Source organism: Hippopotamus amphibius, chromosome 2 (assembly GCF_030028045.1).
Source record: "Hippopotamus amphibius kiboko isolate mHipAmp2 chromosome 2, mHipAmp2.hap2, whole genome shotgun sequence".
NCBI classification, from domain to species: domain Eukaryota; kingdom Metazoa; phylum Chordata; class Mammalia; order Artiodactyla; family Hippopotamidae; genus Hippopotamus; species Hippopotamus amphibius.
The window spans coordinates 9,149,913-9,291,876 of record NC_080187.1 but is presented as its reverse complement, the minus strand read 5'-3'; the positions used below and the strand labels follow the sequence as shown (position 1 = coordinate 9,291,876).

Here is a 141,964-nt window from a genome sequence, read left to right as displayed (position 1 = left end):
ATCATTAAAATAATGTGTAGTTGATATTTACCTGATTACAAAATAAATTCAGGATAAACATGTGTAAAATAAGAATATAAAAGAAAACTAAAATCGCCTATAATCCAATACTGTTATTTATTTGGGATTATTTCTTTCTGTCATTTTCCTGTTTGCTCATTCACTCATTAAGTGTTTAGTGAGCTCTTACTCTGTGCCAAACCTTGTGCATGGTGCTGGGGAAATGGCCCAACCTGTCCCTGCCTTTGGTGAGCTCAGCATAATGGGAGGAGAGTGATATTAAACAGGCAAGCATGTCTACGATATTGAACCTTGGGTGCAAAATGTGTTGCACCACATATTTGGTGGGTTATACTCCATGACCCAGTCGGATTTACTCCTAGAATGCAAGGATAGTTCAACATAAGAAAATTGATTAATGTAATATACCACATTAACAGAAAGAAGGGAAAAAAAACCCACAAGATCAAAAAAAGACCATGATCATCTCAATTGATACAGAAAAGACATTTGACAAAAATCAATACTCTTTTATGATTAAAAAAGACACTCAAAAAAATAGGAATAGAAGGTAACTATCTCAACATAATAAAAGCCATATATGAAAAACCCACAGCAAACATCATACTCAATGGCGAAAAATTGAAAGTTTTTCCTCTAAGATCAGGAACAAGGCAAGGAAGCTTGCTTTCGCCACTTCTGTTCAACATAATACTGAAAGTCCTAACCAGAGCAATTAGGGAAGAAAATATATAGAGAGAGAAGGCATCCCACTGAAAATAAAGAAGAAAAATTGTATCTGCTCACAGATACAGAAAACCCTAAATTTTCACAAAATCAAGGGTAGAACTAATAAATAAATTCAGCAAAGTAGCAGGATACAAAGTAAACACACAAAAATCAGTTGCATTTCTGTACACTAACAATGAACAATCTGAAAAGAAAATTAAGAAAACAATTCCATGTACAACAACATCAAAAAGAATAAAACACTGGGAATTCCCTGGCAGTCCATTGGTTAGGACTCAGTGCTTTCACTACAGTAATCCAGATTCAATCCCTGGTTGGGGAACTAGGATCCCTCCCAAAAGCTGCGTGGCACAGCCAAAAAAAAAAAAAAAAAAAAAAAAAAAAAAAAAGAATAAAATACTTAGGAATTAACTTAACCAAGGAGGTGAAAGACTTGCACAATAAAAACTGCAAAGCATACACTCTAAGTATATGCAATTTATTCTATGTCAATTATATCTCAATAAAAGTCCTTAAAAAATGCATAGCATTTCTGAAAAGAAATTAAAGAAGAAAAATAAATGGAAAGACATCCCATGGTCATGGATTGGAAGAATTGATATTTCTAAGATATGAATACTACCCAAGACAATCTATATACTAAATGCAATCCCTACCAAAATCTCAATGATTTTTTTACAAAAGTTAAAAAAAAACTCATCCTAAAGTTCACATGGTACCTTAGGGGATCCCAAATAGCCAAAACAATTCTGACAAAGAACAAAGTTCAACTCACACTTCCTGATTTTAAAACTTACTACAGGGCCTCCCTGGTGGTGCAGTGGTTAAGAATCTGCCTGCCAATTCAGGGGATATGGGTTCAATCCCTGGGCCAGGAAGATCCCACATGCTGTGGAGCAACAAAGCGCATGCACCACAACTACTGGGCCTGTGCTCTAGAGCCTGGGAGCCACAACTACTGAGCCCACGTGCCACAACTACTGAAGCCCACGCACCCAGAGCCCATGCTCTGCAACAAGAGAAGCCACCGCAATGAGAAGCCCACACACCACAACCAAGATTAGCCCCCACTCTTTGCAACTAGAGAAAGCCCATGCACAGCAACGAAGACCCAACACAGCCAATAAATAAATAAATAAAATTTATAAAATAAAAAAAACAAATAAAGCTTACTACAAAGTTACATGCATAAAAACAGTGTGGTACTGGCATAAATACAGACAAGTTCAATAGAATATATCATCCAGAAATAAACCCTCACATGTGTGGTCAAATGATTTTTGACAAGAATGTTGAGACTTAGTCAATGGAGAGGAGACAGTCTTTTCAACAAATGGTTCTGGAAAAATTAGATACCCACACGCAAAAGAATGAAGTTGGACCCTTACCTAACACCATATATAAAAATTAACCCAAAATAGATCCATGACCTAAACATAAAACCCCAAACTATAAAACTCTTAGAAGAAAACATAGGATAAAAACTTCACAACACTGGATTTGGCAATGATTTCTTGGCTATATCAAAGGCACAGACAATAAAAGAAAAAAATAAGACAAACTGGACTCCATCAAAATTAAATTTTTTTGTTCATCAAAAGACCATCAAGAGAGTAAAAGGGCAACACACAGAATGAGAGGATATATTTGTAAATCACATAGCTGATAAAGGATTAATATCCAGAATATATAGAGAACTCCTAAAAGTCAACAACAACCACCAAAAAACAAGCCAATTCAAAAATGGGCAAAAGACCTAAATAGAAATTTCTCCAAAGAAGATATACAGGTGGCCGATAACCACATGAAAAGCTGCTCATCATTGATCATTAGGAAAATGCAAATCAAAACTATAATGAGATACCACTTCATACAATTAGAAGGCCATTATGAAAATAAATAAATAAGAAGTGTTGGCAAGGATGTGGAGAAATCAGGACCTTTATGCACTGTTGGTGGGAATGTAAAATGGAACAGCCCCTGCGGAAAACAGTGTGGCAGTTCCTCAAAAAAAATAAAAATAGAATTGCCGTATGATCCAGTAATTCCACTTCTGGGTAAACACTCAAAAGAATTGAAAGCGGCGGGGTGGGGGTTAGGGGGTGGGGGAGGTATGGACAACAGGGAGAGGGGATGGAGGCATAATCCTCAAAGTTATGCTATACAACTTTTAAATTTTGTTCCACATACCTTTTCTAACTGATTCTTTTTAAAAAAAACAGATAACATTCAAGAAACAAATAATACGCTTTTCAAATATTACGTTTTTTAAATTTCTCTTTGGGGTAGAGCTTTGTTATCTATTTACCTGGGTTCAAATCCTAACCCCATCACTTCCTGGCTGTGTGACCTTAGCAAGTGGCCTCAGCTCTTGGAGCCTCGGGTTCCTCATCCACATTATTTGGGGGGAGCAACCTCGCGAGACATGAGAACAAGTATTAAGTGCCCAGCGCATAGTGGATGCTCAGCTCTTCCCACCCGAGCTTGACCTGGGCCCTCACACTCAGCTCAGTCTGGGCTCCCTTACTCCCTGCCCCACCAGGACCATCTTCAGCCGTGGCTTCAGCCAGGGTCTTCTCTTCCCCTGGGAGCAGCCCTGACCAGCTCTGGCCCCAGACTTGGCCAGGAAGTCCCCTCCCTGTGGGAAAGGGGCCTGGAAATGGTGGCCTCCAAGGGAAGGGGTTTCCCTCTGGGCTCGAGTCCTGCAGCCCCCATCCATCTCCTGCCAGCCGGCCGGCGCATCTGAGACCCATGTGTGTGCTCTCCCGGCCAGAGGTTTGGGTTCCTTGTTTTATGGCTTCCTAATCCGCACTTGGCAGAGAGGAAGTAGTGGGTCCACCCAGCCTCACAAAGAGTGACCGGGGGATCCACACAGGAAAGATTCATGGACCATCTAATGGGACTTGTGCCTCCAAGGCCGCCCCAGCCCTTCACATGGAGATAAATCACAGCCAGAGAAGGAAGATAAAAGGTGCAGGGATGCAGGGTCCCACCTTATGAGAAGAAATATGCTGAGGGGGCTTTTCCCTGGACTCCTGCAGAGCGGGGCTGATGACATCCCAGGGGATCCTGGCATACGTCCCTCAAAGGCCTTCCCCAGACCCAAAGAGTCTGGCTCCCCTGGCACGCAACTTGTGCACAGAATCTCATACTTAGAAGGGCCGCATACTTGGCTTGATGCTCTGCTCTCTCTATCCTGAAATTCTTAATTTTTGAGCAAAGGGCTCTACATTTTCATTTTGCACCAGGCCCTGAAAATTATATAGCCGGTCCTGCCTGGCCAGGAGTGGCTTTGGGCATCTGGTGCCCCACCCTCTCTCTGGTGGGTGTTTATCCAGCACAACTTGCAAACCTCCAGCGATGGGGAACCCACTTCCTCCTGGTGGGATGGCCCACTGAGTCTGCTGAGGGTGGTTAAGGAAAGGATCCTGGTCTCCTGGTCCTGGATCCCCCTGGCTGTGACCTGGGTCATGTTATTGTGCCTCAGTTTCTTTTTCTGAGAATGAGGTTAATAATAGGGCCATAGTGAGAATTCAATGAGATCTTGCATAGGTGGCACGTGGCACGAACTGCTTTTGTAGTTCATCAGTGATAGCTGTTATATAGGAAAAGGCTTCCTTCTGTCCAGTTGGGATCTGCAGGCCTGAACTGTTGTTAGGGGGAGGAGGTAGAAGACAGCACATACCCAGCCCTCCCCCCCCCCCCCCCACACACACACAGAGGCATGCAGCACGCACGCACGCACAGACGCAGGCGAGTCAAAGGCTCCCCTCTAAGGTCAAACCTGTGCCAGTCACCTGGGCTCCACCCATCAGGTACCTTGTTCTCTGCTGCCATCTACTGGCTTGAATAAGGCACTGCATCACAGGTGGCGCTGCTGGACTCCAAGCTTCATTTGTTTTCTAATAATGAGAAGATAATCGAATCATTCCACAGCTGTTTACCGAAGGCCTGCTTTGTGCCAGGCACTGCCGATTTTGCAGTGAACATAAAAGACAAAGACCCTGCCCTCTTGGAACTGACATTCTTGTGGGAGAAATGGATAACAAGCAAGAAAAACAATAATTTGACTTCCACTAGTGAGAAGTACAACAAAAACGGGAAAAAAAAATAATGCAGAAGGCAAGGGATGGAGCTGGTGGGCTCCTGAGGAGCCAGAAGAACAAAATCCATTTGGGGGACTTCCCTGGTGGCTCAGTGGTTAAGAATCCGCCTGCCAACTCAGAGGACACAGGTTCAATCCCTGGTCTGGGAGGATCCCACATGCCGTGGAGCAACTAAGCCTGTGCGCCATAACTACTGAGGCTGTGCTCTAGAGCCCGTGAGCCACAACTATTGAGCCCGTGTGCTGCAGCTACTGAAGCCCATGTGCCTAGAGCCTGTGCTCCACAACAAGAGAAGCCATGGCAATGAGGAGCCTGTGCACCACAACAAAGAGTAGCCCCCCACTCGCCGCAACTAGAGAAAGCCCGTGTGCAGCAATGAAGACCCAATAAATTAATTAATTAATTTTTTTTAAAAAGTCCATTTGGAGGCAGGGTCAGGAGGGCCACAGGCTGAAAAGCTATCAGGCATGGGGACCAGGTGGACTCGCTGCTTACCTGGTCCCATTAGCCTGGCTTCCCAGCCCCGCCCCCCCAATTCCTGTGTAGCTTGGGCAACTTCCGTCCCTGACCCAGGCCTCAGCTTCCCCATCTGGAAAATGGGGAGGGTCACAGCCACTTCTCAAAACTGTGCTGTTGTGAGGACTCAGTGGGATTCTGAAGGGGAAAACATTTTGCGAATTATATTTATGATTATAATCTTACTGTTGGCTAACGTTTGCTGGGCACTTTCCAGAACCCTTTTATAAATCACCTCATTGAATCCTTAGAAAAACCCTGCTCGGCAGATACTGTGATTACTCCCCATGTACAGATGAGGAAATCGAGGCTCAGGAGATAAAGTGGCTTGCCCAAAGACACAGAGTACGGTGGCAGCAGAAGGGCTTGGATGAGTGAGAGTCTGGGGGCCAGCACCTGTGAGCAGGAGGGCTGTGTGTCTTGCTCTTTTCCAGAATCAAAGCTCCTTCCCTCCGAGTCACCTCTATCCATCCTTCCAATCCTCACCTCCCTGAGAAGAGGTTCTAAGAGTGAGGGAAGAGCTTCCCTCGTGGCCACGGCCGTGGACAGCAGACTCTGGGATCCCCTCTCCACTGCCCAGGAAAACATTATCTCTTGAACATGATTCTCCCAAGCCATGCAGCCCTCCAGGTCGGGGAGGGGGCGGGTATTACTCCATCCATGGAACTTAGTCATTCACCCTAAGCAGGCCCTGTCTCCACCCCGTCTGACCCCAGCTATGCTGCCTGTTCCCTCCAGCCTCAGTTTTCTCACCTTCAAAGTCAGGAGAATAAGCAGGGTCATTGGGAGGCTTGTGAAATAACAGCGTGAAAGAGTTGTGTAAACTGTGAAGTGCAGTGCACGCAGGGCCCGGGCCATTGCTGCTTTCCTCCAAGCACCACGCTTAGCAATTTTCACACGCTTTGCCTTCTCATCCTCATAACAATTCTGTAAGTGACCAACCTGTCCTGGTTTGCTTGGAACTTTCCAGGCTGGAGCACTGAAAGTCCTGCATCCTAGGAAATCACTCAGGGCAAACCTGTAAGACAGAGAACATTTTCTCTGTTTTCCAGGGGAGGAAACTGAGGCTCAGACTAGCTATGCAGTAGCCCTGGGTCCTACAACCAGGAAGTGGCCTGGGTCTGTGGGCTCTAGAGCTGCCCTCTGGCTGAGGCACCTGGCTGATCCCTGCGGACAGTGGGAGCCATGGAAGGTTCAGGGCAGTGGCAGGCTCATGCCGGGGACTCAGAGCCCACCCAGACAGGCCTGAGCCATGCAGCCACTGAGATGTCAGCCAGCGATATACTTCAGAGGAGGACAATCTGAACGAACAGCAGCGGGTGTTACCCTCCCTTCCATGTTTAGGTTTCAACTTTGAAGACACAAATGCCCCCAAATAAGTTCAACATAGACTCCAGGCCCTAGAGACTCGGGCCCCAATTGCTTCCAAATGGGACTGTAGACGCAGCTCCCAGAACCTGTGGTCGAGCACACATGGTTTCAGATGCCTGGGGGTCCCTGGCAGAGCAGGAAGGGGCTGCGTGCGTTCCTGGAAGGCCAGGCCTTGGAGTAGGAAGCCTCAGGCTCAGGGTCGACAGGCTTGGGGCAAACCCCAGGTCTGAGTTCTATGTCAGACGCCATTCACTAAGTGATCACTGAGTAAGCCCATAGAAGTCACTGAATTCTTGCTGTGTTATTGTCCCCATTTTACAGATGGACAAGCAAAGGCTGAGAGGGAGCATGCCTTGCCCCAGGTCACCCAGTGGCGGAGCCAGGATCTAACAGCCTGCATTTCCCACCTCCTGCATACTCGGGGGTGACCTGGGGGTCTCTGCCCTCTGTGTCCTGGTTGGCTCATCTGGAAGCTGGGAGGAAGAGTCCACACCTCCAAATGTGTTGAGAGGACCTGGAGAGATTTGGTTTGCAGAGCACTCGGGGAGGACCAGGACCATGACAACGAAATGATTGATAACCGTGGTTATCATTGATCGGCAGGAAGGGGCTCTTCATGTTCAAGTACACGATTTGCTCCTGTGTTTTTGCTGCCACTATGCCCATGACACCTGCAAGAGGGGCTAATCCTTACGTCCAACAATCCTGAGACGGGCACCTCCTCCTCCTCCTGGGCAGCTTACAGATGCAGAAACGCAGATCAGAGCAAAGGAACTTCAGCTGCTACGGGGTGGGGCTGGGATTTGAATCAGGTGGGCTGGGTCAACACTCTGAGTTTGATTCCATAGGATGGAGGCTCCCAGAGGTAGCTGGGACCCCTGGGACAGGGACAGAGCCAGGGCTGCCTGGCTTTGGTTGAGAGCAGGAAGCTGGCGGCCTCTGTCGGGGCCCCTTGAGCACTGTGGGCACCCAGATTGGCCCACTGTTAGGTGCCCTCGGTTCCCATCTGTTTCCTCTGTAAAGTAGAAGGCAAAGCCCCAAAGGAAATGAAATTAGGATGCAGGGATGGAGGATGCATGGGCGGAGCTGGGGGAGGGATCCACATTAGATCGAGTTGTCAGGGCAACCTCGCTGAAGAGGTGACACTTGTGCTGTGTCCTGAAGGGAGAAACAGAGCTAGACGCGTGAAGGCTCGGAGACAGCACATCTACTCACCAAGCCTCAGTTTACCCATCTGTAAAGGATGCAGGGTGGAGTTGTCCATACCCTTGAGGAGGTCACAGACGGAAGTGAAGCAGACATCCAGGCAGCTCTGACCCATGGGATCCAGGCGAAGCTCAGAAGAGCACGGGGTCCCAGGAGCTGGAGGGGTTGACCTGGGAGCCTGAGGGGCCCGAGGGCTTGATCATGGCCGGCCTGGGGCCTGTAGCTCACCCTCAGGGGGAGGAAGGATGACCGTGGAATGGGCTCGGGGTCTGGAGCTCAGGGCACGCAGGAGCCATCGGGCATGGTCCTAACCCACAGCGCTGAAATCTCCCCCTGGAGGGGCAGGGATGGGCTGACAGGACAGGACAGGACAAGACAGGACGGCGGCCGAGGCCGGGGGGCTGGGGGGGGGGGGCCACAGATGGGAAGCAGGTGGGGGGTGGGTGGGAGGCAGGAGACAGATGAGGCCTGGACAGGGAGGAAACGGAGAACACGATGAGAGATAAGATTTCAAAGGCGCGGCAGACAGTGGCAGAGGCAGAATACGAGGAGCAGCGCCTGGACCCGGGAGGGCAGGGTCGGGCAGGGAGGGGGGAGGGGCCTGAGGGGGAGAGGGGAGGGGAGGACCAGGGACAGCTCTGGGCCAGGCTCTCCCAGAGCCCTGTCCACGCCCCTGTGTCTCCAAGGACTGTCCCACTGCGTCCCTGACTCTGTGTCGGTGAGACTCACGCCCACCCTTCAGGGGTGAGGCTGGTACCGACTGTTGCCCGCATCCCCGGCCACTGCGCGGTCCCCACCTGTTCCTATCTGTGTCCCTGCAGCTCTGGTCACGCCCTTGCCTGGGGACAGCACCCACGCTCCGAGGGGTCAGTGTCCCTATGTGGTGAGAGGGGAAATCCAGGCCCCAAACTCACAGGGCTGTCCACAGCGTGGGGGGTCCCCCTAGCTCCTGCAGCCCCCATTTCAGAAGCAGATGGAACCCGAAAGGAGGGTCTGGAAGGGCTCTGGAGAAACCCATGCAAAGCTGAGTCCCTGGGAGCATCTAGAAGCACCTGGACGTGCTGAACATACCTCCACCGCCACCCAGCCTTCTGTTCACACCTGGTCCCACTTGGCCCGCAGGTGGCTCTGGGGACACAGAGGCATGCAGACCCTGCGGTAGCCCCAACCTGCAGACACCAACCCAAAGCGCCCCCTCCCCCACCTCTCTGCCCCACAGGTGATGCACAGGCAGCCGGGTCCACACCCAGCTCCCCTTGGCACGTGCTTGGGGCCCTCAGCAAGTCATTCACCTCTCAGGGGTCCAGGTGTGGATGGGTTGATGGCAGGAACCTGCCTTCCACGGTCAATATTATGAGCCAGTGAGGGCCTGGCACACAGGAGGGCCTGGTTGAATTGCCATAGGATGCCCTGCTGTCTGCGTGGCTCTACTGGGAGCGATGGCGTATGAAGGATCCCGCTAGAGGGTAAGACCGAGGGGCATCCCAGGGGCACCCGCCCAGGGGCGTGAGGCAGCATCGGAACCCAGGGTGAAAGGCGGAGCCAAGGAGGTTTCCCGGTGGAGTGGACTGGGAGGCGGTGAGACAGAAGAGTTGAGGTTTGGGGCCAGAGCAAGAGGCAGGAAGGACCTGTGCAGAGATGGGGAAGCTTGTGGAAGGACCGGGCTGGCTGGGGTGGGGGTGCAGCAGAGGATGGGGCTGTGCAGTGGGTGATACTTTGCAGTGGTTGCAGAAACGCCACCGGGCGCGGGCGGCTTGGGCAGCTCAGGCGGTGCATCGCGGCCGAGGGGCTGCCACCCTCCCCCCAGCAGAGGCAGGGGGAGAGCGGCTCCTGGCCCCGCAGGGGTTGGGATCTGCTCACCCAGAGGAGCAAGAGTGAGAGGTGCACAGCAGAGGCTGGGCCAGGTGGGCAGAGCCAGCATGCAGGTGTGGGGGCGGCGAGGAGCCAAGGAGATGGGCTCTGAGTACTCCTTTAAGAGTCCTGGGACCCATCCGGCCAGTAAGGGTGGACGTCCCGCCGCCTCTGACGTCAGGGCACAGGGCGCAATGTCCGCAACCTGGAGTCAGACAGGCCCACGTTTGAATCCACCCTTCCATTTCCCAGTGGGCAAATCTGGGCAACCCAGTCTGAAACATCTCCCCGATAAAATTCTCCGCTCGGTGACATTGAACGGGGAGCTGTTAATCCTCGTCTTTCTGTGCATGAGCACAAACCCAAATTCACTTTTGTAAATAATTTTATCTTGGTTAATGTTGATCAGGTACGTACTCCTCGCCAGTCATTCTACTGAACACTGTACATGAATTATCTTGTTTAATCTTTATCCTAACCTTAACCTTGGCTGTTGACTCTTGGGCCAGTGATTGCAATGGGTCCGTTGTCCACTAAGTCATCAGACTACACACAAAAAACTATACTTCCAACCCCTAGAGCTGTGCTGTCCAACACTAGTCAGTAGCCCCATGTAGCCGCTGAGAACTTGAACTCCAGCCGGTACCAATGACATGTGCTGCTAGTGTAAAACACACACCAGATTGAGAATACATATATGAATGAAAGAATGTAAACAATCTCATTAATCTTTATATCAACTATGTGTTGAAATAACATTTTGGATAGATTGGATTAAATAATATTTTATTGGAATGAATTTCATCTGTTTCTGTTTTCACACAACTCCTAGAAAATTTTAAATCGCATATATTTTATGTATTTCTACCAGACAGCCCTGCTTCAGAGCAACCAAAGTATCTACAATTATCATCACATCATGAAGGTCCCAAACCCTGGTTTATGCCACTGGACGTCTTTTCTGACTTCCCAGGAAGCACCCCCGACCGCCTCTAACGCTGCAGGACCCAGAGTTGGTTCCGTGTAAGCATCAGAAACCAGCTAGGCTCACGAGGCTTGGACCAAGGCCCCCCCCCAAAGGTCAAGACACGACCCATAAAAGCCACCACCACACGTTCTTTCTGGAAGGTCTCCTCACAGACGACTCAGAGGGTCAGGCACAAGCCTGGTTCCTTCTCATCTAGGCTCCCAGCCCAAATGTCACCTCTTTGGAGATGCTCTCTGGACACCCTTGAGCACTGCGAATGCACAGGGGTACAACATTTCACTCAGGCTGGGTGACCATCGCCTCACCTCCTGCCTTGGGGTTTCTCCCTGCACACTGCATGGTGGAAACCCACTCGGAGCCCACATGTTTGCAACCCAAACATTCAGGAAGAGATAATGCCCAGTGGGGTGAACCAGTGACCAGCGAATGGGGTAAACCTTTGAGCAATGGGGCACTGGTGCGGTGAACTAACGCTTCCCCCATCTTGCCACTTGTCCTACAAGTTTGAGCAGACATTGTCCCTAGATGGCAGAGGCCAGCTTGATGACAGGCCCTCACACTGGCTCTCCCTCCTCCCTGATTCACTCTGGATCCCTCATTCCTCCCTAGAATCACTCTCCCCATAAAGTACTTGCACTGATGCCTTGTCTCAGGCCCTGCTCTCTGGGGAGCCCAGGATAAGACAGAGGCCCTCCCTGGCCGCCTCCCAGCCCTCAGTTCCCCCATCTCAGCATCTTTTATGCTTCTGACGATCGTGTTCATTTGTTTGACTTGTTCCTCTCTGCCCAACTAGACTGCAGGCTCCGTGGGGTTCCATCTCCAACACCTGAAACTGGGCCCGGTGCATAGTTGGTGTTGGACTGAAAGGAATGACCCCTACCAAGTCTGACTGCTTCTCTTTAAGCACATTGGACTGAGAAGCCCAGACCCCACGTGTATCAGCTGGGTCAGGCATATGTAGAGCAGAATACCTGGCAAGCTGACGGGTCTTCATCCTGGGGAGAGAAGATGCTGCTCTTCTGAAAAATAGGATGTTACCTTCTGGATCCACCCAGAAGGGACCTTGCCCTTGAAGATGATAAAAGTCAACAAAGAAACAAGTATTGAAATCCACCAGTCACAGAGCATTTGGAACAGTTCTGGGGACAGATAATCCTCCCCTGGAGCCTTGATGGCCTTGAGCTTCTAAGTCAACGGGGATATTAGGAAGTGTCTCCAGGCCCCAGGGAGCAGCCTGAGGGAGCTGATGACATGGGCTTCTTTTTGCAAAATGGCAAAGGTACTATAAGTACTGAGCGTCCCTGATCTCATTCACCAGCCTCCCAGTGGGGCGGGGGGTGGGAAGGTGGGGGGGGGGGGGTACCGAGATTCCTCAGGAACTGGGGTGGAGACCAAGTAACATATTGCATGCAGGGGCCCCTGACATATGCACTGTCTTCGTTATCCTTCCCTCCTAGGACCCTGAAGCTCATTGTCAGACCTAAGAGGCAAGCCCTGGTCTACCCACACAAACCACATCCCACCAGAGGATGCGGGGACTAGAGCAGGGGTTCTCTACCAAGGGCAATGTTAGCCACCCCCACCCCCGGGCACATTTGGCAATGTCTGGAGGCATGTTGGGTGGTCACAGCTGGAAGGAGGGTGCCACTGGCATCTAGTGGGTAGAAGCCAGGATGCTTAATCCTCCAGAGCAAGGACAGCCCCTCACGTGAAGAATTAATCAGTCCCATATACCAGCAGAGCCTGGTTGAGAAACCCTGAGTTGAGGATGCAGGCTGTGTATGGAACTGTCCCTGCTGCACAGGGCAATGTGGCCCTAGCAGACCTGGGCCTGAAGCCTGGAACCCCTCTGAGTGGCTGTGTATCCTCAGGCAAGTGAAGCTCCCTTTTGGAGCTTCAGCTGCCTCCACTATAAAATGGGGAAGACACCCATCTCTATAGGTTGCAGGAGGATTAAATGAGATAATGTATAAAATGGTTTGAGTTCTTCGCAAAGAGAGCTCAAGGAACAGGGACTGTGCTGGGTTGAATAGTCTCCCCACCCCACCCACCCTATTCGTGTCCAACTGGAATCTCAGTCTGCGAATTTATTTGCGAATAGGGTCTTTGCAGATGTAATTAGTTAAGCTAAGATGAGGTCACACTGAATTAGGGTGGGACCGAAATCCAATGACTAGTGTCTTTATCAGAGAAAAGGAGGGGGCATTCAGACACACAGGCACCAAGGGGACCCCCACCGGGAGAAGGCCAAGTGGAGACGGAGGCTAAAATAGGAGTGATGCAGCTGCAAGCCAAGGAACACCAAGAACTATGGCCACTCCACGTGCCAGGACAGAGGCTGGGGCAGGTTGTCCCCAGGCCCCTAGAAGGGACCAACCCTGCCCACATGACACCTTGATTCCAGACCATGGGCTTCCGGAACCTGTGCGAGAATAAACTTCAGATATTTTAAGCCCCAAGTTTGTTCTATTTTACAGAAGCCCCAGCAAGCTAATCCGGGGCTGTGGCCATGTTGTGGCTGTGCTTGTCATTACCTGGAGGGGACAGATCCAGAGCTCACAGAGGCCTCCACCCTGGTGGGCACCTGCATACAACTCGAGCCCCCAGGCTGAGTCTGGAGCTCGGGGGCTTTCTTCACAGATGGGGAGGACGTCTGTATCTCCAGGCACCCAGTCACATCTGGGAGTTACCAACGGTCCTGCAGTGTACACCATCAGTGCCACCTGTGTGCACCAAGCCCGGCGTATGTCCAAGGTGGTGACGGCACACAGCGTGGTGTGTGTACCAACGCAGCTTGCCACATGCGTCTAAGGAAAGGCAAACAAATCTGGAGGATGCAGACAGAATCCGTAGCACAGACGTGTGCACTCGGGAGAACACCAGATGTGGCCCACACCCTGCATCCCCTGCAAACGGACAGTATTTGGGGCACAGAGTGAGTCTGCAGCACCCAGGCACACACACAGCCCGCCATGGATACCTGTGGCCGAGGAGGCTGTCTGCCCGCAGAGATGGCTCCGAGGAACTCGGAGTAGCTGTGGCACATGGAAAGCAGAGAAGGAGGAAAATCCATTTGGGGCCAAGAGCTCTGTCTGAACTTTGTCCTTTTCTCAAGCAAAAGAAAATATTATTTCACCCTCTAAAGAACCACACATAATAACAGGCGAAATGTCAAGACCAATGTTGATATAAACCCCCAAGGAAAACAAACATCTCTGTACCTTCTCCGCGGCCTCCCCACCTCACCCTGCTCAGCTAGTTTAAACAGATCTAGCGGTGGGCAGAGGGGAGGTGGGGAAACGGGGAGAGCCTGGCTGGCTGGGTAGAGCTGTGAGGGAAGCTGGGCCTCTCCAGGACCAGGAGTCATCCAGGCAGCGCCTGGCCTGAGGAGACACACAGAGCAGACCGGCCATTAAGAAGTCATCCTGATTTTAAATCCCGGTGTCACTCGCTGGCTGTGTGACCTTGGGCAAGTAGCTTAACCTCTCTGAACCTGAGGATCCTCATTGGCAAGTGAAGAGGATGGCATGGGATAATGCAATAGGGCACCAAGCATGGTGCCTGCCATGTTACTGATCATTACCCTCCATCAGGCCAGGTCACCCTGGGGGGTGGGGGTGCTACTAGGGAGGCACCCAAGGCTGCATGACCATATGAAAAAACATTTCCTGAGTACCCACTAGGTGCCCGCACCAGTCTAGCTGCCCTACTGAGATCACCTCTTGAATCCATGCGGCCCTATGGAGATTACCATCGAGATGCAAGAGTGGGGAACAGGTTTGGAAAGGTGAAGGGACTTGCCCAAGGTCACATAGCTGGGAAGAGAGGCTGAAGTTTACAGCCAGGTCCGTTTGGCTCCAAGACCCCAGGCAGGGCTCATCCGGAAGCTAGAAACCCAGTTCTAGCCCCAGAGTCTATGGGACTCTCTGTACCCTGGGGCTGTTGGATTACACTGCCTAAGAGACTCCCCAAGTTTGGCTCTGGCTTGAAACCTCAGTGCACCAGCCTCTAGCTATTGGTCCTCCAAGACCCACCCAGGTGATCTTCCAAACTTCCAGTCCAGTTTTTATTTTTATTTTCTTTTCTGAATTGGAGGCAATCCAACAAATATTCATTGAGCTCCTTCTCCATGCCAGACCCTGGGCTGAGCCCTAGAGGCCCAGAGTTAAATTCTCCCCTAGCCCAACCCTCAAGAAACATCCCATCCAGTGGGGATGGGGGTGAGGAAGATGGACAGCAGTAACAAGACTATTACAATATAACAAATACCCGCTTTCATGGTGCCTGTATAAGCAAGCTCCAGTAGGACCATAGGAGAAGGGGCACCTGAGACGTCCAGGGGAGTCAAAGGGAGGTAACATCTGAGCGAAGACTTGAAAAGGAACAGTAGTTTGCCTGGAGGACCAGAGAGGAAGTGTGTTCAAGATGGAAGGACCAGCACATGTAAAAGCGTGGAGATGACAGAGCCCCCAGTGATGGGGGATGGCACGCAGTTCGTGTTGATACCGGGCATGGACGCTGGTAAGACAGGGTAGTGAGCTGATCCAAGATGTCCCCAACGAGAAAGTAGGGCGGAGAAGCTGGCAGGGGCCACGTCATGGTGGGTTTTACGGAGGTGGGTTTTATTGTGAGAGCAACAGAGAGCCATTGAAGGGACATAACCAGATCAAATTTGCATATGAGAAAGATGGTTCTGTGTACAGTGGGGAGAAGAGTTTGGAGGAGCAGGGCTGGAGATGGGAGACCAGTGAGAAGGAAAGAGTATACGGTGGCCTGAATGAGGGCAGTGGTTGGGGGATGTGGAGGAGGAGAAGGAACGGAGGATGTACAGAAGGTAGAAGTGATAAGACCCAGTGCTGCGTGTGGAGCAGGAGGAGGAGAATGCAGGAGAAGAGAGAGGAGTCTACAGGATGCTCCGATTTCATGCCTGGGTGGGGGCTGATGGTGATGCCCCCAAGATGGGCAGCCCAAGAAGAAGGTTTACTAGGTGTTCCGATGGGGATGTGCTGAGACTGAGCAGCCAGAAGGGTATCCCAGAGAAGACACCAGGACACCAGGAGGCAGTTGGCTCTGTGGGTCAGGAGAGAAGTCAGAGCTGGGGTGCAGGTTTGGACATCACCCCTGTGGTCATGGTGGCTGAGTTCCCCCAGGGAGGGTGGGCCGTGCAGGGAGAGCTGTGTATGTACCAACATTCAGGACAGGAAGCAAAGGAAGAGATGCCAAGATGTAGCTGGAGAAGAAGCAGCCAGAAGGTGGTGAACCAGAGGAGAGAGAGGTTAAGGATGCAGGATGAAGGCTAAAACCTGCACAAGTGGACAAGATGACCCAGGGGTCAGAGGTGGCCTCTCCTGCAGCCATTTCAGGGGAGACGTGGGAGCAGAATGCAAAGAGCTGAGGGGTGGATGGAGGTGAGTAGGCGGGCATATAGGGGGCCGTACACTGCTCCTTTAAAAGCTTGGCAGGAGATGGACTAAGAAATAGAAGGTGGTAGCTAGCAGGAACCTCAAGGTCAAGGGAGGGTTTTTATTTCAAAATGGGACAGGTGATTCAGGAGTTCAAGTCAGAGGAGCTGATGAGTTACTGGAGGCAAAGAGGTCCCTGTGGAGGAGACCAGGGTTGAGGTTTGGAGCCTGTGGGGTGGGGGTGGGGGGTCCTACACTGAGACTGAGGGACGGAAGTGATGAGCTGGGGGGTCAACCCAGAAAGGGCAGAGGGAGAAGCAGCGGGACACCAGCCTGGGGAGATGGTCAAGGGTAGGCTGCGGACTCCAGCAGCCCGCAGGGAGCTGGCGAGGCGCGGGCTCTGGGCGCAGGCTGAGCTGGGTTTGCATCCCTGCTCCTCCGCTCACCAGCTGTGTGACCCTGCGGTCCCCCCACGTTGCTGCTCCCTCTTCCCTGAGACAGGGATAGCAACAGTCCCTGCCCCACGGGAACAAATGCACGAAAGGCATTCAGCACAGGACCCGGCGAGCAGAGGACCTCGATAAATGCGAGCAAATAAGAATAATAAATAATGAGGAGCCATCGAAGGGTTTTGAAGCCGGGAAGTGACAAGGTCAAATCTGTATTTTAGAAAGACCCCGCTGGAGGAGGAGGTAGCCTTGGGGAGAAACTCAAAGGTCGTGCACTTCTCGAGGTATTTCTCTGAAGTCTGTGGGAAGTTTGCAGTGTCAGGTTAAAGAGTTTATTGGTTCCATGTTTGGTTTTTGATTCGGCTGTTTCCTCGGGTCCTCACACGTCGGATGCCGGTCTCACTGGCGGGCTTGTAACCGGCCTGGTGAGCTGGGTCTATCTGGGGCTTCAGGGTGTATTTCAGGAATGAAATGAAGTGGTGGGAAAAGTAAATACAGAAAAATAAATAAATAACGGGAGGGTGGATTTGGGGGAGGGTCTGAGCCAGGGGATGGGTGGTCCAGTGGTCCCGTGAGGAGGATGTAGCAGGGTGAGGGGTGCTGGCCCAACGGAGGGAGGGGCTGGGGGTGATCCTTGTGAAATCCCTGGTCTGCCCCCAGGGATGCCCAGCAGCCAGGATGCACACACAGGTCAGCCCTCTCGCATACCCTTCATGACCTCAGCGGGAAAAGCTTCCACATGGGAATGGCAGTGACATCTTGTAGGAGACTCCTGGGCCCACGGTGAACCTGAGGGTTTAGAACTGGGTGAGATGGAAGAATAGCAGTAATATTAATAACATTCGCAATGTTTATTACTGAGTTCTTACTCAAGCTGCACGGCTCTCTGACGAGCAGGACACTGTTATTAGTCCCATTACACAGAGGAGGAGACTGGGGCTCAGAGAACGCTGCTTGCTGGAGGCCTTGGCTTGGATTGGAGCCCCCTGGATGAGACATCCACACTCTTACCCATCCTTCTCCAGGGATCCTGGCCTGTGTGGAGCCCTTGGCAGTGCCTCCTCCATGAAGCCCCAGGGAGGCTGAGCTTCTTTGCCAGTAACTCAGGCACAAAGTAGAAAGAGCCCAGGGGAGCAGGTGGCCTCCCCTTCCAGCACTCTGCTAACCTGCTGTGTGACCTTGGGCAAGTGGCTTCCCCTCTCTGAACCTTGGTAGCCTCCTCCTCTGTCAAGTGTAATTCAGCATCTAATCTCTGGGGGTTAGGATTCCATTGGCTCCTGCCTATCTTGGGCCTAGCACATAGTAGGCGATCCACAGGGACCTGAGCCCTCTTCCAGGGCTTCCCTGTCAGGGCCGATTATCTCCATGGAATCCACACTGTGAAAATAAACATGAACTCAAGTGGCCCCGGTCTCCGTGGCAGCCAAGGGGAAGCTCGGTCCCCAGCCTGTGTCTGTTCTGGGCAAGAACAAAAGTTTCCCTGTGAAGTTGCCCCCACCCCCGCTTCCCCTCTGGAGCCAGCTGGGATGGGGAGGAGGGGCGGGGGGAGGGGAGGGGGCCAGGCCCACAGCCTGGTGAGCCCAGCTGCCTGTCAAAACCCAGCCTCCCTCCCGCCCAGCCCCATCCCAACACCACATGGGGCTCAGGCAGGTGAAGGCCCCCAAACTCAGGAGCCCTAGGGGCAGAAAGCTGGGTCTGGTAGTAGGATTTCAGGAAGAGAAGGTTCCCATGGGTGGCCTAGGGACAGAGTGTGGGGGACTAGAGTCCAGAGACCTGGATGGGAGAAGCTGCCCAGTTACCCTTGCACAGAGCGCCGTGCCATTCACACATCTCACACTCCTTCACCCACCTGCCTCCCGGCCCAGAGCCTCTCCCATCACAAGTTTCAGGAGCTGGCAGGAAATGGCCAGTCCTGGAAGCCACGGCAGAACCAGCACAGAACTTGTCGTCAGAGAGAAATGGCACAAATTCTGGCCCCAGCGTAACTTAAGATGACATCTTGGGCAGGTAAAGTCCTTTCTGAGCCACGATGTCTGCATCTGCATCATGGGAAAGGACCCTCCGACTGGGGCGTAAAGACAGCGGCATCCAAGTTCCGCAACACGCTTCTGTTCAGCAGCCGTGCCCACTGAGGACCAGGCAGCGTCCTGAGGTAGATGCGAGGCTCCCCCACTGTGGGTTCAGACGTGTGACATGTGAGAGCCTGGGGAAACATGGGAGCAGGGTATCGGGGAGGAGCAGCGGGCTCATGGGAGAGGAAAAGAGCCAGACTCAGCCCAGGGCCTGAGGAGCAGAGGGGGACGTGGGCAGCATGTGGCTGCTGTGGGTGGCAGTGTGGCAGTCTGGACACCCACGGGGACATAGCTCTCCTGACAATGTGATTGCTCCCTGGGGGGGATAAAAGAACTCTGTGGAAGGAAGCCTCACTTCACTAAACTCTACCCACTCGTGTGCCCAGGCCGTGCTGCAGCAGTCCCCCCAACCAAACAAAAGCCAGAGGAATGACCTCCCCTTTCCTTCCAAGGTCATCAGTGAACAGGAAGTCCATGGGGGAGGAGTGTCTCAGCGTGGCCAGTGGCCACAGTGGTGAACGTTGTTCAGCAGGGCAATGGCATAGGAGGGGAGGGCGGGTAGAGAAGTTGTCAAATGACAACTAGGACTTGCGTGAATTACATCTCAATAACGCTGCTGAAAAAAACATAGTTTGTGACTGTTCATTGCTAGTTGATAGAAATACAATTATTTTTTGTATTTTGATCTAGCATCTTGCAACCTTACTAAACTCACTTAGTAGTTTCAGCAGCTTTTTTGTAGACTACATTGGATTTTTCTACATAGATGAGCACGTCATCTGCAAAGAAATCAATTCTATATCTTCCTTTCGAAGTAAAATGACAACCAGGACTTACCTGTGGGTGCATGTTCCACACTCCTTGGGGCCTCCCTGAAACACCTGGAAGAGGGGGGCCCTGCGAGGTTCTAGGTCTCCTGAGTGAAGAGGCTGACGTTCAGAGCTGGCAAGATCCTGTTTACTGCCACCCTAGACTGATGAACTCAGAGTTACGTGGATGCCTCCCCTGCAGGGGGACCAAGAGAACTCATGACATCAGACCTGTAAAAGTGTCTGATGCAGAGACGACTTGGAGCCTACAGAACTGTGAACCCTGACGTCTGGAACAGACACTTAAATGTCTGATAATATTGCTACGGGCTAAATATCTGTGTCCCCACCCAAATTCAGTGTTGGAGCCTAGTCCACAATGTGATGGTGTTTGGAGGTGGGGCCTTTGGGAGGTGATTCAGTCATGAGGGCTCCATCCTCACGAATGGGATTAGTGTCCATAGAAGAGAGACCCCAGAGAGCTCCCTCACCCCTTCCACCATGTGAGGACACAGGTGTCTATGAATCAGGAAGAGAGCCCTCACCAGACACCAAATCTGCCTTCAGAACTGTAGGAAATAAATTTCTGTTGTGTATAAGCCACTCATTCTCTGGTATTGTTATTGCAGCCTGAAAAGACCAAGATGTGTTTTATTCAAAAACTAAACATTCCAATAAAAATGACAAGGTAGGTTTTTAAATCTGTAAAACTCTGACTCTGCAATCCTAGTCTTAGAAACTGATCACTAGAAAATCATGAAATGAACAAAGATATAGATCGATAGATTGACAAATGATAGAAAATGCCATCACAACATCATTTATACAAAACTAACTTGGAGATAATCTGAATATTCAACAAAAACATAGAATGCTATGCAGCCATTACGAATGACTGTGCTGTACAGATATATCTTTGTGATGTGCATGATTTTTGAGTGAAATAGGTTATAATACAGTATTAGAGAATAATCCCATCTTGGTTTTTATAAATATATATATAAAGAGGTGAAATCAGGCGTAATGTGCACTTTCTCCCTGATATTTTTTTGTTTTATCTGCATTTTCTTGCTTTTCTACAAAGTTATAACGACAACAATGTAAACAACTACCATTTATTATGCATGTATTTTGTTCCAAGTACTATATTGAGGGCTTTCTATATGTTTCCTTATCCAATCCTTATAACAATTCTGGGAGTCGGGAACTATTGCTTTATCAGGCACGATTCTTTCAGTTGAAAGTGACAGAATACCCAACTCAAACTGGTTTAAGCAAAGAAAGAGGATTAATTCACTTGTGTCAATGGAAAATCATGATTGGCTTCAAGCGGGGGCTCAAAAGTTGTCCACAACTGGTTTCTCTTGGCTCTATTCCCCTGGAGCATGTTCCCACTTAGAAACAAGATGGGCTTGAAGCTAGGGCCAGTCACATCCTCACAACTGCAAGGCTATGGAAAAGAAGCGGTTCCCAAAAGCCCCAAGGGACACTCCATTGGATTGGCGTGAGTCACATGACCACCCACCAACCCATCTCTGTGGTCAAGTGATGGGTGCACAGATTGGCTTAAGCCCAGGTCACATGCCCCAGTCATGGAGCCAGGGAGTGAAATCATAGTTCAGGGTAGGAAAGAATTGGTTCTCCCAAAGCAAAAGCAGAAGCAGGGTCATGGATGCTGGATGGGAGGGGAAAGGCTGTCCACTGCAATTATCATCGCCAACTTACTAATGAGGAAGCCACAGCTCAGAGATGGGAAATTGATTGTTCAAAATGATACAGCTAGTAAGTAAGGAGGCAGAGGTTTGAACCTTCATTGTCTAGCTCTAAAGACCAGAAACTTTGTTACTACATGATACTGCCTTCCATGATTACTTGTGTAGTATTTTGATGAATTTAGAAACAAAGTATCATCATAATCAATGTGTTTAGGGTGCGTGGCTGCTTAAGGTCAGGGTGGGGTCAGGGCATGCCTGAGACACGTGTGCCCAACGCTTCCTTCTAAGATGGTGGTTATCCAGTTGCTTTGTATCTTTCTATCAAGACACATTGTCAAGAGCAAGCCTCACACCAGAGAATGGCAAGTGCTGCTTGGAGAAGAGAGAGGACACTCCAAACACAAGTTATAATAATAGTATCTGGTATTTATTGGTGGCTTATCATGTGCCAGGCATTGCGTTATTGAGTCCCTGCGACCACCAGGGGAGGCAGGAGCAGGTGCTGCCCCGTGATACAGATGAGGAAACTGAAGCCCAGAGAGGTGAAGCTCCTTGCTGAGATCACACAGCCATCTCATGTGGAGCCGGGCTTAGGGTGAGTCTGACTCCAGAGCCAGCTCTTAATCACACACTCTGATGCCTGTATCACAGTTCCTCTGCAGCCAAGAGAGAATTTTAGTGGTATCTGCAGAGATCTGAACTGTAGAACATGAAGATGCTGATAGTATAACTCTGAGTATTAAAGGACACAAGTAAGGCTGGCACCTCCTGCTGACACTCTCAAGGTATTTCCCTGGGCATTTGCTGGGGAAAGATTGTGCAGTCGTGGCTGAGGCCTGGTATGCTGCCTAGAAACCTGCTAAATAGTTTTCCCGTTATGATTTCAACTTTAGTCTTGAGTTTATAATTATTTTATACGGTAAAGGATGCCATCACTGGTGAAAATAAATCCAACCTCTAAGCAGACACTTAGGTTTGAAAAGGTGTTCAATTCGAAAAATGTTCATGATAACATCGTTAGTGATTTTTTAATGCAAACTACAGAGCTGTATATATATAGCAAGCTACAAATGTTGTCTCTTAAAAAAAGATATTCATACATAAAAAAGACAAAAAGGAATAAGAAAAGACTAACTTTGGGGGCCAGTGTTATGGATTATTTTTATTTTCTCATTTGCACTTTTCTACACTTTCCAAATTTTCTATAATGAAGTGCGTTATATCCATCATGTAAAAGCTAGTAAATTTTTAACAAAGGTGTCTGAGTATACGAGGCATAAGACTTCCATAACAACCTCAAGCTTTGTTCTTCTTTCAACCTTCTTTCTTCGTTTATTTATTTCTTATTCAACAAACATCCACTGGTTTCTGCTGTGCACAGCTCTCACTTCGAGTGGATCAGATAGATTCCCTTGAGGCGTTCCCTGGGCAGGGGGTGGACCGACAGATGAACAGACGCTCAGACATCAATGATCCTAGTAGGTGTGAGCCCCATGAGGCCAGAACCCTGCCTGGTTCATCTCTGCATCCCAGTACCTGGGATGGGGTCTGAAACACAGTTAGGAGCTTCGGAAATACTTATGAACAAATGGGTGGAATCAGGGAGATAGGAATCCAAATCCCAGCTTGTTAAGTTCCAGTTTCTGCTTCTGCAAAATAGGGGGATGATACCTACCTCATGGATTGTTTGAAGGCACAACTAACACGCAGAAATCTTTTCACACAAACCTAGAAATAGCAGTAGGCCCTCAACAGAGAACAGGAATAATGTATTTCAAGTTGGGTGGATTCTGATGGTGTACAAAGTCTGGGGTCAGGCCATCCTCTGCAAGTATTTAGAGCTCGACTAGAGAGAAATTTGGTTTAAAATTTGGAGAAGGGTGTACAGACTATGCTCTTATTTATCTAAGAAAAGAAGAGGCATTACATTTTAAAATGAGAGGATGAACTTACAAATCGGAAGCAGCAAAAGTCACCTAACAGGAGAGGAAGGGAACAGGGTGGAGGGGCAGGGACAGAAGCTAAACTACAGGTACTATTCCGTGACTTGGAAACCAGGCAAATATTTTACATAATCGTATATTAAACAAGTTAAATGTTTGGAAAAGAAGTTCCAAATAACAAAAGCGAAACAAACAAACAAAAAGCTAACAGGGCAAGTTGGTGATAAATACATGGAGAGGAATGTCTCCAAATGACTAAAACACAGTAGTTTTGACTGTCCGCCCCTAATAAGATATTCCCTAAACGCAAAGCAAAAATAAATAAACTGCAAAAGAAAAAAATCAATAATTGCATTGTTGGTGGTATTGGTATTCTCATCTGAGAGTGTTACGTGGAGTAGGACTGAGCAAATGAGTGTATCATTCGCCGGGAATTGGGAAGAAAGGACACACAGCATGGGAGAAAGAATATGCAGATGTAAGAAGGATGGGACTAAGTAAAAACACTATAGGCCTGAATTTAAATTAGAAATGTCCATAGGAACTCATAGTTTGAAAATAAATTAACAGACTTTTTTTTTTTAGCAGTTTTAGGTTTATAGAAAAATTGAGCAGAAAGTACCAAGAGTTTCCATATACCCCTTCATCTCCCTCTCCCCCAGTTTCCCCCATTACTTAACATCTTGCATTAGTGGGCGACACTTGTTACAATTGATGAGCCGATATGGATACATAATTATGACCCGAGGTCCATAGTTGATGTTAGAGTTCACTCTAGTTGCTGCACATTTTAAGGTTTTTGACAAAGGTATACCATGTATCCACCATTGCGGCATCATACGGAATAGTTTCGGTGCCCTAAAAACTCCCTGTGTTCTGCCTATCCATCCCTCCCACCACCACCACCCAACTCCTGGCCACCACGGATCTTCTGTCTCCACAGTCTTCCCTTTTCCAGAATATCATATAGCTGAAATCATACAGTATGTAGCCTTTGCAGATTGACTTCTTTCACCTAGCAATATGCATTTAAGGCTCCTTTATGTCTTTTCATTGCTTGATACCTCATTTCTTTCTACCACTGAATAGCATTCCATTGTGTGGCTAGGCTATACTACAGTTTGTGTATCCATTCACCTTCTAAAGGACATCTTTGTTGCTTCCAAGTTTTGGCAGTTATGACTCACCATGTAGTCTATCTTTAAAAAAACAAATGTATTTCCTAGCTCTGTCCGCTGAAAATGCCCAGAAACAATGACCAGTCCAACGGCAATAACCATCACTTATTGTGGTCTCTAAATACCACTCCTCATTCAAAGAAATCAGGGCTCCTTGGAAAAACAGTTGATTCCAGTTCTGAGGCAGAAAATATCCAAGACAAATCTGGGGCATCTTGCTATTCCAGAAAGCAAGGAAGTTATCAAAGTCAGTACTGAAGTCAAAAGGCTGCAAGAGCCAACCCGAAGAGCTTCACTCTGGCTGAGTGGGATCATTTGAGTATCAATAAGAATAATAATTGCCGGGGACTGAAACACACCCAATAACATTAAATCCTTATGTTCATAATGACACTGAAAAAAAAAAAACAACTCAATAAAAAATAACTCCAAGGATGTCAGGAAACCAACTCATTATCAAGAACTGTTAAAGAATCAAGTCTTTATACTATCTGTATTCTATGTATGAAGGATATTGTACCATACCTCGGGGTAACTAAAGAGTATAAGAAGTTTCCCTTTCACAAGTATTTCAGCCAATAAATGAAGAAGGAAGACAGAATTAGAATAGCAACATTTTGCAATCCCTAATGAAACAGTGAACTTGGGCAATGAACATCAACCACTACTAACTTCACAAAAAGAGAGATCACAGACATTATGGGCCTCCTAACGGAAGGACAGTATACCTCCTGTGAAGTATTGTGGCCAAAAATCGAAGCTGAATCTGATCAAGCCTTAGATCTAATTACAGGAAATACAGAGGACAGAGGAACATATTAAAGGACCCCACAGGAATACAATCCAGACTGCGGGAAACTCTACAGGACAAACAACCAGGTTCCTTCAACAAATAAATGACAAGGGCGGGGGGGCGGGTGGACTATAGATTAAAAGGGACTTAAGGGACATATATGGACTTTTTTACAAGGTGCAAAAAAGAATTTATGAGACAGTCAAGGAAATGTAAACAGTGACTAGATATGTGTGATAAAAATAATTTCTTCAGCTGTGATAATGGTATTATGGCTATAGTCTTCTTTTTTTTAAAAAGATCTTCTTGGGCTCCCCTGGTGGCGCAGTGGTTAAGAATCCGCCTGCCAATGCAGGGGACACGGGTTCAATCCCTAGTCCAGGTAGATCCCACATGCCGTGGAGCAACTAAGCCCGTGCGCCACAACTACTGAGCCTGTGCTCTAGAGCCCTCGAGCCACAACTACTGAGCCCGCGTGCTGCAACTACTGAAGACTGCATGCGTAGAGCCCATGTTCTGCAACAAAAGAAGCCACCACAAAGAGAAGAACAAGCACTGCAACAAAGAGTAGCCCCCACTCAGTACAACTAGAGAAAGCCTACACGCAGCAACAAGACCCAACACAGCCAATAAATAAATTTATTTAAAAAAAAAAGATTTTTTTATCTTTTAGAGAGATATAGCCAAATGGCTATGGTTGAGATGTTAGAGTGTCTGGGATTTGCTTCTAAATAATCCACTAAGATAGAGGAATTGGGGTGGAAAGTAGCTGAAACAGAATTGGGCATGCGTTATAACTGTTGAAGGTGGGCAATAGGTATATCATTTTCTCTACTTTTATATATGTTTGAAATTTTCCATAATAAAAAAACTTACCAAAAATAAAAATATAATCTCCTTTTAAACAAAGCCAGATGCAACCCAGTGTCTCTTGTGCCTCTGATGTTTTTACGCTGTCACCTCTTTGTGTAAAATTGACCCAAGTGGCAGCTCTCTTCCCTTTTTCCTTCCAGGTGCTTGTTGGTGAGTTGGTTCTAACCTGCCTGAGCAGGGGTGAGGAGGGACCACCTGTGATGCCCCCTCCCTGTATCAGCCTGCACCCTGGGAAGGACCACTAACCAGCTGGCATAGGAAACCAAGCTGGGTGTGGGCCCCAGCCTTGCAGCCAACTTTGTATAAGCCAGGTAGGAGGATTTTAACCCCCAGCACCCCTTGGACAGAATCTTCTCTGGGTCACGCCCAGTGCCGGGCGCTCACAGCCTGGCATTTACCAGGTGGATGAAGGCATAAACGTGTAGTGATTAAAACCCTGGGTTCTGAAAGACACAGGTTCAAACCCCAGCTCTCCCAGCACGTGCCTCTACCTGCCTGAGCCTCAGTTTCCCCGTCTGCAGATGGGGAACAATATGAGTATCTTCCTCACAAGGCTGGTGTGTGGATTCAGTCTGAGAATGTATGTGAGACGGTGAGCTCAGTGCCAGGTTGGAGTGGCACCCAGCAAATGGTAGTTATTTCTGCTGCTATTATTATTCCCATTATTTTATGTTAATCATTCTACAGCGAGAATTTAAAGTAGGGCTTTCCTCCCAAAATTATTCCTTATATTTGCCTCTTTCCAAAGCAAGTGGTATTATGGGATACTCTCTTAATTATTTCATTTGACCAACAGAATGCTGTTTGGGGAAGATGCACTAGCCTGAAATGACCTCACTGGGTGCTCATTCTGGATATTAATTGCAGTAAGCTGACAAATGGGCTAAAAGAGATAAAGTAATTTCGTGTAGCTTTAGAATTTCTCCTGGGAGTGTGGCCTGGAACACACAGGGGTTGGATACTGTTGCAAACAAGCCTTTTACAATTCACTTTAGGATGCAGTACAGAAGCTCTGCAGATTATGAATTTGTACCCACAAGGAGAGTAAGTACAACCTAGTGGCATAATGTGTGGCAAATTGGTATTTGTGGCTGGGATAATTACAGCACGAAGCATGAATTTGTCTGTCAAACTACTTAGCGAGAAGGGGAGAGAGGTGCTCTGGAAAGCGATGTTGGACATTTTGAAAAGTGCCTTCATAATGACGAAGGACAGGGATTCCTAAATGCAGGTGAAGCACAAGCAACAAAAGCAAAAATAGATAAATTGGACCTTAAAATTGAAAATTTCTGTGCATCAAAGGACATGATCAACAGAGTGAAATGCAACCCATTGTATGGGAGAAATATTTGTAACTCATATTTGATAAGGGGTTACTATCCAGAGTATATAAAGAACTCCTATAACTCAACAACAGCAACCAAAAACCCCACCAAACGTGAAAAAGGACTTGATAGACATTTCTCCAAAGAAGATATACAAATGGTCAATGAGCACATGAAACAATGTTTACCATCACTATTCATTATGGACATGTAAATCAAAACTACAATGATACCACCTCACACCCATCAGGATGCTACTATCAAAAAGACAGAGGACGTGGAGAAATTGGAACCCCTGTGCACTGTTGGTGGAAGTGTGAAATGGTGCAGCCACTGTGGAAAGCAGTATGGCGGTTCCTCAAAAAAATTAAAATAGAATCACTATATGATCCAGCGATTCCAATACTGGGTACATACCCAAAAGAATCAAAAGCAGGGATTTGAAGAGATACTTCTATACTCATGTTCATAGCCACATTACTCACCACAGCCAAAGGGCAGAAGCACCATTGACAGATGAATGGATAAACAAAATGTGGTATATACATACGATGGAATATTATTCAGCTCTAAAAAAGAAGGAATTTTGGGACTTCCCTGGTGGCGCAGTGGTTAAGAATCTGCCTACCAATGCGGGGGTCACAAGTTCAACCCCTGGTCTGGGAAGATCCCACATGCTGTGGAGCAACTAAGCACGTGAGCCACAACTACTGAGCCTGAGTGCCACAACTACTGAAGCCCATGCGCCTAGATCCTGTGCTCCACACAAGAGATGCCACTACAATGAGAATCCTGTGCACCACAATGAAGAGTAGCTAGAGAAAGCCCGTGTGCAGCAATAAAGACCCAACGCAGCCAAAAATTAATAAATAAATAAATCTAAAAAAAAAAGGAAGGAATTTCTGACACGTGCTGTAACACAGATGAACCTCAAAGACTTTATGTTAAGTGAAATAAGCCAATCACAAATGGACAAATATACATGATTCCACCTAAATGAGATACCTAGAGTAGTCAAATTCATAGAGACAGAAAGTTGAATGGTGGTTACCAGGGGGTCAGGGAAGGAGAGAATAGGAAGTTATTGTTTAAGGGGGACAGAGTTTTGGTTTTGCAAGATGAAAACAGCTCTGGAAAATGGTGATGGCTGCACAACCAGTGTGAATATACTTGAGGCCAGTATACACTTAAAAATAGTTAAGATGGTAAATTCTCTGTTATTGTTTGTGTATTTCATCACAAACAAAATTAATAATAATAAAGGAAAAAATGCAAGTGAAGAGTCTGAAATTAAGCTGTCTCAGAAACTGCAAGAAAAATCAATATTTATATTTACGATCTCTTTTTAACCCATATATCAGGTTACTGTTGTAAACATCCAAAATTATAATAAAAATTGTGATTATAAATTTACAGGTACTATTTTAAGTACCCCTTTGACAGTTTCATTGTCTTGAGTTTCTATACTCAAATTGGCCAAAAACATTTGGGGGTATCTTCTCACTAGGCAAATGCGGGATGTTCTCCATCTCTCCTCACATGTTCAGGGCAAAATGGAATCATCTCCCATCACAACTGTCCCCCCAGTCTGGCTCTCCTTGGACAGCCTGGACTGTTCTGGGCTCCCACATAGCCTAGAAGCCAGAGTGCAGGGCCCCAAGACTCCCACAAAGCCTTCCATCCCCCCCCCGATGGGGTGCTTCCTAAACACAGAGAACATTTATTGTCTAAAATGCTCTTGTTTATGTTGTGCTTCTTAATGTTCTTTTATTAAAAAGAAATGAGCTTCTCAAAGAAATGGTTGAAAACAGATTGTTTAAATTACTCCCGTGCCCTAACACCCTGAAAGCACAGTTTTCCTTTTGCGGAGTCCCCTCAGGGCTGTCACCTTCCAATTGCCCCACAATGAGCTCCTTCCATGGGAATCTGGCCTCCGCTCAGCCGCACAGGCAGACAAGGGCTGAGGCCTTAAGGGTGGAATCCTGACGGTCACCACCAAGCACTGGGTGCTTATAACAGGGACCAGACTCCTGGCTACCTCTCCTTGTCCCATTGCACTGTGTGAGACGCCACAGTGCCTCCAGGAGGTGCCTCTCTGGTTGCCATCAAGAATTCCCAGGTACATCAAGTATACCTCGATATTAAAAAATTAAAAAAAAAAAAGAATCCCCAGAAACAGAGAACAGCCTCTCTTTTCCTCATCCTCTCCCATCCCCCAGCCCCAGGGCTCTTATCTCCTCCCCTCCCCAAGACCCTGCTGCCTCAGTTTCCCCAGATCATTCTACCCTCCCCTAGAATCCAGCAAGCCCAAGTCTCCATTTGCCTCTTCTCCAGCATGGGCTGTGAGTCCAAGGTTTCTTCTGCCCCATTCTTAGCACTCCCTGGCAGAAGGGAAGGCAGCAAAGGGAGACAAAACAGGGTGATCATTCAGTACGAACAATCAGATTCATCTTATACCGTGAGAAGTCGTCTCTTGCCTTGAGTCTTCAGCTGGGCTACAGGGGAGACGCATATCTCCAACCACCAAGCGAGCACAATGTAGACCGTGTTATATTTCAAGGGTGCTTGTCCCCTCCCCGTCGTACAGATTCCCTTCATTGCCTCGACACTGAAGGTGTGCTCCCCATCACTCCTTCCTGAGATGGCACAGGGATGGAAGAAGGGTAAGGAAGACAGACGACCCATCTCACCACGATGGAGAAACACACGTTGCTGACTAGTCTAGGGAGTGAAGGAAGGCTTCTGGGAGGTGGTGACGTTTACACTGACACAGAAAGGATGAATAGGAGTAAGCTAGGAAAAGGGAGTGGAGAAAGCCTGCCAAGCAAAGGGAACAGCCTGTTCACAGCTTGCAGGCAGGAGAGAGCAGGAGCTGCTTGAGAAGCTGAAATAAGGCCAGTACGCGTGGCGTGTAGTGCAGCCTGGAGGGGAAGGAGGTAAGGATGAGGCCAGGGAGGTGGACATGGGCCAAGAGGCCTTAGAGGCCACTGGGAAGATTCTAGACTTGTAAGCTTTTCCTGCGTTTGGAAAAGCCTGAATTACCAAGCTCTTCCAGGGAGAATAACTGCTGGGTAGACTGTGTGGGCTGAAGCATAGGTGGAAGCCAGGATGCCGTGTGGAATTTTCTGGCTTTTCTGTGCACTGGGAACAGTTGCAGGGCCGTCTGATCCCACAGAGTTAACCAACACACCGGCTCACCACCCTCCTGAGGCTGCCCAGCACCCACAGCTGGCAGCCTGGTTCTGCCCCTCAGTAACCGTGAGCAAGGCACTTCCCCACTCTGGGCCTCACGTTCCTCATCTGTACAATGGGTAGCAGTGCCAGCTACCTCACAGGCTTATTTTAGGATTCCATGAGATCCCAGGTGTTAGAGACTTCACAAAGGCCTGGTATGGTAAGCCAGCAATAAAGGTTAATTGGTATCCTCATTGCTATTATTGTTATCATTGATGTTAGCAGCCTGTCCCAACTCGCTGCTCCCTCTGTTGGTTGCTGGACTGTTTCAGGCACAGACATCGCCAAGCCCTGGGACTGCAATGCTCTACTTTTCTGCATACATGTGCATCTTGCATTCAGAAGAGCCCCTCCTTCCACAGAAGGTCCAGCGGGGTTGCTCGGGGGGGACACATTCCAAAAAGAATAACTCTGTGTAACATGAAACCCTGAATCTGGAAACACAACCTCTATGGGAAATTAGAGGATAAGGTCTGCTCTGTGGACCGCCCAACCTCATTCCTTACAAAAGGGATATTGAAACCCAAAGGCCTTGTCACTTGGCCTCCTGCCTATGGTCTCACCCCTCATTGCAGCCAGAGAGATCTTCCTAAAAAACAAACTTGACCGTGGCACGATGCTGTTTAAACCCTCCCATGGCTCCCTACTGCCCTCAGGTTCAAGGCCACACTCCTCATGGTGACCTATAACGTCCTGTGGTCAGGCTCCTGCCCACGGCTGCAGCCATGTCCTTCCCCTGACCCAGCCATACAGGCTTCCAATAGATCAAGTTCTTTCCTGCCTCAGGACCTTTGCATATCCAGTGACCCTCCTGCCCCCTCTAACAGACCACCGCTAATTCTTCCAGATTCAAAAGCCCACAGACCTTGCTGAACCTCCAAATAGTCATGAAAAGTAATAATGTTATCCCCACTTTCCAGATGAAGAAACTGAGGCCCCATGAACTATCACGTGGCTCCTGAAACTAAGCCCCAAGCCATGCCATCCAGACTCCAGAATCTTTGAGCACCCAAGAGGAAGCACCTGGCTACACCCCCGTCGTAACAGGAGAGTGGAGGGGGCTCCAATAAGAGGGTTGAGCCAATGTGGTACAGAGCAAAGACATACCACGCATACATTTGTGGTCTAAGGCAAGACATTTGACCTCTTTGAACCTCAGTTTTCTCCTCAGTAAAGTGGGGCTAAATAATAATGCCCACTTCACAGGCACCTTGTGAACATTTGGGAATGACATGCAGGAAGCTCCTGGCATGTGGTGGATACTCAATGACTGGCACGATGCTGCCCTCCCATGCTGCATCCGGGGAGGCTGCACCAGTCCAGACCAGCCCGTCCCAGACTAGACTTGCATCACCCGAGGTTAGGCTGCTGGGGCCTGGGAACCATCTCTGCCCCGTTTTCTGTTTTGGGTTTTGTGTTTCCCAGCGTTTCCTTTGGAAAAAGTCCAGCTTCCTCCCTACTGGAAGAAGGCAGAAGGGGATTGTTCACGCCTGGGCCTGGATGCCCAGGGGAGCCATGTGGGGAGGTGACAAGAGCCTGAGGTTTAGGGTCTGTCCAATCCAGGTTTGAATCCAGGATCTGACACTTACAACGCTGTGTGACCCCAGGCAAGTGACTTCACCTCTCTGAGGTGCTGATTTCCTCACCTGTCAAAAGGTCTCATGATTTCTATTTCAGAGGGTACTGGATGTAGATGGAGGGACTGGGATAAGAGAAGATTCTGGATGCACTTTCCCAGTGTACATACAGTAATTCCTTTTGGGGAGGGGCTGAAGATCAGGGGAGAAGCTATAGGTTTACAGCAGGAGTCATCAATCCAGACACTCCCTGGCAAACTGAAGAGGGCAAGTGTCCTTCCTGCCTGGAGCAGGGTGGCAGTGGGGGTTAATTGAGGGAGGGAGGAGGGGTACAATTCAGCTCCAGATTATCAACACCCACTGGAATAAGGGTCTAAGATCATCAGACTTCTGATATTTCAGGAGAAAAACCCATATTTTCATGCAAAATCTCATGATTAAAGTATGGCAAGATGCACATACTCTACGATTCCACTTACATAAAATTCAAAAACAGACAAAACTCATGTATGGTGATAGAAACCAGAGAGTGGTTTCCTTGGAGGAAGGGGTGGGTAGTGCCTCGGAAGGGGGGATGAGGAGAGATTCTGGGGAGCCAGAACATTCTCTCTCTCTTTTTTTGATATTGATTGATTGATTGATTATTTTTGGCTGCATTTTTGTTGCCGCACGAGGGCTTTCTCTAGTTGTGGAGACCGAGGGCTACTCTTCATTGTGGTGCAGTGGCTTCTCCTGTTGCAGAGCACAGGCTTGAGGCATGCGGGCTTCGGTAGTTACAGCACGCAGGCTCAGTAGTTGTGGCACACGGGCTTAGTTGCTCCATGGCATGTGGGATTTTCCCAGACCAGGGATCAAACCCGTGTCCCCTGCATTGGCAGGCAGATTCTTAACCCCTGCGCCACCAGGGAAGTCCCTATTCTCTCTCTTGATGAGGGTGTCGGGGGCATCGGTGTGTCCCCTCTGTAAATTGCCGCACTGTGCACTTCTCTGTGTGTTTATCATACTTCAATAAAAATGCTAAAATAATTTTGGAACAAATAAATCAAGACGGCAGTGCCAGGAAGAGAGACAGCCAGCATGTGCTGAACTGAATGCACCTGCAGGCTGCATCCTGGGTGCCAGGTGGACACCTGAGACAGGAGCATGGATGCTCCTAGCCCCGACACCCGGGACTAGCTCCCGGCCATTAGGGAGCACCCCGCTTCCCTGAGCCACACAGAAGGAACACCCATCCTGCCCGACCCTGGCTGCCTTGTGTGGAGAGGGCTGGGGAGCCACATCTCTGTTCAACCTGCTACTCCACCAGATTCTGCTGAACTCAAATTTCAGACAAGTAGGTTTACCCTGCCACTTAAGTGATAACACGACACCCCAAAAACTCACACGTATTTATTATTCATTTACTTTACCAAGAATACCCAGAGGACAGTAATCAAAAGGCAGGCAGAGTTCTGTTTCCAAACAAAAGTCTTCCTAGAATCTGTGTTTCACCAAGCCCGCCTCCCAGCAACTCTACCCAGGAAAGCCAAAGACTGCAAACTCATTTGGCGGCATCCCGGGTGCCCAGGAGCCCTCGTCAGAGGGGTGGTGGTCTGCAGTGGGACTGCCTCGGCTCCGCCTCTCTGCCTGGGCCGGATATCTTGGTTTTATTTTTATTTTCACTCTCATTCTTTTCTGAGGGCCAACAGAAGATGCACACGCCTCCTATATAAAGCGGCACTAGCCAAAACAAATGCACATCAAATGCATTTATTTGCACAGACACTCATAAAAACTTTACTAGACACCAAATAATTACAGGAAGAGGCAAACCTCCAACTCTGCGGAGCCCCAGCTTTTGAAGTGGATTTAAGATAAAGATCAAATAGGATGGGCGCTGGGCCCCCGCATCACACCCAGCCCCCCTCCCCCAGCCAAGGACCCTCAGGGTGGAGACCAATGAACTTTCTTGCTTTTGTGAATTTGTGTCCAATTCATATAAAATGTCATTCGGCAAGTTATTCTTAGCATCCTAATGGGGGTTTTATGGCTCCAAATATGGTCGTTGGCCTTTTCTTTGTTCTGGCTCAGGTCCTCGGTCGGGGAAGCCCCTGATTCTAGATGGGCTGCTGAAATAACCCAGCCCATCCATTTGGCAAGAAATGCAAAGATTCTTGAGGAAAGTGCCTTTTAAGAAATAAATATAAATTGCACCTTGGGGAGTCCCACATGGACAGTTTTGAGGCATTGGGCTGAAGCCCCTAGTTCTGTTGTCTTCCAAAAATTCCCAGCCTGGGCCCTGCAGCCAGAGCAAGTAGTGAAGGCTGAGACTGTCTATGCTGGCCGTCTGGGCACTGCCTGGGAGGTCTCCTGTGCCCAGCCCACAGCTGCCTGGACCTGAGTTTCACCTGCCCTAAAGGAAGATAGATTGTTGAGCTTAGCACGTGTCTGGTTCCCCTCAGGCCCTGGTTGCAGGGGGAGGAGACAGCTGTGATTTCCCTAAGTCCCGGGGACTCTCTGTCATCCACATATTTGAGTAGAGACTTACTACGTGCCAGGCACTGTGGTGAGCACTTCTATTTCATTCTCTCAACAACCCTGTGGGAACACATGCTATTATGCCCACTTTACAGATGAGGAAGCTGCGGTACAGAGAGAGGGCAGGACTTTCCGCCTGAACCAGATCTGGGTGACTCCCTGAGACCTGCTCTTGACCCCACCTCTAACCACTGCCTGGTCAGTGAAAGACCTTAGCCCTGAGCCACCTGGCCAGGGCACTGTCCCTCTCCAGCCCTGAGGGCTCAAAGCAGCCTTTGGATCTGAGTGAGCCGGATCTCCTGACCCACCAGGGGGAAATCCCATGACTAATGACCCAGACCTTGTGCTGAAAAGTCATGAGTCTGTGGCCAGAGACCCCACCAGCTGGTTGAGGGTGGGGCTAGGCTGCAGAGAGGGCAGAAGGACTTTGCTGGGGCTGGGCGGTCCCCACATTGTGCATGGACAGACAGCAGCACACAGCCTCAGAGCCACACACACTCTGCCTCACCAGCAAGCTCCGCGGAAAATCTTGCCCCTGCCAGAAAAGCCCAGACGAGAGAGTGAAAACCTGCTCCCCTTCCTGAGTCAGAGGCACCCCAGCTTGGACCTCCCCAGTCATTCCTCTCTGTGGACCTCCAGTGGCTCAGGGGCTCTGAGCTCTCCGCAGACACAGGAAGACCACAGACACTTTCCCCTGGGCTGTGGGAAGGTGACCGGATTACTTATCACACACATCCATCTCTCTGCTAGCTGAGAAGGGGCCTGAGCCTTTGACCCACATGTCCTGGGGTCAAGTACAGCGGTGATCCAAGGAGCCCAGGGTGGTCACCGCTGGCTCCAAAGGCCCGGACACTCGACTTCTTGGCCGGCTCCACTTCCTGAGCACCCAGGTCTCTGGAGCCCAGCTACATCCTGGGAATAGCAGCCCTCAGCCCGGGCGTTGGCTGGGGGCGCCTCTGTTCCAGGCTGGCTCCCTCCCGCCGATCTCAGGATCTCCAGGGCCAGTGGCTGGCGGGCAGCGCGGGACGGGTCTGGGTGCTCCTGCAACCCCGACTCTCCCCGCTGACGGGGTGGAATCGCGGATCCGTGCAGCTCCGTGCCCGCGCGCCGTCATGCTGCACGGCACCCGGCTGGGCTGCGCCCAGTACTCCACCCCTGCCCGGGATTCTCGCTTCCAGCTGGTGTTGTAAACTGGGAGGGGACCTCCCCACCCCACCCCACCCCGCGGCTGGCTCTGGTCAGAAGCACCTCTCGGGGGAGGACGTTCTGGGCTCCGCTGCCGGGAGAGGGGGTCCTAGGGCCGTGCCTGTGGGCCGCTGGTAGCGCAGGCAGGCGCCGGGAGTGCAAAGCCCTTAAGGAAAGGAGCAAGGAAGTACAGGGAAGGGCTCCGTGGAGATGGGGCGTCCGCAGAATTGGGGGAGCTAAGACTCCCGCCCTAGAGCTTCCATCTCGGTTCTTGCTTCTTCTCGAGCGACTCCGAAGAGCCGACTTGGGCATTCCTTAGGTGGAGAAAATCTGAAGCTGTTTCTGACGCTTTAGTCCGAGCCAGAGAGAATCCCGGATCCGCCGGAGCGCCCGGGGTCGCCCTGGGGAATCGGCGGGTCCCGGGTCGCACCGGCTCCCCGTAAGGCGGAGCAAGATGCCGCTTGCCGCCGAGGGGCAGAGCCCAACGTCGGGCCTAGGCCTGGTTTCTACCTTCCAGTCCGCCACGTTTCAGCAGGGGAAGCGCTCAGGAGGCGCAAGAGCCACGACTGCGCGTGAAAGAGACCTGGGGCCTCTGTGCGCGTGTGTGCGAAGGCACCAGGACTCAGCCCCGGGAACGAGGGACCGGGGAGCGGGGACAAAGGGCAAAGAACAGGACCTATGGGTTGATCCAGAGTGGGGGGAAGGGGAATGAATGTACACCGAACCGGGAGGGCGAGGAGACGGGACCCCAGGTTCGTGGCCTGAGCAGCCCCACTCCCAGACCAGAGAGAGAGGCCCGCGGCTTGGGTCCAGCCCCGCACCGCGGCAGCTGCGGGCAGCTCTGAACACCCGCCTTGGCCCTCCTGATGTCGGCCCTGGTGGTGTGGGCTATGACGCCATCAGGGGCACGGGGTGACTTGCCGAGATTGTGCGCGCCCCAGGACACATGAGCCGTGGCACCTGAGGGGGGGCGCCGGCACCTCCTTCTGCCTCGAGACCCGGCCTTTGGGAGGCCCGGGAATGGGACCCTGGACCGTCTCGACTCGAATATGAACGCCAGCCAGAGAGTCAGAGACGCCTCAGAGGCCGGGCCACAGAGGCCCCCATTCCACCAAAGGGGAGAGAAGTGTGGAGAAGAGGCCCGGAACACGGAAGGTGGGGAGTGGGAATCAGGGGGAGAGGGATGGAACGCTGTCCCGGGAATTCGGCGTCTGGGGTGGATCTGCAGGGCCTGTGATGCAAGAGGATTCCTAAGTGATGAAAGAGGATTCCTAAGTGCGTTCTGAAGGAAAAGAAGGTCTGGGCCTGGAACAAGGACCCTCTCGCCTGCAGGCATTCGCCCGACAGCGGGTGCAAGAACGCAGCGCTGCCAGCAGAGGGCAGAATGCGCCCGATTGGTCCGCCAGCCCTGCGCCCGGCTCTGCGCGCCCGATCCTCGTTCGCCGGGCTTCTCCCAGAGGCTGCCGGGCCCCGGTCCCAGATGCCCGGAGAGGGCGGCCCAGGCCCAGGCCCTGGCCCAGGCCCAGGCTCGGGAGCTCAAGGCCAGGGGTTTCCAGGCTGCGCAAGGACAGGGGACCAAGGGCTTGTGAAAGAAACTCCACATCCACTTATCCACCGTCCTCGATAGACACACAAAGACGCCAAGAAATCAAGAAATACACGGAGACACAAAGACACACACACACACACACACACACACACACACACACACACACACACACACACAGCTCACGGACACGTGCACACAGAATCATTCAGAAACTCGGAGGTACACATAGACACACAAAGGTGACACGAAGACATAAACAGGATCTCAGACAATACGGAAGATGAGGGACATACAAAGACCTTGGCACCCGCATAGAGTGACAGACACAGTGACACACGCAGAGACCTACAAAAACATGGAAGAGATGCAGGTATGTAAGGCCCAGCAGATTCACACCCAGACACACAGGGATGCAGGGGAATCAGACACAGATTCACAGATTCACACACTCGGAACCCAGACAGTCTCAGAGACGCAGAAACATTGTATGTGCACAGAGACACGGGGGCCCAGGCATGGAAGAGCCTCAGAGGCGGTAGCATCGACACGCACAGACACACACAAAGATACCCACCGACACACACGCAGGTACTGGGGTGGGGCGGGAGCTTCTAATCTCCACAAAGCCGGGCCCCTCCGCGGGGCCCCGCGGCACAGGGGGCCACTTCTGACCAAGCCTCCCGCAGGCTCCAAATCCGATCCGCCCTCTCGCCTCCAGCGGGGTCAGGGGACCCGCCTCCCTTGCCCTCCGCCCCCGCCCCGCTCCGCGCCGCTGCTCCGCTCCGGGAGGGGCCCGGGCCGCCCCGCAGCGGCTCGCAGGGTCAACCTGCGCCTGCCCCGGGGCCGCATCGGCCCTCCTGCTCCGGGGCGAGCCGCGCCTCCTTAGGCACCCCGGAGGCTGAAGACACAGCCGGCCTGGGCGCGGTGAACTGCAGCCCGCCTCAGCGGCCTGCGCACGGAGCGCGGGTGCCAGCCCCGATGGGCGCCAGGCCTGGCGGGCGCCGGAGTCGGCCGCTCGGTCTCGCCGGCCTTTCTTTCCCCAGCTCCGAGGCCCACTCTGCCCAGGCTGGCCAGGGCCCTGCCCCTGCCAGGCACGGCCTACCGACCCCTGGCAGGGTCCCTCCGCCACCAAAGGTCGCCTATCTCAGCGATCAATCCGGTTTTCTTCGAGCAGCCTAACGCACGTCGTCCCGGCCCTTCAGTCCGCGACCCTGGGGCCACCATCCTCTACCCATACCCCTGGCTCCCAATCCTGCGAGGCCAGGTTCTCGTCCATTGCCCGCATCCCTACCCGCGATCCCTTTCTCACACATAATCATCCTCTCAACTCTACGTCGCCTGAACACGGGCCTCACCTTTCTCGCCTGCCCAGTATTCCCATCCGTGATCCCGGGGCCCTTCTGGGACCTTCGCTCACCCTCCACCTAATCTCTGCCACGCCTGAAGTTTTCCCGGACCCCCAACCCAAATCTGGAGCCAAATCCCCCTCTCCCCAGGCCGGGAACCCCTTTGGCAAGTCCTGGGCCAGCAGCCCTCCCCTCCTGCCTGTTCCCGTCCCTCAACCCCGGCAGCCAGCCCTCTCCACCGACCAAACCGGCTCCGGGAATGCGCCGCCACCCGGGGGACGCCGACTCAGCCCGGTGCGACCTACCTCGGCCGACAGTCGGGGTCCCCGGGCGGCCACTCCCGGCCGGCGCCGTCCCCTGGTGGAGCCGCTGCGCTCCCTGCCGTCCGTGCAGTCTGGCCTCGCTCAGGACCACTCCTCTTAGCGCTGAAGCTTTACAAAATATTAATAATAAAGAAGGCAAGAAAGAAAAAAGAAAGCCTTCATTCCCCAACTCCCAAATCAATTTTTCAAGGGGGTGGGGCAGAAGGATGTGTTTCAAAGGCGACCCAAACTTCTGCGAGGGGCCAGCGGGGCGCTCGGCCTGACCGGGGCGCCCGAGCCCGCCCTCGGGGCCGGGCGCGGAGAGGGGCGCAAGCCGGGGGCGCGGGGAGCCCTCCCGCGGGGGGCGGGGGGGCAGCGACGGCACTATTTGACGTGGAGCCGCCGGCTCATCCCGGCGCAGGGATACGAGGCGCACCAATGAGTTCAAATGTCAGGAAGTTTGAGGAGGGGTGAGGCGGCTCCCGGCCGGAGTATCCCTCCGCCGCCAGCCCCAGCTCTAAACCGAGCGGCTCCCCGGGCGCACCATGGCACTGGAGTAGTGCGGGGAGCGCGCCTGGAGCCCCGCGGCCCGCTGCGCCCCGCCCGGGACCCCGCTGCGCCGCCCGCGCCCCCCCAGCCCGCGGGGCCGCCCCTGCACCCCCACCCCCTCCCCCGCCCGCCGCCGCCGCCGCCGCCGCCGCCGCCTCCTCCTCCCGGCGGTTCCGTCTGCCGCCGCCGCTGCCGCCCGGCTCCGGGGCTGACAAGCAGGTGACAGAGGAGCCGGCGCGCGTGGCTACGAGAGCCCGGGAGAGCGCGGCGCGGACTGCAGCCGCCCCGGCCCGCCCGCGCGACGCCGGGGCCCGGGGCCAGCTCGTCGCCGCTCCGCGCTCGCCGAGGGCAGCCGGCGGCCCCAGACGCAGCCCCAACCCCGCGGGGGCCGCGCCTCCCCGGCTCCCGGGCCGCGACGGCGGCGGCGGCGGCGGCGAGCGGGCAGGCGGGCGGGCGAGCACCCTGGCCGGCGGGGCCCGCAGCGCGCCCCGCGTCCCATGGATATAGCAACAGGTCCCGAATCGCTGGAGAGGTGCTTCCCCCGCGGGCAGACGGACTGCGCTAAGATGTTGGACGGCATCAAGATGGAGGAGCACGCCTTGCGCCCCGGGCCCGCCACTCTGGGGGTGCTGCTGGGTGAGTGCGGGGTCGGAGCGCCCGAGTGATCACGGGCAGGGGACAGGGACCTCGTCCCGAGGTGGACACAGAGGTCCAGGCCAACAGATGAGAGCAGTGGTTTGCGGAACATGGGGGCGTGGGGGACACAGAAGACTCCTGAAGTGATCACCAGAGGGGCAACAGGCACGCCTAGACAGGCATCCTGAGGGGACAGAGGTGTGCAGGGACACCACCTAGGAGGAGCGAGGACAGGACAGCCCAGCTGCCACCCCCATCCTCGCAGGGCCTCAGTTCTAGAGCTGCCACTCCGGGTGAGAGGTAGGAGGTGGGTGGCAGGGGTGATGGAGGGGCCAAGTAGTCACCTTGGCAAGCTTGCGAGTGGTGCCAGGTCACTTGGGGAGGGGGAGTCTCTAAGAGAAAAGTGTTCCTTGGGTCACCCAAACCACAGATTTTGGGGAGATGAGGGAGAGAAGACAGCGAACGCCACCGTGGGGCGTGTCAGCCAGCGGGTGCGTAAGCCTCACCTCGCCGGTCTCGGTCTCAGCCGGCCGCCCCGCGCCGTGCTCGTTCTCATGTGTATTATCACCAAGCGCTGGATCTCCGGAGGAGGGGAGCGCGCAGCTCCGAGCCGAGGCTCCAGGCCCGCGGCCTCTGCGCCGCGGAGTCCGCCGACTGGGACGAACTAGCTGAGGCTGCCCGGCCCCTGGAGCGGCGGCCGGGGAGGCGCAGGCGGCGGACGCCGCTCCCGGGCTGCCCTCTCCTTTGGGGCTGGGGCTGCGGGCACCGCGCGATCGGGACGCCGGGCCGGGCTGGTCGGCTCTGATGGCCCGGCTCTCGCCCTGTGCGCTGCAGGCTCGGACTGCCCGCATCCCGCCGTCTGCGAGGGCTGCCAGCGGCCCATCTCCGACCGCTTCCTGATGCGAGTCAACGAGTCGTCCTGGCACGAGGAGTGTTTGCAGTGCGCGGCGTGTCAGCAAGCCCTCACCACCAGCTGCTACTTCCGGGATCGGAAACTGTACTGCAAACAAGACTACCAACAGTAAGCGCCTCTCGTCCTCCTCCTTCCCCGCCGCCGCCCGGCACTCCAGCCCGGCCGCCCCCCTTGCCAGGTCGGGCCGGCGTCCTCCCTGCCGCCGGCCCTGCGCGCTGCTGGGCCCCTCAGCTCCGAGAACTCCGCGGGTTGCGCGTTTCCCGGCAGGGCAGAACCATCCCAGCCCGGCCAACACTGGTGGGGTGTCCGGGATCCTCCGGCAGCCCCTAGTTGCCGTCCTTTGTCCGGGAAACCTGCGCTGGGCCGCTCAGCTGGGATGCAGGACAAGGCCCTGGGCCGACTAGGGGATACGATGCTGCGGTCGTGGGACGGGGCCTGGCTTCACTGAGGCCTGCACTGGGGACCAGGAATTGATTTTCAAACGAAAGCAGTGCTTCAGGGAGCCGGGCCCTGGCGGTGTGCCTCCCCAGCCCAAAGGCAGTGTTTGTGTGGGTTTGGGATTCCTGAAGCAAGGAGGTGGAGAACCGCGGTGCTGAAGTGCCGGAGCAGTCGGGGACAGCCCCTTCCTGCCAGGCTCCTGCTGCACTTTCAGTCCCTGATGGAGAGAAAAGGATGTGCATCCTCCCCAAACCGTTCCATGCGGGAATTTTGCACATTTAATTATTGTTGGCTGGAGAAGCTGTCTAGGAAGCGGACCTTAAGAGGTGGCAAACCACAATCTGGGCTCCCCATGGGGGTGAGGAACTGACCAAGTCAGGCTTCCCCAGCAGGCCTTCTTTCTTGCAATGTGTATGTGTTGGGCAGTGGTGGCCTGCTCTGCCCTGGTGCAGCCCAAGCCTCAGAGTTGAGGCCAGAAGCTGTGGGCTGAGCCCTACCTGCTGACTTTTGTTTGTAGCTGAGACTATGGGTTTGTCTGGCAGGGGGCTCGGGCAGATAAGAGTAGATCCAGGTTTTTGGTTTTGTTTTATTATTTTTATTTCTTGACCTTCTGGGTTTTGGTTTTGTGCGTGGTGGTGTGATTAAGAGGGAGGTAGAGAGGAGCAACAGCAGGCGAGGAGGGGCGTAGGGATGCCCAGGGCAGCAATTTAGAAACAAGTGGGTGCCTGTGAGAACTTCCTAGTGAAGCCCGGAAGACCATTCCAGTTGGGGCTGTAGGGTGGGCAGGCTGCTCAGGTGGTTTGGGGCTCAGAGGGGGTCGTGTGTGCCCAAGCCTCTGGGAGAAGGCTGGGCTGCCAGGGCTTGGTAGTAAGTGCAGCCTACCTGCTCTGCCCAGGGACTGTCCCTAAATCCAGGCCCTGATGGGAAGTGGAACAGCTTGGCTGAGACCTGGAAATAGGTGGGACTGCAGGTCAGAGCACTAGAGAGGGCATCGAGTTTTACTCCAAAAGGCTCTGGGTGAGCCAGCCCTATACTAGCACCTACTCTCACTATGCTCCCCTGGTCTGGGGGCCCAGCAGGAGCTGCTTTTTGTGCCTTGTTCTTCCCGCCAGCTGGGGGGCTCTGAGGGCAGGAATTGGGACCCTGTTCAGAGTCAGCTCTTCTGTGGTCCCAGAGGCCCCCCTCCCTGTCTGGAGCACCCCAGACTAGGCACACGGCCACTGATCGGGTTTGTGCTGTGCCCCGAACTGATTCTAGTTCCCGGAGAAGGTGAGGCCACCAGTCAGCTCAGCCACAGGCAGGCATAGAACAGCACAAATATAATGAGGAAAAGTAGTTTGGGGTAGATGTGTTTGGAGGCTTTGGGCTGGCCCCTCCGCAAGGCTTATTGGACTCCAGTCCATACACTGTCCTGCACCCCTTGCCTTGCTCTTCCTGTCCCACCCGAGCTCACCTCTGGCAGTTCCACTGCCCACGCACCTTAGCCTGGACCACTCAACACGTGGGGGCCGGAGGCCCAGAAAACTGGAAATGGGCCTCCGAATCATTTGTGCAATTTCTTGAAAAAAATTTTTTTTTACATTTTGTAAAGACTCTTTCCAACCTTTTGTATATATCTGCCCTTTCTCTCCTCCCCACCCTTCAGTCGTTTATAGAGCTTTTCTTTAAAACAAGGAGAGGATGCCCCCCAGGTTTTTCAGAGCACAGAATTGTAAAGTCACAGAATTTGAGCTGGATGATCCCTTAAAGCTGAGTGGCCAACTCCCTCATTTTACAAAACAAGTAAACATTAAATAGCTGTTGCTTTGCTGAAAGTATATTTGTTTTAAAAAGAAAAAAGGCGCCTAGGAGCTTTCTCCCCCAGTGCAGTAGGGGTGTGTTTGTGAGTGAATTTTGGATCAGGGCAAACCTCCAGCGCCTGGTCTAGGTCTTGCGAGGCAGAAGGCAGGCATTATTCATGCCTCTCACGGTGCCCTCCCCCTTCCGCGCCCCCTCTTTCTTCCAATAATGCCAATTAGGTATCTGCACCAGGCTGGCCAGTGGGGGCTGAAGGGGGGTTGTTATCAAGACAGTTCTGGGGACAAATACCTCGGCGAATCTCCCATCAGCTTTTCTCTGGGAGAGCCAGCGCAGAAAGGCAGGCAGGGGCTCAATTGGAAGTGATGTTCTTTGCACAATAAAAATGTATTTCACGATTTATTTTTTTCTTTGAGGATCGCAGATGCATATTTATCGCATCTGTGCGCAAATGCTTTTCAGACGAGAATCCAGGCAAGTGGGCACAGAAACGTGCCTTCTCTGTTTTGTGGAGGCAGTGCATCAGCGGTGTTGGGAAATTAATACCCCCCCCCCCCCATAACTTTTGAAAAATGTTTCTTAGCCTCGAAAGGAGCTGCCCGGCTCGGTCCTTGGCAAGAGGTTACTATTTTTATTAAGCGTCTCTTCCTCCTTTCGATTTGTTTTAAAGATCTGGGACACCCAGAGGCACAACGTTATTTTACGCACCACGGGGGTGATTAATTGACGTTCGGGCGCATTTAATAGCGTTTGATAAAACCCACCCGCAGACCTGCAGAGCGGAGCGCGGGCCACGGCATTTGGGCATTTTCACGCATAACTCGAAGTCTCCATTTTCTCAGTACGTGTTTTTTTGGGGGGATTCCTTCAGGGGGAAAAAAAAAAAAGCATCGGACCTTTATCCTGTGTCCGAGGCTCTGGCCCCCCTGCAGTCCGAGCTCCTTCTCAGACGGAACAGCCGGTTAGAAACCGGGAGGCAACGCCGCCTCCAGACCCCAAATCGCGAACATCTCCCTTCTTCCTCCACCTGAGAACACATTTAAAAAAAGACAACGTGAACCCTCTCCTCATTTTTTTTTTCTTGCCACGTAGCCAAATAGAATTCTGTAACTCGCTTTTCTTGCCGTCTGTCGCTGGTCTGGAAAGGGTTTCTATCTTTCTATCCCGAGGAGGTGGCGAATTCCGGGAGGAGGCTCCGGAAGGGGGGAGGGTCGGTGGGAGAGTCCAAAAATCTGTCACAAAATGGAGCCTAATCACTTGCAAGACAGCTCCCAGATCTGGCGACCCGCGCCTCGTCGGTGTGCGAGCGGGAGCCCGAGTGCGCCGTGCGCCCACCTCGGCATCCCTCCCGGGCTGGCGGCGCCCTTCCGCCACCGGGCCTGCCCGGGCGGCCTCGCCTCTCCGCCGCTGAGCCCGCGCGGGTGCCCTGGGCCTCGCCTGCCCAGGTAGGATGCGCCCACTGCGGCGGGAGTGGGGCAGAGAGGCTTTGATTGAGTTTCACAAAAAGCCTTCTGAGTCCTGGGGTGATTTTTTTTTTTTTTTTAAATTTACCCCAGCTGGCTGAGGCTCCAGTGGCCCAACCCCGCTCTTCCCAGCTCATTCCTTTCCTGGGAAGTGTTTACACTGGGAAGGGCCTTCCTGGGAGGCTCACCTCTCCTCAGAGCACCAGGTGTGGCGCAGGGGGAGGCCCCAGCCTTCTCTGACTGCTGCCTCTCCCAGCTTGGGAGGCCTCCCTTGGGCACTACTGTAGGGTGCCAGCTACCAGCAGCATCCCCTCCACCAGTGGGGACCCCAGCTGGCATGACCCCCATCAGACTAATTCAGAGCTGCAGACACCTCTGCGCACAGCCTAGGGTAGAGGGCCTGTCCTGGAAATGGATTTCCTTGGAAGGAAGAGCCAGTGCTTCACCTTATTAAAAGGCCGCCGTAGGGCTCTTCCTGGAGATCTAAAGGCTGAAGGGCTCACTCTGCCAGCCCAAGTCTGGGGACCTTCTGGCCCCTGGGAGGGCACCTCTCCATTTAACCCCAGCACCTTGGCTGCAGGCGGAAGGGTGAGCAAAGGCCTTCCTGAGACTAGGGTCCTCCAGTGCTGGAGACATTATCCACAGCTGACTCTTGCCTCACCCTGTATTCCCCGGGCTCTGGGCTGGGGGAGCCTAATTTGTTTGCTGGGTTTTTCTTGAGTTGGGGAAGCAGGCTGTGAGGGTCTCCTCGGGGCTGTGTGATTGGTGACTCTCAGCTCCCTTCTGTCTGTCCACAGGAGCCAGGCTTAGGACCACAGAGCCTACCTGAGCCTCTTCTGTAAAATGCGGAACATACCCACCCAGGGGAAAGTGTTCTTATAAGGATTGGAGATAATGTGCCCCAAAGGTCCTGGCACCTTGCCTGGCATGTCATTAATACTCTGGAAATTATTGTTGTTACTTTATCACCATCAGCGTGGCAAGGAATGCCTTGCATCCAAGGCTACACACCAAACTGCCCATGGGTTCCATGCCAAAGAGAGGGGCAGCTGGCATGCTAGTCTTGCCATAAGCCTCTATACAGGGAAGATGAGGGGCACCCCTGGGAAAACCATTCCCTTTGTCTGAGTGGGACTTCTTTTGTGAGGCAGACCTGGGTTTACCTCCCAGCCCCAGCACCTGGCAGCTGTGTGATCTTCGCCAAGTGGCTGCCCATCTCTGAGCTCCAGGTTCTCCATCGGCAAAGTGGGGGTGATGATATAATTTCTCAGGGTGGTTGTGAGGATTACACAGGGAAGCTGGGTGGGGGTGGGGGGGCTTCAGTAAATGTTCCATACTTCATGGGATCCAGTATCCTCTCCTGTACCTCCAGAGAGGCAGAAAAGCTTCTGATTACATGAGTGAAAACAAATGCTCACTGTGCATTCTCAGGAAGGGCAGGCAGCAGGGTGGGCCTGGTGTGCTGGCCTGTTTCTCCTTGGGGGGGAGCGAGGGGGCAGGTAGAGGTTCTGCTAGAGCAGAGATCTTTCGACTGGGGAGCAGTTGGAATCTCCCGGGTCTACATATAACTTGGAAAAGCATGCTCAATGATATTTAATATTTGGAAAACTGTTCATGCTCATTTGTTTTTGTGATTCAAACGACAGAAAATGTAGCACAACCAACATCTCGGAGGCTGAAGGGGAGATTCAGAAGAGGGGGTGTGTGAGGGAGAGATCCAAGGATCTGTATGTTTTTCAGGTGAGAAACACCAGCCCAGGCAGTCAGAAGGCTCCTCTAGCCCAGGGAGGTTTTTTTGGTCCATGAAGAGCTGGCAGAGCTTCCCCAGGGAACTTCCTCTACCCTGCAGCTGTGAGGTTTTTAAAACAGAAAAGGGAAAACACACACTCAACAACCACCCAGTCCTACTTTGGCATTAGGTGGAGAGATGGAGGACACTCTCAATGACATGAGTTATAACTTCCAATTTGTTGGACACCACAGCTTTAGGGGAGAGAGAAAGAGAGGGATGGTCCACTCATCCAGGGAGTTCGTGTGAGCTGTCAGTCAGCTGAGGGTGCAGGAGGACTCAAGGCCCTTGGCTCTGCGGCTGACCCAGCCCTCTCCAACCCCCAGATTCTGTGCTGATGGCCGCAGAGAGCAAAACCAAAATTATATATTATTGCCACTGCAGTCAGAAGTGGGGAGGCAGTGGTACTGAGGGGAGGACAAGGCTGAAAACCATATTTGAAAAAGTTGATTCACGAAGGCAGAGGAAGCAAAGTGGCAGACGTTTGCCATTTCATCGACCGGCTGGTGTTCTCCATTCATGTCATAAATGTCTCCTGTCATTTGAAGCCAAAAGCAACATGATTTGGTTCCCCAGTGGCCTATAGGGTTTTTCTCCCTTTTTTTTTTGTATTTCTTTTTTTGCAGTAAATGTTTATTTGTGAATAATATACTTTAAACAGCCTAGCCTTGACCTCAAGTCTCCTGAAGTATCCATCTTCTCTCAGAAAAATCTTTCAAAGTTTGTGTAATTTTGGGGGGAAGGTGTAACTGACAGGGCAGTGAAGGGCCTGTGTTTGCTTTAACTACTGCGGTGTGGGGAGTGGAGGGGTATAAGGGGCCACTGTGCTGGGAATGGCAACTTTCTTGAGTTTCAGGCCCGGCTGACAGCACTTCCTCGCTGCCCTTTGCTTCGCTGGATCAGTACAAATAAATTTCTGCGTGGGCCCTTCCTTTGTTATTCCTGGGGCAATATTGTATCCATTTCTGTTCAGCTTCTTGACTGGCAGCTGCTGGACCTGCCTGGTGGACCCTGGGGCCCTGAAAGGAGGTGGGGGAGTATAGGGGTCTGAGGGATGTGTGAGCACATTGTGAGGGGAGGGGGCTTTGTCTTAATTGGGAACCAGGCCCAGAAGGGGACCAAGTGTGCCGGCTGATGGCAGAGCACCTGGCTGGCCTGGCGCTTGGTGAACTGGGGGGAAAAACCCGGTTCCTGGAATCTGGTTCCAGAAGAAACAAAGATGTTTGCCTCCTGGCCGGCTGTGCTGTAAGAGGTTTCCTCGGGAACTGTGGAGGTGGTTGTCAGCCAGGGAGGGTTCTGAAGGCTGCCCAGAGCGACAAAGGTGCCCACCAGGGCCGGCAGGAGTGAGGAGGCTGGTCAGGTGCAGGAAGATGAGTGAGCATGCTGGAACACGGGGCTGCCAGGGGCTCCCCCCCACCCCACTCCGCCCCAGGAGCCTCTGCTGGTGCTGCAGCAGCTATGATGGTGAGAGGGGAGGAGCAGCACTGGTCCGGATGAGCTAGGTGTGACTGCCATTCCCCCCTCCCGCTTTCCTCCGACTCAGTGACTCTTGTCATGTGACTTCTGAATTGCCATAGTTGCTGGGCTGCCAGGGTGTGGGCCCCTGCCCAGACCTGAAGTTACCCGAGCTGGTGGAGATGGAGAGGACCAAGGTGCTCTGGGGCCACCTCCTCCAAAAGGAGGGCCCTCTGTGTGGGGCACATTTTCTCACAGGAAAGAGCAAGATTGCAGTTATAGATCAGGGCTCAGAATGTCTCCGGCTCCTGGTGACACAGGCCAAGGGCATTTAGGAAAGCTGATGCCTCGTCCCGAGCCTCAGTTTCTTTCTCTGTGAAATAGGGGTGATAATTCCAATCTCACAGGGCTTCTCTGAGGAAAGTGAAACAAACCTGAAGATGCCAGGCTACATTCAGCATTTAGTCTATGTTTCCTTCCATCCTGCCTGGCAAGTAAGCCCGAGGCTCCCTGCCTGGCAGGAATGCATTGTTTGCCCTGAGTGGGAGGCCTAGAGAGTACAGCCTCCTAAACAGGCCTCCTGGAGCAGCCTTGCCCACCCTCTTGCTCCTCAGTGGGATCTGGGGGTCTGGGCTGGTGTTTTTGAATCTTTCCAAAAGGAATGGGGCAGGGCCGGCTGTCAGAACTGGTCCTTGGAGGCAGGCAGTCAGCAGCCTGTGGATGGGCCCCTGCTACTGAGGCATGTAAGTCCCCAGTTTTCCCCAACAGACTCTTGAGCGTGGCCAGTGAAGATGTGAACTGGCAGGAGCAGAGCCTTCCTAACCTCAGAAGGACAGGACACAGTAGCGCATCTAGAGGGAAAGGAATTGGGGTTTCTTGAGTGCCTGGATGTGCACTGACCTTTTTTGCTCTAGCTCCACGTATAGGTGAGAAAACCCAGGCTGAGGGAGTTAAGAAACTTCCCCCAGATCTGGAGCTTCTCTGTAGAAGATTCTTCCCCAGGTGGGTCTAACTCCAAAAGTGGATGGGACCCCCCCCACTCCTGACTTTCCACAAGCCCCAGATTCCCACTTTGGGTAGTTGCGATTCTCCCTAGAGCACTCAGCCTGGAAGGTGGGGGGGGGGGCCCTGCCCTTGGTTTGGGAGGGGTGAAGTTGGGTGGGTCACTGCCCTCTTCCCGCTGGAATGCCCCCAGTAAGGCCAGTCCTTGCCAGAGAAGGAAAAAGGTTAGAATAACTGCCTTTCTCCGGGCAGGAGAGCTTCCTTCAGCACCCCCCCCCCACCCTTCCGCCCCGCGGCGCACGGGCGGGGTGGCTCTCAGTGGTCTGCACCCGCGTTCTCCCCCAGGCCCACCTCTTGGAGGGTTCCTGCTCCTCCTTCTCCTTTACCCCCGAGTGGGGCAGCGCGGCGCACAGCTCCTTGGCTCCCGGGCCCCTTGGCCGAGCCACGGGCGCCAGCGGCGGTTGATGAATTTCGGTGTCACCAGGGGTTTAGCCCGGATTTGGGAACCGCGCGCTCTAATACGCGCACACGGTCCTGCCCTTTCTAAAGCGCAGCCCTTTCACCCAGCCGCTGATTTATGAAGGAATCCGATCCCGGGACGGGCTGGGCTGGAGCCGGGAGCCCGGGGCCCCCGCGGCAGCCTCCGGGCTCTTTCTCGTTGCGGGGGCCCTCGGCGGCTCCGGGCGTTCTCCCGGGCCGGACTCAGGGAGCTCTGCCGGGCGGGGCCTCCCGCGCGGCCCAGGGGTTCCCTCCGAGCCACTTAAACCCGCTGGAAGGGAGAAAGGCTGGTGGAGAGAGTTCGCATTTTCATTCGAAATCGAGCAAAGCCCTCGCCCCTCCCCAAGCCCTCCGATCGACCCCCTTGGGCAGGCCCCAAAGCGGCGAGATTGGGAGGTTTGTTTATCGAGGGAATAGAAAATGGAAAAAAGAGTCTAAGACCTTTTTCCCGCCTGCGAAATGTGCAAAGTCCCTCAGCTCCTGGAGGCGGCGAGGCGCCCCGATAGCCCGAGTTCCCGGCGCGGACGCCCGGGCCGAGCCAGCCCCCTCCCTCCCGCGCCGGGGCCGCAGCACCGCGGGAGGGCGGATTTTTTTCAGATTTGGTTTGCAGGGGGGAAATGGGGTTGTATCAATCCACAAATATTTACTCTTAACAGACTTGTATCTGTGGAGATTTCGAACAAAGACAGTTTAGGGGGATTACAAAAACCCTAAACCCCGTTTTTCTCCGGGACTTGGTGCTTTAAATGCCAATTACAGGCGAGCCATATCCAACAGCAACGGGGGGAGGCGAGCAGGGTCCAGGGAGGGAGTTGGGGGGGCGAGTCCAGCCATTAAATGTAACTTTTCATTATGAAAAGGATTTCGCCGGTTTTATCTTCTAATAAGATTATGTCACGAACACAAGTACCTAGGATGGTGCTGAGTGACAGGGCTCTGTCGTTTAATCAGAGGCTGCGCCGTTCAAACCGCGGGGCCCTTTGTCCGACGGAGTGAACGACGGAAACTTGCCGTCCTAATCCCCTTATTCATGTCAAGCAGAGAAAAGAAGCGGAGCACCTTACAACCGTGTCCCCTCCACCCCTTCCGAGGGCGGAGGGAGGAGGGGGGCTCTAGCCCTGTGGCCCCCCCGCCTTTCGTTTCCCATCCAGCTCGGGTCTCCAGAGCCCGCCAGGCGTTGCAGCAAGGTGGGGGAAGGGGTTGCTTTGCAGGAGCCTCAATTGTCAGCTTCTGGAAAATGGGGGCAAAGGCCCCGGTACCAGAGGTTACAGGTTGGTGGGGTTTTTTGCCTCCACTGAGGGAGAGCACAGGTCCAATCTGTCCCCTTTTCCCAGGAAAAGTGGCACTGGGCAGTGCACACCCACCATCTCCATTAAAGCAGGATTGAGAAGCAGTGAGAGGCCAAGTGGAGATGCCAGGCTGGGGTCCTCCGCCGGGGGGGATTTCGTTGGATCCCTGGGACTGATGTCGCCACGATGGTACTCCTGCGAGTTGACCATCCTCGGCCGTTCTCTGGGCCCCTTTCTTCCGAGGGCGAATTCCTTTGTTCAACCCCTGCGGAAACCTGCTTCTCCGCTGGGCCAGTGGCGCCTTTATTCTCCCCACGGCCGCGCCACCCCTGTCCCACAGTGTGCAGATCTTTTCTGCGGCGCTCTGGCCGCCCAGATCCAGCCAGGTCCACCGACCGGGACCTCGACGTCGCCACCCTGCCCGAGCCCTGGCTGCCAGCTCCGACTCCTAGAACTCCAGCTCCACAGCGGGCGCCACAGGCGCGGACTTTAGCTGCCGGCGTTCGCCTCTGGGCACAGTGGGAAGCCGCGGGCATCGGAGAAGCCGCCGCGCATGGCTTCGGGTCGCTGCACAGGCTGAAAAAACCAAAAGCAAAACCAACACCCAGCAAATGAAACCGGCGCGCCCCCAGTGCTCCGCTCTGCGCCCCTCCAGAGGACCAGGCCGGCAACCTCCCGCCCGGCTTCTAGGATCTCAGACCCACAGCCCCAGAGTCCGCGGAGCTGGAGGGAGGACTTTGTAGGAATTTGTCTCTAATACACCCGGCTCCTTGGCCTCCTTTTAAAACTCTTAGGCTGTGCTCCGGGGTAGCCTCCCGGGGACCCCAGTGCGCCCTGGGAGCGCTCTGGAGACGCCTGACTGCACGCAGTCTCCTCCCTCTCGAGCCCATGCTCCCGGTGTGGGGAGGATCGGGCTGAGAGCAGGGTGTCACCTCGTAAAAGCGACAGGCAAGGGCTGTTTTATGGGGAGGGAGAAGGGGCAGGAAGTGATGCTTCCATCTCTGGCCCACTCTGGGACAGAGCCCCAAGGAGGGAGCCCCATCTGGGCAGGGGACAACCGGGGAGACGGCAGGGTCAAAAGCAGTCGGGTCTGCGGCTATTCAGCTGGGCATGGGGACCGGCCGGAGCTGGGAACCCAGAGCTCACCTCCCACCCGTGCTCTCCCGGAGCACCCTCCGCAGTCCCGGGCTCGGCCAGCCGCTCTGGCCCTTCCTTCCAGGCCGGGGGCGGGCGGGGGAGAGACTTTCTCCCTCGAAACACTTGATACCAACTTTGTGTTTTGGGCAAGAAAAATAAGCCTTGTTTGGAGAGGGGGGTTGGTGGTCGAGTGAGCGAGCGAAGGAGCGAGCCGGCGGCGGCAGAGCAAACTTTGCGGATTAGGTTTCAGCGCCTCCGCCCCACCCCCAGCCCCGCGGCGGTGATTTGTGTGCGGGGGTCTGTGACCTTGCGAGGCATCAAACGGCCCGCGGGAACCGGCCGAGTTCAGAGGGACAGTGGGCAGAGGGGCGGCCTAAGACAACGCAGATGGTTCATATCAGCCCGGCCCGGCCCGCCTTGGGCTCGCAGCGTTGGCCCGCTCGCTTGGGCTCCTCCGCAGGGGAGAGGCCTGGGGTCTTCCAGGGAGGCGAAGGCCTGAGTAGTAATAGCGGGCCAGAAACGCAGCCGTCAGTGGCCAGTGAGCCCCAGCTGAAAGCAGGCTAGGCGGCCAGTGACAGAGTTCTTCCACCAGGCAGTCCTGACCCCATCCAGCTCAGGTGGAGCCTGACCTCCCGAGGAGCCTCTGAGAACTCAGTGATCCTGAAAGGAGGCTCTGTGGCCTCTGCCAAGAGGCCAGAATTTACCCCACCCCTGCCCTGCAGCAGCTGGGGCTCATCCAGGTCATAGTGCCCCTCCCCAAGGGACCATTAGTAGCCTTTATCCTCTCCGGGAGATGCCCTGTCGTCAGCCTGCCTGCTGTGATGGGCCTGGGAAGCCCTCTCCTCCCTCTTGACATTCATTCACTCATTCATTCATTCTACCACTAAGGTAGAATGCCCTTCCTCTCTCTGCCCCCTTAGCCCTTCTGCGGGGTCTGGGCTAACTCCTTCCTCCCTCGGAGCCCCAAGGGAAAGCTAAGGCAGGCTCACTCCTACCTTGGCCCAGAGCCTTGCTTTTGGGGGCGGGGCCCTGCTTGGTTGAGGGGCGAGAGGCGCTTATCCACACCAGCCTTGGCTCTGAGCCTGCTGCCCCTACCCCTAAGAGCTGGAGTCCTGCTGGGGGCAGCAAGATGCCCAGGCCTCCCTGCCCTGGTCTCCAGGACCTGCCTTTCTCCTTGGCCTCCAAGGACCTCAGAGGACCAGGGCCACACTCACCAGCAGGACCTTGGGCTGGTTTAAGATGTCCCAGCTGAAAGGTTTTTCATGATCTTTGTAGAAATGGGAAAACCGAGGCCCAGCGGTAGCCAGGACTGGCCCAGAATCTCAGCTGTAGCAGAACAGAGGCAGGAACCTCAGTCTGCCACTGCCAGGTTAGGGGTCTATGTGGCAACTCCACAATTCTTTCTAGAACCCTGTTCCAGACCTTTATCAGTGACCTAATCTGTCCCTCTGGGCTGAGGTCACTGAGAGGGGACAAGAGTCGTCCGTGATGAAATGATTTTGCGAGCTTTCTGGGTAACATGGGGTTATGTAGGTTTGGGAATTTTATCTTCTAAATTGGGACACCAAGGGACAAGAGTCAGGTGAGCACAGTGCCACATCCCACCATCTCTCCATCCTCTCAGTGTCAGACTCCCAGACCCCCTGGGCTTAGCCCTTCCTCTCTACAGCAGGTCACGGGGAGGCCAGCAACCTGGCCAGGGCCACAGAGGGCCACTGGGCTGCCAGGATCTCTCAGGGCTCCGTCTCCCAGGGTCCCTGCCTCGGGGGATCAGCCGGCTGGGTCATCTGTGCACGGAAGACACATCTGTCCTCCACATGTTGCAGGCCGAGCAGAGGACATGTGGTTTGGGACGTGTTATCTTAATCATATTTATTAACCAATCCTGAAATTAAAAAAGAGTTTGATATTGTTACGATTTGGGAAAGATCCCCAAATCTACAAGGCAACAGATCAGGAGAGACCGCCAGTGACAGCCAGGTTTCTTTCAGCTGGGATCAGGACTCGGCTTTGGAAGTTCTTTGAGTTGTTCTAGTGCGGTGGGATCTCTATGCTGTGAAGTAACACCGCTTTCATTTTCCCAAGCAGAGATCTGAAGCCAAATTAATTACCCGCCTTGACGGATCGTTGTTCTGTTGGAGTATGGTTCTAATCCTTATTAACATTCTCTAAAGTCAGGCATGAAATATGACTTTTGCACCACACTCTTTGGCATATGTTTTTCTTTTCCAGGATATTTTTCAGGCTATCTCCGAGGCTTACTGCTGTTCATTATTTTTGCCATAGGTCTAAAGTTGCCAGAGCCAGTCCTGCGCTGAGCACAGCCAAGGGGGTGGAGGGTGGGAATGACACATCTCCGCTCACAACGCAAATTGCTTCTGATTATGGAGCTTTGAATGTTTTCCTCCATCATGTTTTTATTAAAAACTGCAGCCTATTTACGCTCGATGGTGTCTTCAATTAGGTTTTTTTTTTTTTTAAAGCCGGGGGTTCCCCTTTCTATAGCAGTATGTAAAGAAAATAGTTGTTATGACCGCAAAATTACCGTCCAAACCTGGTTCTAGTAAATCTGGCCCTGCTTTGACAAGCCCAGCAGGCTGGGAGCTTTTTTCCCTTAGTATTCCAGCTGCTGGGGAAACAGACCAGGGAGGAAGCCCACAGAAGCCTCCGTTCTGCAGGGTACTCGGAGCGCCTCTCAGGAGCTAAGGCTTCCCAAGTTTGTGAGCTGCAGAAGGGGGCCTGGCTGCAGGGGGCTTGCTGATGGGCAGGCCCAGCCCAGACGACATGCAAGAGCAGCAGCAAGAGGGAGAATCACAGCTGATGCTTGCTGAGGGTCTTGGTTTGCTTAGGTGCTGCTCTAAGAGCTTCACGTTCTCCCCAGAGATATGACAGGGGTGCTATCATTATTATTATTTTCATTTCCAGGTGAGGCAAGAGGCACCGAGGAGTTGAGTAACTTGCTCAAGGTCATACAGCTTGGAAGCGGAACTGGGGTTGGTGCCCAGGCATTCTGTCAGGAGAAAACGTTCAGCGATCCTTTGGGAGGCAGATGCTGGCCCCTTGCTGGGTTCTATGCCCTGGTGGTGGCCTGGCACCCAGCTCAATGTTATTTGTTGAATGAATGCTTCATAATTAAAGGCCAGTGTTCATAGCGTGCTGCCTGTGGTAAAGGTTTCATGGGGATTAGTTCATTGAATCTTCTCACTGCCCCGGGGCAGATGTTATTATTATCATTTCCCATTTTGCAACCTTGACCTGAGAGGTGCAGTGGTTTTCCCCTAGGTCATGCAGCTTCAGGTAGCAATAAGAGCTACTGCGTATCCTGGGCACATACTATGTCTAGGCTCGGGGCTAAGCCCTCGGTGCCCCAGATCTTCATGAGAATTCTTAAGAGCTCTAGTGACAGAACTGGGGCTCAGAGAGGTAAAACCACACACCCAGGGTCACGTAGCCAGCAGGAAGCTGCAGCAGCACGGCATCTGGAAGTGCCAAGACTTCTCAGCGTTGAGGGGCCTGGGACTGGGAGAGCCCTGGGACCAGCCTTCCTGGTGGGTCTTACTTGGGCTGAACAGCTGTCCTGGCAGTAGGTGGGGCATATTTTGGCCACGAGGGGAGGAGCATGTCTGTGGCCTGCCTCGTGCCAAGAGGGTATGGCATCATCCCGTCCTAGCCTCCCCTTGCAGATGGGGAAACCAGGGCACAGCGAACATAAGTGACCTGCCCTGGGTCACACAGCTAGTGAGCAGCTGGTGGGAACCAAGCTCCCGGGTCCCGGCTTTGGGGCGGTGTTTCGCAGAGAGAGACTCTGGCTCATCATCTTCATCATCACAGTGTCAGCATCACACAGGACCGCCCCTGAGTGCCTTCTGAGTGCTTTGCAAATACACAGCGACAGCAGGGCGGTTCCCAGAGGGCAGGGGCTTTTCTCAGCGTCACACTGATATAGCCGGCCAGGGTGTGCCCTCCTGCTCTGGGCAAAGGGACAGGGGGCAGGACCAGCCCATGGATGGGAGCTCTGCCAGCTCTCCCAGGGCTGCCTTTACTCCCGCCCTGCTTTCTGGGCTCGGGCTGCCGGTACAGCAGCTCCAGGCAGGCTCTGTCTGCCCTTTGAAGGGGACAGCCGCCTGAGCCTGTCACTTTGAACTGCAAAGGGGCCTGCGGTGAGGGCCCGGCCCCCTCCCACGTGCCCCCGCCTGCCCACCCCTCCAGGTCTGGTTCCAGTCGGCAGGCCTGGAGCCGGAGGGGCGGGCAGGGCGGCGGCCCCCCTGTGGGATGTCAGCCTGATAAGTGAGCAGCGGCAGACCCCTGGAGGAGGATGGAGCAGGCCGCCCACTGGTCCAGCCAGCCTGCGTGGCAAGAGTTCAAGCTAGTCACTGAGGTGCCATCCTCCCACAGACATGCTCTTGTGGCTGCAGAGAAACACCTCCCCAAACATCAAAGATTTAAATGAAAATAACAGTAATGATAGTAATAATAATAATAATAACTTATAAAAGGAAACATCTTGCCCTGGGGCACGGGGAGTGTCACAGAATCAACCGCGTGCTCTGCTTGGTGACTGCTCAGTGGCAGGAAGTCAGGAGGGGTCTTAGGTAAGAGACTGTGCACGGGCAGCTAGTTACCAGGAGCCCAGCTGGGGGCCTTTGAGTTGCTCAGCCAGGTCCTGGCTAAGCTGGGCCGGGGTGGGGCAGACCCACCCTGCCCTCAGAGAGCTCCTGGGCTAAATGGATGGGGTGGGGATGGGGCCAGAGGTAAGCAGAAATCATGCCCGCACAGTCCCTGTGCTTGGAAATGTTGGCCTCTTCTCTGATTTTGTACCCCCAGAACTGATTACTTGGGAGGCCGAGAATTTAACCAGATTCTCAGCCAAGTAGCCAGGAAAGATGCCAGTGCTTTGGAGCTTCAAGGTTCAGAGTTTGATCTAGGGTCTGCTGCTTACTGGCTGTGTGACCTTGGGTTAGGTGCTTTACCTGTCTGTGCCTCGGTTCCCTCAAAGTCTGTCGAGGACCACACACCTGCCTTAGGGTAATGCTGAGATTTAAAGGCGAAAGCTGGTGAAAGGTCCTCAGGTTATGTGTGTGGCTCTTGCTGATATTGTTACAGATGCTCCCATCGTCCTCTGCGTTGGGTCTGAACAGGCATCTGACTTTGGTTATGTGTGTCAGGCAGTCTTTTTGCCAGAGTTCTTTGTGTGCGCCAAGCCTCAGCTAGAACAGGGCATGGCACATAGCAGGTGGTCAGTTAGTAGTGAAAGAGTGTAGGGGAATAGCTCAGGGCTCAGCTGGATTCCAGGCTCAGCCTCTTTCTAGCTGTGTGACCCTTGGCAAGTTCCTCAGCTTCTCTGAGCCGCTGTTCCCTTGTGGCTAAATCAGGGATAATCAAAAAGCCTAGCTTCTAGGGTTCTTGTGTTAAGTGAGAGGATACATGCAAGGAGCCGTACTGGGAGATGTGAGCTGTTTTTGTTACTGAGAAGGGCCGTGAGCAGGGGTCTGGTTAATGACACAAGGCAGCTAGAGTCTGTGTGTGGGGTTACCCTGGGCAGGTGCCTATGAGGTGACAGGCTGGCACCAAGGAGGATTTGGAGAGGGCACTCCAGGTAGGGGCACCGTAGCAGGAATATTAGGGGTTAAATGGGTGGGCCGAGAAAAGTGGGCTGAGACAGTGAGTCTGGCTGGAGGGACTGCCTGGGGACTGCTGGGACTTGGGGCTGCAGAGGGGGGCGGGGGCCAGTAGCTATGCAACGGGGTTTGGATTTTATCCTGTGGGCAGGAGGGAGCCATTGAAGGTTATTGGACAGGGGAGTGACAGGACTGGAGAGGCACTTTATGGAGATGACACTGCAGCAGGTGCACAGGATTGGAGACGGAAGGCAGGCAGGAGGAGGCAGCTGCCACCTTGGAGGTGAGGGCAGTGGAGGGGACAGGCTCAAGCCAACTCGAGGAGGCAGCTCTGAGGGCCGAGGTGGTGGGGAGCAAAGGGAGAGCCAAAGGGGCCTGGGGCTTGGAGCTGGGGTGACTGGAACCCCCAGGTTCTGAGCACTCTAGGCTGGACACTGCAAGGGGAGTCGCTTGGCTGGGTCCTGGCCAGGTCCAGCATCGTGGGCAGGTTAACTGTTCAGTCACACCGGGCCCTCCACTTAGGAGGGCTCTGTTCTCGGTTTAATGCTCTGCCGTCGCCCTCCTGAAATTGTTAATATGTTTTGAACAAGTGCCCCACATTTTCATTTTGCGCGGGGCCCTGCAAATTATGTAGCTGGTTGCAGTTGCCGAGTCTCAGGCTCTGGGCTCTTGGAATGGAGGGCTCGAGCTAGAACCAGGCCTATGTGAATTAAGGAGACCTCCCTCTCTACCATTGGCCTGAGGCTTATTCTCAAATGGCTTCTTCCTCCTGGCTCTCAGCTTGGCCTTCAAAACCTTCCTCCGTCAGACCCTGCCTCTTCTCTCATCCTCTGAGCTCAGCCACCAGCTCACCTGCCGTTCCCACACATCTCAGACACTTGTCCACATCTAGGTCTTACTCGGGCTGTCGTGGTTGTCTCAGGATATGTCCCTGGCCTCTGTCATCCTATCGTCTCCTGGAAAAGTCCCCTGAAGGTCCGGCACGGAAGTCACCAGTGTCATGGAGTCTCCCTGGCTCTCTCCACCCCACGTCCCTTCCCACCCAGGCTTGGGTCTGTCTTGCAGTGCTTGTTAAACATGCAGATTCCTACTCCAGCTCTCAGGGTGAAGCCTGTGACTCTGCATTCCCAGCTGGTACCCGGGGCTGCCTGTGGACACTGGGCCTCAGGTACCCCCAAGCCCAGCACAGGGCCTGGTACTGGGTAGGTGTTCCGTGTCTGTGTACCAAGTGAGTGAGTGAGCTGTGGCTGTGTGTCATCTCTGTGTACGCAGGCTCCCTGCAGCCTGGCCCATTGCCTGGTGTGGAGTGGCCTCTGTGGACGACTCTAGATGCTGGTGGGATGGCAGCAAGTATGGGTCTGGAGGAGGGTTGGGAGGATAACTTACCCATCCTGGGGACTCTGGCTGCGCTAGGGTTCTTCCCCTCTCCCTGAAACCCCAGGATGTAGGGTGTGCCCTCTAGGAGACAGGAGGTAGGCAGAGAGCCCTTCTCTTCCCCCCTCTTCCGAGAGGGCTGCCTGCTCCCAGTGTGGTTCTCTCTGCACACAATCATAACAGCACAGATAGAGGTAAAGGGCTTTAGGTTTTATTTCTTTACACTACATAGGCACTGAGTTGCCTCGAATTACTTCATTAAACTCATACAAGCCTATGAGGCAGCGTCTGTTATTATTCCCATTTCAGAGATGTGGAAACTGAGGCAAAGAAGGGGGAAGTCAGCTGTCCAAGGCCACACAGCTTAACTCAACCTCTCCACCATTTGGCCTCTGAGATGTCTGATCCCCCTGTGGCTCCTGTTTGTGGTGTCCCAGGAAAGCAAATGCCCAGTGAGTATTTGGGGAAGGGAGGGAAAGTAGAAGGAAGCCCAGCTTCCCCACCACCCAACCAGAAGGACCCCTGCTTCAGGCCGGGCTGGGCTATCACCATGAACCCAAGGTGTGCCTGGGGCTGGGGCACACAGGGGAGCTAGGGGAGCAGCAGAGGACTCTGGCAGGACAGGCAGTGAGTGGGCATCTAGAAAGCTCCGTGGTGGAGCACAAGACCAAGAAAGCCTCCTTGCCCCGTGGCGTCGGGGCTCTGTCAAGAGGCCTGGATGGACCAGTTCCTGAAGATGGCATTCCAGAATCATGAGTGGCGCTCCCTCCATGCCAGGCTCATCTGGGGAGCAAGACAGATGCAAGCCTTGCACTTGGGGAGTCCATGACCCCGGGGGCAGACGGCATGGAGGGGACCCAGCCAGACAGGCCCTGGGGAACTGTGTGGGGTGGGGTCCAGCCAAGGTAACACAGGTGCCAGGAGCAGGCATGGCACAAGTAGGTACTCAGGGACCATCCCCATGACCTTTCTTAGTTGTCCACCTACTGCAACAGCCCCTTTAATCAGCACCCTAGAGGGCCAGGCTCTAGGCCCTCCCTAATGCCATGACTATGAGCTGCTGTCTTGGATGAGTCCTTTGACCTTTCTGACCCTCAGTTTCCTTACCTGTAAAATGGGTACAACTATTCCTCCTCTCCATGTCATTAGAAAGATTAAGCATAGGAGGATGTGAAGCACTTAGCACAAAGCTCATCACTCAAAAAAGAAATAGAGGGAAGAAAAGAAATCTTTCCTTTACAGATCCTGTTGTGGTGGTCATTTTGTTTTTGTTATTAATTAGAATTCTAACAAAACAAACCACAGCACAGCCAATCTACCCCCTCTAAGCCTTCCAGAGACCGATTTACCTGCTTTTCTCCCCTGTCTCCCACCTCCTCGGGGCCAGTCCCCATCTCTGCCCTCACCCCACCCCTGCACAGGGAACAGAGGTGACTCAACTGGTCCAGACCTTGCTGGAGTGCCAGCCTCTGGGGGATGGAGCCAGGGACAGGCAGGATGGTGAGGATAATCCTGTGGGTGGAGGGCTGTGAGGAGGGGAGGGTCCTTAGGGAAGGGGCACCTGGAGGAATGCTGCCTGGGGAGGCGGGAAAGCCTTTACTTAGCAGGGGGCATTTGGACAGAGCTGGGAGAGGCAGGAGAGGGGCTTTCCAGGCTTGGGGAATGGTGAGGGCCGTGGCCTATTAGGAGAAGCAGTGTCCCTTCCCTCCCTTGCCCTTCCTCCTCCGTCCCTGGCCATCCTCCCCTCAGATCAGTGTGATTCGGCAGATTTGATTCAAGGTCTAGCACCTGCTATGTGCCAGGTTTTGGCTGAGCAGGTGACATGCACCCTATGGAGCCCTATGACACGGCTGAGGGGTAGATGTGATTATCATTCCCATTTTACAGGTAAAGAGACTGAGGCCCAGAAGTGGCAGGCAACTTGCCCAAGACCATATGGCTGCATCACAACCAGGTCTGACCCCAGCCTCTGCCCCTCCCCCATCCCTCCCACTCCCCTTTTAGTCAACAGCTTGTCATCTGCTTGCTCCTTGCTCACGCCTGTCGTGTCACATGGACAGCAGGCAAGACACCCTGGGGCTCTTACACAGACAGAGGGTGTGGACTCTTGGGACTGGGGAGACTGGGAACAGGTGCACAGCGGAGGTGGACACAAGAAGTTTTTGAAAACCCGCTTGTAGTCGGAGAAGGTGCTGGGGCGAGGGCGCTCCAGGCTGAGGGGACTGCTTGGTCAGAGGCAGAGAGGCTGACAAGCCCCGACCATACTAATAATTCTGTACACACGGCTGATGACACGGCCCCATCACACCCTGACCTTGGAGGTTCAGAGGAATAAGTGTGTGTTTCAGAGGCTGGTGGTCCTGATCTTGGTTGCATCCCTTTCTGCCCTTTAACTGCAGTTTCTTCACCTATAAATTGGGCAATCTAAACCCAAATCAGGATTTTCAGCAAATGAAGAAATGGTAGCTGCTATTTTAAAAGTAATAATAATAACAGCAACAACAACAACAACAGCAACAGCAATAATAATAATAATGTCTTTGAAATTATAGCTGAGGAAACTGGAGCTCAGAGAGGTTACCCAGCTAGGAAGTAGGTGGTTTGGACTCAGGCCTGAGGGCTGTACCTCTTGGTGCTGTGGGCTGCTGCCTCCCAGGGGAAAGGAGGGGAGGAGAGCCCAAGGCCTGATTTGAACCCGGGCAGTGTGAGCCCGCACCTGCCCTGTGCGCTGCCAGCCCTTCGGTGGTGGACAGTGGGAGGCATTTCACTCCCACAGCCCAGGAACGGGTGCAGCGGACGAAGAGCTTGGTAAAGGCCCTGATGGAGGAGGCATGGGGCATTGTGGACCCTGGGGACAGGGCTTGTCTCCCAGACTAGAGGGTGTGGAGGAGGGCTTCTTGGAGGAAGAGCTGTCCATGCTGAGAGCAGAGGGATTATCCAGGTAAAGAGGGGAGAGGAGCAGCTTTGGGGCAGAGAGAATAGCATGCGTGAGAGCCTGGAGGGGCTGTGATGGGGGTGTAGGGAGAAGTCAGATCACACAGGGTGTTGAAGGCCATGCTGGGAGTCTGGCCTTTGCTCTGGGGGCCACTGGAAGCCAAGGAAGGATTCTAGGCAGGACAGTGTCATGGTCAGATTTGAGTGGTGAAGTTCACTCTGATGGCTGTGTGGATTGCAGGGGGAGCAGGGGGAGGCCAGAGGGGAAACTGTGGACACGGGGAGGGGCCCCGCAAGGCAGTGTTCAGGTGTGCACACCTGAGTGCACATGGCTGTGAGCACAGGTGGGTACAGGCATCTGTGTGGGTGTCAAGGCACCTGAGCTCCGTGAGGGCGTGGCCCGTGGTGGGGACTCTGAATACATGGTGACGCACGTCCGTAGGCACCAGGCACCCACGTCTGTGCACATATGCCTGGCGTTCACCTGTGTGAGTCCATCAGTGATGGCGGTGTGGCCAAGGGTGTTTGTGTGTGCATACAAGCCAGGGTGTGAGGTGGCAGCCCCCTGTCCACCCGTGCTGTCTGGGAGAGCCCCAGACAGCCTTGGGCCACATGGTGGGACCGGCCCAAGCTGTGTAGATACCACCCAGTCCTGACACCCCATCCCTGGCTAGAGGCTGTCATCTCTGCCTCTGCTTAGCTTTAGTGCCGTGTCGTCTGTCAGGGGGTCATCGCTGCTGTAAATGGCCCCTGAGCTGTGTAATCGCTGCAGTACCTGCCTGGCTCCCTGCGGCTGAGCTGACGGCAGGTGGGTGGCGGGTGATGGGCTCAGTGCTCTGGAACAGGCAGCATCTGGAGAGGCAAACCCCGCGCCTCCTCGGAGACCCTGGCTTATTCTCCCATATCTGAATGCCAGTGCATACGGGCGGGCGGTGCAGAGGGACAGCGCCTGTGTCAGCGTGTGTGTGTGTGTCCCTGCGTGTGCTACTGTGCGCCTGGGCGTGCTGCGCTGCAGGTGTGTCTGTGTGTCTGCACATCATCCTCTGTGTCTGTGCCAGCGGGAGCCTGCCTGTCACCATGTCAGTGAGCTCAGGTCTCGGCGTGCACACGCATGTTTGTACCTGTCCACATGTGTCTGTGTGTGTCAGCATGGCAGGGCGTGCTGCTGCGAGTGTGTTTCTCTGTGTGTGTGGACATGAGTAATTCCATGGTGGGTGGTGTGTGCACATGTCACATGTGGGGGTGCTGTGTTTGACTGTGGGTGTTGGCTATTGTGGGCTGGTATGGCAGGGCATGGAGAGGATGTACACACGTGTCAGTGAGGGCACTGTGTGTGTGTGTTTGGACACAGGGGTTGGGTGTGATGGGTGGAGCAGCAGTGGCCCCTCCTGATCTGTGACATCCGTGGCCACAGCTCCAAGAGCCCAGCTCAGATTTTGGCAGGAATTTCCTCTCACCTTTATCATGGTCAGGAGGGTGGAGGGTGGGGTGTGATGATGGTTGATTCTCTGGGGGCAGCACGCAGGCAAGCAGGGAGGCGGGCGCCCTCCCCACTCCCTCCCCAGGTGGGAGCAGTCGGCAGCTCCTCCCAGCCCCCTTCCTCCTTCTCCTCCTCCTCCTCCCCCTCCTCTCTCTTCTCAGGTGCTGGGCCCAGGTTTAGCTCCCGGGCTAAAGGTGAGGAGTCCAGAATGCCCTCCCCAGAGGTCAGACCCAGACCCTGGGAGGAGACAGACGCTCCCCCTCCTCTTCCACGGCCCTGATTGGGTGGGGGGAGGGGGGATCTACTTTGGACCTGTGGTCAAGGAGCCTCATCAGGGTGCCCAGGCTGGGGCCTCAGGGCCTGGAAGCATACAGAAAGGGGTCAAATGGCACAGTGCTGGGGCAGGGGGCAGCCTCCTGGAAGCCCAAGGAGCCCCCAGCCCAGGTGAGCCCCTGCTGGTGTCCCTGGCAGGTGGGTCACGGCAGGTGTGCTCCAGTGGATGTGCCCTGGCTGGTGTGTCCTCACAGGTGTGCCCCAGCCCGTGGCCCCCAACAGGTGCGCCCTGACAGGTGTGCCGCGACCGAGTTTCCCTGGGAGGAGTGAGGGGAGCCAGCCGCTGGGCCCGCTGGGCACCGGGCGGGTGGCTGAGCCTTCTGGGCTCCCGGTATCCACCCCCCACCCCGGCCCGGAGGCCAGGGCCCTCCCGCCGCTGCCGCTGCCCCGCCGGCAGCCAGGCCACCCCGGGGAGGTGACCCTGACCCCACCCGGTCCCCCACGTCCCAGCTCGGGGGCTCACAAAGGGAGAGGAGGGAAGAGAAAAATCGCAGAGATTTGTCTTGTCTGGGGCTGACAGCGGAGCGAGTGATTGCCAGGCCCGCTTGGCAGTTTTTAATCATTTTATCTCTGTTCTCGGCTCTCCGGGGAGACAGCCAGTGCTTAGCAGTCTGCTCAGAAAGACCTCGGGGCGCGTGGCGCAGCGGCGGCTCCGAGCTCCCATTATTAGCTGTGCTCTTCGGAGCGCGCTCCGATCTCTCCCGGGGGAGCCGGTGAAAAATTAACACGGGCCGGCGGCGCGGGCGCCCGATGTAACTGTAATTACTCCATTGATATTCCTCACACAATAGCGCTGTCATCAGTCATTTACATAAACTTTCTCTCCGCTAAGACGGGCGGAGGTGCCTAATCCTATTGGGTGCTTCCACTGCATGCATTATACATGGCAGGGGGCCCCTAGGTGCGGAGGGGAGGGGAGAGATCAGGGGAGGGGAGAAGGGAGGGGAGGGGAGGGGAGGGGAGCGGGGAGGGGAGGGGAGCGGGGAGGGGAGGGGAGGGGAAAGAGAGTTGGAGAGGATCATTGGCGAGGGAAGGAATGAGGAGAGGAAGGGACTGGGAGAGGCGGAAGGAGAGGAGGGGAAGGGAGAGACGGTTGGAAAGGAGAAGTGGAGAGGAGAGAACCAGGAGGGGTGCTACGGGAGAGCAGAGGGCCAGCTGGGCGGGGCGGGGCCAGAGCCAGGAGCCACCCTGCAGAGGGCGGTCCCGGTGGGCTGGAGCCCAGTGGGGGCTGGGGTCCCGCTTTGCCTGATGAGAGTCCTACTGAATCGGGGCCAGCCCTCCAGGGTTGGGCAAGGGAGGCTCCTCTGTTGTTGGGGGGCAGGTGGACCTGATCCTCCAAGGGCCCCCAACAACGCCTTGCTCCTAATTCGGGGACCATCCCCCACTCTCTTACCCACCGGGAGGGCCAGGCCCTAAACCCCGCTGGGCATCATGCTGGAGGCGCTTCAGCGCCTAAGGAGTTAAAACCTCCCTGGAAATTACCCCTGTAATGACCTAATTAAAGACTTCGGGGTGGGGGGGCCACCTACTCGGGGTGAACGCTAATAACACCCGCCCAACAATAATAATCCTGGGGGAGCCCCCCCCACCCCGTTATTGCTGCAGCCTCAGCCGTCCTCCCCACCACTCTCCGCTGACCCCCTCCTCTGGTCCTGCCTGCACAAGCTGCGGGCGTCTGGGGCAGGCCGGGGCTGAGCCCCCAGCTGGGCAGGGAAGGGCTCAGGATGGGACCAAGGGGAGAGGCCCGGGATAGTCAAATTTCCGTTGCTGAATATTTAATGAAGACTGCGCGGTTTATTTGGTCGGCCTGTCGATTTTTATTCTTCTGTCAATAGCTTCTCATATGTGAGGCTGTGATGATCTTTAGCAGGGCCTCTCCAGGGACGGCTGCCACTAAATGCAATTATGGATTTTATACCTCAATGTGTTTGATATTTCCACTGATCTAATTTGCAGCCTGGTAGTTTATTGTTTGGCATTTTAATGGCGTTCAAATGCTATGGGAAATTTGATTTCTTTTTATAATTCCTCCTTAACGCAGTTAATGCGGGTGGCGGGATGGCCCAGATTTTAGAGCCCAATGTATAGAAAGAAGAGAGAGAGAGAGAGAAAAAAAAAAGAACACACCCTGTATATATTTAGGGATGTGTCCATTGAAGGGAGATCTCCCTTTGAGCCGTGGGGCCCAGGTGCCTGCCTCCCTCGGGGTGGGGCCCTCTGATGGCTGCTGTGGGCACCTGGGGCTGATGTCGGGGAGCTGAGGGTGGTGCCCAGGGCTCAGGCAGAGGGGCCTGCACGGCATGCAGTCCTTTCCTCCCGCTGTCCTGAGCCCCATAGCCTGTAGGCCTTGTCACGAGACCCATCCAAGTGGCTTTCAGGTCACTGCCCTGTCCAGTTTGAGCAGCTGCAGAGTCAGGGAGGCCAGCCCTCCCACTGCCACCAGTTTTTGTGGCCTGCATGTGAGGGCAGGGGCTACCCCAGTCCTGGGCCTTTGAGACCAGGGGTGATTTTGTGACCTGCCTGTCATCTGTGTGACAAGTCCTTGTGGGGCCTCAGCCACATTCACCAAATGTGTCAACTACCCAGTCCCAGGTCAGGGCGGTCCCCACTTCGGCCCCTGCCTGCACCTCTCCTTCCTGGCCTCCTGGGGAAGGCTAAGCGTAGGGGCATGGCCAGGGCGGGCCCTGGACCTGGGTTCCTGGAGGCCGTGCTGGTTCTTTTCTAGGCTGGACTAGAGCAGAGAGGAAGCTGAGGTCCACAGAGCAAAGTAGAGGACCCCCACCTCCTTGGGGCAGCCCCCCTGAGCTGAGCCCCTTTCTTTTCTGACAGTGAGCCCACAGGCTGTGCTCTGGCCAGGAGGGGCTTTCTGCCCTTGGTTAGCGGCGTGCGGCCATGGAGGACCCTGGGAGAGCCTGCTCTCAGGAGCTGCCCGCTCATGGCAGGACAGCTTGGGCCGGTCTACCAACAATTGCTCTAGATTTTGTAAAATATCTTCTGGGGAGAAAGAGTCCAGAAAGGCTCAGGAAGCTCTTCCAAGTGGCCTGCCTGGAAGTGAGCAAGGTAAATGATCCAAGGCAGGTAGACTGAATTCCTGTGTCCTGGGTTCCCGGGCTCCACTGGACAAGGCCAGGCAGCCTGGCCCGGGGAGCAGGGAGGGGGCACATCCTCAGGCCTTCCAGGGAGGGTCTGTCCAGGCTCCCTGCAGCCTGCAGACCCCAGGTTCTGGTTTGGAAGGTGCCCTTTCCTGGAGCACAAGGGGGCCTGGAGTCCAGGTGTCTGGGGTTGCAGAACGAATCGGCTGCCCTTTACCGGACACCCACTGTGTCTGAGCAGCACGCTAAGCACTTTGCATACATCATCTCACTGCATCCTCAGGAAGCGCAGGTACCATTGTTATGCCCGTTTCACAGAGGCATAGACTGAGGCTCTGAGAGTTTCACAACACCTGCCTGAGGCCATAGTGATGGCAGGGCCAGATCAGGGACCCAGGTGTGGGAAGCTTCAGGGGCACTGCTCTTGACCCCATGTCCGATAGTACATTCTCCCTAGGGCCGGGCTGGATGTGCCTGCACAGGGAGAGATGTCACCCCCAGATGGGCCCTCCTCCTCTCCCCTTCTCCTCCTCCTGCTCATCCTCTTCAGCACAGCTGACCATAGTTTCTGTCCCTGGGCCATGCTACCCCCAAAATCCACAGGGCTGCTGGCTTAGGCACAGTGGGTGGGTTCTGTGTTAGGGGGAATTTTGTATCTTTTGGAAAGGAATGGCTGTCCTTCCCAACTCCCCGGGGGATTCTTTTTTGTTGTTGTTATCTATTTTATACATATTAGCATTTATATGTCAACCCCAATCTGCCCTCCTGGGGGATTCTAACCCTGCCACCTCTCCCAGGTTTCTGCTGCGTCAAGTCTGTCTTCTGCAAGGCTGCTGTCCGCAGTGCCAGTCCTGCCACTTGAATGTGAGCAGTCTCGGTAAGCGCTCACACTCATGAGCCCCTACTCCAGGTCAGGCCCTGGGCAAGCACGTCCCACACATTCTCCCACAATTCCATGAGGCACAGACCATGATTATACCCATTTTACAGATGAGGAAACTGAGGGTCAGCGAGGACATCTTCCAGATGAGGAAACTGAAGATAGGATACACTGTGGCCTAGTGTGACTCAAAGCTTCCCCCCAACATCCCCCCCAACTAGAACAATTATATTACTCCAGAGCTTTCTTGTGTGTCTCATGCCACCTAATGCCATGGCAGCTTGTGTTCACATATGTGTCCCCAGCCAGCACTGGAGGCCCTACAGGGCAAGGACCAGGTCTGTGCTGCTCATGGTCTGTCTGCTGCTATAACAGGGCCTGGCACCCCCCAGATCCCAGAAAGATTGTTGAAGAAATGCATGAATGAACAAGTGAAGGCCCAGAGCCCATACTCTTGACCTCTCCTTCCAGCTAGTCTAAGATCTCTTGGCACTTTCAGGGGAGGTTTTGGTCTAGATGCCAGGTGCCAAGGTTTTGACAGTTTTCTTGCCACATACCCCTCAGGTCCCATTGCCAGCCCCTCAGCCCCACCCCAGATGCCCAGTTCTCACCTCCACGTCTCACTTTCCCTGGACACTCAACTCTCTTCCATGCCTCCGTGCCCCTGTCCACAGGGTCCTCTCCACCAAATAGCTTTCCCCTCCCCTCGCCAGGCAAGTTCTGCTCAGCCCGCATGACCCAGCTCCGGTCTCGTCCCCCAGGCAGCCTCTGCAATGCCCTGCAGGACACCGCTGCTGCCCCAGCCCTCATCACATGGCTCTGCCACTGTCCGCTCTTGCCCTGGCATTGCCTGGAGGGAGAGTCTCCCATTATAGCACAGACACTGGGGAGGGTCTGTTGAATGACTGAATAAAAGGAGGAAACAAGGGGAAGGAACACTTCTGTGGGTTATGTTAGCTAACTCCCCTGCCCAGGTGGGAGGCTGAAAACAAAGTGGCCTCCTGCTCCCCCAGGAACTGCCGCCCTGGCTGGAAGGGAAGAATGGATTGACATTCTGTTGGCCCCAGGTGTGGACGGGGACACTGTCAGCTAATGATGGATAAGCAGCCCCTTTTGGCCTTACCCTGTCCTGAGAGCTCTCTGGGTGTTAAGTGGACTCCCCCCTTCCCAGCCCCAATCAGCAGTGAAATCAGACCTGAGTAATCTGATGTTCCACTTAGGAAAGAAAACAGGATTCCCCAGCCTGGGAGGAGGCTGCGGCCCTGGTGGGCAGAGGGGAGACAGCCTGCTAGCATCGGCGTCAGCCGTCAGGGGCCCGATAAGATCTTCACAGCTTGTTATCCTGGGTCAGGCTGACTTGTGTGCATGGCTGGGGGGAGCTCCCCAGGTAGCTGGGTCTGTTGTCTATAACCCGGCTGAGGAGGGCTGAGGGGCTGTGTGGAGGTGGCTGCAGGAGGAACTGGGGTCCCACGGCCTCTCTCTGCCCCCAGGAGCACCAGCGTCTGGTCCTTGAGCCTTCAACTGTATCTCGCAGTAGAGCCCAGGAGGATGGATGAGTGCAGGCAGTGCAGTTCATTGGGGTCGCACAGACCACGGCTCAGCATGAGCCTGGCTCAGTCTCTTCCCTGCTGTGTGCCCTTGAGCACATCACGCACCCTTTCTGAACATTAGTTGCCAACTCTGTCACTGGGGGACATAACTCCTGCTCCTGGGTTGTTGACAAGATTTAGTGACATCTTGTTTGTCCTTGACACAGCTAAACAAATCAAAATTTAGGTGACCAGGCCATTCGTTGTCCAGACCAGAACACTTTCAGAGTGAAAGGAGATATTATTAATAATTATGCTGGGGCCACAGGTATACACCAGGACCCTTCCAGGCATCCTGGGATCTATGGTCACCTATCAATGAAGCACTTTTCCAGGGGTCAGGGCCAAGGCATCTCAAGGTGTGTCATTGGGCTCCTTTATCTACCCCTAGTGCTTGTTGGTAGGCAAAGGGCTTCTGGGATTAGCTAAAAACAATACTGTGTAACATTTATGTAGCACTTACTGTGTGCCAGGCACTGCGTTTTCTCATGGGATTGGCACAATAGCCCAATGAGATAGGTACCACTTTTAAGCCCACTTTACAGGCCAGGAAAATGAGGCTCAGAGGGGTCAAGTGACCGGCCAAGGTCTCACAGCCAAGAAGGAGCAGAACTGGGAGCAGAAATCAGGTCAGTTGACTCCCAAGGTAGAGATGTGACCACTGGACAGCACTGCCCATGTTCCCACCAGGTCAGGCCAGTTCTTGTGCCCCAGCAGCCGAGAGGAGAGGAGGTTGGGCTGATAAAGGGCCATCTGGAGGCCAGGTGGGAGCCATCTCACCCTGCCAGGTAACCGGGCCGCCAGTTCTTGGGCCTGCACGGGCCTCCCCAGGCCCTCGGTGTCCTGTGCCCTGCCAGCAGGGCATCTGCAGAGTTGGTTTCCCGGCTGGAGGGTCTCCCCCATCAGCTCAGCAGCTGTCAGGTTTAAAGAATGAGATGGGGAGAGAAATCTATAAACTGCGGTTTTGAAAAACCTGTTTGTTGGGTGAGCTATTGATTGACTGGAAGGCTCTTCCCAAGTCACCATTTAAGCTTAATGGCAGACAGAGCATGGTGGGGTCAGGTGCAGAAAGGGAGAGGGAGGTGTTAACTCCCCACCCCAGCCTAGTCCCCTCCCCCAAATAACTTGCTTGGGCCTCACTGGGCAGTCCCAGCAGTCCCCTTCCCTGCGGTGGGGGGGGCCCTGCAGCCACAGGACAGCTGTCTGTGGGGATCAGCTGTTCCCTACATGGGAAGCTCCCTGTTTCCGCTGCCTGCATTGCGGGACTGTGTTGTGACGTGGGCAGGGTAGGGGCCTCGCTGAGACAGGACAGGAGGGAGAGTAGCTTTGCCCTCCAGCTGAACTGAGCGAGCATCCTAACCTGCCTCTCTGTGAGCCTCAGCTTCCTTTTCTGTAAAATGAGACCACTACCAGCCATGCAGGGTGCCCGGAGACTCAGATACACACTTGACTGGGCTCCAGGTCAATGCTGAGGGCAGTTCCTGGGTGCATCTTCCTGAGTCAGGTGGAGACAGGCACTTTTTCTCTTGGGATTCTCTGAAGCAAGACAGGCCCTTTCGGCAGTTATGTTGAGTTCCTCAGAATCCTTGCCAAGAGCTGACGGGATGGGGGCCCAGGGCTTCTGCTCTCACAGCCCTGCTGTCTGTCTCCCCGCAGAGAAGCGCCCGCCCCCCTCTCCCACCTGGACCCATCAGCAGCAGGCATCCGCCCTCGGTGCATTCTTCTGGCCCCCTCCTGATTTGTATTCATGTAGCTGGGTCGCCCCCACCCCACGGGAGGTTCTGGTGAAGAACCAGGGAGCTCACCTCTCAAAGAGACTCCCCCTCCAATCCAGTGGGCACCTTTCTCCAGAACGCAACACTTGGCCGTAGGCAGACCCCTCACCGGCACCTCTTCTGGGCCCGGTTGGCTTTGTGGAGGGACACAGGGAGGATTCTCACCTGGACCCTGTCCTCGGGGAGCCCCCAGTCTGATAGGGGAAACAGATAATGACACTGGTGGTACCAAACCCAGGGTGATCCCTGCTGTGCTCAAGGGATGTCCTGTGGCCCAGCAGGGAGCAGAGCCACCTGTAACCCAGCCCTCCCCACTCGGCACCTGCTTGGCAAGCAGAGCACAGACAGAACTTCACCCCAGTCCCCCTTCTGAGGAGCATCTTGTCCAGTGAACAACCTACACGGCACACAGGGTGGCCTGGGAGATCATGGAGGCAAAGTCCATTGAGAAGGCAATTACGTAGACCCTTGAAGTCAGCGGTGGTGCTCACAAGACTGAAGAGTGGATGGTCAGCTCCCCAGGGCCCTGGAGCCCACAGGAAGGGAGGGCAGGGGACGCTGTTGGTGGAGAATGGCTCCAAGTGGAGCTAGTGGGGAAGTGGGCTTGTCCTCAGAATTCTCAGTTCCATGTTTAAGAGTTGGCATTGACTTTGAGCAAGGGAGCAATGGCACCCCAACTACTTCAAGGAGGGTGTGCTGACGTGGGAGGAGGTTTAGGAAAATACTGTCGCGCTGGGGTGGGAGTGCTGTGAGGGCAGGGTCTGTCCTGCACACTTAGTACAGTCCCTGGAGCCCAGTAGGCACTCAGTAAGTATTTCCTGGGTGGATTTTTGACCCAGAAGAGAGGGTTAGAATCTTGGCTCAGTTCTCCTCATTTGAGGCCAGAAATTTCTGGCTTCTTGGCAGTGTGACTAGGGCAAAACGTTAGGCTAAACTCTATTCTCCCTCTTGAAAAAAGGAAGAGACCCTCAGTCTCCTCCCCTGTGATATGGGGTGATGCCACGGAGTAGAATGTGGATGGCGAGAGGACTGTCTAAGTGCCTAGAAAAGCAGGAAAGAATGCTGACCCCTTTTATCTCATTTATCCATCCACCTCACCCTTTCCATCCACCCACCTATCTAGCCACCCACCCATCTGCTCACCCATCCATTTATTCACCCATCCATCTGTTCATCCATCTACCCACCTGCCTGTCCATCTACCCATCTATCTATCTGTCTATCCTCTGTCCACTCATCCTTCCACCCATCCTTCCATCCATCCATCCATCCATCCATCCATCCATCCATCCGTTCATCCATCCATCTATCCATCCATCCATCCATCCATCCATCCAATATTTACTGAGAGTCCACTCCATACCAGACCCCATGTTAGATGAATGAAGACATGGCAGTGAAATCTACATGCACAGCCTGCGCTTGTGGACTCACAGCCCAGTGTGAGAGACAGGTGACTAGGTGCAGCAGACTCCAGTCCCATGAGGCCCGGGCCAGTGTGGACATCTGTTAAGACAAGCCCTTTGGCTGCTGGGTTCCATTTCTGGGGGATGAGCGGAGTCCAGCTCTTAGAGCCAGTGTCCCCAGAATCAAACTCTTGGTCCAGTCCACACATATTTCTTGAGCTCTTCCCCTAGTGCTGGGACACTGCAGACAAGCTCCCTGCCTTTGGAGGGGAGGGGAGCACGCTCACACCTCGTGCTGGCTCTGCAGTTGCTGAGGTGAATTGAACAAAGTCACAGTCTAAGGGTTGGGGGACACAGATAGACTGACATGTGCCCTGGTAGCGCCAGAGTTAAGGTTTGGGGTTTGCTAAAAGGAAGGACAAACACATTTCACTTTGGTGGATCAGGGAAGGTCTTAGGTAAGAGGAAACAAATGCACTTACTCTTTCGAACAGATATTCTTTTGACATTATTATTATTACCAAAGTAATACATGTTAGGAAAAATTCAAATATAGAATGTCTAAACAAAGACGTAAAAGCTCTCTCCCCACCTCCTGCCCCCTCCCCTTGGAGATAAACTCCCTTAGAGGTGGGGCAGATTCCTCCAGACGTTGTTCTACACAGTCATGTTCAGTTCTACGTGCATGGCTTTGGGACAGAATGGAATTGGGCTGCACGTACTCTTTGGCCACTTGCATTTTTCACTTACTGGGCAGTTCCTTTCCTGTTGGTGCCCCCTCTTCACTGGCACCGGCCCCTAATGATAAACAAGGGGTTTGCATCCGATTTTCACTATTACAAACACTGCCACAGTGCACATCCTTGCACAACAGCTTTGCACGGATGCACAAGTGAATTTGGCTGTGGATTGGGAGAGTAGGAGACCACCAGATGGACCTGAGGGGAAAGACAAATGCCCACAGATATGTAGTGGCTTCTGCCTGGTCCGGGGACTGGTCAGTAGCTCCAGCGGGCTGAAGTGTCAAGTGCCTTGGCGGAGGATCCTGGACCTGACGGATCCCCTCAGGGGGCCACGCCAAGAGGAGGCTCAGAGCTTGGGGCATCTGCTCAGGACTCTGCAGCCTCTGCCTGTGCATGAGGATGCCAGCCTCCCAGGGAAGCCCACAGGTCTCACACAACCCCAGGCCGGGCCTCCCAAGCCCACCCTGTGTCCTTTGGAACAGCCAGCGCTGGGCAGTCCTGGGAACAGCCTGCATGAGTTCATGGGGACACAGACTTCTCTCCCCAGAGATCTGCTGTCTGCGCCCAACCCTCCATCCTGCTGTCTCCAGGGAGCTGTCATCTGTCCTCCCCCTCCTGCTCTCCTGACCCTGGCAGCTTTCCAGCATGTGGCCCTGACGCGATACAGTATGCATTTTTATTTTTTCAGCACGTTGTGAAATTCATAACACCCAGTAATGACTTCCTCACTGTACTGGGTAAAGAGAAGGAAGGGGGGAAAGAAGGCCCTTGAAGAAAAATGAACCGTGGCCGGCGTGGACTCCATTTGTAACAATATGGAAATTGATTGTTGAGTCAGAGGAATATTTTGTAGTTTGCTTAGCTGTGCTTCGCACTAATAGCCGGGAACATTAGTGAACCCAGGGAATGAGTTATGGGCACATTAAGGAGGCCTCGAGACTCCCGGGCCTCCCTCAAAGGCGGGTCCCAGCCCCTCAGGTCTGCCCACCGCCGTGGGCACTAGCTGCTTCCTGCCCTGGGAGAACCAGGCAGGGCTGCAGCTCTGCCGCTGGGGAAGAACACAGGTGCTGTCTTGGTGGGATGGGGGGGTGGGGAAGGACTTGGGTTCAGATCTGAACGCCTCTCACTTGTTTGCTGTTACCTTGGGCAGGTGACGTGGCCTCTCTCTCTCAGTTATCTCATGTGGGAAATGGTGTTCACCATCCCTCGCTTAGGGCGTGTGGGAAAAATAATGAACATGAAGCCAGGAGGCCAGGAAGGGGCAGAGTGGTGGCACAGCAAGCGAGGCGGCCAGGTGGGTGGACAGATGCATCGGTGGAGGACTCTCCAGCTGAAGGTGATGCTGGGCTCAGGTGGAGGGATGCTGAGCTGCCAGTGGAGGCCCAGGGAGTGAGCGATGGGGCTGCCCAGGACCCTGAGGTCACCAGGACCGGGGAGGCTGCCACCACAGGGACGGGAAGTAATTAGGTGGAGGGAGGCCATGACTTCCAGCCCCCCCTGCACATCAGCAACTTCCCAACCCAGAGCTCCACCTGGATGGGGTGGGAGGGCTCTGCAGGGCCCTGAGACACCACGGATCTTGACGTCGTGGTCCCCACCCCTACCCATCAAATCCTCTTTCCTTTCTTGGCAAAAGGCATCGGTCATCCTTCGGGTCCTCAGGTCAGATTCCTTGATGCCTGCTTCTCCCGCACCTCCTACATCCTGGCTGTTTGACTGTCACTCAGACCTCTCCCCGTCTCTCTGTCCCCTTGGCCATCCCCAACCCAGGCCTTCCCATCCTTCTTCCCCTGAATATCTGCCTCAACCTCTTCCTGGCCTCCCTACCTGCCAGCTGCTCCCTCTGCCCCAGAGTCAGGGTGCACTTTTAAAAATGTCGATCTGACTCTATCACTCCCTTGCTTAAAAACCTTCCATGCTCTCCAGTACCCTTCCAGGGATTGGAAACCTTCTGGAAACCTCCTAGAGGCTTTCACCTGCTGTATCTCCCTGCATCCTCCCAACTCCCCTCCTGTGTATGCTCTAGCACCAGGGTTCTCAAACCTGAGCAGGCATCAGAACCACCCTCCAACCCAGGGCTTGTTAAAGTAACCACAAACTATAGTTTGTACAAATTACCAACAAACCAGTTTGTTAAACCAAACATTTCCCCGAGGTATCTGATTCAATACATCTGGGGTGGAGCCTGAGAATTTGCATTCCTAATAAGATTCCAGGCCTCCAGGCTGAAGCCACCGTCTGGGGAACCTCACTTTGAGAACCACTGTTTTAGGCACACAATTTTTTATCTATCTTTCTATTTATTTACTTATTTATTAATTTTATTATTATTTTTTAACTGTTCTCAAACATCAGTTTCATTCTTGCCTCTAAAGCATTGCACCTGCTGTGCCTGCTGGTGAGACGGTTCTTTCTTCCTCTTGTCAGCCTGGTGAACCCCGTCCATCCTCTCCCCATGTCTCCAGGCGGCAGAGGCCCACCAGGAGGCCCCTCTCTTACAGCATCCTTTTGTCCCTGTTGGTCCACACAGTGGGAGCTCTTGTCTGACCACCTCTGAGTCTCCGTGAGGGCCAGGCAACAGAGGCCTCAGATAAGGGGCTTTCTGCCCTGCCCAGGCATGGGGGCAGCTTGTCCTGGCAGGTCAAGCACAGAGCCTGGCAGCCAGGTTCTGGGCTGTTTGTGGGGATGCACACCCTGGTCCACTCTCCTAGAGTACAGAGGGAGCAGAGGCGTCTGGGAAGACGAGGCCAGAGCCGCAGCGCTGACCGGTCAGCTGAGAGGCAGGCAGGGCTCCGAGGGGGCAGCCCAGTGTTTTGTTTTAATCACCAGCGAGATGCTGACGTGGGCCTCCCTGGGGATGCTGAGGGGGAGAGCAGCCCCACAGGCGGTGGAGGTGGCGCTTCTGCAAACAGTGAGGAAAACCCAAGTCAGCAGCGGCGGCGGCGGGGGAGGGAGGGCCCGTGGTCCTGGAAAGAGAACGTTCATTATGCCAGGGAAGCCGCGCGGCGGGGGAGCCCTGAGACGGCCCTGCCGTTCAGCCTCCTGGCTGGTTGCTCAGCTGCTGGCCCCGCGCGCCCTTGGGTTCCCAGGACCGTGTGGCCGGCTTCGCAGGAGCCCCATGAGGAGCCGCCGCGCAGCTGGAAGTTGTGGCCGCAGCAAAACTTCCAGCGCATCCTTTTCGTGGGTGCCCTGGGCGGCCCTCAGCGGGCTGGGAAACTGCTCGCCATACCTATTTTAAACACCAGTGTAATGGTTTATGGCCCATAGAGGGATAATTACGGAGTGCAGAACCCGGCTTTTATGGCCCCTCCTCCCCGGGGCGCACTTAGAGAACAGTATGTGTCATGTAGCCAATTTAGATAATGATTCTGATAAAGATAAAGGGAATTGTTTATTGTAAGTAATTGGGTCTGCTAAGGCCCAGATGAGGCGGTGATGGGGAAGGATGCAGTCGGATGTGGGGACAGCGGCCTGGATGGGGCTTCAGGGTGGAGACAGGCCTACTCCCCTCTCACTCCGTGCATCTGTGTGTCTCTCTCTCCTCCTCTCCCTTCCTCCCTCCTCTCCTTGCTCCTCTCTCCCTCACCCCTGGTCTCCCTCTGCTCCCTGGGCCTGAATGCATCCTCCTCCATCTGCATCCTGGGCAGAGGCTGCTCCTGGGCATAAATAAATCATGGGGTTTTCTGTCGAATCAGCTGAGCAGGGGAGGCACGTAGGAGGAGGGCTGGGAGGATCGGGAGAGGGTTCCTACCCGCCCTGGGCTCCAGGGCAGCCTGGCCTGTTGGCCACAGACCCCATGCAGGTCCCTGGCACCCTGAGGGGCTGCTGTCCTCCTGGCAGCTGGCAGGTGCAAGGTGAGGGGGGCGGAATGCAGGGAACTGGGGGCAGCCCGGAGCTGAGATGCAGAGCTGTCTCAAGGGGGACAGTAGCCCCCTGGTGGGGGTCTTTGTGAAAGATAAACAACAGGAAGGCCCTTGGAGCCTCACAACACACACACCTGAGACCTCTAATTATGCCTCAGCCCCAGGCAGGGCCGTGGGAACGCTGCCCCTTTAACCTGCCTGCTGACCCCTCTCCCCCAGGTCCTAGCTTCTTCTCCTGAGGCCTCCTGGGCCTCAGTGCCTGGCTCTGCAGGGAGGGGGAATGGGATCCTGAAGACCCGGATTCTGAAAGATGGAGCGCTCAGAGTTTAGAGCCCCAGAGGACAGGACCACGTCCCCAGGATCTCTGAGCTGAGGATCCGCAAAGCCAGGCCCTGAGCTGAGGGTTTAACGGGCCGAGGTGTGCACCCACGGATCCTGCAAACCAGTGCCCCTGGGGGTGTGATAGGGACATGCAAACCAGGGTCTTAGACAGATCCCACATCTAGTTTGAATGGGAAACTGCACGAGCCAAGGTGTGCGCTTAGGGGACCCCACAAAATAGGGGGATCCTATAAACCAGGGCTCTTGAGACAACAGAAACCCCAAGCCAGGGTGCCTGAGGCTTGGGGGTCCCTTTGAGGCAGGGTCCCCACAACAGAGGCCCCCAGTGGCCCAGCAGACCCAGGTGTAGGGGCCCCAGCTAGGCTGCCTGAGGCTGCAGCTCCCCCCCTCCACCCCAACTGAAACCCAAACCGGAGGAGCGGCTTGTCACGGTGCCTGTGATCCACAGCATGATTGAGGGGGGCGGCAGGGGCTGCAGGCCCCCAGGCAGCCCCTCCGCGTGGAGGAGCAGCGCAGCAGGAGCCTGAGGAGGAGAAAGAACGGGGATTTTCTCTTTCTTCCCAGTGTGCTTATCTGATCACAGCCGAGGGGAGGGCTCCGGTTCAAAGGCAGTGTCCTTATCAGCTGGGATTTGTTTGGGGCGTGATAACTGCACCTGGCAGGGAAGTCTTCCTGCAGGTGGGGGGTGGGGGAGGTGGCCTGGGCGGGTCTGGGGCTCCAGGGTGCGCGTGTCCCCCGTGATCCGTGCGTGTGCACACATCTTTCCGCACATCCACAGGCTTTGCGTGCGCAGGTTTGCCTGCCCTGTGTGTCTCTGTGTCTCTGTGTGTGCACGTGGCCGTGGCGGTTCTGTGTACATCTCCCACCCGTGTGTGACGTTGTGCGTGTGGGTGGGCACGGAGCAGACCTGCTCTTCACAGAGGACAAAAGGAAGGGGCTCAGATCTGTGTCTGGGACCGAGCCTCCCTGGTGATGCTGGTCTTTGCCGGTCCGCACCTTCCTGTGGGAACCGGGGGGTGGGTAGGTAAGTGGTGTCACAGGTCACTCATGGATACAGCGGGGACGGGGTGGGGGGGCACAGTGCCGAGGTGTGGCCCTGCAGATGTTTATGGAGAAGAAGGAACCCGCGGGAGAGGCCAAATCAGGTGAGGGGAACTGGTCCAGCTCACAGCCGCAGGGCTAGGGTGCCCAAAGGCTGGGACAGAACAGTGGGCCCGAGGGTGCCGGGGGGCCTGGGTCTTTTTGTGCTAGGACTTGCCTTAGCTTGAGACTCAACCCCCATCCCAAACCCCTGCTCCCTTGGGTTTTTTTTTTTTCCAAGTAGATGTTTTTTAATTAATTTTTTATTTTGAGATAATTGTAGAATCACATGCAGTTGTAAGAAGTAATACAGAGAGATCCCCTGTACCCTTTACTCAGTTCCTCCCAATGGTAACATCTTGTGCAAATAAAGTCCAATATCACAACTAGAATATTGACATCAATACAGTTCAGATTTCCCCAGTGTTATGTGCATTCGAATGTGTTCTCTGCAATGTTATCGCTGTGTAGATTCCTGCATCCACCACCTCAGATAAGGTACAGGCCGGTTCTATCACAAGGATTCCCTGTTGTTGCCCTTTTATAACCACACCCATCTCCCTCTTACCCCCACCCCTAAGCCCCTGGGGTTAGTGTTTGGTTTAATTTTAGAAAATGGCACCTCTATCCACCAGGCTTCTGAGTGGAAAATCAGCATACTGTCTTTGTACCCTCCTCTCTACTCCTCATCCTGTGCATCTGATCACCAAGGCCTGGGCATCACCTAACCCCAGTCATTTCTGGAATTCTCCCCTTCTCTCCAGCCTCCCATCACTGGCGCATCTCTCCGTTGTACCTGGGCTCTCTCCCTCCAGGCTAGGCCCTGCCCACCCATCCACAATGGTAGCTGTAACCGGGCCCTCCTTCTCAAAGCAGCGTCTGCCCCATCACTGCATTCCCCAGAGGTCCCACAGCTCTACTGTTAGGATAGGAACATGGAGCACGCGGCTAGCTCTGCCCTGCCCACCTCCCGGCCCCCACTCCCTTTCCCTCTGTATTCCAGTCATCCTGAGCTACTTGCAGGGCCCCCGGAACGCCACCCTTCCAAGCCATCCCCTCTGCTGGGGCCAGGCGCCCATCGCTGCCTCCTTCTCTTGGGTAGCTTGGGCTCTCCTGCAGGTTTTGGCTGGGGTGCCACATCCAGGGGGCCTTCCCCAGCACTCTGCCTGGGTTTGCGGCCCCTTGGCTGGGCTCCTGCAGCCCGCTCTGCTTCCCCCACCCCAGCCCCCAGCCCATATGTTGTCGTGATCGGTTTACTCACTGGTCTTCCCCAGAGACGGCAAATAACTTGAAGGCAGAGACTGTGTCTGGTTCAGCGCTGAGAGCCTGGTGTCTGCGTGATGGGAGCAGGCATCCGAATAGAGTTTGCGTGAATGATCAGTGGACGGGTGGATGGGTGGTAGGTGCCCAGGTGGGGACAGACGCAGGGGTTTGGAGCCAATGGAGGGAGAGGCTTGCTCTTGCCAAACTGTAGCCACATGCCCCAGAATAGGGCCTTCCCTGTGTGACCTCTGTCTTCTCTCCTGTGACCTGAGTGCCAAGGCCTGAACAGCTGGCTCTGGAGACAGAAATAGAGGAATAACTGTTGAGTGCCTTCTAGGTGCCAGGCCCGGAGCATGCCACAGGGAACAGGGCGGGCTAGGGGGAAGAGGAGGGAGTGGGAGCAATTGTGACACACAGTCCTAGGTCTGTTTTTTACTGCTGTGTGACCTTGGACAAGTCCCTTCACCCTGTGAAATGGCGGGTCATAATAATACCTTCTGTGTGCAGTGCCCAGAAGGAGCCAGGGAAGCAGTGGGCATGAATGGGATAAAGCTGAGCTTTTGTCGTAGGATAGTTAACTTTTTGCAGGCCCCCAAAGGTGCCCTGGCCTGGGGCCGAAGCCAGGAGGGTGTCCCCAGCTCAGCCCTGTGGACCCTGCCAGCCCTGCCCCCCAGCCCTCCTGCGGTGGCCCCACTGAGGGCAGGGTCTGAGTGTCCTCACGCCCCCGACACTCCGCTGGTTCTCTTGATGGGGACAAGCAAGATGGGACAGTGATGGGTGGGGCTGAGGGGACTGCCCAGGGCACCAGAAGTTTAGGGTCACCTGCCCAGCGCAGGGGAATTCCGTCCCAGGAGGGAAGAGAGGCAGATGGGAAGGGGGTCTCCAGGATGACTGGCGTCCCAGACGGGAATCCCGACTGTGCCCCCTACTAGCTGAGAAGCTCTCCACAGCAGAGGCAGCACGGAGGGAGGGGGTTTGCTATTTCGTTCACTGATGTATGTGTCCCTAGTACCCAGAACAGTAGCTGCTCAGAAAATATTTGTTGAATGACTGAATCAACCTTGGGCAAATCACGTGACTTCTCTAAGCCTCGGTGGGAAATGGGAATATATTGCTGCTGTTTTGTTTTGTTTTAGATATAATTCACATCACATAAAATTCACCATTTCAAAGTGCGCAATCCACTGGTTTTTAGCATAGTCTCAAGGTCTGTGCTGCTGTTCTGGTCACTGTGTGTGATACAGAGGGGCGGGGAATCCACAGCGTACCTGGCTCGCGCTGCTCTGCTCGGGACCGCGGACCGGGGCTGTGCATCTTCGTTTATGATGCTCACCTGCTACTGCCTCAAAGGCTGTGAGCCAGCTTCCCAGATTCTTAAAGCAAAAGCAGTGGCTCAACTCCCTGGAGAGTGCAGGGGAAGTAGATCAAGCACCCAAGCTGATACTTTCCTGAGCTGAGGATTCCACTGAGCTCTGAGCATCCCAGCAGCCAAGACAGAAAGGGAAATAGGATGGATTAGAGACTCTCCATGGTCTGACCACAGCAGGCTGAGGAGTGCATTGGGAGAGATTTTTTTTTTCCTGTTACCAAATACATTTTTTGCAGGTGTCTTACATGAGGAATGGAAGATGGGCAGGTATCAAATCCCCAGCCCTCGCCTGGTGCCTGCCCATCAGAGGCTCCTGTTAAACCTTTGATGAAGTGAAATATTGAACAAGATCTCCAGCAGAGGCCTTCTCCCCCCAGCTCATAGTTTCAAACAGACAAGATGAAGGGCGAGGAAGCCGCTTAGAGAAGGCCTTTTGTTGAGGGTCATATGCCAGGGAAGGAAGGGATGTGATGCTTCAGGGAACTTGAGGGACCTGGGGGCAGGAAGGGCTTAGGAGCCCAACAGGAGGGCGGAGGCACACGTAGTGCTTCTGTCTGTCCCCCGGGTCTCCCTGCCCTCAGCTTGTCAGTGCTGAGCTCTCTGACAAGAGTCTAAACCACAGTTAGCCTGCAGTGTATCTCAGCCTGGGCTGTATTGCTGTTTGTTGTGGGGGGCTGTCCTGTTCATTGTAGGAAGTTCAGCAGCATCCCAGCCACTACCCACACGATGCCACTAGCACCACAACCCCCAGACATGACAATCAAAAATGCCTCCAGACATCACTGATGTCCCCCGGGAGGGTGCAGCATCCTCTCTGGTTGAGAACCACTAAATTGGAGGGACACCAGACCTTCTGACCTTACACTTTGCTGTGGCTGCATTTGGAGATGCTGTGCACGGGTACCCCAGACCTCCCTCCATCCTGGATCCGGCTCTTGCCTGTCAGCTGATGAAAGAAGGAATCACACTCTTGTGAGGTGGCACTGGCCACCTCCCAGCCACTCACCTGGCCCCATGGCCATCTTTTAAGCAATGTGCATGCATTTGGGGGGAGCACTTTATTATATTTTGTTCTGAGCTTTTCAAAAAGTAAAACAAGTAGGAAGTGGTCAAAATAAAAGCACTATTACTAGTAAGAAGAAACATTCTTCTCACAAAGGTTGACATCACCAGCTTGACAGGGTGGACGAAAGACGGTGAAGGAAAATAATGATATTAAAGAACACAAACATGGTAGTACATTAAAAACACTGGAGAGGATTTTTAAAGAGTGGGCAGGCATTTTATATGACATACAAAATGCACAAAAGAGGCAAAGCATGCTTGGGGAATCCGATCATACTTTTAATTGTCTGCAAACACAACTCTGCCTTTATGTGTAAGTCTGCTAGCCAACAGTGACTCGTTTCCAGGGGCTGTCTGCCTGCGGTGGCCCGGGGTGGGGGCCGTGGGAGAGGGAGGGACCCATGGGCTTTGGATCCCAGAAGCCTCATGAGGGAGGGTGGCAGAGCGTCCTCACTGAGGAGCTCTTGCCACTTCCACAGGGGCGTGGACACCCTGCCAGGACTTTGGAAGTGGGAGGATCTTGATGCATTTATCCATTCAGCAAGCAATCAGCGAGGACATGCTGTGTGCCAGCCTGTTAGACATGGAACATACAAAGATAAGTAAGGGAGCTCCCAGTTTTGTGAGAGCACCTAAGGCTGTTTATGAACCATTGTATAGGTTATTCACTGCACAAGGACACCCAGCCAAGGGGGTGAGTAGGAGACTGAAATCTATCTTGCACTTCGTTCACCTGGTGCAGGGCTATGCCTGACCAGAAGAAGGGGTGCCACTTTTGTTTAGCAGCAAGGTTCATTGTGGTCTAACAGTCCAGTGAAGGGATGAACAAGGGGCCTTGGGGCTTCGCTTGGGGGACGTAGCAGCGGGATGGGAGGTATCTTCTCAGAAGAGGCGCTACGGACATGGTAGCATTGTTGCAGAGTCCTAGATGCGGAGGGCAGAGAGGGAATTCTCAGGTGAGTGCAGAGGTCAAGGAGGCATGAATAAGGGTACTGTCTTTGGGGCAAGTGGTGGCGGGGTTGTAGGAGTCTGGGGAGGGGTGAGAGGTGAGGCCAGTGTGGCAGGAGGGGTTGAGCCTGCAAAGGGCACCACATGCCAGGTTTGGAGTTTTTTTGGGGGGCGGGGGAGTGGGGAAGGGTCTACAGCCAGGGTGGGACTTGGCAGCTCTAGATCCTTGTGGCCAGGGCAGGGGCAGTGGGCTGGAAGCAAGGCAGCCCCCAGTGGGGCCTGCCCTCTCCCGCAGGCAGCCAGGCCTCCAGGGGGACCCTGCCTGCTGACCCTCTGCCCTCCCTGCCGCCTGCCAGCCCCCTCCCTCTGGTCCAAATTCCCACCTCCTGATTAGATTTGGGAAGGACTAATTAGATATAATTCATTATCCTCAAAAATGAGATCAGAAATCAGGAGCTCTCCTCAGAAGAAGGTGGCCTCGCCCCTCATCCATCATGCCTCTAAGTAACCAATTTAAAGTCAGGCGGCCGCACGCGGCAGCGTTATTACCTTGTCATAAATAGTTAGGGGAAGGCCCCCGAACGAGGCAGCTTTATAAATGGTTTTTATCACATTAGTTTGCAGTTATTTGTCATCCACTTTGCTTAAGATAAATGCCGAAGAAATAATCAAATTATCAAGCCAAAACCTTGGAAAGTCATTTGCATTAATTGCAGCAGTAAAGGCCAGGCGTCCCCCGATCCAGAGAGCCCCCTGCCCCTCTCAGGCCTAGTTTGGGGGGTGGGGAGCAAGGACTTCCTGGCAGGGGTGGGAGGTCTGGACTGGGGGCTGGAGACCCCGCCATGGGACAGGGCTGGCCAGACCTGGTGCTGGGATGGGCCTTTCAGGGAGCTGAGGGGCTGTGCTTTCCTGGGGCTGGGGCCCCCCTCCCTCATATACACACAGACACACTCACACACACACTTTACTCTCTGTTGCTGGGAGCTGGTTGGTGCCTTTTGTCTGGCCCCAGAAGGGCCCCGTCACTGGCCTGAATGGACCCCCTGCCCCCGCAGAGCATGACAGCTTCAGGCGACTCGTGCCCCAGGCCTGTCTGGTTCCTGTCCTGGCCACCAGTGCTGGGCAGGTGGTGAGGAGGGTCCCAGGCCTGAGCGGAACATGTCCAGGGGCGCCCACTGACCCCCTCCCAGCTGGGCCCGGAAGGCTCCCTCCAGCAGCAGCCCCTCAGTAACGAATGGCAATTTCATGCCACCCCCAGGAGGCCCTTCTGTGCCCCAGCTGGGCCAGGGACCTGCCAGGCCTGCAGGCGTCCACCCCTCCTCCCCTCTGAGCAGGGCCAGCCCTGGCCCATCCAGCCTCCTCTGCTTTCAGGGCAGGGCAGGGGCCCTGCTCAGTCATCTAGCTGCAGACCCTGGCCTGAGTTCAGAGATGGTCCTGTGTGTGGATGTCTACACTGGCCTCAGACGTCTTATGTGGGGTGGTCTACACTAGCTTCAGAGGCTATCCTATATGTGAGAGTCTCCACTAACCTTAGAGGTTGTCCTGGTGTGATCAAGGCAATATGAGCCTTCTGTGGTCAGTGAAGACCCTCTTGGAGCTGCCCAAGAAGGGGTTTCTGAGGCCAGTGTAATAATAAAGTGCTTAACATGGACTCTGGAGCCAGGTGGCCTGGGTCAAACCCCAGCTTGACCACTGTGAGACTTTGGGCAACTTACTTAACCTCTCTGTGCCTCGGTTTTCTCATCTGTAAATAAGGTAGTAACAGTATTAACTGGGTTAATATTATTTGTAAAGTGCTTGTACCAAAGCTTAGAACACAGTCAGCACCATAGCAGGACTTGAAATCTAAGAGGTCAGGGTGATCTTCAGGCTCATGTGACCATTCGGGCCATCTTCACTTCACGGATCTATCTACCTATTCCTTCCTTCCTTCAGTCTAACACTAGTCTTCCCTGAGCACCTCATGTGGGCCGGGGCTGCGGCTATAACCAAGCCAGCTGTGGTCCGTGCCTGCTGTGATCCTTGGGTTGGGATGAGGATACTAACAATGAAACAGGCAGAGTCGGGGCCCTTGGTGGGTATTGCGATGGGGGACGCACAGGCGGCTGCTGCAGAGTCAGAGCAGGAGGACTTAACCAGTCAAGGGACCCCACCGAAGGCGTCCCTGAAACCGCAAGATCTAAGATCCAGGGTGGGAACGAAGGAGCCCAGGGAAAAAGAGGAGAAAAGCTTCCCCACGCAGGACAACCTCTGAGGCCAATGTAGATGCCCTGACCCCGGGTGGCCTCTGCAGCCAGTGGAAACACCCCACGCAGGGTGACCACTGAGGCCAGTGTGGACACCCCAGTGCAGGGCCGCCTTTGCCGTTCCGTTGGCTGCTCTCCAGGAGCTCCAGCAGGGCTGGGGCAGGTTCCGAGCGGCGCAGCCCAGGATGAGGCAGGCAGACATCTCCAGGGCAGCTGCTCTGGGTGGCGGGTGGCGGGCTGGGGCGTGGGGGGCACTGAAGCTGAGCCGCAGCGCATGCTCGCGGAGCAGGTTTGATGGGCCAGCCCGCGGACCATGGAGAGGCGGCCCTCAGAGGAGCCACAGCCAAGGGAGGCCCCTGCCTCCTCCCCAACTGCCCCAGCTCAGCTGGGCCGCCAGGAGCCTAGGGCTCTGTGAGGCCCCGCGGGGTCCCTGCCCGCCCCTTCCCGCCCAGCAGCCTGCGGTGGGGCTGTGGCCCAGCCCTGAGCCGGCACCTGGAAATGCCAGGCCCCGGTGGGAGGCGCTGGCCTGCCCCTCACTGTCCTCAGAGGGGTCCCTGCAAGGTGTGGCCATCACAGCCGGGAGGAGGACACCTGGCCAGGCGCGACCTTTGCCCTCACCCGGGCAGGCCTGCAGTGCCCCCAGCCTGGTGGCCCCCGCAGGCCCCAGCCGCCTCAATCACTCATCTCCCCACCCTCCGAACAGCTGGTGCTTCCAGGGAAATTACCTAATGAATCAACAATGCGGGGATTGTGGAGGTAGAATGGCTAGAAACAGGCCTCTCCCAGCGCCAGGCCCACTGGGCACAGAGGGAAGCTGCGGGACAGGAGGGCCCCCTGCACTGCGCCCCCACCCACAGGCCTCGACCCCCAGCACCTTGAAGGTAAGAAGTCTGGAGTCAGACAGACGTGGGTACCACTGCCAGTCTGTCACTTGCCAGCTGCACGGCCTTACGAGAGTCACTTTACCTCCCTCAGCGCGCGTTTTCCTTGTCTGTACAAACGGGCTTAATCCGGGACCTTGTGCTCAGAGACTGCTGGTTGAGAGAGAAGGCCCATGTGCAGGGCTGAGCGGGGGCCTCGTCAGTATAATCAGCATTACTATATACCTCCCCAGGAAACGTTCATTCATTCATAGCTCCCAGGGACCCTCTCTGGGGAACTCCCTTCAGCCTCACTTTCCCTAGCTGTAAAGTGGGGCCAGGAGCCTCTTGGCTTGCGGGTTGTGGCAGGGACTGAAATGTCCCAGCCTGTGCATGGCGTCTGGCCTGGTTCCTGTCCCTGGAGACCTCCTGGCTCCCAGCCTGGGAGCACAGCCCTGGGAATTCTGCAGAACCAGTTCCCTGGTCTGGCCGCATGCGACTCCCAAGCCCTGCCCTCAGGGGGAAGGATGCCGGCTCCCAGGGTGGGCACAGGGGGCTGGGGAGGTACTGCGGAAGCATGTGGGGCTGGGGCTGGGCTGGGAGCTGGTGGGCGGCCTGTCAGAGCAGGCCCTGAGCTGGGCACAGAGGGCCTATTGTTGCTGGGCCCGGCCAGGCCAGGCCAGGCCCTCGAGACAGCGGACACCGCTGCCGAGTTTCGAGAAGTGTCTAGACAGGACAGCCCCAGGCCCTGGCCTGGCCTTCCTCTGGGCGGGGCTGTGCAACAGGGGACAGGAAAGGAGGCTGGTATCCTCAGCTCAGAGAGACTGACAGAGGAGGCTGGGGTGAGGGCAGGGCTGCCAGGTGGGAAGAACGAACAGGCACAGTCCACACATGGCTGGCAAGGAGGACGGTATTGGCTATGGTGACCCTCTTGAGACCTGGAGAGGGGCCTGGACCTGGGAGTCAGAAAACCCTGGGTTCCACTCCTGGCTCTGTGGCTGTGTGACCTGGGGCAGGTGAATGCCCCTCTCTGAGCCTTGGGAACCTCAAGGGAAGAACCTAAGGTTGAACAACTCTGAAGTCAGAGAGCCTTGGGCTCAAATCCCAGTTCTGTCACTACCCACAACTGTGTGCCTTTGGCAAGGGGTCTTGGGGAGCCTCAGCTTCCTCATCGGTGAAGTGGGAATAATGATAATCCTTTCCTCGTTTCTAAGATGAGATGAAACACACGGGACGTTTAGAGTGGTGCCTGGCAGGTCACGAGTGTGCGATACACAGTAACGACTGCAGCTCTTGTTATCCTCATCAGCGCAATTTGTTTTGGATGAAACCAAACCTGCAGACCACTTGCCAGGCACTGCCTGGCACAGAGCCGGTGCTCACTGTTGAGAGAGCCTTTTCTGAGACAAGGTGCTAGGGCCCGGGCCCTGGTCCTGGCCTTGGCCTCGGTTGCCCTGCCCGTGAAATGGGCTCATCCCGGACCAGGCCACCCACAGCACAGGGGCAGCGGGCCAGGCCGTCAGTGGGGAATCCCGCTCCCGGCCTCTCTGCCTCCCAGCGTGGGACTATTTTTAGCTGGGTGGGTAGGAGTTGCTGCTTTTATCTCTTCTGGTATTTTTGGCACATCATGACTGACAGGGCTCCTCTACCTTCCTGTGCCAGCAGCATCCACAGAGCCTGGCCTGAACCTTGTACCGGGGTCTTGCCTCCCATCCCAGCCCAGGGAGACACCAGGTGGAAGAGACACCTGTCCAGCTACCTCTCATTTGCCTCCAGCAGCTTCCAGGCCACCCACAGCTGGCCCCAGGTCTGAGGCTGTGGGTGTCTTGGAGCACCCGCCAGGCTCCCCTCCTCCCCATGCTCTGTGTGGTTTCCATGGCAATGAACACAAATCCCCCAGCCCTTCATAGAGGAGCCTTGTTTGTTTTGCCTGCATAACTCTGGAGACCATGTCACAGGCCCCGGCCCCCCAAATCCCCCACTCAGCCCAGCGCACTGCCCGACCTGATCTGATGGATGGGCCCGGAGTCAGGGCCAGCGTGCTTCTCCTCCTCTGGACCAGGCCAAGGGGCTGTCTACGACAGGGAGCCGAGCCGCGTCACCTTCCAGCCCCTTCCCCGCCTGGAGCCTTGCTTCTCTCGTCTGTGGAATGGGGATGTGTCACAAGATAGAACGTGTGACGTGGCCTAAACTAGGTGCTTAATAAATGCACACGTTGTGTGAAATCTTTCCCATCCTTGACCAAAGTAATTAGCCTTTCTGAGCCTCGATTTGTCCACCTGTGCAATGGGGATAAAGGTCTCTGCCTGATTAGAGGAAATGAAGCATTAGATAAAATGATGCCTGTACAGGGCTCAGTGTGGTGCTGGGCGCAGAGCAAGGGCCCCTCAGTGGGGCTGCTGTCAGTGCTGCACGCATGTTGTTACTAATCTCATCCGCAGCCGGGGTGGGGTGTTCCCACCAGGCCCTCCTGCCTCTCTGGCTTCCTCCAGCTCAGGGAGCTGCTGCCTGAGCCCAGTCCCCCTCCTCGCTGCCCTGCCGCCGCCCCCCGCCCCCTCCCCCGCAGGGTCACCTGATTTGGGGGAAGGGGCGGTGCTGCCTGGCACGGCCCATTGTTTGGAGTCCCCCTTGAGCTGGGCCCCCCACCCCCACCCCGGGCGGGGGTGGGGCTGCCAGCTGTGCGGTGACATTCCGCAGCCCTGCTAACCGCTGCTCCTGACTCTGGTGGCTCAATTGAGTCTCGGTTTCCTTAAAATGACTATTTATTGCTTTAATGCCGTATTGAGTATTTACTGAGTGTGGGCAAAAAAGGCTCGCCCAGCTCCGGGAGGCGCAGCCTCCGGCAGCGGCAGCGGGCCTGCTCCAGGAGGGCTGTCTGGAGAAGGGGGGCGGCCCGTTTCCCAGAGAAACAAAGGCCCCTCCGGTGCTCCCAGTGCTGGGCCGCAGGGGCGGGTCGCTGAGTCTCTGATCTGGACCACCCCCTCCCCAGGTGGTGTGTGTTCAGGAGGAGCGGGCCTGCCTGACATCCCCCACCGCCCCTCACCAGCGTGGAGAATCGCTGGCCTTTGAACGGATCAGGCACCAGCTGCCCCTCACCTGCCCCCGGGCAGCCCGCATCCTCGGCGGGGCCAGCTCATGCCAGCCTGGGGCATCTCAGCTGTGTCCCCTGCACAGAGACCCTCACACACCCAACGAGGGGGGTGTGGGCCCTCCCTGAGGGCTGCACCATTGTCTCCAGGGTTAATGCAAATGCTGAGCAAAACCCAGAAGGAGCCATGCATTGAGAGGCCGCAGTGTTGTGCCCGTGAAAGAGATGGGAGGAGAGGAAGCGTTTCCATCAGAGCTGCCCTGCGTGGGTACCTGTGCTGGCCCTGGGCTGAGGTGCTGTGCCCTGGAGCTCAGTAATCCTCCTGACAATGTGTGAGGTAGCTACTGTATTTGCCCTGTTTTACCGATGGGAAAACTGAGGTTTGAGAAGCCAGATCTGAACCCAGAGTGGCCACTCGGCTCCCCACCTCCTGGGGGCCCAGGGTGTTATGGCAACCCGCAGCCCACAGGAGGATGCCGGGCACGGCGGGCTCCCTGGAGGAAGCACCCATTGAATAGCCCTGAAGGATAGAAAGCATTCAACCAACAGCCCTGGAGGGGCCCCCCAGCAGGCCAGGAGGAAGGATGGGGGAAAGCAAAGGCAGCGAAGTGGACCACTGAGGATTTCAGAGTGTGGAGTAGCTGTGACAGTGAGGCCGATCAAGTGAGGGGCCGGATCAGGGAGAGCTTGCCTTTGTGTACACGGCTGGAACCTCAGATCCACTTCTAGAAAGAGGAAGGCGAGGCGGTGAGCGAGAGAGGGGGCAGAAAACTGAGGGCAAAGAAAGAAGCGGCAAAAGGAAGCAGGGAAGTGGGAAAGAGAAGTTGTCAAGGACCACAGCTCAGGGATCTGGCCTTCCTTCTGAGCTGGCACCGCTCTGGGTGCTTCCTGCATGTTAAAAATGTGGACAGGGAGCTCAGGCTGGCCAAGGAGGACGTCCGTCGTGGAGGCACACTCAGACGGCTGGCTGCCGAGGGGAGGGGCTCTGAAGACTTCTGAGCAGCATGACACCTTTTGACTTTCATTCCCAAAGAGCCAGGAGGAGGCAGAGAGGGCCAGGAGGCCAGTGTGAGTCCTGGCAGGGTAGGTGTACAGGGACAGGGGCCCGCCAAGTTGCCACGCGGGCAGAATAGGAAGAGGAGTGGACCAAGGGCCCGCGGTCCTGGACCTCAGCCCTGGGAACACGGTGGGTATCACCTCCAGAAGAGCTGGTCAGATGAACTGAGCTTAGAGGGAAGAATAAATTGGGTTGGGGCATGTTTTTTCTTTTTTATATTATAAAAGTCTTTGTTGCTTGTTTAATAAATCCAGACCAAGCAGAGGTAAGTCAAGCAAAATGGGACAGTCCTCATCCCTCCCCCACCCCTTTCTCAGAGGCGGTCAGTGATGGATGGGGAACATTCCAGACCTTTCCTACATATGTGCAAGCATGTTCTTCAGCATGTCCTGTGCACATGCAGTTGGCTTTCCTTTTTACAGGATCCATATTTTCTCTGCGCTGGTCTGCTCTGCACTTGCCTGCTCCGCTCAGCAACACGCTGAGGACATCTGCCCACGTCGGTGCGTGTGGATTTACCTCTGTCTTTGTAACCACAACATAACAGTCCAGGGAATGGGTGAGCTTTGATTTATTCACCCATTTCCCCCACTGACAGCCCTTTGTGCGTCAGCCAGGGCTTCGCTGTCACACACACAATACATCCGCAAACATCCTGGTACATATATCTCTGTGCACATGTGCCGCATGACGGGAACTGGGGTGTAAACACGTTGGGCGGTGCTGCCCTGGGGGCAGCTACTCGGAGCAGCCCAGGAAGCAGGTGGGCAAAGGGAGCTGGAGCCCGGGGTGGGGGGGGGGGCGGCCTGAAGGAGGGGTGAGTGCTACAGAACTGGAGGTGGTGGCTTGAGGGCATTCGGCATCAAAGTGACAGTCGAAGTCATAAAGGGACTGAGCCCTAGGGGTCCTGGCATTTAAGAGCAGGTGGAGGACCAGGAACCTGCAGATATGTGGGGAGAAACCAAGACCACGTGTGCCGTCACCGTTACCAGAAGAAACGGATGGCTAACGTGGTAAATGGCCGAGGAGGGTGTCAAGCCCCTTGCGCAGTCTTGACGCATAGAAACTGCTCACTGAACATTGGCTGGTGAAAGGAGTGAATGAATGAGTGAATGAATAAATGGATAAGGCCCTTAGGTCTGGAAGGTGGTGTGTGTTTTTCAGCTGAATGGTAGTTTGGGGCAAGTGCAGATTGCTGAAACCAGGTTGCGTGGAGGAGGATGCCAGTGAAGCTGTGGTAGCAGTGGGTCTAGACAGTCTCCTCAGAGTCTGGCTGGCCAGGGGAGGGGAGAGGTGGGCAGGTTGAGGAGGTGGCAGGGAGCTGAGTGTCCTGGCGGGTTAGGAGAGGGCGGGGGAGGAACAGAAGCTGAGGGAGTTTGGAGTCAGGGACAGGGACTCTTACTGAGGCCAGGGGCCCACAGGGACCTCAGTATTGGGGTGCTCGGGCCTTGGAGGGGGTGTGGGAGTCACTTCCTGAGCACTGTCCTGGGCTCTCAGCACCCACCCTCTCCTTGTTTCTTCACCAGAACCCCTGCAAAGGCAGGTGATAACCTCCCATTTTACAGAGGAGGAAACTGAGGCTCTGGAGGTGAAGTCGTGAGCCCAGGGTCACAGAGCTCAGATGAATCCACATCCCACAGACTCCAAAGAAGCGTCTACCTCTGTGCCCCCAACTCTCACCCTGGGCCTCCTGGGGTGGCACTTTGCAAGGAGTGATACTCAAACGGGGAGCCAGGAGCCCTTGGGGAACTGGTTCCCTTTACCCTCAGAGTGGGGAAAGCGTTTGCATTTTTCCTCCTTTCTTAAACCACCAAGGATGCTTTGTTGGGTAAAAAACCGAGATGCAGTCAGACTTGTTTGCCATTTAGAAATGGATACAGCAACAGTGACGGACCTGGGCTTCAGTCCAGCCAAGGGGCTCTCTGGACACCTTGGGCACTGGGTGGCACTGGCCCAGGGAGGGGTAGAGAATAGGTGTCTTCTCTGCTTCTCGCACAGCAGAGAAGATGGGCGGGCATTCCAGGGAGCAGCCAGGCAGGAGTGAAGGGTGGAGAGGTGACAGTGTGTGCAAGGAGAAGCAGGGAAGCAGAGCAGGGTCCAGCTGAGGGCTGGGACCTCATATGTCTGAGATGGGGTGGGGCCCAGGGCAGCTGGATGGAGGGCAGGGAGGCCTGAGCAGGGCTGGGCCAAGAGGGCAGAACCCAGGATGGATGGCTCACAAGCGTATGAGGACCCAAGGAAGACTGCAGTTCAGGAGGAGAGGAGGCAGTCAGTGAGCGGGTGGCCTTGGACTGGCCACCAACCAGTGGTGGCCTGGGGGCCAGCCACTCCCTTCTCTGCCAGGGCTTCCTGCCCCACCCAGCACTAACCCTGTAGGCACTTTCAGGAGAGTCAAAACTTCCTAGACATTTTCTTCTGAAAAAGAGTTTCACTTGGACTTACAGTATGTGTGTGCATGTGCGTGTGTGTATGTAAACCTGTATGTCTGTGTGGTCCTGTGTGTCTTTGTTTTCACGTGTCTATTTGTGTCCTTGTTTGCCCAGCATCTCTTGTGTTCTTGTGTGTTAGTGTATGACTGGGTTTTTGTGTCTTCTTTGTGTGTCTGGGCATACTGTGTGTCTGCAGGTGACTGTGTACACCTTTGTGTGTGCCCACAGGTTTCCCTGTGTAAGGAGATGGCATTCCTCACCTTAGGTGTGACTGTGTGTCCACATGTGTGTCCATAGGTATACATGTGTGTTATGAATGTGTCCCTGTGTGTGTCTATGCACTTGTGAGGCCATGTGGTGCTGGGGCTGGGGCTGGGGGTTCGTTGTATCCAGGGCAGGGCAGAAAGGGAGCCTAAAGTCCCTTGGAAACTGGGTAGCCCACTTGCCTATCCCCAGGATGCCCCCCCCAACCCCCCCAGAGCCATGAGGCAGGACAGGAGCCACGGTGACCTTGGCAGAGGTGAGGGAGGCAGGTGAGAGGGAGGACCCCTGCAGAGGAGGCTGAGGGGAGAACGGAGGCCAGCAGAATGGTGTCCCCCAGAGCAGTCATCAGCCCTAGATCTGGGTGACAGCCCACTAAGGGGCAGACCCCTGAACCAGCTCCGAAGGCCTCCCATGGCTAGACATTCCTACACAGTGTCTCCCCCGGTGGGAATGTACGTGTGTCCGTGTTTATGCACGGCGTGGGACGCGTGAACATCTACAGAGACCAGCCTGTCGATGTGGTTGTGCACATGTGCGGCCCTAAAAGGAGGCACATGTTAGTGTGTGTGAATATGTGTGGATAGCATGTGTTGCATGGGGGCGCAGAGACTTGTGTGTATACGCAGGTATTTGTGAACAGCAGGGTAGGGCAGATACAGACGTTCAGGTGGGTGTGCGTGGCCGTACGTGCGTGTGTATGGAGGTGCGCCTATGTAGTGCCAACATACACATCCGTACTGGCAGGCTTGGGTAGGTGGATATGGGGGGGGCTATAGACTACTGGTGTGTGCAACTCGGGCGTGCACATACATGTGCATGCAGGGAGGCATGTGTATGTGGTGGAGTCCTGTGTTCCGTGGTGGAAGGCGAGCTCACAGGAGACTTGTGTACATGAAGACCTCTTCTCCTTGACCAAGCTCGCTGCGACCACAGTGGTTGCCTGGTGGGGAGTGCAGGACAGACAGACACCCAGCCGGGGGGGCATCCAGGTGGCAGAGTTGGGGGTGAGGGAAGCTCGCGGTGAGGGAAGCTCAGGGTGAGGGCATCTCCCCAATACTCCCAGAGCTGGACATCCCAGGCACACGTCCACGCCCAGCTCACCTGCAAGTGGGCAGGATTCAGTCCCACCCCAGTAAACCCGGCTCTGCTCCACCACTGCCGCCCAACCGTGTGTGAGCTGGGGGAGGGGACCATGCTCGGAAATCGACCATAAATTTCTCGAGATGCTTTAATTTTTTAAAAGCCCCACGTAGATGCTTTGCATTGCGAAAACCCACAAATACTGACTAAATGAGGTGCGCCAGCGGAAGGCCTGGCCAGGCCCACGACCCTCCCCTCCTAGCAGCTGGGCCCAGGCTCAGCTGGGGCCCCTGGCCTGGCCAGTGGGGCCAAGGGGCCCATCTTTGTTCCGAGCAGGGCTCAGACTGCAGAGTGGCTGGGTAAATAGTCGCGGCAGTAATCGCAGGCTGATTCCAACTAATTAAATCCTGCGCCAAGAGCCCACTCCAGCCAGTATCCCGAGAGGCCACGAAAACACAGACACCCCAGACGGGGCTTTGCTCCAGGTCGGGTCTGGTGCTCTAATCCCGTATCTTTTGAAAGATAGGCGCGTCCCGGGATGAGGGGTCAGCGGGCCTGCCCTGCGCCGAGCGGTGGAATTTTTCAATAACCAGCAGCTGGGTCACCAGGCACACAAAGGCAGTGTAATATCCTGTGGGCTTACGCGGGGAGAGAGCTCGGGCCGCGCAGAGCCAGCTCCCTCCAGGCCCGGGGCGGCGGCCCCCCACCGCCCAAGCCCCCAGCGGCCAGGCCTCCGCTGCCCTCCCACCAGAAGGGCAGAGAGAGCCTTGGTCGCAGCCTCTGCTGCTTCCTCCTCCCGAACCCAACCCAGGCTTCCAAGAAAATTCATCTTCCTTATTAAAAACCAACCTTGATGCTCTCCGGCCCCAGCTGCAGGCTCTGGGGACACCTGCCTGGGGCAGGGCTGCGGGGACCAGCCCTTTCCAAGGGGCAGCGGATGGTCGTCGTGTGGGGAGGCCACGCTGAGCAGGGCAAAGGTCTCCAGCTCTGGAGGCCAAAGGGTGGGGGTTCAGATCCCATGGGGCCTGTCAGCCTGAGTAGCTGCTGGCCCCTCCACGCACTGGCTGGTGACCTTGAGCAAGGTGTCCCCTCCTCTGCTCTGTGAATGGGTGACCAGGGCACGGTGGCTCTCTGGTCCCTCCCCCAGCCTCAGTTTCTTCCACTGTATAATGGGGATCAGCGGCCTCTGTCACACCCTCTGGGGAGAAGCAGGGTTTGTGCCCCCAAGGGGCTCACACACTGTAGAGGGCTGTCCTCGGAGGGAACCACGCAGCACATGTGAGAGTGATTAGAAGCTGCAGAGACCCGGTTGATTTTATTTTATTTTTTCTTAGAGGAACAATAGTTGCCCCCTCTCCCGAGTCTGGAATGCTTTACACCCAGGGTCTGGGACCCCTCATTTAAATTGGCTGCGAAGGGACAGGCGCTGTGAGCCCCGGGAGGAGGTTGTTAGGGATGGAGAGCCGGGGCCCAGGAATTTACAATCCGTTACTTGAGAGGTGTCCTGCCTCCCCCTCACCCCATCCAGGCCTTCGCAGGCCAAGCATGTGCCGTAAAGATGTCACATTGGGTGGGGGTGCCGAGGAGGGATCCAGGGCCTGGCCTCCGGGGGCGGGGAGGGGTGTACACAGCCTGGGACAGAATCCCGGCTGCACCATGTCCGGCAAGATGAGCCCAGACAAGAGCTTCCCTCTCTGCACCTCAGTGCCCTCCATAAAGCAGGACACAGAAAGTGCTGGGCAGACGGGAGCATGTGTTTTTATCACGCCCCCTCCACCCCAGTAATGCCGGCTGTCAGTCAAGTGATGGTTTGATGTGATGCACCGTCCACAGACCCATGGGGCGCCTTGCAACAGGGACTTGGTCAGAGTTGTGCATTTCTTACTGCCCACCTGTGCCAGGCATGGTGCCAGGAACTCTGCTCACGTACCAAGCAAGCGGCTCTTTCTGTCCTTTTCCAAATCACAGACTGACCTGCTCTCTTATTTGGAGCTCTGACGCTTTGTAGATTTGAGGCTTGACACAAGGTACATTGCCTCTCTGAGCCTCAGTTTTCTCATCCGTGAAATGAGTAGTCATTTCCCCTGCCTTACAGGGTTGGGAGGAAATGAGAGAGAATGCATAAGCCTGGCGCTCAGTACACAGTGCTCTTGGTGCCAGGGGAGGGGGAGAGCCTGACCCTGCAGGGGCACCTCCCAGGGGAAAGGGCATTTGAGAGAACCTGGGTGGGGGGTGGTGAATGGATCCACCAGCAGAGGAAGGGTGGCCGGGCACCGTGGGCACCTAACACACCCAGGTCCCCTAAACAGCTCACCACCAGCCGGGAGGGCCAGATTGAGAGCTACGTAGGAGCCTGAAGATGGGTCAAAAGTGGGGACAGGTGGGAGGGAGACGGACGACTCAGGGGTTGCTCAGGCACAGGTGCAGGGTGGCTGTTGGTGGCCTCAGGGAGATGGAGACACCTGTCTGGAGGCCAGTCAGGGAGGTCAGCTTCTCTTGCAACATCTGAGGAGTTATGGTTGGGACACTGAGCTGGAGCTGCCCGGGAGCTGTGAGGAACAGGGCAGAAGGCAGGCCTGGCGTGGGGCCCAAGAAGCCTGGAGAATCCCCCTTGGGAGCCCTGGGCAGACGTATTCCCAGGAGGTGGTCTGAGGAGGTGATTGCCCAGACACGCCAGCTTCACGAGGTCTCCAGATTCTGAGACACTCTTGGCAGAAAGTGGGCATCAGGGAGCATTGCTGGGAGTCTCTCGGATGGAGAGTGGGCCCCTGGGAGTGAGCTCTGTGGGGCCTCAGGTGACAGTGGCCCAGCTGGGCCAATCAGCCATTTCAGTCACCAACTCCTAAAGCCCCCACCCTACCCCCGCAGCCTGGAGCCCTGAGCAAGGACATCCTTTTCCCAGAGTTGAGCATTTAGGAATCTTCTCCTGGGTGGTGGGAGGAGCAGGAGTAAAGGGTGGGTTGCATCCCCAAGGGGAGACTGCAGATGCTCCGCCAGTGTGTGTGTGTGTGTGTGTGTGTGTGTGTGACTGTGTTGGGGGAGGGAAGCAGAGTAAACAGCCATTGCCCTGTCCTCTCTGCGGCTGTGGCCAGGTACACAGGCCTGTTTGGACAGCTGCCTTGTCTGTCCGTCTGTTTGGGAGATGCTGGCTGATAGATGGGGGTGGGCCGACTGTTAACCCCTCGCTGCCTGCGGTGCTCATGGCCTCCTTCCTTGGGGTACATGGGGGCAGCGGGTGGTCCTGGCTGACCCTACCCCAGCTCCTCTCTGGGAGGACACCTCTTGCTCTGAGTCAGGGACAAGGTTAGGGGGCTCCAGGGCAAGGAGAGTCTACCCCCCCCACTCCCACCAGGGAGCCAAAGGCAAAGGAGAAGGGTGTCCCTCCCACTGGTGACCAGGGGCAGAATCTGTCCAGAGCCCTCCTCCTCACCCCCACACCCACACTCTAGGGAGCCTCCTCTACGTTTATTAAAAAGTCAGCTGCCAGGCTTTCTCGAGGCTGCCCTGTCTCCACAAATATGGCCTTACCCTGGCGTGGAGGAAGGGGGGTTTAGGGCCACCACCAGCAGGCCCGTCTAAAGTGAGAGCAGGCAGAGATGCGGCTTGAGGCTGACTGTGGGGGAGCCAGACTCAGATCCCGAGAGCCTGACCTGGGAGGAGATCCCAGACCAAGTGATAAATCAGATGCTGTGCTGGCTGTCAGTGCAGCGAGACCAGGCTGACTCTGGACCTGGTGTCTCCACACCACCCCCAGGCCACCACTACCTGTCCCCATCCTGGTCTCGGCTCTTCCATCCACCAGGCATCTGGCAGGGTCAGGTCAACGGAGCCACCCTGGGCTCCTACCACTCAGCCCAGAGCCCAGTCCATCTCACGCCATACATCACTTTCGGATAACTTGCCCCCTTCTCGCGCTCCTGCACCCCTTATCCGGGACCCCCTGCACCTCTCACTGGCAGGGCACTGACAGCGATCCTCTTAGCTGATCTCCCCCTCTCCTGTACAGCACTCCCCCCCCCCACCCTGGGTCCCTACTCAGCAGCCAGAATGATCTTTTAAAAATGTAAATCACTCCAGCCACTCCCCACTTAAAACATTTCAATGACTTCCCTTGGCTCTTGAGATTAAGACAAAAATCCTTTAAATGGCCCACAAGGCTATCAACAGGGCACGGGTTAAATAAATTAGGGTTTGCTCATATAATGAATATCGAGCAGCTGTAAAAGGAGGTGCTCCAGGCCAAGACGTGGAGTCCTCTCCAGCAGTCAAGCAGGTGGGCTGGGGAGGGGGTGGGAAGGACACAAGGAGAACAGTGTGTAAAGTAGCGTTTGCATAAAAAAAGAAAAGTTGGACAAAATCCCCAACCAGTCCTCATTAAAAAAAAAAAAAGTTGAGGGAGGGGAATAATGGACCTACACGGGCTTGCGTATTACATGTGTGGGATGTCTCGGGAAGGGGGTGTGAATGGAAGACGTGGCTGATCGCTGGGGAGGGGACCTGCATGGCTAAGGACTAGGGACGGGGTGGAGGAGACAGCAGCAAACACCCTTTTTCACATTTGAACATTAGACCATGCAATGCACTACCTATTCAAAAATACGTCCAATTATTTTTAAAATGCGCTACTCTGCAGCCACCTCTTGTCCCCTGCCACCCACACATCTCCGCAGCTTTTATTTCCGGTTACTGCTGGTCCCATCTCTGTGCCTTTGGACGCACTGTTTCCTCTGCTGCCTGGAGTGTCCATCACTTCCCATCCTCACCTGGCTGATTCTCCTTCCTCTTGATCTCAAAATTCTGTCTTCAGGAGAGTGGCCTTCTCTGACCCGCCCCCCAGCCTGGGCTGGCTCAGGAACCATTGTGCTATCTTCCTATTTGCTTGTCTCCCTTCTTGGCTTGTAGGTCCGCGTGGGCAGAGCCCACTTCTGGCTTGTTCACAACTGTCCCCAGGGCCCAGCTCTGCTCCTGGCACACAGTAAGCACCACATCAGTATCTGGGGAATGGGTGAACTAGCAGGGGGAGAGGATGTCCTGGGAATTCCCAGGAGATGGCTGTTGCCATGGGGGTTGGTAGGTGCCCACCTGGGCCTTAAAGCAGGAGATTTTGCCCACCTGACTCACAAGCCTCCCATGCACCAAGCAGGGGGCAGAGCCCGGCGCAAAGCCCAGGCAGCTGGATTTCTCTCTCTAGCACCCGGTCTGCCAGTCCCGTTCCCCCACTCCCAAGCTGAGCTGTGTGTCTTGGGCAAGTTACCTGCCCTCTCTGCGCCTCGGTTTGCTCCGTAGCAAAATCGAGGCGTTGGCAGGAGTCCCTCCGAGTTCTAGGGGCGGAACTCGTGGGTCCCACGGGGAAGGCGTGCACACAGTCGGCGCTGGATAAATGCCGAGGGAACTGCTGTGGGCGCGGCGAAAGGGTTAAAGCCGGGCGCTTTTTAATTGTCAAATGACTGCGGGCGATTAGCGCTGGCAGCTTCCTCAATAATCGCTCTTCTCTGTACCTGCTGGGAGCTTAATTAAAAAACAAAGAGGCTCAATTTAAAGGCCATTACTATGCTAATGCGGCCGGGCGGGCGGTGATTAAGCGGCTCGGGCGGGCGGCAGGCGGCTGGGGCGGGGCTCGGGGCGATCAGTTACCCACTAAATGGGCGGCCGGGCGGCGGGGCCGGAGCGCGGTGCGCGGCGGGGCCCGGGCCCTGACCCGCCCGCAGCGCCCGAGCGAGCGCGGAGCCCCGGGGAGACGGCCTCCCAGAGCCTCTTCTCACTCCCTAGCAAGGGGCCCGGGCTGTGGGGAGGGAATAAACGCCACCCGCACCTCCCAGGGCCTCCTCCTCCAGAATTTCCCCTCCCGCCTTCCCCCAGCCCGGAGTCCACTGCACCCCTGCACCCACTTCTCTGGTTATAGTCTCTCCCGCCTCTCAGCTGGGGGACGTGTTCTGCCCACGCTCTGTGGCTGTGTCCCTCCAAAGTCAGCCAGACACAGACAGACCACTGGCCGAGAGCAGCTCTGGGGTACTTCCTCCCCAGTCCCCAACCAACGTCCCAACCTCCAGGAAGACGGGAGAGAGGTGGTTACTAGCCAGGCTGGCATGGGATGGGGCCCTCCTTCTACTAAGCCAGCTGGGTGACCTGTGTAAGGAAGGGACTCCAGCCTTCAAGGGGGGTCATGAGGCACTGGTGAAGCCCCTGCCTGTGAAGCTGTGAGCACAGGGCCGGTCTGGTTCCTGTGAGTGTGACAGTGGGAATGTATGCCAGGGTGTGGTTCAGAAACTGGACAGCAGGAGCACAGGGGTGTGTGTGTGTGTGTGTGTGTGTGTGTGTGTGTGTGTGTGTGTGTCTGGGAGACATGGGGGACTTGGTCCAGATCTCATGAGACTGGGCAGTGAGGCTCTCAGTGATTGGGCTAACAATGTTATCTCTGGCTGCATTAAGAGGAGTATAGGGTAGGGAAGAAGGGAGGAGATGGTTCTTCTTGCCCCTGGAGGACTGTGCTGAGCAGTGGGCTGCTGGGTGCCAGCCTTAAGGGCTGTTTTGACAAACTCAAGCTCATGACCGGAGTGTAGAGAAACAGCCACCAGTATCTGGGGGTTTTAAGCGGGAGAGGGAAGGGTCGGGGAGGAATCACTATCTCTGAGTAAGAAAGAGCATAATTAGTATATGAGGTCCCAGCTGAAGCTGGACATTTGCACCCAACACATGACACTTGCACAAGGCTGTCTTGACTCCTGGTTTTGACCCTGAGCATGTTTTCTTTGGCTACATAAAATTTGTGGTCATAAACTTTGGTAATTTTGTTGCTAACATTAAAAACCACCATACCTGAGCCTGGGGGGAAATTTAACTTGGTAAACTAAGCAGTACAAAATACAACTGACAGTGGTGAAACTACCCATAGTAAAATGTGTCACTGGCTACAAATTAACCGAAGAGTCAAATCCTGATAATCAGTAAGATGAGATACAAGCACAAACCTGACAGTGGAGCAAACCTTTATTGAAAATTTTTCATGGGAAATAATTTATCTCAATGAAAATAATTTTAGTAAAATAAAAATGAAAATGGAAAAAGTTGTAAATTATTTAACTGCACTAGAAAGAAAATTGATCAAAAAATTAAATTGCCTTAATGGAGTTTGTTCCAGAAAACACTTGCTCAAAGGAAGTTTATCAGTGTTGTTATAACTCTAATTAAAATGCTGTGGTCTACGTATAGGGAGTACAGAATCCTTGGGGTCAGAAAGATGGGGCCAAAACATCGGTGTGGTCAGCTGTTAGGCCCTGTGGTACCCTGGATTTCTCCTTCTGAGACCTCCTTTCCCCTGGAATCCCTTGTTCCCTGTTACACCAGGAGCTCACTGAGAGGAATTGACCTTGTGTCTTGTTCCTCACTGATTCCTCATCACCTAGCACAGCACTTGGTCATGGTGGGTGTTTGGTAAATGCTTAGAGAATCAACAAGCCTTATGGTAAGGCTTCAAAGGCAGTTTCTGCTTTCAAGAGGAGGAATCATGGCACAGGATTTGGCATAGGGCGAGTGCCTAAGGATGTGCTGGCTGGCTGGCTGGCTGGCTGGCTGGATGGTATGCATGGATGTGTGTATGGATGGCTGAGAAGGGTGGATGGGTGGGAGATGGGTGGATAGCCCAGGAGGTGGATGGATGGATGCGTGCATGCATGGCTGCGTGGATGTGTGTGGATGGATGGATGGATGGATGGTGAGTAGATGGCAACAAAAGAAACCTGACCTATGTATCTTCTTTAGCCCAGCATTCAAGGCCTTTGGCCTGACCCTTCTCCTTTCTCACCTATGCTCTAACCTTTCTGACCCACTGTCTCCCTAACCCTGAAATAGCCTCCATTTTCTTCATGGCTTTGCTTTTATTCAACCTCTCCCTCCCAGAATGACCTCTCTGCTCCTCTGCCCCTGCCTACCCAGAGCCCAGACTCTGGGACTAGACACACTCCTGTTCCCATCCCAGCCTGCACATACCCCATTCAATCTTATGCACTCTTTATAGCCTCCTTCTCCAGGAAGTCCCCTCCCCTGACCTTACACTTCCTCAGGCCCAGTCCTGGATCCCTCAGCCCTTCCTAGGCATGCAGCCTTGGGCCTGGCCTATTCTGGCCACTCAGGACCCTGGAGAGAAATCCAAAGGCCACTACATCTTGTGGCGTGGGGTTTCTTATCTTGCACTGTGTTGTCAGCCCCTCACCTCTGTACCTTCAGCACCCCCAGGCCCAGCCCAGGTCATGGGCGCACAGCTCTGAGCTGACAGAGCAAGTGTGGAGTCATTCCAAGTGGCGGGCAGGAAGGATGAGGCTGGGGCAAGAGAGGGCTTCATGTACAGGGAGGTCCAGGAAGCCAGGTGGCGAGACAGGGAGGGTGTGCTCTGAAGCCCGACGTCCCAGCTTTGATCCCAGTCTGGACAGTTCTGAGTGGTTGTGTTACCCTCTCCAAGCATCACTTTCCTCTCTTGTGAAAAGAGTGGCAGAGCCTATCTCTAATGGGTTTTAGGGGGGAGGGGTCTGTGTGCAAATAAGGCACAGGGCCTGGTAATGTAGGAAACACTTAATAAGTCTTAGTAAGTAATCATAAGAATAATAATGGCTGCTGGGTTTGACAACCAGGAGCTGGTGACTCAGTGAGAATTGGGGGAAGGGAACCTAGGATCAGCTCGGAGGGGTTTGACGAGCAGATGGGAGGAGAAGGCATAGGGCCTGGCTCCTAGTAGGCGCTCAGTGAATGCTAGATGGAGGAGTGAATGAATGACTTATCAAATGAATGGAACTCGCCAGTGAAGGGCAGAAAAAAGAGGAATAGCATCAACCCAAGGGTTAACGAAATAATACAGGTAAAGCCCTTAGCTTGGGGCCTGGGCTGGAGCGCACAGACCTCTGATGCACATGGGCCCTGGCTGGAGGGCAGGAAGAGGCAGATGGGGGGGGTGGTCAGAGGGACATGATGCCCCACCTTCCTCCTGCCCTGCACCATTGATTGTCTCTCGCTTATGTCACCAAGACAGGTCTGGTCCCCAGAGAAGCCCCAACATTCCCAAATGGAAAAGAAACTGCTGGGGCAGAGTCTGGGCCTTGTCCCTACAGCCCCAGGGCTCAGAGCCCCAAAGGTGTGAGACTAGTTATCAGGTGCCACGCCATGTACAACTCACTCTGTAGGAGTGTGTATGTGTGTGTGAGCATGTGTGTCTCTATCCTGGAAGCTCCCAAATGGTATCTCCAGCCCAGGCCTCTCTCTGAACACCAGACTCATACACGCAACTGCCCTCTGGACACATCCACATGGCTGTTAGAAGGCAGCTCAGAGGTAACATGTCCTGAACTGCACTCCTGACTCTCTCCTCCCCCACCTCGCCTGGGTCTCCATTTTCATTAAGTGGCAACTCCATCCATCGGGTTGCTCAGGCCCCCAAATCTTGGACTCACCCGTGCCTGTATCCCTTCTCTCACATCCTTTTGTGTCCCTGTCTAAATGCATCTCAGGTAGGGCACTTCTGGGCCCCTTCCCTGGTCTGAGCTGACATTATCTTTTGCCTGGATTATTGAGATAAACTCCCAAAGCATCTCTGGGCCCCCACATAGCTGCCTGGGGAAGCTGGTTAAAATGCAAATCAGATCACATCCCACCTCTGCTCAAAACCCTCTCTCCAAAACCCCACGCGACCTGCCCCACCCTCCTGCTTCTGCCTGCACCTCCTGGCCCCTTCCCCTGTTGCTCACCTGCTCCAGCCACATGGTTCTCCTTGTGTTTACTTCAACACCCCGGATACACTCAGGCCTCAGGACCTTTGCACTTGCTATTCGCTCTGCTGGGAACCCCTTTCCCCCAGATATTTCTCTGAGGCCTCTGACTATTCTTTCTAAACCTCCTGGTCATTCAGATCGCTCTTCTGTCCTCATTAGTATTCATCATTTCCACCATTTATGCTAGAGATCTATCTATCTGTTGCCTGTCCCCTCATCCTTTAGATTGGAAGTTAGTTGGTGGAGGGTGTTGGGAGAGACTGTCCACTTGACTCACTGCTCTGTTCCCAGACTCTAGACAGTGCCTGCTACGTAGTAGATACCAAATAAATATGTGTGGAATCACTGAACGTGTGCCTGCCTGGCCAGGCTGGCCCCTGGATGGTACCCCGGGCTCCCAGCTGGGCCCGTCCCGCCCTGGCCCTGGGCCTGGCCCGTGACCTCGAGCCCTGGCTGCGGGCTCCCGACAGCGCCCCAGGCCGGGATCAAAGGCCCTTGGAGCCAGCGGCCCCGCACAGCTGGGTCTGTGCGCCCGCAGGAAGCGCCGGGGCAGCCCTCGCGGCAGGCCCGGCCCCGGCGCGGCGAGGCTGCGGAGGGGCCCGCGCGCCGGCGGCCGCCGGTCCCAGCGACCGACCACGCCAAGCATTCCAACCGCGTGATTGACGCGCGCACCGGGCCCCCCGCCTGCGGCTCCCGCCGCCGCCCGCCTGGCCCGCCGCCGCCGCCGCATCAAAGCAGATGTTTGCAGCTGGTTTGAGTTGGATCCCCATCAACAGGCCCCTTTTTGTCTTAAAATAAAAAACAGCTACGCGCGGAATGATAAGGACGCGGCAGGCACGTGGGGGAGATGTCAACGAGTTGGGGAGGGAGGCGGCCAGGCAGCTCCCTCTGCCTGCTCTCACCCCATCAGCTCCTCCAAGTGACAGGCAGCCTCCAGAGGCAGCAGCTGGACTCCCAAGAGTGTCTAGGGTCCTGTCCCCTAGGCTCCCGTGAACTCCAGCTCATCCCTCAACAGGCATCATCACAGACACCACAGTCCCAGAAGCCATACTATCATGCGCCATCTACTGAGCACTTACTATGTGGGGGACTGTCCTAGTGCTCTGCGGCCATTCCATCCTGGGATCCTGTGCCAGCCTATGGAGGGGCCATGATCACATGGAATTGGGGAGGGTGGACCCAGTTTTCAGACTGGAAAACTGGTTCGGGGAGTAGAGGTAGCTGGCCCCAAGTTCAGGCAGCTGGTAAGTGGCAGGGCTAGGACTGAGACTCTTCAGACCATTCCTTCTGCCTCCAGGACCAGGTTCTTTTAACTCTGTGTCATGTCACCTTTTCCAGGAAGTCCCCAGCTCGCCTCCAGATTGACTGTCATACCTTTCTATGCCCACCCCAGTCTGCTGTGTGTACCCCATCAAAGCACATGTAATGTTCTGCCAGCTCCCATGGTTTGAGATTTGGTCTGACTCTGTTCCCTAGGCATTTTGCAAGAGCCTGGCACAGAGTCAGACTCCTTGGGTGTTTGCTGGGTGAATCATGAAGGTGTGGCCAGTGGGGACAGAGGGGCTTCAGTTCTAGGTCCGAAGCCTCGTGATCCCCGTGGAGGGAGTGTTTCCAGGGACTGTGGGGCTTGAGCCTGTGGAGGGCTTAAGGGAAACCAGGTCCAGAATATCCCTGGTCCCCATTGTGGCCCTGGGTGAGAGTCTCACAGAAGCTCATACCTCAGGGAGAACTCCGACCCAGCGATGTGATGGGGGCTTCAGACTGAAATTGGAGGTGCAGAAGAGAAGGTTCCAGAGCCTGAACTGAGACTTAGACTGGGGAGGGAGGGAGAGCACACACCTGCTGAGATGCTCTCTGGGTTAGGCCTTCTCACATCACCAGGTAAGGGAGGCAGTAACACCCATTTTACAGAAGAGAAAACTGAGGCTCAAAGAAGGGATGTGAATGACCCAAGGCTACAGAGCTGGTATTGGAGATGTGGAAAGACACAACTCTGAGGATGAGGATTGGGGTAGGGGTGGGGGATTGAATGAGCAGAAGGAAGAGACAGAGGACAGATGGTCCAATTGGCCCACGTTGAGTCAGGTATCCAGGCCTGGCCCCATCACTTAAAGATCAGGAAGTCATTTTATACCAACACGGCACTCCCAGGGCTTTCCCTGTCTACTGTGGATAAGGGTGTGGGCAAAAGTTAGCGGGGGGGGGGGGGGTTGTTACTGTAGGACTCCAAGCCCAACCCGAGTCATGTATAGAACTTTGTTGATAAAAAATTTGGACACTGGATTGCAGGTTGTGTAGTTGTGAGGGGGGCACGGGAGGGCAAGTTCACTTATCTTGTTAGCTGGTAGTGTTCTCAGAACCCCACCCCCAGAAGCAGAGTATCCAATACTCTGTTGTCCTACCTGGCTGCCCATTTCACTTCTCCCAAGGTTACTCATTCACTCAACAAATAGTCACTAATCACCAACTTAATGCCAGAGCAAAGGGTAGGGGATTGAATTAGACCCAGTTCCTTATTTCTAAGTCAGTGGGGGCTTCAGGCACACAAATATCTGGATCTATGGGCATCAGGGAATGCTTCACAGAGGAGGTAACACTTGAACTGGGTCTTGAAGGATGAAGAGGAGTTCAACGAGAACAAGAGGGAAGGAGTTGAGAAGATAGGTCATAGAGTCAGATAGAATTTTAGGTGCTAAGGAGGCAGGAAGGGATTTGCCGTGTTCAGGGAACAATGAGAAGCGTGGCAGCTGGAGCAGAGCATCTGAGGCTAGGTGTGACAGGGGCAGTGTGGGGCCTTGAATGCCATGATTAGATCTTTGGGCTTATCCTATAACTGTTGGGAGCTCTTGGACTGAGAACCCAGTGAGGGGCTACATAAACTGTAAAGTGCAGTGATGGGGTCTGGGAATGGCAGTACTGTGAAGAAGAGGCAGAGGAGCTTCTACTCAGCAAGAATAGTGAACCCGTGCTGGAAAGTCTTGGAGAGATGAGATGACGACAGCGATCATGATCCCCACTTACTGAGCCTGTCTCATGTGCCCAGCCATCATCCCCACTGGACAGATGGGGTCACTGAGGCTGAGAGAGGAGAAGGGATTCGTGTAAGTTTCCAGTACGAGGGAGTGACAGAGCCAGGATTCCAAGGCTAGTGCGTGCTGTGTGGACTCCAAGATCTAGGGATAAAGACCCGTGAGGAGAGGCTGGAGGGGCCCCAGGACATTAGGAAACCAATTTTATCGGAGGTAAAAGACTCAGCTGTACTGCATGCATCACTGCAGGTGTCAGTGGTTTAAGATAAATTAATTAATCAGATTTGTAATCCATGTTCAAATACTCCCCCAAAAAGTGGTTTTCTGAGTTTTGTTTATTAGCTTTATGAGTTTAATAAATTGAGCATTAAACAAATAAGCCAATAAAAACTCAAAGGAAATAGAGATGTATGGTCATAGCCTGGGACTCTTTACGGGAAGGAGCCCCCTAAAAAGGGAGTTTCTTAATCTGCAACCACAGATGATCCTGGGGAAGGGGGATGTATTTATGAGGGGGAAATGTTCAGTTTGGTTTAAGAAAAACCCACTCAGCCATACCTACTGGGTGCTGGGCTTATGCTAAATAATCAGAACTTGGGGTGTTCAGAGCCTTGAGGGCAGACAGACGTAGGCATGGTACTCAGAGCAAAGGGCCAGAGTAATTGATGAACAAAGAAACATTTGGATGCACAGAGAAGGGAGGGAGTATGTGGTGATGGTGCCATGCGACCTTGAACCTACCCTCTGCACCTTCCTGTGCTCATCTGTGAAATGGAGATGGAGACAATGTCTTCCTTTTAGGATTCTGTGAGGACTTAATGGGATTGTGCAGTTAGATGTTAATTGAGCTCAATGATATTAATGAGACAGAGAATTGAGCCAGGAGTGCTCTGTCCAGCCCAGGCCAGACAGAAGCTAGAAGGATGGATCCAGAACCCAGGGTGGTCATGAGAGGGGGACGTGGTTGGGACCTGCATCAGGAAGAGACCCCTGGGAGACCCCAGTGAGGGTAATCAACAAAAGCATGAAGAACTCACGTGGAAAACAAGAAAGGCAGAAGCCAGCTTTTGTGGGATGTCTTCTTAGTGCTAGCATGGGACCCGAGGGATTTACATGCGTTCAGCCCTCCCAACAACCCCACAGGTAAGTACCATCATTCCCATTTTACAGATGAAGAAATTGAGGCTCAGAGAGGTTAAATGTGTTGACCGAAGCCACACAGGGAAAAGTTATGGCATCAGGAGGGAACCCCAGGCTGCCTGCTTCAGCCCTGTCCCCCCCCCCGCAGCTCTCCTCCCAGGTGGCCCTGTCTCCCCAAGGCAGGTGGGTGTGGCTCCCACAGACCAGCTTGTGGGTGGGGACTGACTGGCTCTGCCTCACAGGCTGAACAGGACTATATTGGTTGGTTCAGCATTCATTCAGCAAACATTCACAGCTCACCTTAGTGCGTACAGGGACTTCAGCTCAGCGCTAAAGACACAGAGGTGACCATGGGGAAGGTGCACCTGGAAATATGTAAAGTACAGTCCTTAGGGGAAGTATCTAAGACTAGAGAGGAGGAGAGGGCTTCCTGGAGGAAGGGATGCCCAAGATAAATCCTTCATAAGCAGATATTTGCCAGGCAAATGTTGGGAGAGGGGGGAATGGTGTCTAGGTTGTAGGGAGAGCAGGAGGAGAGGATCGGCGGTTTACATGAAAAATGGGGAGGGGGGTTGCATGAGTTACCAGCAAGCTTGTGTGTCTGTAATGTGGTCACTAAGCTGCCATCTAGATTTGGAGCTTCTGGATTGGGGGAGGAGCCGGGGCAGGGGGACTGGCACTGAGAGGGCGGGGCAGCTAGAGGCGAAGCCACAGGTAGCTCCTCCTGGACCCAAGCTTCTTCAGAGCTGCCCCACAGCACCCCATCCCCCACTGGCCGTAAGGCCTGCCCCATCCTGGCCTCCCAGCCCAAGTGTGGGAAGCAGAAACACACCCATCTGGAATCCCCAGCCCAGTTCTGGGCACTGGGGACTGTTGTCCCTATTTTATAATTGAGGAAAGTAAGGTTCACACTTGCCCAAGGTCACAGAGCCAGTCAGGATGCAGAGCAGGACCAGGGCTCCAAATCCAGTGCCCTTGATGCTTACCAGGCCTTTCACATCAGGCGCTGGAGTGTCTCTGGGGCAGGAAGGGAAGGGAGGTTGGGAGACTCGGGGCTTTTCAGCCTGAGCAACTCTGCATCTCTGATCAATCTCTGCAGCTTCTCGGCGGCATTTATGGAGAGGCCTGCCCTAGCCCCCAGTCACTCCCTCCGTGCTCACAGCTTTATCCTGACAACTCACTGCATTTTCACACTGAGAAACAGGCAGTGCTGTTGAGCCCATTATACAGATAAGTGAGCTTAGAGAGAGGAAATTACTTGCTCAGTCGCAAGCCAGCAGGTGGTGGAAACAGGCATCAAACCCGAGTCCATCTGATTCCAGCGCCACCCGCCTCTGGCTGGGGCGGCTTCTCAATGGCTGGTTCCACCGATCCTTCATAGTGGGAGGGATCGAGGGAGAGAGTGGGGGCTCACAGAGAGGAAGGGACCCCGCTGGTGCCCCAGCCCCTCCCGCACATGCCGTTAGTAGCTCTCACCCTGGCATGGCAGACAAAGGCAGCCCGATAATTGGGAGTGAGTATTTCATGCATCCCCCCCGATGTTTTATTGGGTGGAGAGATGCTTGGAGACCAAACGGATGGCACATTCCGTTTATAAAGTGTGCACAGTTTGTTTTATTTCCCGAGTTTTTGCAATCTAGATAACAGATGATGCCCCGAGTGGCTGGCGCTGCCTCCATAATGGCGGCACCGAGCCTTTGGAGAAGTATTAATAATAGATTGTGTTGATGAGTTTGGAGAAAGTAGCAATCGACCCCCTGCTGCCAAGGCATTAGCGCGGCTGTTCTGAAGGAAGCCTGCATGGTGGCAGCGTCTGCAAATGCGGGTCACCGCCCCCCTGCTGCCCCCTCCCCCAGACTAAGAGGGTCTCCTCTCTGGGAACTGCCCAAGGTGTGCCAACCTGGCCTGGAGCCCTGGCCCTGCCATGCTGACACAGAGATGCAGCCATCACCTGCCTGCCTCCCCACAGGCCACAGAGGCCAGGCCAGCCCTTACTGGGGCCCCTAGGTCAGGAGGTAGAGCATGGGGCGGGGGACAGAGAGGCAGTGAGAGGGGCAAGCAGGAAGTGTCTTTCATGTCAGAGCAGCAGGTTCTACAAACCTGGTTCCTTCCCTAGCCCTTTGGCAGAGCTGAAGGGCCAGCCAGATTCCTAGGGGCCTCTGCTTAGCGTGCCATGGACAGTTGGATGGGTCGCACCCTGAACAAAGGTCTCTAGCCAAAGGCCCAAACTGGAGCTGAATCCAGCTCATGTTCCCCTGTGAAGCCATGCACTGTGTGGGACAGTGGGGTCCTGTCTGCCTGAGCCTCTGCAGCCCCCAGGCCTTCACTCATGGGCTTTCCAAACATGAGGCCTCTTTGAAGATCAGGTGGACCTCTGTAGAACTGAGAGCTGACAGGGCCATGTGCCGTCACTCTGATGTGGTATTCATTCATTGAATTAAATGCTCAGTATCATTGAATCCTAACAATAGCCCTTTGAGGGAGGTCCTGTTGACATCCCCATTTTATAGTAGAGGGAACTGAGGCCTGAAATGAGCATAGAGGAGGCCACCTCCCCTAGACCGGGGCATCAAAGAAGGCTTCCCAGAAGAGGTGGCATTGGAGTTGGGTATTGCAGGATGAGTAGGAGCCTGCTGGGTAGACTAGAGGTGGATGGCAGGGGTTGCTGGGGTGTCCCCAATTTGAGTGTCCTGGCCAGTGCCAGGGCAGCAGGCAGAGCTCAGATTGGCCCTGCCCACTGCATCCCACCAGCTCGCCATGGGCGGTGCTGATGGCAGCCCTGGGAAGGGAGGCAGACCGAGAGCCTTGCATTTATGGCCATTTCTGTTCCAGAACCGATTAGTAGAGAATTGCAGCTGTAATCTGTGCCTGTGATGGCGGGCCATAAAGAGGGATGGGATGTGTGCAGTGCTCCCAAGGTGGCGCCCGCAGACGTGGCCCGGGGACGCCGGGAATGAAAAATGGTTTTAATTCCCTCCCAGCAGCAATAATTTGATTCTTCATAAATTTTTCCATCAAAGTGTTGTTGAGGCTGAGTTCCCACAGAGCAGGGCACGTGACAGGGATGGGGAGCTGGGAGGAGCGGTCAGTAGGTGCAGGCAGAGGCGGGGCCCTGCTGCTCAGACCCTCTGCACACTCACCGGAGGCTCGGAAGACCTCCCCCACCTCCAGCTTTCTCTCTGGAATTGGAAGATGGATCCTCTCTGTCACGGAGGGACTGGATCAGGCCCGGGCGCAGAGCCGGCTCCATCATTTACTACCCATGTGACCCTGAGCATGTGACTCTGCCTCCCAGCACCTCAGTTTCCATATCTCTAAAATGGGATTAATATTTCCTGCCTCATAGGGTTGTCGCAAGGATGAAATGCATTTCTGCATGCAGAGCACTTAGAAGAGCAGCTGGTATACCATACGTGCTCTATGAATATCTGTTCACAGTGGAGGTTCCTAAGCTGAAATGAGGGATAAGCAGGTAGTAGCCAAGGCAAGGGCCAGAGAAAGCACATGTTGAAGGGCCAACGTGATGGTGCTCTCGAGACTTGGGGCTGTTCCATGGGACCGCAGCCTTAGGGAGCTGAGGGGTAAGAGAAGAGGCAGGACTGTGAAGGGCCTGAGTGCCAGACTCAGGAACTTGGAGGTTCTCCCGGGTGCACTAGGGAGCCATGGGAGAGTCTGGAGCAGGGAAGCAGCATGAACAGAAGTGTATTTTAGACAAATCCCTTTGGCTCTCATCCTGGTGGATGAGTTGAAGGGTTGGAGAGGCCAGGAACCCAGGGAAGGCACTGGGGCAGCCCTCAGGCATGAGAGAGGAGGGACCCAGGCTGGGTGATGGGTTGGGCAAGGCTGAGGATTGCTTGAATGTGGGGGAGAGGCAGGGGTAGGGAGGAGGAGAGCAGGTGCTGGAGTGAGGGAGGATGGACCTGTGGACTGCTTGTCCTTCCCCTCAGGGCAGGGGCCCACCTGGCTCTCAGGGAAGGTGGAGGCTGACCCTGCACTCTGCCCTCTAGTGGCCACTGTGTCTCTGAGTGGGAAGGGCCCTAAGCTGATGCTCCCAGGAGAGGGCACCTCCAGGCAGGATGCCCAGTGCCCACTGTGGGGCTACCAGGGCCCTGCAAGCCAAGGGGTAGGGCTCCCACTGTCTGGCTCTGTGCCCAGGGAAGGCCTCTCCCACTTGGGCTGGAGGGTCAGGGTGGCTGGAGGAAGAGGTGCTTGGTGGGCGGTGCCTCTGGGAGGGACCCCTGAGCCCACCAATGAGCCCAACTCTGCACCTGCAGGCTCTTCGCGGCCAAGTGCAGCGGCTGCATGGAGAAGATCGCCCCCACTGAGTTTGTGATGCGGGCCCTGGAGTGCGTGTACCACCTGGGCTGCTTCTGCTGCTGCGTGTGTGAGCGGCAGCTACGCAAGGGCGACGAGTTTGTGCTCAAGGAGGGCCAGCTGCTGTGCAAAGGTGACTACGAGAAGGAAAAGGACCTACTCAGCTCTGTGAGCCCCGACGAGTCTGACTCCGGTGAGCTGCGCCTGGATCTGGGGCAGGCGGCAGGGAGGAGGGCTTGGCAGTGCACCGCGGAGGGCCGCCCCAGTGGAAAAGCCCACTTCTGACCCAGGACCTGCCCTATACACAGACACTGCACCCACATCCAATGCACACGTGCACTGATGCGTTCAGTACACACATGCACATGTGGGGTGCACACAGACACATGTGCACAGCCTCACAGGCACACAAATGCACCTGAACACACACACAGGTGTAGGTACATGTGATCACAGATGCACACACACAAGCACATAAAATGCATGTGTGGACACCCATAGACACATGTCCACGTGTAGACATGTGCTTACATGCCCAAGTCTGCGAAAGCCCACAGTCATGTAAACACACATGTGCACACACACCCCTGCACACTTGTGCAGTAAGCACCTATGCGTGTGACTGCATACGTTTATCCACATGCTCACATGTACTGTAGTACATGTGCTTGCACACCCCCTGCTCTCTGGCCCACCATCCTCCCCCTCTCTTTTCCTTGCTCTGGCCCCACCACAGGGTCTCCCAGCACCAGGTCTGCAGGCTGCAGGTGTCTGATCTGACATATCCTCTCTCCGTCACCCCCCGCCATAGTCTTCAGCAGTGGGGAACAGCAGCCCCAAACTATTCCCTGTTTCCCAGCTGCAAGGGGAGACCCGGACCCTGGGTGGTGGAGGGAGAGACTCCATTTCTGGGGGTGAAGCCTCTCTACCATGCTCAAGCCCCCAGAAGACTTTGCCAGTTTGGAGCCCTCCTGGCTGGGCCCGGAGGGATGGGCAGGGCCAGCCAGGAATGAGTCTTACGGAGGGAAAAGTCAGGGAAGCAGGCTGGCACCTTGTCGTTCCTGGGGGTGGCAAAGACAGACCGGAGCAGGGGGGATGGGGAGGAGGTGCCCTGGTATGCCTGGCCCTGTGGGAAACCTGCAGCCCATGGTCACAGGACCTGCCCCCACAAAGGAGTTTTGTCCCTGCCAGAGTTCTTGCAGGAGGTGTGAGCTCCCCATCTGTCTGTCCCTCTGTCCACCCCTGAGCAGAGTACCACAGTGGCCAGGCTGCCTGGGCTCCTGTGGGAGGCCAGCCAGGTGCCATTGGCACATTCGTGCCGGGCCTAGGGAGGGGTTCTCAGAGGAAGGCCCCCTCCACAGGAGCTCATGCTCGGAGGAAGAGGGGCTGGGAGAAAGGAGACCAGTTCAGACTCGGGGGCAGCAGGAGGCATGGGGGGTGCAGGAAGGCTCAGCTGTCTGTCTGGGGCTGGCATCTCTGAGACCCACAACTCGGGCATGGAAGTGGGTGGGCGTGTGCGTCTGGGTGAACATGCGTGCTTCTGCATGCAGGTATGTGTGTCTGTTCAGACGTGCGCATGCCTTTATGTCCCTGCCGGTGAGCACGCACCTGTGTGTGTGCACACGCATATGTCATGGCCACAAATGCTTCTGTGTGAGAACGTCTGGAGTGTGTCCGCCCATCAATTCTTAGTCCCTGGAAGCTCCAAGGAAGCAGGCTCCTGGTAGCCTCTTCTCTGGGCCCTGAGGCCCAGCTACTGCTGGGCTAGTGCCATGGGAACTGGTTTTCCCAAAGGTTGGCATGCTGGACTGGGGTCTCCTGGGCACCAGAGGCAAGATGGGTCCGGTGAAACCCAGGGCCAGAATGAGCACAGATGCTAGCATCTCTCCTCAGGGCAGCTGTGGGCCTGATGAGGATATCAGACTGGCCGCACGTGAGGATCAATGTGCCTGTGCTCCCTTCTGTGTGTCCAACCACGTGTGTGCACCTGCATATTTCTGCAGTGTCTGTACCTGTCCCCATGTGGGCCTGTATCTCTGCCCTTCTGAACGTGTGTGCATCCGAGTGTGCTGTGTGTGTGTGTGTGTCTGTGCCTGCTCACCAGGGCGCCTTCCTGTGCGTGCCTGCCTGTGTGGTCAGCAGAGCAGGTCTGGGAGCCTTCGTTCAGGTCTCCCTGGGGGGCCAAGATAAGGAAGTGAGGAGTGTGTGCTGAGGAAGGGAACACATAGAGCCCAGGCCGGGGATGGGGTGGGGCGGACAGAGGATGAGAGACTAGACAGGCAGGACCAGGGAAGGTCTTTACCCTGAGGGCACTGGGGAGTCATGGCAGGTGTTGGCAGAAGGTGATGGGATCCCATCAGGCATCAGGTTGCCTGAGGATACAAGGCTGACAGGCTGGGTTGTGTCCCCCACAGTGAAGAGTGAGGATGAGGATGGCGACATGAAGCCGGCCAAGGGACAGGGCAGCCAGAGTAAGGGCAGTGGGGACGACGGGAAGGACCCTCGGAGGCCCAAGCGACCCCGGACCATCCTCACGACACAGCAGCGAAGAGCCTTCAAGGCCTCATTTGAGGTCTCCTCCAAGCCCTGCCGGAAGGTGAGGGGCAGCTGGGGTGGGGCGGGGGCTGACACCCTCACACCTGCCGCCTTTCCAGACGCCACCCCTTCCACTCCTGCTGGGGGCTGGGACGTCCCTCCATCTCCCCACCCCCCCCCCCAAACCTGCTGCCTCCCAGCTGCTATCTCGCTGCCCACCCCCAGGCCTCACCGCTGTCTCTTGCTCCCTCTCGGCAGGTCCGAGAGACACTGGCGGCAGAGACGGGCCTCAGCGTGCGCGTGGTCCAGGTCTGGTTTCAGAACCAAAGAGCAAAGGTGAGAACAGGCCACCTGCCATCCCGCTGGGCAGGGGTGGGATGGGGAGGGCAGGCAGGCAGAAGACCAGCGGCCTGATGAGGGTGGGGTGGGAATGAATGGGGGCTGGAGGCGGGGACTGGCATGCACTGTGTCTCCCGCAGATGAAGAAGTTGGCGCGGCGGCACCAGCAGCAGCAGGAGCAGCAGAACTCCCAGCGGCTGGGCCAAGGTGAGCCTGGGCGAGCCCAGGGCGTGGCTCCGTCTCCGTAACAAGATTCCCAAGAAACCTCCCACCAGGGTGATTAGAGCTCAGGGAGCTGCTGCCTTGGAAGCTGCTGAGATCAGTAGGGAGGCAGTGGGGACACAGGAGGAGAGATGGCAGGGCAGGTGGCCCGGAGCGGTGGCATAATTTCCATATTCAAAACAGCAGCATCTCACCCTCACTGTGTGCCAGGCAATATTCTCACCATTCAACCCGCTCCGTCTCACTTAATTCTCACAGATCCCTGAGAGGAAGGGCCTTGTTACATCCCATCTCACAGATAAAGAGGCTCAGGGAGACTAAGGGACCTGTTGGGATCACTCAGCTCGTAAGGGGCACAGCCAGGCCTCGCCCGAGTGTAGGGCTCCTAAGCCTGTGCTTTTAACATGACCATACACCTTACTGCCCACGATGGAATTCAGCGGAAGTCTCCAGAGAAAGTCTGAAGGGTGCTGAGGAGTCCAGGGTGGACTAGGCTTTGTCCAAATGCTGTTTCCACATCTTGGACTGGGGCTGGCCTCCCGGGCCCCATGGGGACAGGGAGCTTCTAGGTCTTGAAGTGAGGGCACAGGGAGCTCCCTGAGACTGCTGAACTGAGGTGGGGGCCTCAGCTGCCTGCTCCCAGGTGAGATGGGGACTTGGAGGCAGATGCCAAGGCACTGATGGGCAGCCCCTTCTACTCAGGACTCTTGGGCCAGACCAGTGTCCCAGGGTGGACCCAGGGCTTCAAGGCTGTGCCCTGTCAGAGCCCAGCTCTTCCTGTCTTCTCTCTCTGCCCCCGTCCCGAGACGGCCCAGCCTTCTGGAGCTGCAGCCATGGCCTCAGGCCTCCTAGCCTGCTCCCAAGCTGTGTCTCACCCTCCAGTGTTCCCAGGTGCCCCCTGGATGCAGCCTCCCCAAGAATGTTCCACAGCCCCCTCCAGTACATCACAGCCCATACTGCACTTCATACTGCTGCCCTGCTGCTACGTGCCCACAGCACCCCCTGCCGCTCCCCCACCACCCACCCACTACCCACACCAGGAACCCAGAAGTCACCTCTGACCGTCTTGTCCTACACACACGGCATCTGCTCAGTCACCAAGTGGGGCCATGGTTTTTTGTCCCATGTCCCTCATGCCCCTCTTCGTCTTTCCCACATCTACCTTAATAGGGACCCCAGCCCCTCGCCCCAACTCCCTCCTCCCAATGGTCCTCGCCTCTAGCTTCCACCCTCCCAGCCTTTCTCCACAGTCCCTCCACAGCTAAGACCCTCCATGGGCTTCCTACAGCCTCAGGGGACCCCTCATTCAGCTCAGATCCCCAATGAACAGTCTCTCTCCCCAGGCATGACCTTCTCTTGTCCTCATGCTCTAGCCTCATGGACTGGGTCCCTGCTCCCACCAGGAAGTTTCTCTCTTCTCAGCATTTGCTGCCCATCAGCCCAGCATGCCTGCCCCGTGCTAGGCTGGTTGAACCTCTGCTGGTTCTTGAAGTCACATGGAGGTAGAGGGCCAAGCCTTCCTTCCTTGAGTTGGCCTGGGTACGGCTCCACCTTGATGCTCCCTTGATGCACTCACTGCACCCATGTGTCCTCGAATCATTACTGGCTGCTTACTGGAAGTCTCTGTCTTCCCCAAGCTGTGAACTCCTAGAGGGCCGGGCTGCTGGAGAAAAGGAGAAGGTGGGGAGGGAGGGCTCTCTGACTTTGGATAAACTAATTCTGGAAGAGGCACTGAAGTGTGTGTCTGGGGAAGGTTAGTAGGGGTGGGGGTGGGGGTCAGATATCTACTGGAAGGCCACAGGGGGAGGGGCTGGGAGGGAAGAGGTCAGAGGGACCGCAGTGGGCAGCCTGGACTGGGGGGTCATGTGGGAGGTCACGGGGGGCTCCCGGCGTACATCTGTGAGGTCTCCAGGACAGGGCAGGCAGGGCTGGTTAGTGAGGGCGTGCTATGTCCCTAGAGGTGCTGTCGAGTCGCATGGAGGGCATGATGGCCTCCTACACGCCACTGGCCCCGCCGCAGCAGCAGATCGTGGCCATGGAGCAGAGCCCCTATGGCAGCAGCGACCCCTTCCAGCAGGGCCTCACGCCACCCCAAATGCCAGGTGACCACATGAACCCCTATGGTAAGCCGCCCCATCCCCCCGCTGCCCCAGCACCGCCCCTGCCCCCTGCCTGACCTGGCAGGCCTGGGGCTGAGACAGCCACCTCCTGCCGCAGGGCCCAGGCAGGCCCTGCCAACGCAGCCCACCTGCCTCCTCCTGGCCAGAAGGGGGCGCCTTGGAGACCCCACCCACAGCCCCCAGTCCCTCTGGTCAGGCACTGCCTGCAGGTCATCCTGTCCCTCCCTCACCTACAGCCACACTGCCTGTAGGGCCGACAGGGCCCCCAGGAGCCCCAGCTCGAAGCCCGGTGCTGACGCCCCCTCTGCCCCCCAGGGAACGACTCCATCTTCCACGACATCGACAGCGATACCTCCTTAACCAGCCTCAGCGACTGCTTCCTCGGCTCCTCGGATGTGGGCTCCCTCCAGGCCCGCGTGGGGAACCCCATCGACAGGCTCTACTCCATGCAGAGTTCCTACTTCGCCTCCTGAGAGCCAGCCAGGCCGCACGGACGCTTGGGCAAGGGTCCTGGGGTGGGACTGCGGGCCGCAGAGGCCACCTCGCCACCCCTGGCCCCGCCGCCCGCACAGACTCTACACACAGCCATACGGTGCCCTCCCTTCGGCCAACTGGGCCTGGCTAAAGTGTCCACTGGGCACAGCCAGACAGGCAGATGGGCACAACCTGGGCAGGGGCTGTGTCCTGCCCACAGAGACCGTGTTATCCCCAGGGACCCAGAGCTCTCAGACAGCCACTCGCCTCCCAGCCCCACCTCGGCCTCCATCGCCTCCTTCCCCCTCCCCCCCATCTCTTTTATGGGAAGCTTAAATTCTCTCTATTTTTTTAAACATCCTCTCTGTCCAGGCCATCTCCATGGCGCAGGCATAGGTCGAGGCAGGGCCCCCATGCATGCCCCAGACGATGATGTGAGCAGCGTGTGTACCTGTGTCCCGCACTGTGCATCTCCTGCACCTCTGAGGGCAGGCCCGCCAGCCTAGGATCACCCCTTCCAGCTGGAGCCTGGAGCAGGACTAGGGAAGAGCCTAGCAGGTGGGCCAAGCCCACCACAGCTCTACCCTGATTGGGAATCATGGGGGTGGGTAGGTTAAGCCCAGGCTGACTTAAAGGGATGGAGACATACATGCAAATGCACACATTGAAAGGCACACCAATGAGGATACGCACAGAGATACATAGACAACGCTGAAAGAGAGAGGCCTCTGCAGGTCAGCCTTGCCTTGTAAGGAAGTGGAAAGAGAACAGACAGGGGCAGGGAGCCCCTCTGGTAGCAATAGGAGGGGAGGGAGGAAGGGATAGAGCAGGGGTGAGTTCAAAGCACAGGGACACAGATGTATCTTAGCCTCCACCCAGAGGGGGACTGCCTGGGCAGAGACAGAGACCCCAGAACCAGGTAGAATCAGGCCAAATAGCAGAACCTCTAGGTGGAAAGGCATCTCAAAAGTCACCCACTTGGCACTCCATCGGATGTTTGGCTCCTGCCCAAGCCACTTCTGCCTCTCCTCACATACCTCCAGTGACAAGGAGCCCACTACTTCATTAGGCCCACTACTTCATTCAGCTGCCTTTTCTGCGGATTTCAGCTCTGCCCTTTTCAGCCCTGAGTCCTCACTTCTCAAAGCCAGGCTTTTCCAGCTTTTCCAGCTCTTCCTTTTAAAACCATACCCCTACCCCCTCAGCCTTGGTCCAGCTTTCCCTCTAAACGTGTGGAAAAGATATAACCCAGTCTTCCCACTGGCATCAGCCAGCCAAAGGAAGCAGGCCAGTCAGTTCCCCCACTTTAGGCACCCTGCCTCTGTTAATGTGGCCTGAGATCCAGTGAATGGTTTAGGCCACATAACCTTGGATACTCACCCCGACTTTTGTAACCAGAGCCCCTGACCCTGACACACCTGTGACAACTAAGCCTCTTCTCTGTGTGGAGGGGGCACTTATTCGCTGGAGATCCAGTGAAGGACCTTGTCTTGTTACGTTTCCTCTTATTTGATTCAGTTCAGCCTATGGAATTTCTCTGCACCCCAACTCTCTGACCACTGGTTTGCTCTCCCTCCTGAGCACATCTGCTGATGTAGGGAGTTGGCCTTGTGTGTCTCACCCAAGGCATGTGGAAATGCCCTGCTAGGAGCCAGATATACTGTATCAACCTCTGCCCCCAATCTACTCAACTCTAACCCCAGCAAAAGAAGACGTGAGGCCAGGCTGATGGGCCCTGTGCTCAGTGACTCCTTGCTGGCCCCTGGAGGTCTCTGTGTCCTCAGCCAGTGCTTATGACCCTGCCTTTCACTCTAACACTGAGCCCTCGGCTGCAGAGCCCTGCCGGGTCCAGCCTTTGAGCGGATGAGATGATGAGTGTCTCTCCACCTTTGGGCCCCTCTGTCTGGCCCTTTCTGGGATCCTCAAAGTTCACCAACATCCTCCATCGTTTTGCTTCTCTGTCGTCTGGGGAGACCTCAGTCTCTCCAGAGCATCCTGAGCCAATCTCCCTGCTCCTCCTGGCCTTCTGCACTCACACCTCGCTACACTCTTCACCAGGGCAAAGCTGTCAGAGCGCAGATGCAGCTCAGAGTCAGCCCTCAGTTCCCAGCAGCCAGCCTGGCACTTCTGGGCTCTTCCTGTCCCACACAGAACTTCCACAGGGTCTCAGCCGATGTCCTGGATCGTTCTGCAGCCTCAGCCCACCCAGCTTCTTGCCATCTCTTGGTCCTGGGTCACCACTGGTCCCTTAGGCAGCCACTCTGATTTCTTGAAAGATGGCTCCCTTTCCCCTCTTGTGCCCACATAGTTGAATCGTGCCAGGGACACTTGGGGTAGGTCCAGGGTTAGATCCCCCCGACCCTAGTAGGCCTGGCCTTCTCTCCCAGACTCCTTACGTTGGAAGGAACCTCAGGAATGGGTCAACTAGTCCACGCTTTATTCTGCAGCTGGAAAACGTGGGCCAGGAGAGGGGCGGGGACAAGGCCTCTGGCAGCTAGTCAAGGACAGAGCTGGAGCGGAGGACAGAGACAGTACGCCAGCTCCTCATCCTCTGTCTGGTGAATGACCTCCAGGTCGAGGGGCAAGTACACGTGCCACTCTGGGGCCTCACAAACCCCAAGTCCAGCCTGGGCTCTGCCTCTGCCATTACACTGCCCCCTGCCATGCTGATGACCCCCAGATTGTGAAGGCCCGAGGGACCTCAGCCCCTCGTGCCGGAGATGGCCCATCAGCCAGTTTAGGTGACGCCTTCACTGTACCACAGCTCGCTGCCGCCAGGTTCTGATGCCTACTCTGGCCAGCCCTGGACTGGGTGTGGGGACACAGATGAGCAAGATGTAGCCCTCCCCCCACCCCCCACCTGGAGGGGCTCTCTCCTAGGAGGAGAGACATACACATTCCGTCCCAAGCCTGTCTGGACATTGTTGGGGACCCATTTCTCAGATGAGGAACCTGAGGCTCAGAGGTTACCAAGCAGAAGCACACAGAGAGCTGAGCAGGCTTGCTGGGGTCTGGGGTGAGCTGAGATGACCAGGCTCTTCCCTTTTCGTGTAGGAAGCACAGCCTTGACTGGGGGGTAGGGGGTGTGAGTAGCCAGGACCACCCTCACCCCTGCTGTGATGTGGGACCACCATCACGTGGTGCCTAGGTGGGAAGCCCAAGGGAACGGGGAGTCTGTGTCTGGGTGGGCAGGGGGAAGTGTCAGAAAAGCGGAGTTCTACTTCCCCATTGGGAAGCTGACGCTCAGAGAGAGGAAGGAATCTGCCCCAGGTAACACATCAAGTGTTACCACCTCCCCCATGGAGCCTTCTAGGGAGGTCACACAGAGGGACACTGTGGTTCTAAGGGTCAGACCACGGGCCCAGCAGAGCCTGTAGAGAAGGGACCAGTGCCAGTGGGCTGGGCATCTTGGGAGGCTTCCTGGAGGGGATGAGGTGGGGGGGGGGGGTCCACCATGTCCAGATGAGCAGGGGCCTAGCAGTGAGGCTTGGCGGAAGAGAGTTGGCTGAACCCTGCCTGGCTCCAGCCTATGCTCTGGGCACCACCTGGGGTGAGAATCTCATCTCCCATCTGGGACAACCTGCAGCTCTGGGGCTCACTCTGCCCCATGGGGAAGGGGTCCACGCTCACAGGCACGCACACAGACACACACTCACACCCAGATACACACAAAGGCTCACGGACCCACACTCACAGACACGCCGCCTGGGGGCCAGGGGAGCAGGAGGTTTGGCCCTTGGACGGTGTCCTTTGCGGTAGTCCTCTCTGCTGGGCCCCCGCCCCCACCAGGGTCCCCCGGGAGCCCAGCCCAGCTGTGTGGGGGGACCGGGCCACCAGCCATTGCTGTTCTCCTTGTACAGACTCTCACTGTCCACCCGCCATCCCCAGACACATTTTATTTAATAACTTGTCATTGTTAAATTATTTATTAGCGTTTACCACATCACCACTCCCACCCTGCCCTCCACTCTCACCTTCTGCCTCTTCCCACAAAAGCAGAAAATGGAAACAACAACAAAAAAAAAGATGAGACATCAGTATATTTGTAAATAAACCAACCTGTACACGCCTGTGGTGCCTCTCATTGCGGGGAGGGGCTGTGCGGGGCCTGAGCCAGTCCTGCATGAGACATTAGCAGATTTTTTGATGGGCACCAGGGAAAGCAGGTCAGGAAGGGAGAGCCTGGGGCCCCTGGTCTTGCCCAACACATTCCCTTGTCCCATCCCATGATCATCATCTCCCCATCCTTGTCCTATCCCAACACTGGCCCATCTCCATCCTTGAAATAAATGCATCCCTCCCATTTCACGCCATCCCTTTCCCCAACACATTCATTCAACCAACCAATACGAAGGGCCCCTTAAATGCCAGCCACTAGGCTGAGAACTGAGGATTGGTCCCTGCCTCAAGGAGGTAGACAATGATGTGAGCTCAGTTGAGGTAGAGTGTGGCCTTGTTACGTGAGTACCCAACCTCATTTGGAGGGGCAGAGCACCATGGAAGGCTTCTTGGAAGAAACTACATGTTAAGCTGAGATGCGAAGTTAGCTGGCATGGGGGGTCTGGGTGGGGAGGAGGAGTGTGAGTATTCCAGGCTTGTGCAAAACCTCAGGGGCTGGCAAAATCTGTGGCTCTCCTAAACTGCAAGAATAGCTAAGTTTGGGGCTGGAGGAGAAGCAAAGAGGCTGGAGGTAAGGCCAGACCACCCAGGGTCTTGCTGCTTAGGGCAGGTGGACTGGATGGAGACGGGGGTCAACTGGGTCACCTAGGTAACAGATGATGATGGCTTTGATTAGGGTAGTGACAGTGGGAAAAAGGAAGGGGGCAGATCCCGGAGATACTTGCGAGAGAGGGCAGTCAAGGCAACGTCTAGATTCCCAGATCACTGAGATGGAAGTCCCTGGAGCACTGTCACCTGGGGCATGTGGAGCTGAGGGTCTCTGTGGCATCCAAGAGATGTCCTGGGCAGGGCTGAGCCTCAAAGGGACCTGGCTGTGTCACTGTGCAGCTCTGCCTGGTGTAGCATCAGGTAGGCCTCATGCCCGCAGACCTGAAGTCCTAGGGCTCTCCTCCTTCCCCCACCTTCTGGTTGCTCCTTCTCAGCCCCCTCCCCGCTCCTGCAGCCGGGATCACCTGGAAGCCACCTCGAGCATCTCTCCCTCTGCCCATGGGCACCAGCGCCCCCTGGGGGCAGCCCTGCCCCACCCTCTCCTGAAGCCTTGGGTGACTCACAGCCCCAGGGGCTTCCCAGCATCTAGACGTGTCAAAGCCCTTCCTTCATTGCCTCCTTCACACCCCCCTCCCCCCACCCCCACACACACCCTGAGAGGCAGGTGTCAAGGTCCCATATTTCAGAAGGGAAATCCAAAGCTCAGAAGGAGGAAACAACCAATTCAATATGGCAAAGCCAGCAAGGAGCAGCAGAACCAGGGCTCAAAACCAGGTTTGGCTGCAAACGAATGGCCTCAACACCACCTCGGCTGCCTCCCCAAGCCCACAGTGTCTGGCCTTGCAACCTAGTCCTCCAAGGTCAGGCCCGGGGACCCAGGGAGTAAGGAAACTCTCTCCTGCCTTCAGAGTGGCCTCACTGAGGCTCAGAGAAATTAAGTCTCTTGGCCCAGACTGCACAGCACAGAGGCAGGACTAAACTGGGTCTTCTATCCAAGCCCCAGGCCTAGGCTTCTGTGAGAGGGGCCTCCTAGCTCCACCCCCAACACCCCCCACCCCAGCAGGAGGCTGCCAGCTCTCTTGCCGAGAGCAACCATTTAAAATCCTGTCACTAAAAAATGTTTGGGGGGGGTGGAGGGGAGGGGCTGTGCTCATCATTGCTCCCCTCTCTCCTGCCTGTCTTCTCCCCCAAGCCCGGAAGGTGAAGTCAGGGCAGGGGGAAGAAATGTGGGCTGCGTCTGGAGAAAGAGAGGGTGTGGGAGAAGGTCTCCCTCCAGGCCCCTCTCTCCAGAGGACCAATACGAATTGATTCCCCGCCATTGCCAGTCACAGACTTCAGCTCACTGACTCTCACAACAACCCAGAATGGCTCTTATCCCATTGCACAGATGAGAAAACTGAGGCCTGGAGAGAAGTAACTTGCTCCAGGATGATGACTACCAGGAACGTGGGGTTGGAGAGGGTCTAGGCCATGGTCCTGTGGGAGTCAAGAAGAGGGGTGGTCCCAGGAGAGGAACGTGACTCTGAAACCACCCTACAAAACTTGTCCTCAAGGGTCTGAGGCCAGGCCCAGTCCTGCCTCTGGAGTTCATCACTGTTGCCTTCCCTGAGAAAACTGCGGGCTGTGAGGCTGGAATGGAGAAGGTGAGGTCTGCAGCAGCCACGTGGAATGTGAATCTGCCTGGACAGATGGGTGGTTAGATGGGTGGTCCAACAGGCATTAGGAGGATGGTCTGAAGGAAGGCGGCAGCATACAGCCCTGCAGTCCCCCACCGTGATGAGGGGGGCCCCCCTGGGCTCGGGCAATGCAGTTGGCCTGCTTGCCCATGGCTGACCTGCTGGAAGGTTCGACGGGCACAGAGGCAAAGAATCAGGTGGCTGAGGGGTCCCACTCACTGCCCCTGGGAGCAGCCTTCAGGGATGCTCGCCGTGTGCCCCAAGTTGTGCCGAGCCCCGCAAATCTTGTTCCACTTTCTCCTCGAAGCCCCGTGGGATGGGAACAATTTTAATGTCCGTTTGATAGTGAAGATTCTGCTCTCCCTAGTCCCTCCCGTCCTGCCGGCCAGCACTGCTCTGCCTCAGATGCCCCCTTTTGGCCTCTGAATGTCCCAGACCCCATGCCAGGCAGACCTTGACCCCTGGCACTGACGGATGGACAGGGGGCTCTATTATGGCTCTGACTGCAGGGCAACCCCTGGGGCTTGACTGGAGAGTAGAGACAGCCTCTGGATCGCTCATCCCTGTTGGTCTTCACCCCTTGTGTGGCAGACCCTCCCAGGACCCTGGCCGCCTGGGATGAGCATAAGAAGGGGCTAGGAGAAAAGCACAAAGGACTCCAAGTTGGGGGAAGGGGGTTTGTCTGCTGGGCCTAGGAAATCAGGGGAAGCCTCTTGGAGGAGGGAACAGCCAGAACAAGTGCTCAGAGGTGGCAGCCGCAGAGAACCGGTGAGGCGGGGCACACCCAGATTAAATTCAGGGTCCAAAGGCCAGAGGTGGCAGGAGGTGAGATCCCTGGTGCTGCCAGTGCTCACGCAGGGCATGCAAGGGGTCAGTCAGGCCCTTGGCAGTGAGAGGAGGACTGTCACATCCCATACTCTGATTTAGCTGAGAATACAGTGAGCACACTGTGAGATTTTGAATAATAGAGAGAAGTATATGTAAAGTACCTATTTGTGGCCTAAAGAGGAATAATAAAACCCAAAAACCTCTGGATCCACTCCCTAGATAAAGAAAATGTACATTTGCAATTCCTTAGAGCCCTTAATGTGCCCCACCATCATCCCAGAAGCCCCTGTTTCTTCATCTGAAAAACTCATCCAAATCGGAGCCAAATCAGCAACAAAGTGAAGTGCAGGAAGTTCTTAGCACAGGATCTAACAAGAATGGGCCCAGTAACAGGGGCACCTCGTGCATCTCCCATCTGCACAGAACACCCAGGTGCCTTTCTGTGGGCAGCACCCCAATTTTACTCCTTACCTCCCTTGGGGTGCTTTGCTACTAAATCCCCAAGACAGACCAGAAGCTAATTTGAATTTTGCTTCTGAACCTGCAGTCATCCATCAGGCCACGAGGTGGCAACCAGGAGTCAGGCAGGTGAGAGCTGAAGCATCTGTTAGGCTCAGGAGATGATGCAGAGATGGCGCAGGCTTCAGATCATGGCCAGCGAAGGCAGGAGGGAAGGGAGGCTTCTGCGTGCCAGGCTCTGTGTGAGCGCTTTAAAAGGATAATACCATACAGTCCCCAGCATTTCAATTTTACAGAACAGGAAAGTAGGCTCAGAGATGTTAAGGAAGCTTCCTGAAGCCACACAGCTAGGAAATGGCAGAGCTGGGATTTGAACCAGAGCTGGGGCAGTGACAGAGACAAAGGAGGAGGAAAACAAGGGGGGGTGGGGGGAAATAGCAGCCTTTGCTTGAGCCCTTGCTTCAGCGACTCCCAGCCTTGCTTGTCCGTCTCACTGACTCTTCACACTCACCTGCGAGGCAGCTACTGGCACTACCCCCATATTATTGATAAGGAAACTGAGGCTCAGGGAAGCTGCAGGTGCTCAGTGCCTTGGCTCCTGGGGAATCAGCCCTCCCTGAGCCCAGAGGGAGGAGCACAGGGGTGAGTAGGACTGCCAAGCACGCCCCACAGCCCTACCTGGCCCCTTCTCCTCCACTCCTCCTTCAGGACCCACGGAAGCCTTATTCCCCAGGCACATGGCGGGGGTGGGAGGCTCCCTCACCAGTGCAAGATCCAGCTCCACCCTCAGTGTGTGCTGGCCCTTGTGGATGCTTCCAGAACAGGAGATGCGGTCACAGCTGGGAGCCCCAGATTCGAGGGTCAGTATTTCATTCTGATCATTTCAGTCCCTGGGGCCTACCAATGGGGGACAACTGATCTGGCGGGGGGCTGCAGCTCTGGGGTTTGAGTGTAACCCACCCCATTCAGCTTCAGAGAATGGGGCGGGTGCGAAGTTGTCAAGTTCCAGTCCCAGCTCTGCCACTTACTGGCCATGTGACCTTGGGCAAGTCACTTAACCACCCCAAGCCTTGATTTCTTTATAAACCGAGGGATGAGCACAAGAGCCATCATGAGGGTCACGTGAGCAAATGAACCAGGCACAGGGTTCAGCCCACCCCAGGTGCTCAAACAGGGGGGCGAAGATTATTCACGGGTGCCCCTCACTCTGCCTACTGAGGAAGCTAAGTCAGCCCAGAACAGTGAACCAAGAGGGGCCCAAGGGCCTTGAAGGGGGTGGATGTGGGGTGATCCTTGGCACTGATAACAGCAAGACTCCCCCTACCCCTTTAGGCCAGGGAAGCTTCCAGGAGCTGGGTTTCCTGTGACACGAGACTTCCTTTCTCCACACTCTGAGGATGACAGACACCTGGGCCGCCCATGACCTCAGGGGCCGTGCCAGAGGAGACATCAAAGCACAGACAGTGGGAGCTTGTCCCTGCCAGTCAGCCAGGCCTGAGTCTCATGGCACAGGGATACTGGTAGTTATGCCATCTGAGCTCTTGGCCATGAGCACCTACCTGGTCCCCCTCTTGGTCCCACACACATGGAGGGGAACCTCCTCCGGTTCACCCACAGCTGGAACTGGGAGGCTATGCCGCAGGGCCAGGCAGCAGGGTACTTCATAAGCAACAGAGTTCAATTGAAAAAGTGAATTACGGGTGCTGAGTTACTAATAAGCAAATAATCAAGTTATACCCATCACAAAATGTCCACAAACAGAGCGACTATGACAAGGGCAGAAACCTGGAGTCATGCTCTGCAAAGCAAACTGAAGCTGCAACTCTGGAAGAAAGCAACTTATTGCCAACAAGTCTTTTTGCTTATAAAATACTCTGCCAACAACAAATAATAATGATAATAGTCATGATGACCAGGACAATGATGATAGCTGTTGAGTACTGAGTACTTATAATAGGTCAGTGCCTTCAGATATGATCTCATTTCATTTTCAAAGTACTGTTATCCCCATTCTACAGATGAAGGCGCTGAGGCTCTGACAGGTGAAGGAGCTTGTTCAAGGCCACAGAGCTAGTGAGTGGCAGATCCTGAGAGCAACTTACCACTGTAAACCAACAACTCTGCCTAGAAGGAAGGCCAGGACAGACAGGAAAAGCCCCAAAGATTCTGCAGCTCAGTCTTTTGGAGGGGTGGGGCAGGCTTCACCCAGACCAGGCTCCAAGCCAAGGAGTGTCCTGGAATGGCCTGAGAGACACAGAAGGAGGCCGCATCCCAGGGCAACAGAAGTGAAGACTCAACAGCAGGGCTGAGATGTGTGGCCCGTCTTAAGCTGCCTCCAAGGTTCCGGCCAGCAGGTTAGCTCAGACAGGCCAGGACAAGAGAAAAAGGGAGAAAGGAAGACTGGCAGCCAGAAAGCCACCCTCCCTTGCTTGGCTGCCCCGTCTATCACATACAAGATCTGTGCCTCTTGCGTCACTGTCTTGTGCTGTCCTGAAGGGGACAGTGGAGCTCAGAGTGGTCAGCCACTTGCTAAGTTCACAAAGCCAGTCAGCACGGATGCGAAGATGGAGAAGGGAAGAGAGGAGGGTGGGTCCATTTTCATAGATTAAAAGCCCCCCACCCCAGGAGAGTCCAGGGAAGAAATCATATCGGTTAGGAGCCTAGAAAGTTGGATGACCATCAGGCAGGTCAGGAGAAGAAGCAGGAAGAAGTAGGGGTCATCCATGGGGAGGCCACATACAGAAGCAGTTCCAGGAGCTGGGCTGGAGTCTGGATTGGGACCCCTGGGAGCCTGGCCATACTCCCTTTCCAAATCACTGGGAAAGGTCAGCACCTGTCTCAGTGGTGACTCCTCAAAGCCACAGCACTGCCCAGGAGTGGGCCTGGCCAGCAGCACCATTACAGGGAGGACTCCCCTACCGCTGAGCAGGAAGAATATTAAGACAAACTACTGAGACTTTTTACTCCTGGAGTTTTCACTTTATATTAGTTGGCTGCTGTGTTGTTTGGTACAACGTTTATGATTATTTTATCTTTCTCAGGGAATGCATCTTTCTTCATTAGCTACTGTCTATCTTTGTCGTGTTTAATGCTTTTGGTACTGAATTCTATTTGATAATAATGTTGGTACTCCTACGTTCTGTTTTGTGTGTGCCTTAACCTACTATCTTTGTGTCTGTCCAGCCCCTTGTTTTACAATCTTTCTTTGTTCTTTGTTGGTTATTGCTTATTTCTTTTAAAAAGTGTATAACTGGAGTTCAATTTTCTTTTTGTTATGTTACATTTGATACATATACAAAACTTATAACAGATACAAGTTGTGAAGCATAATAAGATAAACACCTATGCACCCAACTAGAGCATTACCAAAGATAGGAACTAGGACACTACCAAGACCACTGAGTCTTCCTGTGTATTCCAGCCCATCCCTCTCCATGCCTCATCCTGAAGAGAACCACTATTTTATAGTTTGTGTTTATCGCTGCTTTGCTTAAAAAAAAACAAAAAACAAAAACTAAACTAATTTCTGATCCCACAAAATTATTTATTGTTCAGTTTTCCATGTTTTTGAACTTTATACAAGTAATATACTATGCATAGTCTTATACTAGTTCCATTTTTTTCCTCAATATTGTTGCCAACATTCATCCACATCCTTGCATGTAGCTATTATTCATTGCTATATAATATTTCATTTATTTTTTAATTCTCCTATTGCAGATATTTGGGTTTTTCCAATTTTTCATTAAAATAAACAAAGCTCAAAGGGAGATCAACTCGATGATGGGTGATGTCTTAGAGGGCCAGGACAGGGAGAGCAGGAGGGAGTCGCAGGAGGGAGGGGATATGGAGATATATGTATAAATACAGCTGATTCACTTTGGTGTACCTCAAAAGCTGGTACAAGAGTGTAAAGCAATAATATTCCAATAAAGAGTTAAATAAAATAAAATAAAATAAACAGTGCTGCAAAGAGTGTCCCTCTACGTGACTCCTAATGCACACATACCAGAGTCTTTCCAGAACATAACCTGGTATGGAGTTGCTGGGTTGCCAGGATGTGCACAGGGTCCACTTTGTCAGACAAGTCAGTACCTTCCATGGTGATATTATTATTTACACTCCTATCAGCAATCAACAAGAGTTCCCCTTGCTCCCCATCCTTGACAGTACTTATAGATTTTGATCTGCCCCAAAGGATCTATTATTAGTGAGGTCGAGCATCTTTCCATACATGTGTTTTCCATCTGTGTTTTCCCTTTTGTGAAACGCCTATTTACGTCTTTCACTCAATTTTCTTGTGGGTTGTTTGTCTTTTGTTATTTATTTCTCGGTTTTTTTAAAAAATATATTCTAGATACAAATCCTTTGGCTAGTTATATGGGCTACAAATAATTTCTTCCAGCTTGTGGAATAGAAGTTCTTCATTTTAACATAGTCTGATTCATCATACATTTGTGGTGCTTTTCGTATGTGTCATTTACAAAATCCTTCACTATCCGAATCATAAAGATATTCTCTTACATTTTTTCTTAAATTTTAAAGTTTTGACTTTTACATTTAAATTTTTAATTCAGCGACTTCCATTGTTAGTCCATTGGTTAAGAATCCATCTTGCAATGCAGGGAACGCTGGTTCGATCCCTGGTGGGGAAACTAAGATCCCACACGCTGAGGGGCTACTGAGCTCGCAGGCCAAAACTAGAGAGAAGCCCGCACACAGCTATGAAAGATACCACGTGCTGCAACTAAGACCAGATGCAGCCCAAAAATAAATACACACATACATAATTTTAAAATAAAATAAAATTTTAATCCATTAAGAATTTATTTTGGGGTACAGGTGAGATAACGATCCAGTTTCATATTTTTCCATCTGAATAATCAAGTATCCAGGCACCTTACATCAAGTAGTTAATCCTTCCCCTGTCATATGAAAAGCCAGTTCTATCGTATATCAGGTTTCCACACAGGTGAACTTTTATCATTGTTGCATTGGTCTATTGGTCTAATCCTGTGCCAATACCACTAACACGATGTAAGTTTTCATTGCATCTAGGCATGTTTAACCACCATTTCTTCTTCAGGAGTGTACAGCTAGTCTTGGGCTTTTGTTCTTCCACTTAGATTTTAGAATCAGCTCGTAAAGTACTTTTAAAAATCCTATTGGGGTTTTGACTGGAATGACAATCACTCTATAGATCAATATGTGGAGAACTGAACAGGATAAATCTCCCTATTTATTAGGTCTTCTGTGATGTCTTTCAATAAAGTTGTATCATTTTCTGCAACAGGTCTTGTACATCTTTTATCAGATTTATTTTTAGATTCCTTACTTTCTGTTGCTGTCCTAAATGTTGTCTTTTTGTGAATTATTTTATAAGCAAGTGTAGAGATGAGCAATTTAGTTTTGAATATTATCTTATATCCTGCCACTTTGATGAACTCATTAATCCTAATTATCTCTATTATTTTGGATTTTTTAATGTAGATAATCACCTCACCTGGAAATGACAATTTTGTTTCTTTCTAATCATTATTCTTCTTTCCTTCCTTTTCTTCTCCTTCTCGTTCTTTTTTTTTTTATATTAAACACACTGTCAAGGACTTTCAATAAAATGTTGATTAGGAGGATATTAAGATCCTTATCTTGTTTTGTTAAGGATAATCCTTTTTAGTTTCTATTAATAAGTAAGATTTTGCTAAATTTTGCAAGTTAAGAAAATTCCCTTATATTCCTAGGAAGGTGAGAATTTTAATCATGAAAGAATGTTGATTCTGATTAAATGCTTCTTCTACATAGATTTTCTCCTTTAACCTGTTAATGTCACTGCACATATGTACAACTTTATGTACATTAATAACATTATAGTATAATACATATTAGTATGTATTATATATATTAATATATAATATATATTAATGTTAAACCACCCCTTACCTCCATGGTATAAACCCAGTTTGGTTGTGATTTTTAAACATCTTGTTGGAATCAGCCTTTTACTTTTTCCTGACTTTTGCATTTAGGCACATGAATGAGGTTTTCCTGGTTTGGTTAATAAAGCTATACTGATTTCTCAGAGTGAGCTGATGAGTATTCCCTCTTTTCTATTCTCTGGAAGAATTTGTATAAATTGTAATATCTGGTCTTTGAATGTTTGAAATCATCTGGGCTTGATGTTTTCTATGTGGGATTAGCAACCTATTCAGTTATGTTTAGTGGTTATGGGACTATTCAGGATTTTTTTTCTTAAGCCAGTTTTGTGGCTTAAGAAAGTTTTGATAAATTTTCATAAGTCATGTATTCCAAAGAATTTGCATTTTGCCTGTTTTAAAATTTATTAATACAGTTGTATGGAATATTCTTTTTATCTTTTTATCTCTGCTTTAGCTATAGCAATATTTCCTTTCTCATCCTTAATATTATTGACTTACATCTTTTAAAAATTCTTTTTAAACTTCCTCAGATGTTTATCTACTTATTAGTCTTTCAAAGAACTAATTTTGGCCTTGTTGATTCCCTCCACTGTATCTTTATTTTTTTATTTTATTAATTTATGATATTCTTTCCTCTACTTTCAGTAACTATCTGTTATGCTTTTTCTATTTTTGTAGGTTGGATGCTTAGCTAATCATCAACTTTCTTTTTTTTTAAATATAAGCATTTAAGGCTCTAAACTCCCCTCAAACTACCACTTATACTGAATTACAAAAGTTTTGACATGCAATATTTTCATTCATAAGGGCTTTAAAATTTTCCAGTGTGATTTTTTTCTAACTTACAAACACATGGAAAATTTTTTACTCATTGTTTTATCTTTGATTTTTAACCTAGTTGCACTGCAGCTTACAGAAACATGATCTGTATGATACCAGTTTTTATAATTTATTAAGAATTGTATTATGTTCTAGTATGTGGTCACTTTTTATTCATTTCTCTAATTGTTGTATGAAAACATTTGTATTCTCTAATTGTTGAATTTATGATTTTATTTACATCCATTTGTTCAAGTTTGTTAATTGTATAGTTAAAATCTCCTATAATCCTAATTTTTTCTTTGCTTGACATATCAATAGCTACAAGAGATATGTCAAAATCTTCCATAATAATCATGGATTTATCAATTTTTCTCTGTAGTTCTGTCCATTCTTCCTTTGTATATTTTGAGGCTATTTTATGAGTTGAATTGCTTTATCTTTCAAGTACATTAAAGCTTTTATCATTATTAGGAACTCTATCTTTATTTTTTTTTATTTTTTTATTTTTTTGGCACACGGGCTTAGTTGCTCCATGGCATGTGGGATCTTCCTGGAGCAGGGAACGAACCTGTGTCCCCTGCATTGGCAGGCAGACTCCCAACCACTGCACCACCTAGGAAGCCCAGGAACTCTATCTTTAATAATAATATTTAACTTAATGACTATTTTTTGATACTAATAAAACCACTCCAACTTTCCTTTGGTTGACATTTTTTCTCATGTATCATTCTGAATAACTTATTTTCAGCCTTCTGGTATCCTTATGTTTTAGGAGTGGCTTTTGTAGACAACATATAGCCAGATTTTTAAAATATTTAATATTTCAAATACTATGTCTGTCTTTTTACTAAAGAGTTTAGCACATTTACAGTTTTTACAGTTAGTGATAAATTTGGATTTGTAACTGCCATCTAATTTTGTAATGTCTTTCTGACTTACCCATCTTTTCCATGGTTCTTTTTTCCCCTTTCTCACTTTTTTAAAAGTTGAGGGGTTTCCCCTTTTTATTCTATTTCTTTTCCTCTACAGATTCGGCAGGCAAGAATTCTACCACTGACCCACCAATGCTTACTCCTCTACAGATTTGGTAGTTGCATACTCCTTTTCTATTATTTTTTAGAAATTACCCTTAAAATTTTATCCTTCAATCTTTAAAAAAAAGTCTGTGGTTAATAACTGTTTAGTCCCCGCCACCCCTAGATAGTTCAAGGACTTTAAATCACGTTAATTCCAATCAATCCTCCCAACTTGTATATGAATGACATCCAGTATTTGAGTTCTGCCTTTTGTTTTTTGCCCACAAAGGAGACATTATTACTGCTATTGATACTATTTTATACAGACACTTTTTGTTTAAATTTACCTACACGTTTACCATTTCTTTACTCACCATTTGTTCTTATATATCAGACTTTCCTTTTGGGATCATTTTCCTTTACTTTTCTTTAGTTAAAGTCTGATAGTGGTAAAATCCCTCAGGTTTTGTTCATGTGAAGATGACTTTATTTTGTTCTCATTCTCAAAAGATAGTTTTACTGAGTATGCAAACGTAGGTCAGTAATGATTTTGTCTTGGCACTTTGAAAATAGTTTCCCATTTCTTATGGATTTCTATTGTCTATTGATAAGTTTACTGTTAGTCTAAACACCATTCTTTTATAATGTTTGTTTCTATTCTCTGGTTGTTTCTAAGGTCTTATCTTTAGTTTTGATCTTTTGCAAGTTTATCACAATGTATCTAGGTGTACATTCACTTCTCTTACAAGTTCCAAAAAGTTCTCAGCCATTATCTCTTCAGATACAATCTCACCTTAGCTTTCTCTGCTCTTTCCTTGTGGGTCTTAGTTGCACAGTAGACCTTCTTATTCTTGCCTCCATTTCTCCTAACCTCCTTTTATACTTTACAACTCTTTTTCCCTCTGTGCCATATTCTGGGTAATTCCCTCAGATCTACTTTTCAGTTCATAATTTTCTCTTCAGCTTCATCTAATCTATTTAATCCATCTGATGAGATTTTTATATCACTGATTATAATTTTCATTTATACAAGTTCTATTTGGTTATTTTCAAATCTTCCAGTCACTTTAGACAGGTTTTTATTCCACATATGTTTTGTGTTGTGATTCCATCTTGTATTTCTTTGAATATTTTATATACAATTGTTTTATATTCCATATTTGGTAATTCCAATAGCCAAAGTATTTAGGAAGGGCGTATTGTCTCAGTGTATTGTTTACTGTATTGCTGACTCTCACTCATAGTGGCTTGTTTCTTTGTAGTTTGGTGATCACTGATTGTGAGCTTATATTTTTAGTTTAATCTGTGGGAATCCTGAGGGCCTAAATTGGAGGTGCATTCCTACTGAGGGCATTTGCATTTATTTAGCCGGGATTGCTATTAACCTGGGACTACTTTAGCCACCTTTAAGAGACCTTGGCACAACGCAGGAGTCCCGAGTTAAGTTCTCTCACATTGCCTCTGCCCTAGACTTAATTTGCCTATCACAGTGTGTATTTCAACATTTGGCCTGACTTTCCTGTTTGCCTGTTAGTGACAACTCCATGCTTTAGTTTTAGTTACCCATTCTCTTGTTGAGTTTTTCTTGGCAGAGGATATTTAGTCCTTAGAGATTTCCCTTACTTTCTAACAAACCCAGCAATGCATTAAAAATAATGGCTTGTTTTATTTTGTTTTGTTTTTGTAATTCATGCAGAATCTAGTTGTATTTTAATGGGAGGGCCTTTCAGAGCACTAGTTCACCATCTTACCAAAAGTGGAAATCCCATGATGTTATTATTATCCCCGTTTTACAGATGAGGGAACTAAGGCTCAGAAAATTAAATGTCTTGCTCAAGACAACACAGCAACCCAACCAGTGGCAGAGTCAAGGCTAGAACCCATGCTGTCTGACTCCATAACCTGAACCTGAGTTTATCCAAAGGTTTGCTGGTCCCCAAAGGAGAAGAAACATGTTTATAGGGTTGCAGCCTTGAAGTGTGTGGTGTAGGCTCAGGTCAACACTCTGGGATGAACCCATAAACTTCTACTGAGGCAGGAATGATGAGACCCAGTCTGGCCCAGAGTGGGTAGGCCCCACCCATCCAGCACTAGCTACCAGCTCGGCAGTAGCTCAGCCAGAGCCCATACAGGGCACTCAGCCCACAGCTCCCACCCTGGGAAGGGAGCCAGCAGGAGCTTCCTGCACTCAGGTTTCCATGACAACCAGTCACCCTACCAAAGAGATGCAAAAGCCACAGGCAGTTAGTGGAACATTCCTGAATCTTGAGTCCTCACTACAGGTAGGTCTTCTGCAGCATCCGGGGCAGTGTGAGAGGGATTCAGAGGAAAGAGAATTCATGTAAAGGGATAATGTTCAAACAAGCCCACAATGCCCTTTCTCCTCACTCACACCCCAATTATCATGGACCCAGGTCCAAGGAAGTCCAGAAACAGGTTGGGAGCAGCCTGGCGCTAGGTGCCAAACAATACCAGTTCCCCTTTTTCATTCAACAGCAACCCCCTCTTGCCTCCTCCTGCCAGGTTCTCAGGTTCCTATGGTAAATGAGGGTCCTGCCCTCAATGAGCAATTAGTCTAGTGCAAGACCCAGAGAGATCCTAACAGCCAATTACAACCAGGGGACAAGACAGCACAGAGGCCATGAAAGTGCAGAAGAGGAATTCCCTCCAGGAAGTATTCCCAGAGCAGAAGTATTTGAGTTGGGCCTGGGGTGACAAAAATTTAGCCCAGTACAGAAGGGAAAGAATGGCATTTCAGGCAGAAGGAACCACGTACAACAGACTCAGAAGCATGAAGGAGCAAGGTCATTTTTGCAAAACGCGGTGAGGGAAGCAGGAAAGGCAGTCTTGAACTCGATGCTGTGAACTCTGGGAGCAGCAGGCAGCCCTTAAAGGGTTTTAAAAGGATATGACAGGGCTCCATTGTCATCATAGTACAGAGGATGGATAGGAGCTCGTTGCAACAACACAAGGAGAGACCACAGTAAGGAGGATGATGACTGAGGTGACAGGGATAAGAGGGAAGGGGACAGATTTGAGAGATGTTAGAAGGGCGAATCCACAGGACTTGGTGAGAGACTGGCTGTGAGGAGTACGAAAAGACAGGAGTGTTAGCCAGGAGCAGGGGCGGGAGTAGCAGAGAGCAGGGAGTAGGGGAGGGGAGGCCATAACAGACCCTTGCCAGGTCATGTGGCGGTGACCAATTCTCCTCATACAAATGCTGGTGGTTGAGCTCCCTGGAGTGTGCTATCCAGGACATGTCCTTTCCAGGTCAACACAGGAAAAGAATGTTTCAAAACCTTCTTGAGCAGGCTTCAGCCACCAGACTGGCAGTTCTAGCTGCAGTTCTGCCCCCACCCCCACCCTCTGCGCTGAACTGAACCAGCCCTGGTGTCCCAGAGCCCCCTACAAGGGGCAATCTGGGCAGCTGGTGTCTCTCCCTGCTGGGCCACTGGCCCTGCATCTCCCAGGCCAGTGGAGCCAAATTTCTGTTTTGTGTTTTGTTTCCTTCTGGTTATGTGCTTGTCACAAAGTTATGGACGTGGCTGCTTGACTGGGTAAGTAAACTGTGGAGAAATCAAGGTGATGATTACAAATCTTAGAAAGGGGCTCTGGAATCAGACACAACTGTGTTCAAATCCTGACTCTATGATAACTGGCTGGGTGTCTATGGGCAGTGCCTCCCCCAGTTAATGGGATCCTCAGATATTCCACGCCCTTCTGCTCACACTTCTCTCCTCCCTCAAGCCCTCCTCCTATTCACACTCACCTCTTTTTCTCCCTCATCCCCTCCTGTGCAAGACCACACTCTGGCCCCCACCAATTGATCCTGGTAAGGAGTCACAGCAGGCTCCTGAGGGAAGTGTTGGGGCCCAGCTGCCTCCCTACCCTCTCCCTTCATCTCCAGGTCCCAACCTGATCTCCAGGCAGGTGCCAGTCCCGGCCATCAGGGCCCGGAGCTTGCCTGCCTCATCTGCAGACTGTACTGGTGTACCTGACCCTGATCAGGACTTGGGGGCACCATCCTGTTCCCAGGGGAAGCTGGAGAGGCATTTGACAACGCCACTGGGGCCCCAAGGCTGGTATCCATTTCTGCTCCTCTTACTCCCTCTTCCAGTATTCCCTCCCCCCCCCCCCACACCCCAACACTGGGAGCGGGAAGAGGGAGGTATGGCCCGCGAAGGAGCCTGGAAAAGGGGGGCGGGGCCGGGCCTGAGAAGCTGCGAGGCAAACCCCACCCCTGGGCCCAGACAACCCAGACCCCCTCCAGGAAGGCCCGGGAGAACCAGAGAGGGGTCGCAGGCTGGCTGCCCTGCAGAGTCCGGGCGCCCCAGGCCTGACCCGCGCCCTGCCTGGTGTAGCCACCCCTTGGCCGAGGAGGCGCCCAGACCGAGCACCCGCTTCCTCCCCGGGGCGGGGCCGGCGGCCACAAGCCAAGCGCCGTAAAATTTAAAGAGGTGAGAGAGACACTTCGCAGAAACCTCAACAGTGCGGGGAAATGAAATAAGGCCTCCCTTCGGGGCGCCCGCCCCCGCCTGTACCGCCCAGGCCCCGGGTCACCCTGAAGGGTCCAGGTGCGGCCCTGCGCTTAACACCCCCTCCCCGGGGCTGGGGTGGAGGCACACTCTCCTCCCCACACTGCCCCCCAGCGTGGGAGTGCGAGGCCCGGCACCGGGGATCCGGACCGCAGCAACTTGCGGGGTGTTCCAGACTAGGGCTGAGTCTGGCCGCTTGCCCTCATCCCTGCCAGGGCCGAGAGAGCATCCCCTCCCCCACCTGGAAAAGAAGACCCAGAAATGCTCCCCTCTCAACTTGTCCCGATGCCTTTCTCGGGTGTCCGATGGTGCTCCTGGTTCCCGCCGCTCCCTCCCTCCCCTTGCCATCTGAGAGTCTCCCCCCAACCCTCGTCCAGCCCCCATCTTTCCCCTATGATGGATGGAGCCTTCGGGGAGTCAGTGCGGGCGGGCTCGGCTCAGGCGGAAATGAAGAGGATAAGATCTGTGAGCCGAGCCGCCGTGACACTGTGATATCCGCCTCTCTCGCTGCGCTCCTGGTGATGGATGGGCGAAGCTCCCCACCCCCACCCCCCCCCCCCGCCCCAGCCCGGTAAGCTGTGGGGCCGAGGGTCCCCGCCCTGCAGCCCCAGAACCCTGCCCCCCACTACGGAGCTGAAACTAGCGTGCGCACGCACGCGCATACACACACACACACACACACACACACACACACCACAGCGCCCCTCCCAGAAACACTGCACTGTGGCCACACATACAGCGGACCGACTCCCCCTTCCCACACACTTAGCCCTCTACACATCTGGCCGTGTCCCACGCACATATATGGGATTGTCCCTCTTCCCCTAACACACTAGCAGCAGGCACGAGTACGCACACGAACGAGATTGTCCTTAGCGCAAATCACACCTTATACATTTGCCCATCTGACCGCTTCTTGCCTATACACATATACCCACAACCAGGCAGACTGGGCCTCCTCGCCCCCCAATACGGTGTTCCTAGAGTCTCATGGGCCACTTAAGAAGAGGGCATGACTACTGTGAAACTCAGCCCTTGGTTGAGGGTCTTGAAACAGGGAGCAGGACAACAGTTGCTACTTGTCCTCCTCATCTTGTTTGGCCATTGAGTGGGTCAGGCTGGGCATGGACAGCAGGCAGCACTAGTACTGTCTAAACAGGCCTCACCATCAATGTTGCCATGGTTACCATCTTCCTAGCACTATCACACAGCAGCATCACGGTTACTATGGTTGCAGGCACCACTCCCCCTCCTCTGCATTGCTACCCTTTGCTTGCCGTCGCCATCACTGTTGATTCATTCACTCTTTCGTGTATTCACTCGCCCCCTCATTTTGTTCATCAACTAGGAATACAGAGATGAGTAACTCGGGGCCCACCTTTGGGAGCACAAAGTCGAATGGAGAGATGAGAGGTAAAAAACCAATGGCGTCATACATTCTGCAAAGCCCTGAAGACCCATGAGGACTTGACACATAGATGGTTTGATAGAAAGGATACTCAGGGGACACCATGCAGGGAGAACAACAGTAAGAAGGGCGTGAAGCCACTGACAGCATCATCACCATCACCAAGGTGTGCTTGGAGATGAGTATACTCTAAGGTGTCAAGAGCAGGCAGTAAGGAGAGAAGGCCAGTTGCTGCCACACTATGAAGAATCTTCAGTGACCCAAGATTCCGCATGGCACAGATCTGGGAGTCTGACAGACCTGGGCTTGAATCCTGACTTTGCCAATCCCTAGCTTAGGGACTTTGGACGAATCATTTCTGCACAGTGTCCAGCACTTAGCAAGTCATTGTTTTTACTATTGGTATTTTAAACCATGCAAAGGGGCTTTGGAGAATCACCAACATTAACACTTTTGGCCTCTAAGGGAAGCTCAAGTTCCTGTCCTCACTAACCTACCTCCTGAAGCCAAACCCCAGAGGAACCAAGGTGGGTGGTTCAGGCTAAGGGTGTTACTTACTGAAGAATGAAGCCTGGAAGTGGGGCTTTCCTAGAAACCTGTCCACCTGTGTACAACCTCTCCTTTGTCCACAGGCTAACTCTCAGAGGGAAGAAGTCCTTATTTTACCTAGTAGAAAAAGGCCCACTCACCTGGGCCAGGGGATTCAACTTGGTGGTTTGAACTCAAGGCCTTAGGTGACTTTCTTTAACTAGGGTTTCCCCACCAGAACCAACAGGAAGGCTTTTTTGAAATGTGAATGCCTGGAAAATTCTGACTCAGCAGGTCTTGGTTTGAGCCCTGAAAGAAGCTCCTAGGGGATTCTAATGTGTACCCTGGTGAACTTCCCATATATCTGGGCTGCTTATGCCCCCTGGGACCAGCACTTAGTGAGTATCTTTGGTTCTATCTGTGCAGCTCCCCTCCCTTCTCAAGGACACTGTCTCCATCCCCAGCCCCCTACCAATACATGGCTACAGCTACAGCTGCCATGTTCTTCTGTGACTCAGTTGATTGGTCCAAAAATGGGCAGCTGACCCAGGATAAAGCAATCAGACTTCTTCCCTGGGATTTAAAAAAATTATTAAATTTTAAAATATGAACTATTTCATACATATGAAAGAATAAAGTAATAAAAACCTGCTCATGACCCATATTTAGCAATCATTAACATTTTCCCATAGTATTCTATCTTATTTTATCTTATCTATCTTATCTTATTCAGGCCTCCTCCTGATCCACTTTTATTACTTTCTTCTCTACTACTTACCCACAGGTAACTACTATTCTAAATTGGTGTGTATCCTGCCATTCACATTTTTATACTTTTACTATATAGAGGTGTCCATTAAAATACAGTATTATTTTATATATTTTTAACATTTAAATAAGTTGTCACATACTATTATGTGCATATTTACATAAGTGGGTTCATCCTCAACCTGCTTTCATTCAATATTATTTTTTGAGATTTGTTCATGCTGATACATGCAGCCCTGGTCCATTCATTTTACCTGAGGAAGAGTAACCCGCTGTATGAAAACAGCATAATTTTTAAATTTCCTCCACTATTGGTAGACATACAGGTTGCTTTATTTCTTATACAATTGCAAATGACCCTGCAATGAGCATCCTTGTGCATGTCTCTTTGTGTATTAGGGCAAAAGCCTCTGATTAATATAGCAGGGAGTGGGATTTCTGGGTCCTGGGGTGTGTATAGCATCAAGCTGTGTTTCCAAATTGCTCTCCAAAGTTGTTGCACTAATTGGCCCTCCCACCAGCAGTGTGCAAGGGTCATTTCCCCAAATCTTTATTAATACATACTTGGTACTGCCAGACTTTTAAATGTTTGCTTATTTGATGGATGTGATACAGTGTATTGCTGATTTTTTTTGTTTCCCCAATTATTAGTGAAGTTGAACATCTTTTCATTTTTATGGGAAATTCTACTTTCTCCTTTGTATATTAGCTGTTCATGTCCTTTGTTCACTTTTCTGATTGTTTGTTTCTGTTTTATTGAGTTGAAGAAGTTATTTATGTAACCTAAATATTAATCCTTTACAGTTTTACTTGAAAATATTATCTCCCACTTTGTAGTTTTTAAATATTTTAAATTTAGGACACCTTTGCAAACGGTGGTTTTGGCACAGGAATAAGCAAAACAATGGAGCAGAAAGGACAGCTGAATTTATCACTTTTCCTTCGTGGTTGGTTCTCTCTCTCTCTCTCCCGCCCTCCCTCCCTCTCTTTCATTTTCTCCCATGTTTTAAGAAATCTTTTCCTAAACGACACCATCAGATATTCTCTAAGACTTTCTTCCAGTTATTTTAGTCTGCTTTTTTACATTTAGCCTTCAAGTCACCTAGATTTTTATATGTGGTGTTACATATATTTATTAATATTTACACATTATTTTATATTGGCTTCCATATAGATGGCCAGTTACTCAAG

General features: G+C 53.8%; 1 protein-coding gene across 1 annotated transcript; it reads left to right on the top strand.

Moving 5' to 3' along the window:
• The first annotated feature begins 40,103 nt into the window (after positions 1–40,103).
• Positions 40,104–122,193, top strand: LMX1B (LIM homeobox transcription factor 1 beta). The gene is made up of 8 exons (XM_057725326.1): positions 40,104–40,242; positions 41,077–41,263; positions 112,400–112,632; positions 114,854–115,035; positions 115,233–115,310; positions 115,454–115,520; positions 117,494–117,658; positions 117,971–122,193. The coding sequence occupies exons 1-8, from the start codon at positions 40,104–40,106 to the stop codon at positions 118,126–118,128; spliced, it is 1,209 nt and encodes a 402-aa protein (XP_057581309.1). The 3' UTR covers positions 118,129–122,193.
• Positions 122,194–141,964: the final 19,771 nt, after the last annotated feature.

What these genes read in the sequence shown, in the direction of transcription:
- LMX1B (XM_057725326.1), top strand. Translation starts at nt 40,104, where the DNA reads ATGGATATAGCAACAGGTCCCGAATCGCTGGAGAGGTGCTTCCCCCGC. An exon ending in CCCCGACGAGTCTGACTCCG is followed by an intron (nt 112,633 to 114,853) that starts GTGAGCTGCGCC and finishes TGTCCCCCACAG; the next exon opens with TGAAGAGTGAGGATGAGGAT. An exon ending in CCTCCAAGCCCTGCCGGAAG is followed by an intron (nt 115,036 to 115,232) that starts GTGAGGGGCAGC and finishes CCCTCTCGGCAG; the next exon opens with GTCCGAGAGACACTGGCGGC.